At 37.4% G+C, this 143,020-nt stretch overlaps 9 protein-coding genes and 1 non-coding gene across 24 annotated transcripts; 4 read left to right on the top strand and 6 right to left on the bottom strand.

Annotated features, from left to right (window-relative positions):
- Positions 1–5,433: 5,433 nt before the first annotated feature.
- On the bottom strand, positions 5,434–5,505 carry trnaa-cgc (transfer RNA alanine (anticodon CGC)). Its single transcript has one exon. It is a non-coding gene; the product is annotated as a tRNA-Ala (tRNA).
- Positions 5,506–10,920: 5,415 nt separating this feature from the next.
- Positions 10,921–11,473, bottom strand: lnc.lemp (lncRNA encoded micropeptide). The gene is made up of 2 exons (XM_087813182.1): positions 11,268–11,473; positions 10,921–11,133 (listed from the first exon to the last, which is right to left on the bottom strand). Exon 1 carries the CDS (start codon positions 11,439–11,441, stop codon positions 11,271–11,273), a length of 171 nt encoding a protein of 56 aa, XP_087669308.1. The 5' UTR covers positions 11,442–11,473; the 3' UTR covers positions 10,921–11,133; positions 11,268–11,270.
- A 326-nt stretch (positions 11,474–11,799) lies between these two features.
- On the bottom strand, positions 11,800–19,927 carry scml4 (Scm polycomb group protein like 4). Of its 2 annotated transcripts, XM_087812933.1 has the most exons (7): positions 19,594–19,927; positions 19,043–19,102; positions 18,523–18,719; positions 18,304–18,433; positions 15,649–15,840; positions 13,494–13,639; positions 11,800–12,583 (listed from the first exon to the last, which is right to left on the bottom strand). In XM_087812933.1, exons 3-7 carry the CDS (start codon positions 18,712–18,714, stop codon positions 12,458–12,460), a joined length of 786 nt encoding a protein of 261 aa, XP_087669059.1. In that variant the 5' UTR covers positions 18,715–18,719; positions 19,043–19,102; positions 19,594–19,927; the 3' UTR covers positions 11,800–12,457. The 2 variants fall into 2 exon arrangements, with proteins under 2 accessions (XP_087669059.1, XP_087669060.1); XM_087812934.1 differs by lacking the exon at positions 19,594–19,927 and having other exon boundaries at positions 19,043–19,294.
- Positions 19,928–20,833: 906 nt separating this feature from the next.
- On the bottom strand, positions 20,834–34,380 carry sec63 (SEC63 homolog, protein translocation regulator). 2 transcript variants are annotated; one of them, XM_087812676.1, is made up of 20 exons: positions 34,122–34,380; positions 33,150–33,249; positions 30,456–30,570; positions 30,255–30,367; positions 30,116–30,177; positions 29,966–30,024; positions 29,744–29,794; positions 29,552–29,660; positions 29,383–29,477; positions 29,171–29,303; positions 28,499–28,591; positions 27,915–28,060; positions 27,618–27,765; positions 26,828–26,910; positions 26,650–26,724; positions 26,210–26,368; positions 25,946–26,140; positions 25,351–25,551; positions 23,178–23,282; positions 20,834–22,756 (listed from the first exon to the last, which is right to left on the bottom strand). In XM_087812676.1, exons 1-20 carry the CDS (start codon positions 34,243–34,245, stop codon positions 22,619–22,621), a joined length of 2,304 nt encoding a protein of 767 aa, XP_087668802.1. In that variant the 5' UTR covers positions 34,246–34,380; the 3' UTR covers positions 20,834–22,618. The 2 variants fall into 2 exon arrangements, with proteins under 2 accessions (XP_087668802.1, XP_087668803.1); XM_087812677.1 differs by having other exon boundaries at positions 25,946–26,137.
- Positions 34,381–35,181: 801 nt separating this feature from the next.
- iyd (iodotyrosine deiodinase) lies at positions 35,182–38,619 on the bottom strand. Its single transcript, XM_087812837.1, has 5 exons — positions 38,407–38,619; positions 36,274–36,471; positions 35,742–35,901; positions 35,512–35,668; positions 35,182–35,423 (listed from the first exon to the last, which is right to left on the bottom strand). Exons 1-5 carry the CDS (start codon positions 38,588–38,590, stop codon positions 35,241–35,243), a joined length of 882 nt encoding a protein of 293 aa, XP_087668963.1. The 5' UTR covers positions 38,591–38,619; the 3' UTR covers positions 35,182–35,240.
- A 1,711-nt stretch (positions 38,620–40,330) lies between these two features.
- On the top strand, positions 40,331–66,329 carry ppp1r14c (protein phosphatase 1, regulatory (inhibitor) subunit 14C). The gene is made up of 4 exons (XM_087812838.1): positions 40,331–40,671; positions 60,095–60,178; positions 63,566–63,598; positions 65,798–66,329. The coding sequence occupies exons 1-4, from the start codon at positions 40,438–40,440 to the stop codon at positions 65,870–65,872; spliced, it is 426 nt and encodes a 141-aa protein (XP_087668964.1). The 5' UTR covers positions 40,331–40,437; the 3' UTR covers positions 65,873–66,329.
- A 14,401-nt stretch (positions 66,330–80,730) lies between these two features.
- On the top strand, positions 80,731–103,655 carry map7b (microtubule-associated protein 7b). Of its 11 annotated transcripts, none has more exons than XM_087812534.1 (20): positions 80,731–80,907; positions 91,700–91,786; positions 91,894–91,974; positions 92,541–92,704; positions 93,544–93,661; positions 93,968–94,069; positions 94,392–94,502; positions 95,110–95,205; positions 96,425–96,544; positions 98,292–98,464; positions 100,276–100,415; positions 100,482–100,702; positions 101,252–101,402; positions 101,468–101,627; positions 101,690–101,794; positions 101,864–101,911; positions 102,268–102,301; positions 102,374–102,491; positions 102,562–102,743; positions 102,814–103,655. In XM_087812534.1, the coding sequence occupies exons 1-20, from the start codon at positions 80,862–80,864 to the stop codon at positions 102,822–102,824; spliced, it is 2,268 nt and encodes a 755-aa protein (XP_087668660.1). In that variant the 5' UTR covers positions 80,731–80,861; the 3' UTR covers positions 102,825–103,655. The 11 variants fall into 11 exon arrangements, with proteins under 11 accessions (XP_087668660.1, XP_087668659.1, XP_087668658.1 ...); XM_087812533.1 differs by having other exon boundaries at positions 91,891–91,974; XM_087812532.1 differs by having other exon boundaries at positions 91,700–91,816; positions 91,891–91,974.
- A 48-nt stretch (positions 103,656–103,703) lies between these two features.
- armc1l (armadillo repeat containing 1, like) lies at positions 103,704–106,255 on the bottom strand. Its single transcript, XM_087812538.1, has 7 exons — positions 106,229–106,255; positions 105,533–105,714; positions 105,369–105,460; positions 105,109–105,292; positions 104,923–105,039; positions 104,770–104,844; positions 103,704–104,038 (listed from the first exon to the last, which is right to left on the bottom strand). Exons 2-7 carry the CDS (start codon positions 105,683–105,685, stop codon positions 103,844–103,846), a joined length of 816 nt encoding a protein of 271 aa, XP_087668664.1. The 5' UTR covers positions 105,686–105,714; positions 106,229–106,255; the 3' UTR covers positions 103,704–103,843.
- Positions 106,256–106,430: 175 nt separating this feature from the next.
- On the top strand, positions 106,431–110,929 carry mtfr2 (mitochondrial fission regulator 2). 2 transcript variants are annotated; one of them, XM_087812850.1, is made up of 8 exons: positions 106,431–106,566; positions 107,243–107,416; positions 107,497–107,601; positions 107,734–107,858; positions 108,656–108,864; positions 108,933–109,224; positions 109,991–110,174; positions 110,250–110,929. In XM_087812850.1, the coding sequence occupies exons 2-8, from the start codon at positions 107,345–107,347 to the stop codon at positions 110,292–110,294; spliced, it is 1,032 nt and encodes a 343-aa protein (XP_087668976.1). In that variant the 5' UTR covers positions 106,431–106,566; positions 107,243–107,344; the 3' UTR covers positions 110,295–110,929. The 2 variants fall into 2 exon arrangements, with proteins under 2 accessions (XP_087668976.1, XP_087668977.1); XM_087812851.1 differs by having other exon boundaries at positions 106,450–106,566; positions 107,296–107,416.
- A 961-nt stretch (positions 110,930–111,890) lies between these two features.
- On the top strand, positions 111,891–139,275 carry LOC148062219 (3',5'-cyclic-AMP phosphodiesterase 7B-like). Of its 2 annotated transcripts, XM_087813267.1 has the most exons (13): positions 111,891–111,961; positions 113,934–113,994; positions 123,475–123,564; positions 125,516–125,679; positions 125,753–125,816; positions 125,884–125,979; positions 133,300–133,400; positions 133,902–134,033; positions 134,119–134,210; positions 135,678–135,822; positions 135,897–135,993; positions 136,787–136,867; positions 136,929–139,275. In XM_087813267.1, the coding sequence occupies exons 1-13, from the start codon at positions 111,941–111,943 to the stop codon at positions 137,150–137,152; spliced, it is 1,368 nt and encodes a 455-aa protein (XP_087669393.1). In that variant the 5' UTR covers positions 111,891–111,940; the 3' UTR covers positions 137,153–139,275. The 2 variants fall into 2 exon arrangements, with proteins under 2 accessions (XP_087669393.1, XP_087669392.1); XM_087813266.1 differs by lacking the exons at positions 111,891–111,961; positions 113,934–113,994 and adding an exon at positions 117,667–118,212.
- The last annotated feature ends 3,745 nt before the right edge of the window (positions 139,276–143,020 follow it).

Genomic DNA, 143,020 nt, shown 5'->3' with positions numbered 1-143,020 from the left:
ATATGATACTACTATAAATAATCTTTTCTTTATAACAAGCAGCCTGTGAGCTTCTGCATAATGTTGTATCAAGGTTTCAGTCATGGCACCCTCAGTCTCTTCTGATTATCTCTGGTGATTTCAATCATGCTTCCTTGTCCTCCACTCTCCCCACCTTCACACAGTACGTGAAATGTCACACCAGAGACAATAAAACTTGATGTACGTGAACACTATAGATCAGTGGTTCTTAACCTTGTTGGAGATACCAAACCCCACCGGTTTCATATGGTGACCCGAGACATGAAGAAACTTGAAAGAACCACTGCCCCGGAAGAGACGACCCCCTGGACAGGAAACTTTCCCTTAAATATAGAGATGTTCTTCAATACAGACCGTCTTTCCCGGAGCTATTGACCTGTAGAGCTGCCGGCAAAGAGCGAGTCCTTTCGATCGTAAAAGTTTGTATCTTTGTTTGACTTGAAGCGGCGAATAAACAACCTGTACACTCTGCATTTTGACCTTTTCTCTCCATAAAGCAAAGTATTAAGACCCTGATGTGACGTCGTGTTGGAGCGACAGAAACAAACAAATCGTTTTACATAGATATGTATATGATATGTTTCTGTATTCCCCGTCTAAAGTGTTCCTTTAGTTTTCCCATCACATTCTGTGATACATGTGAATCCATGTTGTACATATTCGTCCGACCACTTTCTTCTTTTTCCCAACATAGTTAATATGGATTAAAATATCACACGACGTACTACCACGACAGTTGCACGTTGACTACTGAGCGCTAAATTCACCCCAGCACGGATAGGCCAAACACTGTAGCATGATCATCTGCAGCCAGTGATGGCCAAGCGCAGTTTGTCATCACAAATTTAACACGATAATTCGTATGTGTCTGGACCTCCGTGACGGAGGCTCTGCCGAACCCCTGAGACCGACTTACCGAACCCCTAGGGTTCGATCGAACCCAGGTTAAGAACCTGGGCTATCTGTACCCTGCATATACTCCTATGGTGAATAAAACATCCAAACACCATTAAGTATGTGAAGTGCTGGTCTGAGGAGACCAGTACAACATTGAGAGACTGTTTTGACATCACCGACTGGGATGTGTCGTGTGAACCACACGGGCGGACATTGACAGCCTGACAACCTGCATCACGGACTACATCAATTTCTGCGTGGCGAACATGGTACCGACTAGGAAGGTATGGTGTTTCTCCACTAACAAACCCTGGGTGAACCCAGAACTGAAGTCCCTGCTCAAGGCTACTGGCCCTGACGGCATGAACTCCAGACTACTCAAGGACTGCTTCAACACATCTTCAACCTAAACCTCAGCCTGGAGAGAGTTCCTCTCCTGTGGAAAACATCTTGTGAGGTTTCCGGTTCCAAAGAATGCACATCTTAGGGAGCGTAACCACTTTAGGTCAGTGGCCCCAACCTCCTACCTGATGAAGATCATGGAGAGGATTGTACTCTCCCACCTGCGTCACCTCGTGGACAACGCGATGGACCCTCTGCAGTTCGCGTACCGGCCTTGAATCGGTTTAGAGGACGCTGTCATCTACTTGCTTCGCAGGTCCCTAACACACCTCATGTGTGTTGGTACACTGTGAGTATTATGTTTTTTGACTTCTCCAGTACATTCAATACAATCCAGCAAGCGCTACTAAGGGAGTAGCTGGAAGGAGCAGGGGTCGACCCTCAACTAGCTGCATTGTCCATTGACAACGTCACCAACAGACCGCAATACGTGAGGCTTCGTGACTGTAGAAAATAATATTCAATAACAAAATATTGCTTTAATTGCATGTTCTATACATAAATACATGTGAAACTATTACCTGACTTGTATTTAAAGTTGCACCTCAGTCACGTGTGCTGACGCCTTTAAACTCTTATAATAACAACAGCTACCGCTTGCTTTATTTTCTGTGATTTCTCTCAAGAGATACTGTGACATTTCACACTTCTTTGTTATGCAGACTATTTAGAAGCACTGATATTGAGAAAGAAATAAAGAAGGATTTGTGTTTGTGGAAGTATTTCTGTAATAGTCAGAAACTACTGCTAACAGAAAAGAAAGGAATTGATGAGGCCTGGAGTGTTGATTCGATTTCCAAAAAATCAATTACAAACTGTTTTTAACAAACCCTTTAACATGTGAGACGTAAGTATAATTTTTCATTGAGCATGAGACGAATTCATCGTCTACCACAGTCTTTATATTTGTTTGACTTTAAAAATGTTAGATTTGTTACTTGAACATTGACTTACAGGATTTAATATTTTCATCAAATATAACATCTTAAAATGTATTTTAATGTTTAAAATGTATTTCACCTTACATAACAGTTAAAAGAAGGACTTGGGAATTTTGAAACCATGTATAATTCTGTGGGGACTGCTTAAGACCTTGACTCCTGCAATGTTTGATTGATGTCCCCCCCCCAAAAAAGGAAATAGTTTCTCTGGCATAGCCAGTATTAAATCTAGTTAAATGTTTGTTTAAAGAAGATAATTTTGTTCTTATTCTCAAGAACTGTCAGTCAGAGATGCCTCAGGAATTCAAGTGAACCGAAAACTGCTAAAAACTGCTTTGGGTGTTTTCCATGGGCAAAGTCACTCGAGCTAACACCTCAATGACCAAGAGATCAAAGGTCATAAGGGATGTTAGGCAATCATCAACACGTTTTAAAGCGTGCTGATGTGTTAATTATGGATTTTGTTTAGCTGTGACACGATCTCCAAGCAGTGGCCGCATCTCACTTTACATAAGAGCTTTCCTCAGAAAGCACGATTATGATCCCGCGTGAGCCGAGGGATGTAAATCACATCAGCGATGGAAATGAAAATCATCTGAGCATCTTGGTGCGACGTGCTTTTCCGCTCTCTAGAACATGGTAGTACTCATGGTGTTGTGCCGGAATAAGCTCAAGAGTTTGGCCTCATGAAATATTAATGCAAACGAGTATGGAGGACATTAAGATGAAGGTGTTTTTCTGCTCTATTAAGCTCTGGCAAACGCTCGACCGATGTGCTGATAGGAGCTGTCACGCTCATTTCTGATGCAGTTTGAATTCGAGCGGATTAGTTGCTTCACAGTAAGAATGGAACTGAAGAGAAAAATAGAATATAGTTTGAGCTTCTCCAATCTCTTAAAAAATGGTAATTACTCCAGTACTTCTTCAGGTATTTGTTCAAATGTCTGATCCATCAAAACCAATTATAATCAGTTCTTACCAAATACTTGGTCTATAGTATAGTATCGTAGAGTGGTAAGTACTCTGTGTTGTGGTCGAAACAACCCCAGTTCACAGCATATTTAAATCCATGCCGACCGACACAAGAGGCGATCCAGATCATCAAGTACACAAGGGATATTATCGCTTATATTACCGTGAACCTGGATCAAGCAGAATATCCAGTTGGCTGCAGAGTAGCTGGTAAGAGTGGTAGATCAACGTAAGGTGGAGAGGATGGGGATTGAACCCAGGACCTCATACAAGTTAAGCTTGTGCTCTACTATGAGCTACATCCCCTTGAATATCAACTATGACCTGCTTCCAGCAGGAGCTTAACTTCACTAGAGTGGCTGGGACAAAATATATTCCAAATAAATGTGACTATTCTGTGCATTCATTCATAGTCATTGTCAATAGATTTTCTTATCGTGAGTAGAGACAAACTTTTTTTTTCAGTCAGGCATTAACGTTCTGTGAGTGGTATTGTGGTTCATCTAAACAACATAAGATGGAGATGCTGGGGATTAAACCCGGGACCTCATACATGCAGAGCATAGCCTCTACCATGGCGCTGTGCGTATTCCTAAACTCTCTAAAAATTAACCGCTGAGCTAAAACATTCTGCTTAGTTAGTTCAACAGCCGTCTCCAGCCATATCTTATTGCTTGTGACCCTGAGGTGCTCAAGATGGAGTAACTCAGTACCTTACAGTGAGCTGAGACCTAAACAAACCTATGGTTCAACACAGGAGGGCCTCCTCCTTAGGTCCAGACTCAGCCGTCTAGCTACATTTATAGGACACAGGAGAATCTTTCGAGGACAGCAAGGTACGAGTTAAAGAAGTTATGTTCGCTAGGTTTCAATTAGCTTACGACCCGCAGTAGTTGGATCACCCTGATGGGTTTCTACGACCCACACGTTGATCTCAATTTATACCGATTGTTCTCTACCTCTCCCATAGTAGGAAGTATACTGTACCTACTACAAGTTATTTAGAACTGAAGTCTAGTACTAGTATTAAACACTATACGTATACGCCATACTTAAATTAAAGCTAAAACATAATCAAAATATAAAGTATAAATTACTCGCTTCATCTAAGAGTTTAAACGTTTGAATACACATTCACGATCAACATTCTACTCAGACTGATTCACCGTCTCAAGATAAGCTTGAAGCAGAATTAGAGATACGACACCGGTTATTTAAAACGTCTGTTTGTCTGCCTTTTCACACCTTGAGTCGTGGATCAAAGAACGAAATGGGACACATCCGGGAAGAGGGGGACTAGGAGACGGAAACCCCCACCCAAGAACATTTGAATGATTAGAAAAGGAAACAAATTATGAAGGACTCTCCTCAGGGGATCGTGGCACAGGGAGTTTGAAGGAACCAATAGGGCGATAGGGGGAGTACCTCTCGGCCCGGAAATTTGATTTCAATTTAGCGATGTTTCTACAGTTCGAGACCTTTTCTCCCGGGGCTATTGACCTGTACAGTCGCCGGGAGAAAGTGCGCTCGATCGACCGTAAAAGCTTGTATTTTGTTTGACTTAAAGCGGCGAATAAACGACCCGTGACACTCTGCATTGACCATTTTTCTCCACAAAGCGAAGTATTAAGACCCGGGAACAGGAAGTGACGACGTGTTGGAGCGACCAGAACGGAATCCTGTTTTGACCGTTTTAGTTCAGACTGTAAGCAGACTCTCCCAGGCATCAGTGGCTACATTGTTGAAAGAGAGGAGAATATCAAGTTAATCAGAATTCCGTTCTCACAGGAACTATTGAAGGGTAATTATCCAGTCAACATCAAGCTTTATCACGGTAGATAAACCCCCCATTTCCTGTTTAAGTTGGAGTTTAAGGCCAGCTACCTCCACGTAGTTCAGTTTATCAGAAATTCTCAACAGCAAGACCGTATACCTTAATTAATTGGTTCAAAGATAACCGAACATTTACATACTGCCATGTGCTTGTGAGCCTGTCGCAACCCATTGATCACTTGGCGGTTGATAAAATGGTAGAACACAGAACCCTTCAGTGACTAGTGGTGTACAGTATACGTTTACTCAAGTCATCAAATTGTTATTCAGCTAACAATATCAGATCTTACTTTAGTCCTCTTTGTAGTTTTCTTCATCTTGGTTTGATGATTTGTGATTGATATTATTGTAAGTTTCAAAACCAAAGTGGAGATGCTGGGGATTGAACCCAGGACCTCATACATGCGAAGCACACGCTCTACCACTGAGCTACATCCCCTGACAAAATAGAAGTCCTCAGTAAAGTATATTTCATGCTTACGTTGAATAAAAAAAAGCGAGAATTGATTCACTTATTGCTTCATGGAAACTATTGGTGACTTGTCTGAACACCTTTTGCAAATATAATTACATTTTCAAGGAAGAGTTCTACTTCATGTGCGCTCTGCCCTCTACCGGCTATCGATATGGCTAATCTGAACCAAGAAAGATTAATGCACTCGTGATTAGTTTGCCTGCGTGGCGCTTCTATCAGCTGACAAAACTCAGCGGGAAGCGTTCTTGGATGAAGATAGCCGAGGGCGGCCGCAGATATTGAATATAGCGAGGAGGATGATTGACAATTCTATGACGCTAATGGCCCATTCCTATTACAAGTTCTGAAACCATAGGACGAGGAATCACTTGGTCCCACCCTGCTTAGTAAAAAATAGAAATTGAATAGATTTTTTTTTTTTAACCATGTATTACTTAAGGTAAGGTAAGGTAGAACTTTATTGATTTAAATAGTTTTTTTCAAATAGCCACAGCAAATATAGCAACATTTCATAAAAAATAAATCAAAATAAAATAAGAACAATAACAAAGAGAAATAAAGAGAAAGAACAAGATGATACAATCTAAGTTAATCTTTATTTGGAAAAACAAGTATTACACACAACTAATTACAATTGGTGTGGGACAATATACTCCTTCTACTTCTTTCCAGGTTTGACCAGGTCCCTGAGGTTCTGTTTTTCGTCCTGTGGATGTTTCTCCTCGGACAGTTGCTGCCACACCTGGAGGGCCTCTTCCTCTCTTGTTTCTAGTAACTAGTCAATAAAAGGTATCCAAAGCCATTGACAAAAAAAAGTGAACTCAAAAGAGTAATGTAGGTGTCCTTTTGTAGTGACACCCATTATAGCCCTTATAAAAAAGGTTTACTTTAAGAACACCTAAGTTCTGGTCGATTTAACTTTAAAATTGCCTCTAGGTAAGAATACCTGAAGTTGGAGAACCACCTTTGAGTCTTAGTCCAGAAGAAACTATTAAGTTTATGTGGATAATAATTAATTGGCCTTATTAATTAACTATGAAACACAAGTTTGAATCAATCTCATTAACAAAAGTCACTACTAGTTTGTCATGATTATTTGTTCTTTACTGAGGAAGAGGCTCTTAAATTGACAGTTACACACCAAAGATGGATACACGTACAACGACGTAACGTTTTATAGATTTATTCAAAAAACTGTGATGACGAATTACAAAAATGAGTTTGAGTTGGTGTCACCGACCATGAAACGTATCTTAACTCGGATCAAGGGATCACAGGTCTCTGATGCATGGATCTTCACGGCGTCTTGAGAGGGTGTGAGGCAGGGGAGACGTGCCTCACTCAAAATTGTCGTCGTTGTCACAAGCACCCCACATTACAGTGGTTTACACTGAGTATTTATCCACAAACTCAGTGGTCACAAAATAATTGTTCACACTTGATTGGTTGCTATTCAAGCTCCCTGCTGAGTCCTGGTCTTGAAAATCGCTCTATAAATACTAATTACTTGCTTACTTATTTGGGGTCTTGAATGTCCTTCTCTCTCTATTCTCCATCACTCCATTGCAGTTGTTCGAATACTTCAAGTGCAATTCCCACAACAGCCCAAATTATTCTGGGATCCTTCAATCTATTGGTTCTGTCTTGATTCTTAAAATAAACCTAAACACATCAATTATATGATTAGTATAAACACATGTAGGTAGCTAGCAATCATATCAATTGAGGTTTTATTGCAGGTTTATAAGACTTGATCTTATTCTTTTTGTTTCTTTCCTTAGTCAAATCAAACACTTTGTATTACGTAGATCCATCCACATACATGTACACATGCACATCTACGCATGTTCATACATAAGGACATCTCAAATGGGTCTTTATTCAAAAATATCGGGAAACTAATTCTGGAAGCACAGCAGATTGTACATCTGTTTATTCTTCTCAAGGTAGACCCTGTCTCTGAGGGTCACAAATTCTGACCCTCCAAACCCTGGCTCAGGTCGCAGATTTGGTGTTAACAAGTGAAGGAGCCAATGGTTACAATGATATTGCAGATGGTTTGTGCAAGGTTCTCTGAAATAGATCCGTTATCCAAAGAAGGAATTTCCACAGGAAGCATCATTCACTAGACTTTTCTAGTCTTGTCATGTAAATCAAGTTCATTATTTAGTCAAATAAGACATGTTACTTAAAATATGATGTCAACACAGTTTGATGCCAGTTTTCAATGCATTCAAGAACCAACTTGAGCAGGTTCTGAAACTGTGCCTGCCTAGCTCTAGAAGTTGTAATGGAAACACGCAAACAGTGTATGGCCCTTGTAGAACCCATTCAATGGAAATGCACCATAGCTCTCTTTGAGACGCCTGGCCAATGCAAAAGTGTAGTCTAGGATGAGGCAGTTCCCAGCAAAGTGCTCTATGAACCTGTTTAGGTGGTTTGCCTCAGTGCTTTCTCACATGGGTTTCAAGCTTCTACCTGCTATGCCTGCTGTGCCAGATTTCCCATGCTGCCTGGGAAGTTCACAGTAACAGAGATCAGCATGTCCCAAGATGGTGAGTCCAAAGCTGTCTGCTGAGCCACTCAGAGTTCCAGAACAACAACAGTTATGGGCCTTAATCGTATGCATTTGTATGTGGGTGTGTAATGGAAAAAGTGTGTGTGTGTGTGATGCCCGGGTCCTCCCTCACTGCTAGGCATTCCAAACACTATGTAGTACAATTTATTTCAAATTAAGGTTAGAAAGGAGGAGGCGATAAAAGTGTGAGAACACCTATGCATTTGCCTGCAGAAAAAAGTTTCTTGTGTTCTTCTGGAAATATAGGCCTTGCACCAGTTGAGGTCATAACAGCTCAGTCAGAGAGGAGTCCCTGGGTGACATCCAACACACACATCCATTCTGCAGCCCGGGCTGCTTTCTAGCAGATTGTTTCTGTGGAGATTTTGTGCAGCGCTGCAGACACTGTCCCTCCAGGTAGACATGTCTCTGGGGCATCTCCCACTGGAGTGTCTGTGTCAGTGTTCGTTCCAGATCGTAGTATGGCTCTGGGTTCACGAGGAAGAAGTCAAGGTTCTGGGAGAGCACCCAGTGAAGCTCCACATCCAACCTGCGGCTGTCAGACTGACCCGTCATAGAGTCAAGAGCTTTGTCTCAAATCACACACTTGCAAACTAAAACTTTGTATTTTAAGTATATAAGTGCGTCTCAATTCTTAGTATGCGAAATGTAGTGTACCATTCACACTAAAATGGCGTACTAAAATGCCCACAAAACTGAGTAAGGATCGATGGAGACTTTCTACTCTAAATGTCTGCCATCTTAGTGACATTGACGTTGTAAACAGAAGTTATGTCATTCATATATACTGTATATGTATATATTTATATATACATATAGAGCGGCTGTGTTTGATTTGAGACATACTATCTGTCGAGAATTTGCGTACTTGTTAGTACGCTCACTATCCTAATGCATACTAACCACCAGTATATTGAGACACAGCTAAGGTGTAGTTTTCCGGGATGTCACTACATAGCTTTTCTCTACATGACTGAAAAAATCAGGATGGGTTTGCCAGGAGGGCCAGTGACCCTCAATGGAGCTCATTCTTTGGTAAATGAAAGTCCACACTGGGGACAATTCTGACCAGGTCATGTTGGTTAAAGGGATAGTTACACCGAGATGGAGGTCTCTAATCCATGTTGAGTCCCATCGGCAGGTCATTATCCTCACAGACTTTCACAGCAATGGTTTTATAAGACTTCTTATCTAACTGTTGGTGCCTGAGCTGCTGGTTGTCGTCTCTGCGGTTAATCATATACTCGGCAGCTTAGTTGTTAGCATCTAGAATACTCCGGTGTGCCATGGACCCAGAATCCAGAGCAGCTCTCTTCTCTAAGAGGTCCTGCAGCTGGCTGAGAAGGGTGCAAATGAGATGGTACCCATCTTAGAAAGTCAGACCCAGTTCTACTCTAAGTATTTCCTAGTAGCTAAGAGAGCAGGGGCGAGGAGACCGATTCTGGACCTTGCTACAACCCAATTATTCACATTCATAATTTCCTTCCCGATCAACACCCACCAAAATGTTTTCAGGATGTATAGAAGTTAATTCATTTCACAAATTGTATCGTGAAACCTTTAGTCAGTAGAGGGCCGAACACACATAGTACAAGTACCAACCAAATGTAACCGCCATTCTACGAACGTAACTCCCTCTACCCATGTTTTGGCGGCAGACATCTATGACCGAGTCTTTCATTCATATACAGGTAAAGATGAAGTGTAAAAAGATTCCACTCTAACAAAGGTACAGGCCAGCAGTAACTCAATGCTGCCAGTAATGAATGATTGATAATATTCTAATTAAAGACGAAGCTCTGTCCCATCCTTACCTGGAGGTTAATTAAAGTTGAAACACCACATGAGATTTGTTTAAGATGCTTAAAGCTCATAGATGTGTCAGGTGAAGGTCACAGAAGTTTCCGAGAAGCACGAACAACCTTGTTCTTGTGATGCTTTAAAGCCGATGATGTCAAAGTCCACCGACCTGTGTCTCTGTTGACCTTCTGTCCTTGAACTCGTGAACTCCAGCTGTTTCTCCTTCCCTTCTTCCCTCGTGCAGATGAAGAAAGTGAATGTTCTTAAGCTCGAGTCAACAGCTTGTTGAGAGGTAGTAATGGGCCTGTTAGAGGCGCGATAATGAAAGAGAGAGATCTGCTCACAAGATTTCATCTCAGAGTAGAAATGAGTAAAACGCTGCCGGCTTTAACGTGGAGCTCCTCGTGTTGGAAGTGCATTAGTGACACCCACAGGTAGATATGTCGAATTACAACTACGTGTTATCTGTATATTTAAACAAATTAAAGTTAATTAATTCAAATTGTTTCTATTAAAAAAAGTAACGACAGTAGTATATTATGTGACCAACACATTGTCATCAAACTACTTTAGTTTTATCATGTCCCAGCTACATAGGGGAAAACATCATTTAATAGATGAATCCGTCCAAAAATATAATGTATAACTTTCTATCAACCTCAGCTTGAAGCACAATTTCTTCATATTTTGACACAGATACAATACGTGGTAAAATATAGTTAGAATTAAGCGTATTAATATTTATTAAAATGTGTTCATTTGACTGATTTTGCCTCATGATTTATTATTCTCACTGTGTAATATCAAGTCTGTTAAATCACTTATGGTATATATTTACATGAAGTTTAAAATATATTCCAGTTGCTAAAAACTATTTAAGGAAGTTTATTCATTGTGGTGGTCCATTTCGGCCAGTAGGTGGGGTCATACGCTTTATATTCCAACTATATTCATAAACCATGATGTTTAAGTGATTTGTTTTACAAAGAATGTGAAATATATATATTAAAAAATACATTTATTGGTCAAACACTTGTAAAAAGATTCGGGGACTTTGGCAGCTGAGGCTTTAGACAAGTGAACATCCACAGAGAACAGAAAAATAGTTTGACCATGATGTTTGTAGATATTTAGGAAAGGAGAAGTTCAGGAACAACAGCAGGACGTCAGTTCATCTTCAGCATGTTTTGAATCCGTGTCAGCAGGTGCCAAACCTGAAGAGACGAAACACACGTAGTAGAAATTGATGCTTAACACATTAATATGAATGTTATAACTTCAGAGGAGATGGACTTGTTTATTAGCATTAGCATTAGCATGAGTCCCTGTCAACAACATTTGTGTTTACCCTTCAAGCCAAGTCCAGTTTCTTCTGGGTCTCTGCGAGTTTGTTTTGCAGCCGCTTCTTCCTCCAGTCCAAGAACTTCCTCCGCATTATGTTGGCCTGCCAGCCCGCCACGAAGCCGGCGGCGAACGACAGCACCACGACCGCCTGCACCGACCGGTCCGATAAGTCTGCCATGTTCACCTCCGCTGTCAGAGCCAGGCACGAGACACCTGGAGACCCCGGAAGTGACGTGGTTGTATTCACGCGAGATTACGTAGAGCGTCATCTCGGAGTTTTACAAATAACCTCCGGTTTGACGTTACATAGCTAAAGCAATTTATTATAAATATTATTATAACATTTCTCTGGGTATAATTAAGTATGTTTTTTTTTAATAAAGTTTGCCTTATACTATTCTTTATTTCAAAATGACGACATTTTGGCTTCTACAGCTTTCGTTTAATAAATCACAGAATAGAAAGTTATAGCATGTAAATAATATTATTTATAAATGTAAGGGGGGGGGGGGGAGCCATTTAATGCAACACTTAAATTGAGTTTTAATTTGGTTTTAAACAACATTGTTTTCACATAGAATTCCAAGAGAAATAATCCCACGATCATTCATTCATAAATCTATCACAAATTACCAAGGTTAAACGCAAGAAAATAACAAACACATAAGAAACTATTTCCTGAGTGTTGTAACATTGTAAAACAACAAACAAAAGAGAAAATATTTGCCATGAAAGATCTGAACACATTAATGAATATTCATTTAGCTAAATACAAAAATCTTCCATGCATTATTCTCATTATCGAGCTTCTGATATTAGACAATCCATTTTCCTTGACTTTTGCTTTATTTAATTTGTGTCTTCTGATCAAAAAAACTGATATGAAATAAACATGTAACACTGATGACAAATGAAGTGCTTGTTATGAGAATCTCATGAACAAATGTTTTGAATATACAGTATATACATGAACCCTGAGGTGCAAAAATGTATTGATGTTCCTTGGAGTAGAATGAAAAATGTTAAAATATTCAAGTCATAAAAGTGTTACGATTACAACTTAAAAAAAAAAAAAAAAAACACAGATACCCTGTAGATTGATGTTGCTGATGCTCCTGATCACCTGGTACACTTCAGATACATCCTGTAAAGTCGTGTAAAACGTCGGCACAGTTTAAGCTACACTGAACCAAATCAAGGTTGATTTTGTTTCAGCCGGTCAATGTGGAAACAGAGTTTAAGCGCGGGGCCCAGTTTAAGTCCCAAATACTTCATCATCATCTCACTTTTTAGCAAGAGAAGAGCGTCTCCATCGATCTCCTGAAACACACAAGAGTTTTCGTTTGTTATAATGTGCAAAATTATAAAGGCTGCGACAAACATGCTCAACAGATCCTGCTGAGAAGACTGAGGGATGAAGTGGGACTGTGGTTCTCGTCATACCTTTCTGGGCACAGTTTCAGTGTATCTGCCAATAAAGTAAGGTCTGAATCAGCGGATCTGTTGTCTAGAGTCCCTCAAGGTTCTGTTTTAGGTCCTTTATTATTTTTGCTGTACTTGGTTCCCCTGGGTAAAACTATTCAGAGATTTCCTGATGTTTCTTATCACGTTTTTGCTGATGACATCCAGCTCTCCTGCTCTTTTGATCCAACTGAGCCCCAGAGTCTGAACTTAGTCAAGTTGCTAGAAATCAAACAATGGCTGAGTGAAAACACTTTGCAGCTAAATGTGGACAAAATTAAACTCTTTTCATTTAAAAGATTTTTCACGGTTTTGTATCTTGTGGGCAACACTGGGTTCCTCAGATAAATAAATTACATTTTCTTAAATTGGAAGATAATCAACCAATAACTGATTTTAAATATAACTTTTTTGTTATTCAGTTTGTGCATTTTTTATACTAAAAATATAACTTGGTCTAAAAGAAGGTTAATTAAATATGTTTATAAATCTCCTAATGCATAGTTAATGATGGAAAGTAATTAAAGCAACAATATGAAACGTTTTTTAAATCATTATTATTTCATATTTTCTTTTATGATTGGTTTAATTTTGAACAGTCATGACTTATGTTGTAGAAATCTCTGGCCATTATTTTCAAAGATTGTCCCTTTAATGGCTATTTGTAAGTAACATTTCAAACAAAACACTTTAATTTACAAGCGTATTATCAACCTCAACTAATATTTATTGTTCTATATAACATTACAGTTAGCAATACTGCACTCACATGCTTCCTGAAGGTCTCAGCGTGAGGTCCGAGGGATTGTGGGTCAGCGTCCTTGATGAACCAAACCACTTCCTCCACACTCCAGCTTGACGGGTCCTTCTCACTGGGCTGCATTGACTTGGCACTGTCCTGAGCTGTGAAACAAGCTGTGGAGTAAAGGTTGGTAGAGTTGAATGTCAAGTCCAATTCCAAGGTAATACCCAAATGACACATTAGCTATGCTGTATTTAATTTACCCTGCTGGCTTTTAAAACAGCTGTTTCAGCATGACAGAATTTAAAAAAAAAATGGTCAGTATATCTGCCTTAAATTGGATTTTCTGTATTAATAAATTGTTCTGTCCTCATAACCCTAAGCAGAGAGAAATGATTAAATGCATGTCCAGTATGTTTAATAAGAAGCATTAAGGAAGAAGAAAATCACATTTAAATTGATTAGTTTTACACATATTGAATTACACACGATGAGGAATGAATTTATCATTAAAGTCTCAATTTTATTTGACAGAGAAGAAAGGAAAATTATTGAGAGAATAAAGGAGCTTTAACTTTTCAGAGAACGTGCTGCTTAAACAAAGATAAACAACCGTGTGATCAACTAATTGAGTTTTATTACCTTAAGAGATTATAAGAGTTAGAAAACTAGATTTTAGAAGTGAACAAGATGAGTTAATGAATATTTTGATGTTTTTGTTATTCCAAATTTTTCTAATGAAGAGCAAATTTTATTTTTAATTGCTGCCGGATAAACTTACCCGAGTACATTTGTAAAAGAAAAGAAAATTATCAGTAATTTATCAGATTAATTTGGCAAATGTGTGTTAGTAAGACGCTATAAGCTAATGAAGTCATAAAAAAATTGGAAAGTAGTAAAAACTTTGCTATATTTGCTATGTGTTTTGGCAAAACCTCTGGATGCTACAATACACTTATAGTTCTTTTAACAAGCTGAACGTGTTAAAGACTCATATATATGGTTTAAAACAACTATTCCTCGCATAAAAATGAATATTCCAAATCTCAATATGAATAGAAGAAATACTAGTCACTTAAAACATATTAGACGCACCAGGGAAAGACATTTAAAGGGGACCTCACATGTTTCTTCTCAGTAAAAAGGTTTAAAACAGTTATTTTAACAGATATTTCCTGCAACAACTCCAGCGACGACCTTTCTCGCTGCCTACCGTGGTAGATCTCAGTGATCACGAGCAGATCATGTCTACTTTGGTCACCAGGAGGGGAAGACAGGCCCTAGAGGATTCAAATCCATTGAATATTCAATACTCAACCAACTTCAGCTCGTTGTCCACAGAGATGCTGATTTTCCACAGCAGTCCAACCTTATTTTCAAAAAACCCTTAAATCAGTAGCATGGGTCCCTTTACTTTTTGTCATTTTATTCAGTCGTAATAGGATTTTATAGTAAATATTGAAAAGGATATTTGTCATCAATATTCCCCCTCGGTTTATTTGATTTAGCCTTAAGACATCAACTCAACAACTGCATTATTTAGTATTTTCTACATATTATATGATATTTCTTGCATGTAAAATGTTTTCCAACTCTGAGTTTGAGTAAAAAATACACATTAAATGTAGAAATTAAGATACAATTAAAACAGGTTTTCAATTGTTAACAAGTTGATTCAGTTTATTAGAATATTATTATTTTCTAAATAAATATATCATTTTTTTAATTCAGTAGGTGTGAGTATAGAGGATGATAAACAAAAATACATGCCGTATTTAGCAATGGCGCATTAGAGATTTTACAGCATTAGGAGTTACACTATTCTGACATGAGTTTTGCCAGAAAAGACATTTGCGTATTTGATGGCTCAACCAAAGCACTCAAGTTCATATTAATGTCCCCTAATAGCACATTATCAACCTCTTATCTACTCTTCACGCGTTTGAACCTGAAACAATAGGACTTACAGCATATTCATTAAAATAGTAATTGAAAATATATTCACTTATAAACTACTTGATTAAGTTGATTAAAATGTCAATATTGTATTGATGCAATAAAGTAGGTCTTCAATAATTTGATGAAATACTACACATAATGAAATCACCATGTAAATGACTTTGTATTTAAGTTAAAATGCTCAACGCAGTTTGTTCTTCTCATCAAGGACTGAAATAATCACCATTTCTGTTTGCTTCCTGGAAGCTCTCCGGACTAGACGGTTGTTTCCTCAATGGTGTCGGGTAACTGCGGTTGCCACGGTGACCACAGAAGCGCTTTGGCGGATGGAAGGGAGGATCACTGGAATCCACGGCGTAGCGTTTGAAGTCCGTGGAAACACACAGGAAGTCTTCTTCGGGCACGGATGTCTGACCTGTGACCGAGATTCAAGCAGATTAGTGAATACGATTTTTTAAACATAATGTGTTTATTAGTAAGTATTTTGCACATGAATAAAGTCAAATTCATCATGTTTTACTGTATAAACAAGCTCATGGATTATGCAGACAATTTCTATACTTTTATTTATTTTTAAATCTTAATATTTCAGCAGCATCAGCAGTGCATGTATTTTCTTAATCCAGAGAGTATCGTTCCGTTTCCATGAATCCAATAACGATGTTACGTCTTATCACAAGGCTGCTTTAAGAGGAAATATATCAGGTGTATAAGCACCTCTGAGTGATTTATGTAAACGTCTGAGCCGAGCCTCCGTGTCTATCATGCGCTCCCATCATCCGCCAGGACACAAAAAGCCACTACTGGTCCTCGACACATGAAATTCACATCCCCCCGCTTTCAAACGCACACTTAATATTTGCCTAATCTGCGCGGGACAGATAGTAGCCGAGAGAAGAATTTGAAAAATTGGGGGCTTAGAGAGCTGCAATGGTTTGCTTTGATTCATAATTGAATAGACATGTCTGAGTCTCTCCGTGGAATAACACTTGGGGAGGAGGATGTTTCTCCTTGTACAGCCTGTTAATATTGTCCACACGCTCAAGGAGACACTCTTCACTTTGAAAAACATTTAAAATTTAGCACCAGTATCAATGAAATAGAATGTTGTTTCTTGGACTTTGTACAGGAGCTACATTATTTAGGGTTGTTTGTTCTTATTTCTATTAACAATAACCCTTTTCTTTGGTGTTTAGAATCATGTTTATGTCTAAAAAGTATTTGTTAAACAATAAAAACACAAAAAAGCTGGTTCTCAGAGCTGCGGGGCCTTCATGTAACTCCAGAATTCTTCAACTTTGTAGATTTTTAAGTATATTGGCCTCAGTTATTTCAATTTAAGGGTCAAGTTAAAATGAAGGCGTACTTTTAAAAGAATCAAGTACATGTTTATTATTTTTTGACATAGTCTCACACCAATATCAGTAGGTACATATCAGTAGTGAATGATTTCCCTACAGTTTATTAGCTCTTAAATGCGTCCCATTAAACCCTATTTTAATTGAAGCTTCCATCTTTTATACATTTCATATAACCTTAATTAACGCAACACAATGTGCATTAATCGGAGGAAGGAAGTGAGGCAACAACCTGCAAAAACCAGCAACAAATATATGAATTAATTTCTGTCATACGAAAAACTTTTGCTATTGCTAAAATGACAGGCTTTGCAATCACAGAAGTAGGTGGTTCAGAATGAGTCTAGTTCTGCTCGAGGTTTCTGCCTGGTGAAAGGGATTTTTTTTTTCTCACTACTGTTGCTCCTTGTGATTCACTATGACCTGTTTTTATTTAGTGTAAAACGGTGTTATTTGAGATAACACTATATAAGACTGCTTCGAGATACCTTTGCTAAGAGTTAATACTTTTAATACAATTTAATTCAAATCAATCAGAATGAAGCTGACATCACCTTTAGAGGCAAAGGACTGTGACTTTGATTTACAGGTATTAATATATTAATAGGGGAGATATATAGCCATATAGGTTTTGTGGCTTTACTGTATACAGGTATACTTTATATTGAACAGCATATGAAGATTTTTATTGTCTTTTATTTAATGTTTTTTTTGCTAGTAAATCATGTTTTGTTTTTACCACAGTGCTTTCATGGTTTATATTTGAATAATTTGGGGGGAATAAAAAAACGTTTAAATTTTGTATTTACAATTGACATGCAAATATTTACGTTTATGTTGCAATTAAACATCTAATAAATGGCAGCAGTAATTACGTCCTCCACAGCAGATGCCACAAGGTTTAAAAAACTAATGAAAGCAGTTGCGACTTCAACAAGAGAGATGTGGTCTGTAAATAGTGCAACACCAGAGTTAAGTACTTGGACAATACTATAAATATATCCTTGTTCCTACAGTATCACAATATATTGAAATGTTGCCGGTGTATTGTGAAACGTATCGTAATAACGGATTATTGGAAATACATAACCCCTATAATTAATCTATATAATTATGAAACAGATATGAGTTACAATATGTATCTCAAACTCACCAAAATGTAGTTTCACATCAAAAATCTTTATTCTTTCATTGTTCATATTATACACAGTAACTGCTTCACATCCTAATTTCACATTTATACTTAACCCTTATGTTATGTCAGGGTCAGGGTGACCCAGATTTTGAAAAACAAATGTGTTTTTGTGGTATTTTGTAGGTTGTCCCTGGGCCAAGGTGTGTCATCTTGACGCAGAGACATCACAGGCGGTAATGAGTTTTGTGTGATAAATCAGTAGAATATTCTGATGACAGCCCTTCAATACATTTATAACCAAACAAAGAATAATATTAGCCTTCAAAGCATTGTTAAGGTCATGGCGAGTCTATTAATTCAATGTTATCTGTATACGTGTGTGTACCTGTCAGGACTTGGGGAGCAGCGGAGTGTGGCACAATAGCAGCCTCTTGTGGGATGGAGCCCATCTCTGGTTCTGGTGTGCTGTTGGGAGGCGAGTCTGCCCGAGGAGGCGTCATCATCCTGGGCCTCAGCTATAATCACACAAACACAATCATTCTGACATTTGTACACTTAGAATCTAAAACGATTATTATTTAAACTGATCCAAGATGTAGCTGACCTTGAATCCTGGTTTTCTTCCTCTCTTTTTAGGGATATTGAGAGGCAGCAGACTTTCTAAGTATTGGTTCTGGAACTTTCGGACCGGGGGTCGACCTCTCTTACGACCGGGCACTTTACCGTGGGGTGCCAGGGCGAAGTGGGAGCCAAGAGTCGGAGTCTGCATCTCCGAGAAAAGAGGGAAAGCGCTCATCTGACCTGAGAGACAGAAAAGACGACACATTTTTATTTTAAGCACTTTTAAATAAAGGAGAGATTTTCAAAAGCGACACATGGATTTATAGTCGGTCACATCCTCCCTCCGGGGCAGCAGAGGACACACACGTATCACTCTCTCTCACCTAATGTGACCTTTTGCATCTCAAGTCAAGTCATAGCTTCTTCTAAATCATTCTCATCTCTGATTATCAACACACACGTCTTTAATAAAGTGAGATAAATAAAAAATGTGACAAACAAAGGCGGGACTGTTAAATCTCCCTCTATCTTCTCAGTGAATATTTGAAAACAGAACCACGTACCTTTCACTTGTAAGTGCTTCTTCTCCCCCTGAATACTCTTGGCTGCTCTTCACGCTGATCCTGCAACAGTCCACTTTCACTTGGTGTGTGTGTGTGTCTCTCACCCTTCACTGAAACAACCCCATTCTTTCCTCCTCCCTTTCTCTGCTCCCCTCACCCCTATCCTCTGTCGCCTCCCAGTCACCATGGCAACACGCCTCTAACATCCCGCTGCAGACATGCTCAAAGAGAGGGAGTGTAGTGTGTGTGTGTGTGTGTGTGTGTGTGTGTGTGTGTGTGTGTGTGTGTGTGTGTGTGTGTGTGTGTGTGTGTGTGTGTGTGTGTGTGTGTGTGTGTGTGTGTGTGTGTGTGTGTGTGTGTGTGTAATGTAATTACAGTTGCAGCAGCATCTTGAGGTTTCTCCTGTCTGTGATGTTTCAAACTGTTTTTATGCAACAATCAAATAGGCGAACAACTATAACTATAACATTAAAATGAGATATACATTCGTTAATTATTTGTCAAATAATTGTTAACAATTTCTCATTTAAAAAAAATAACATTTGTCTTACCTTATCTTATAGATAGCCTGGGTCTAGACAAGGAAATACGAATTTAAGTACCTCTAAAAATAATTTAAATCAGATTATATGTACTACTAATACTACTAATAGTATATTTATACAAAAAGTATTTATCAAAATATTGTTTTTACTATGTTAACTGACGACATAACAAAGGTTTACATTGCTAGCATGCTAGCTCTAGATTGAACATTACAGTAGACGCACATAGCTAACTACCTAATAAACAAAAACATGATAATAATGAATAAAAATAAATGTATTATAAGCTATGGTAATGTAAATATTTACGAAGCTTGTAATAACGCGCGGTTTAGGAACAAAAAATGTATTTTAGAATCTTTAAAATCGGAACGAAGGTGCAACGGAAAAGCCCTTACAAATTAAAAGCCTTCAGACTCCGGTTATTTCCTTTCAAAGTAATAGCGTATACCGACCACTTTAATAGGAGTGGTCGGTTTAATTAAACAAGAAATAAGTTGAATGTCAAAGGAAAAGGTGAATATGCCAATTTTACACAAGATAAAAAATAATGAATAAAATATTGAAAATATTATTAAGGTGAATTATTAGATAGTGATTTATAATTAGTAGTATTAACCTTTAAAACAACTATAATATAGTAAGTAGGTCTAAAGTATTTGTTTAATTTCAAGAATAAGCAACCACTGCTACAAATGTGTGAGCTTAAAGGTGTCAAATGTGCAAAGGGGATGGTGTTGAGAGGAACGAGTTGAGCTTCTCTGCATCACAGATCCATTAGTTCCACTCAGGTTCTCTTAAGAAACGAGTTAACCAGTAGCATTGAGGGTTACTGGCACTGGTCTCTGCTGTGTATGACAGAATTAAGGTTCTCTAGGGGTCGCTTAGATCTATAGATTTTAGAAAGAGCAGTTATACTGAAAAAACAATTATCCAAACTCCTCACAGGCTTCAGGGTTAATTAAAAGAAATACATTTATAATTGTGTAAGGAAATGGCACAAACCTTCTCCACCGTCATGGCGACAGAGTGGAAACTGCATCCGTGTGCTACTGCGGGAATACGTAAATACATTAACCTCCTCTGAACCACTTTACCACGAAGTAGAATTTCATTTGATCTTCTTGTCTTCCGTAATGAGAAATGACTTGGAAATGGAATTAACTTCAAAAAGACACCGTTAGAATATATAATGGGACTTGAAGTAAACGTGGGAGACGTCATGTCGTCAAACAAATTCATCTCATTGAAGAGTTTTATTTTTCTTTATTTGAAATGATTTTTTTTTAAATACAAATATTATATATTTATTCCATTTACAATGACAGTTCCTTTGTAAACAAAAGTGGCAGATAGTCACTGGGTCTAGAATGAGTTGGCCTGCGGTCTTGTCATGGCGGTCGGGCTGTTAATAACGTTTGTTGCTTCCTTTCTCTCACACACACACACACACACACACTGTGGATCACTGATGCTACACTCTATTGCGGGGCAGTAGATGCACAACACTCACACACACACAAACAAACGAAGAGGGAAGGGTGACATGTGTGGCCTGTTATAGTTTGTTACTAAAAGTTCAGAGAAACTCAAATTGGAGACGCACATTAAAGCAACGAAGAGGAAAAAAGTCGTGATATAACTTTAATTCCAAAACTGGCTACATTTTGGTAGAAAACTATGAAGTCAACTGGTCTTTTTTTTTTTCTTCCGACACCTAAAGGCACCTCAAGCAACATTTTTGACCCGCAAACGACTCACTCACACCTACCCTTTCTCTCCAACGCAAACAAACACACTTGTATATATCTTACCATGTCATTAGGAGTATATGTTTACAAAGAATTTAAATGAATTTAAAGCCACAGTACCCCTAGAATTCCAACACTTTAGGTGAGAAATATGTGCATGTGATCCAAGTATCCAAACTGTAATACAATAAAATAAACGCACAAAAAAAATCATGACTTAACGGCGTATTCATTTAGAAACGTCTGCACACATTTTATACTTTACATATTTATATTATATAGAAATTGTAGTTTGTATAAATCTAAATTTAAGTTATGAAGGTCAGACCGTCAGAGTCAGAATTCAAGAGATGAAAAGTCAATTTTATATTTTGTATTTTTAGCCTGAATAAAATATGAGTTTATTCAGAAGTGAGAATTTATTACCTCTGGATAATGATTTAAGTGAAGAATCGATAAGATAACAAATTCAAGTAACGGGGAAGAAATGTGTAAAATAAAAAGTGATATAAAAATTATTTAACCTTCCCATTGCTTCCAGTGAACTAGTTTGTAGCTTCAACAATTAAACCTCAGTGTAGATAGAAAAAAATTACCAACAAACTTGTGTTTTAATAAGGATTTTTTTTTTTTAGCTGGAATGTGCTACAAATTCCTTTTAAAAGTAGGGAAGAGAGAAATGAAAATCCTGGGCTATGGTGTCGTTTATGGATTTATATATCAGCGCCTGCTCATCCATACGAACAACAGACACTCGCCTCTTTATATTTGCGGGGTGAACGGCTTCAGAGCGATATGGAGATGACGCGAGTGGACAGAAGTGTCTTGGCTGGTGTGACTAAAAAGCGCCAACATGGTTGCGGCAAGAGCTCCCGTCCGCCGATAGAAAGCATCGTTGGTGTGGAAAACATCAGGAATTGGGACTTTTTTGTTTGTTTCGTTTGTCCTCGTTCAGAAAAGAGCTCAAAAAATAGGTCCTCCAGTCCACAGTGTGTCCATACCTGTACAAGCACTAGATTACAAACGCACGTCATACAATCACAATCGCTGTACACACACACCTCTCACTCGGTCACACACACACTCAGGTCTGGGTTAGGTATTCACAGAAATGCTCGTCACTCGCGAGACCAGATGAGCCAGTCTTGGTAGAAAAGGGGAATGAAAGGTCAGAGTGTGTATAAACTCATTGATACTTGAGTGCCGTCACGGGGGTACAGGAGTGGGTGTGGCCTGTCCTCGATAAGGGGGGGGCGGTGCGACTACGTTGGGTTTTGCATTCAGTCGTTGTCCTCGTCGTCATCTTCGCTCTCCTCGATGCCGTCGCTGTCCTCCTGCTCCTCGTCCTCCTCCTCCGTGTCGGGGATGTCCCACTGTGGGTGGTTGTCCAACATCGCCTTGGCCTCGTGGACCTCCAGCTGCAGACACAAAGGTCGCAGGTGTGAAAACAGTCATGAAAAACTAGAATGCCAACAATACTTGACAAGATTTATTGACAGATCATTTTGAGAACAAGACAAAACCCATGCAAAAAGAAAGAGAGCGATATCCAAAATATCTTATCTCTTTTCTCCTTTCCTTTAACATCGTTTTTAGTCTTATTGAAAGTCTCTGTATAATTGTTGACATTAGATAATAGCTGAAGCATCTGGCATCTTGAAAGCTCATAAATAACAACTGGCCCCTTAATTTACTTTCATTTGTAGCCATCCGATATTGACTATTGTGTCAGATGTGCTTACAATCCCACTTATTAGTGCCATCCTTAGAGGATAATAAGTGATACATCCACAGATAAGTATATTTCTTCTCCTCTTCACCACACAGTTGTACGGTTACCTTCAGTGGTTTGATCTGGTCCAGTCCCATGTAGGAGTCGGAACGTAGGATCACAGAATATTGGTAGTTTCCCGTTTTTGAAGGGGCGGGAAACTTGAGCTCCACCTGGAGACAAACACAAGAATCATCCTCAGGACAGAAATCAAGATTACAACCTCTATGACTTAAATAATAATGTGACTTTATTATTTAAGTAATAAACAATCATTATCAAACAGATGTTTCTGCAATAGACCAATAAAGAACGTAATCCATCTCTTTATCTCTCATGGAACTTCACGAGCCATTTCACCTACTTTATATACATACATACATACATACATACATACATACATACATACATACATATATATATATATATATTCTATTTTACTATGTAAATTGTGTGTATACAAATGATATGAAGTTGAAATGTTGTTCAATTACCGATACGTTTACATTTTTTGCTTTATAATAGTCATAAAACATATTGATTTTGATTCGAATAAAGAACATTTATGCACGCAAGTTCTGTAAAACAATTTACTTCAAGGTAAATTGTCTTATAAATTAGATCATTTTATTACATTTGTATAAGGTTAATTAAAGCTTCGGTATTTCTTGCAAAAAAAAAAGAAAAATAAATTGAATTAAGAGAAATAAAAGATCATTGAAGAAGATAATTTCGTCTTAAACGGGTGAAGCTCTCACTATGAAAGTAGGTGAATATGAAAAACGTTCATTATCAGGATTGAAACACCAGCTGAGCCATGACACAAAAAAAGATGAATACAATCCAGCTGCTTCACCCACGAGGCAGATGGTGAGAAGGTAAAAATGAAAAAATTAGATCAGTGTTGATTACTACCACTTACTAAAACCACATGTTGTCGCGACCACTGTGTCAAATTAAAATCCTGACTGATGACTCCACACATTAACAAGCGTCAGCGCGGCGCTCAAATAAAGAGAGACACAAACTGTCCACCAGGTGCTGCTGCAGATCACTCAAGGGTGTCGACACCCAGTTTGTTAAGCAATTACCGCACTGTCAATCTTTATTCGCGCTGCACAGCAACAGGGGCAGAGGTGAAGATGTGCGAAGTAAATACACTCCGCTGGAGGGGATAATGGTTTGACAGCAAGCAGTTGCCTAGCAACAAAGGAGGAGAAGGCAGCCAGAATGGGAAGTTCCCTTTAATAAAAATAATTAATTTAAGAGTGAAATTGCTCAAACCTGACCCGAGAAATACTACAACTATAATAAAACAATGGTAGCTAATAGGATTGATTTTTAAAGGGGCACTTTATTTCATTTCCATTTTCCTGTGAGATAGTGTTTTTTTCTGTGGAGACGAAACATCCACAAATTGGCATTTATGTTTCTAATGAAAACTGAAACTTGGAACGCGAATTAAAAGTAAGTCTCATCAAGATCTTTTTTAAGCAAAATATTTTCATTTTGATGTATTTTTCCAACTGACAATAACAAAAATAACAATAATAATAATAATAATAATAAACCAGTTAAGGGATTCATATCCTCGCTTTAAATGTGACGTCTGTGTCTACCTGTGAGGGCAAAATATCGTCTTATTGGATCAGATAAAGTTCAAGTCAGTTCATGTCTTACAGCTTTTTTAACTATGACCAATTGCAAAAGAGTAGGCGAAGTCAGGGACAAAATTTAAAAAATGCATCCAATATTAAAGGACTATCGGTCCAGAGGAGAAAAAGCATAAAGCAATATTAAAATTAAATAGTATTTTTATTAAAATAAATACATGCCCTGAAGTAAGTAGATCTTTACAGAACAGTATTTTCTGCCTGAAATTCAAACTAAACTGTATATTTCTTGAACATAGTAAAACATCAGGTCTAGATTGGGGGTGCAGGGGATTAATGAAAAATGACAATAAAATACATTTTCACAAGGTGAATATTGATATTAAAAAAACTATACTAGTTTTTACAGTAATAATGTAAATAAAAAACATGTTTAAAAATATTCAAATAGTCCCACCATTACAAGAACAAATTATTTCTACTACAAGTTAAGATAAACATTTAACAATAGCTGCTATTTCTTTTTGCATCAGGATTTTTTTTTTTTTGGAATTTCTCAGAATAACGCACTACTGAAATTTTGAATACAATTCATCTTTGAGCTGAGAAATGAAGGACAACAACTCACCTCCTCCGTGTCCTTTAGCGTGCACACGTGGAAGGGCATGGAGACGAGAGTCTGGTCTTTGCGGTCAGCTATGTAGAGCCACCACCACTCCTGCTTCTCCTCTGGGAAGTAAAGGCTGTAAACGGGATGAGTCACTTTCGACTTTGTCTCCAGCAGGGCGCGCTCTCGTCGCTGGATACTTTGTTGCAACGCTTCCCACTCCTGGATATGAAACGTGACACAAAGAAAGGAACGAAAATCTTAAGAGTTGATTATAAAATACATTTGAATATACAACAACAACAATTGTATGTTAACTGTCAAGAACACCAACATAACCTCATATATATATTTATTTTTTTCTTGCCTTCATATTAAGAATATCTTTCTATCTATATTAAATACATTTCTCTTATTTAAACATTGCAAGTCTGGGTTGCCAGTTGAGCAGGTTGGTAGTAAAGTAATCTCTTAATTTAAGTTTTTTTAGGAGTTGTCATGGTCAATTCTAAGCTAAATATTTGGTGAACATATTTTGTTACGATGATTACCATCAGTATGTTTTTAGAAAGGTAACAGCATAAGATTGTTGTGACACATCAGAAATATTTCCGACCTCTTCGTCATCACCAGCCATCTCGTCCACCTCGGTGTCACTCTGTTTGTCGCTGTCCTCGTCTCTCTCGCTGGGCGAGTCCTTGTTGCCTTCTCCTTCATCTGACTCGCAGCTCTTGTCTGACGCCTCGTCATCTTCTTCTTTTCCTGCTGGGACTGCAGCAGTAGTAGTAGTAGTAGTAGTAGTAGCAACCTCCTGTCACAAAAAAAACGTCGTTACATCTACAACTGGTGTATTAATGAAAGCGAAGAGTCGTTTGCTCACAGTTCCTGTCACGTTGCCGTTAGCCTGCTTGGCCTTGACGGGTGCTGGCGTAGCTTTCTTCTTGGTTAACTTTTTCTTCTTGGACTTTGCAGTCTTCTTGGTCGCTTTATTCTTGTTCTGCCACACTTTTACACTTTTGGCTTTGCTGGCATCCCCTTGCTACGACCATATCAAAAAGCAAAAACTATTAATAAAACAACCGACTTTGACAATGTAAGCTTTATATTATCCGAATCACAAAACTTTTATTGCCAGTGTTGCAAAAACAGCACAGGAATGTTTTAGGGTGGGATTATAGAATATAGAAATAAAATAACAAGATTGAAATAAAAAGAAATTCCTGAAATAAAAATACAATAAATTAGAATAAAATAATTGTCATTACCATTAAAAGGATTATAAAGAATTAATTAAAAAATAAAAATGTAATATGCATTTACCCCTTCTTCTGTGGGTGCAACTTCTTCTCCTACTGGGAGAGGTGGCAGCTGGTCTTGCTCTTTTTCGAACACCTCCTGAACAAACGGTATCAAACAGTGTCGAGTTGGCAACGTGTCCAAAAAGGGGAAAAAAGCAACAGCATGCCCTAGTGGCCATCATGGGGTAGTTCGCACTCACCACCATTCGTTTTCTGGTCAACGTGACTGTGACGGTGACGATGGATCCCGCAGTGATGTTATTGCTGTCTTCATCATCCAGAACTGCAATACAAGGTTTGAATAATAAATGAAATGTCTCTCATGTCTTTTATGACATTGTTAAATATACAATAAAATATAAATACCCACAAAAAGCTTAATTTGTTGTCAAGTTATTTATGCCTTGCATGTTATACATTTGTTGTGAGGGTCCATTATTCAAAAATACACCAGAAACTAATAAGAGAACGCCTTAAAGGCAGACATTATTATTTTTTATTGTAAGATTCCCAAACTAAATCAGGATATCTATTAAGAATAACTGTTGAATTAGTAAGTATCATGAAAATAATATAGATATACATCTATCCATTTTAGTATGACTATATAACAAGGTGTTATGTAAGGGATAAAGCGGTAGAAAATGAATGAATGAATAATTGAATTTACACATTATTAGAAAGAAAGAAATACGTCTAACATGTATTTATGTTATGTTGTATTTATAAAGGACAGTAATGACTAATAAAAGTAAATACAGAAAAGGATTTTGTTTTCATTATTATATTGTTTCAGAAAAAATATAAAAGCCTAATTCCTTAGAATATAGAAACTTGACTTTTTGACAAAGGGTCCAAAAAATACATATGAACACACGCGTTGTGTGAGGGTCTTAATTTCCACGTGATGTATTAAAATGTAAAACTTTACGTTGTGGCTTCATGAAGAGATTGTTTAAATGTTGTAAATAAAAGGAGATTAGGGCTGACCCTGCAGTTTGGTTTCCATGGTGATGTGAGGGAAGCTGCCGAGCACGGACATGACCTCATCATACTTCTCCTCTCCCAGGAAACGCAGCATGCTGCGTCTCTCGGAGTCTTTGAGGCTCACCAGATCCTGCAGGCTTCGGACTTTGTACTAGACAGGAGGGGAGAAGAGAAGAATGGCTGAGTTGATGCCACTGAAAGTGGAGCAGCTGGAGTGTAAAGAGTAAAACATGGCAGAGTACTAACTACTTTGTTTAATGCAGCAAGCTCTATTTGAAAATGAAAACTCTAATCTGGTACCTTCTTGGAGATGCAGTAACGGAGATTGTCCTCTTCAAAGTGTGGCAGCTGCAGTAGCGGCGATTTGGACTCCTGCAGGCCCTGAACTGTCATCTGGGTCAACTTCATGCAGTTCTCTATCGTCCCCAGGCGAGGAGCATGAAAGCCTACATGGATCAGGGAAGACATTGATCACCAAAGTTGTGACGTGCAGTACTTTTGTCAAGAAATATACTTTTCTTTTTAATTCAATATGTTTGATCTAAAATTGGATATGGGCGCCTGGTCGCATTAGAAATTGTTCTTTTAATAAAACATAAATGCAACTTCAAACAAGTCTGAACATAATGTTTTCTTGTGACATTAGTTACAAGCATCTGGAGTTCTGCTGAAGCAAATGTCCTAAAAACTAATGCTGTCGGTGCTTAGTCATTCGGCATAATATAGTGAGTGTGCATGCGAGAGATTTAAAACTGTGAAAAAAAGGGCATATGTTTATATTTATAAGTTAAAGAGTTGAGTAAAAGAAGTGATTAAATCACAACTTGGATCACAGAGAGTGAAAAAGGACTCGACCGAAGTGATGTAGGAGAAAAGTGAAGCACCTCCTCTGCTGTTGGCCATCATGGTGAGCTGGCAGCCCACGTTGATCATCTCCTGGAGAAGAGCCGGACACTTCCTTACCACGAACCTCTGATCTGGAAGTCAAAAATACACAAGCTGCTAAAGAAACGTGGTCACACTTTTTCTAGCACAAGCTCCCAGTGTGAGTCATCAGACGCATGCCTTTCTTCATGTTCATAGATTTTGTTTAGTCATTCAAAGGTTCGCGCATTGACTGAGACTGCAGACATGGCTGCTGAGTCACTGACTGAACATTCAGATAAAACTGATGAGGCGTAATAACCTTTCCAAATTACATCTTACATCTGTTCCCAAGTTTCTAGGGGTATACGCCAGACCAGTGCCCCCCCCATAACCCCTGGGGCCCTGTAAAGGTCTGGGCCTCACAGAAAGAAAAACTAATTTATATAATTTCTGTTACATCGATTATTACAGCCAAAAAGGTGTTTTGTTTTAAAAATGGTGAACAATTTAGTTCAAAAAAACTAAAAGCTCTAAAGTAGTGAAAAGACACACAAACTCAATACGTTTCATTTTTACTGAAAATAAAAAATGACATTAAACCGGTCCACGGTGCCAAAAAGGTTGGTAAACCCTGCACCAGAGGATAAAACCATCAAAATGTGCTCTTAGAAATAAACGTATAATCCTACCTTCTTCTAACTCCTCAGAGACCTCCATACGGGCCAGGTGAGACAGAACCAGAACCCTGGCTTTTAAACTGTAGGGGTAACAAAACGGCGGCTCCTTCTTCTTCACGTTGATGTTGCCCAACTCCCGGATCAACTGTTTGCAAAGCAAGAACCCTCTTTAGAACACAAGACAACTTGTTTTTTAAACACAAATTCTTTGTTTTGATCGTCACCTGTGGGACCTCGATGTTGTCTGTGGGTCGTATCGTGGCTTCTTTATTGCTGCGCGGGTCAAACTCAAAGGCTGCCGTCAACACCATCCCGAGACCTGGAGAACCAAAAGATATTAATTATTCATTTTAAAAAACTTGGCAACAACATCTTTTATAATCGTGAACCTACGCTTCATGTTCATGTTGGGCGTCTTGTACATGAAGTGCATGAAGAGCTGGGTGGTGTTGATGAGGATCTGGTCCCCACTGTATTTGATGGAGCGATACCACCATGTCCCCTAAAATATACACACAAAACCCCATCTGTAGCATTCGTATTTTAAATGCAGACTTTGGCTTTACATCGACAACATCTTCTTACCACGACAACAGGAAGAATGACCATGAAGGCAAAGCCGTACACGAGCAGCACCTACAGATAGAAAGTTTGTTTATGAAAGTGAAAGAATCTTTTAAAATGTGTAAAGATAAAGATGGTTTTGAGGGAAACATAATTAAATTAATTGCACCTGTATTAATGGCTAAATAAAAAATGTAAATAATGATATAAATGTGAAAAGAACATGTTGATTTCAGCACTAACCAGCATGGAGTTCTTCTGATCAACAATCCAGGCAGGAAGAGCAATACCAAAGCTGGTGGCTGCGTTGAAAGATGAAATTGTTTTATTTATTGTTCAGGCACAAAGTCACATCCTTACCGAGCAGTAAATCATCATTTATTCATGACTCACCTCCGGGACCGTCCGGGTTGCCGTACAGTTCCCAGTTCTGTCGCGACTGTTCATTGGTTAAACTGGAGAAAGATAAGAACAGAACAAACAGAAGGGATGATTTTGACTTTAAAAGAAATGAAGTTTCAGTGATTCTTACGCAGCGTAGGCTTTTGCAATCCTCATGAACATCGCCTCATCGCCCCCTTTATCAGGATGGTACTTGAGTGACAGCACATGGTATCGCTTTTTGATTTCAGACAGAGACGACCCCTATTGATAGAACAAAAGGATTTTTGGTTAAGTCTTAATATTCAGCAAATAAACATGTTGAAAAACAAATCACGAATGATGTGCTTACCGGGTCTAGGCTGAGGACTTCATATGGGTTATACTCCTGGTACTCCCTGTCCAACTTAGACACCTTGTAGGCCAGCAACAGAAACACAACCCAACCGAATAACAAAGCTGCTTTTCTGGAAGAGAAAAACATACAAAAACATTTGCTCAATAATTAACATTTAAAAAGTGTTTTTTAAAACAAACAAACAAATGATATTGTCACACCGCTACAATTTTGCTTACAGCAGCACTTACATATGTCACGATAAATTAATACACATTCGTGGTGTCAACTTCACTACATGTTGTTGTTTTGTGTTTCATCCTGGACTAGTTTCCATGACAATAGCATGCCCGGGCGTCCTGCTCTGCAGCATCTGTTGCCGTGGCAACCAATCACTCCCCAGGAGTAGCTCCAGCTGCAATAAGCTCGATAGACCACCCCATCAAACACTAGCGTTCGGATTCAAGTACGAGGAGGGAGTGATACTGCCATTACCGGTGATGATCACTCACAGTTCCATGTCATCACAAACTCAAATCACCAGGCAGAGACAAGACAATAAGGGAAGGAAAAAAAAGTGTGAGATGAGCTTGGTAAATGAAAAAAGGGGAACATTTTGTGATTCTAAACTATGGATTAAATACACTATTTGAAGATGAGATTATCAAACATGTCTTTTTTCACACAGAAAAGAAATTCTCCAAAAATCTGCAGTTACTGAAATTATGTTATATAACTATTTTACTCATTTTTACCTTTCTTTAAAAGACAATATTAACTCAAATAGGCTTTTTTAATAACATGTCTGACTCGAGCACCAGTCAAAGTCTTAATCATCTCATTATAATAAGAGTTAAATGAAGGAAGGGATGCAGAATAATAGTTCAGAGCCTCTTTATAGTTCCATTAAAGCTTTGAACATGTCAGTGATGGGAAGATGACAATTTAGAAGACGCTTATTTCAGTGTCTCTCATTTGATGTATTAACCGGTATCCATTTAAGTTAAATTGATCATACCAGTTAAAATAATTCCTTACAAGAAATAACTGCACTTAATTATGCTAAAAAGAAAACTGGAAAGAACTAAGTTAATGTCAAATAAAATCTGGTCGAATAAAGATTGTCAACTGTCGACTTCATTACAATGAGATAACTCGACCACAAGACAATAGAGACCGTGATCATGAAGACACTCTCTCCAGCAGAAACCTTTGAGTCCATACTTACAGCAGATGATGAAAGAAATGCAAGCAACTTCTAAAAGGGTAAAGTCCAAACCTTTCATTTAGCTTCTTTCATTATTTAACCACCAGTTCAAAAAGTAAGGAAGAACTCTATAATTAACTTCTGAGCATCGACAGATCTAAAGATTTACTGAATGATGTTCATGACAGCTGCGAGATACATGAAAACATATGCATTGAGACAGTAAAATCCATACAAATGTGGACTGGATTTAGATGGATACTATTATCTTTCTTCCTTGACAAAAGGATATAAAACATAAACCTTAAAGTTTAGGGACAGAAAATAATAAACATTTTGAACATAATTTAATGTCTGTTAAACGAACTGGCACATTTTTGGTCATCGTCATTTTCACTAATCGTTCATTCAGTTAAACAAACATTGATTATACAATTAATTATTTGACAATTATGCAGTAAAATTCTGTATATTATTTAATGTTGCTACACGTCTGTGAAAGTCTTTTCTGACAACTAGATTATCCTCTTTAGTAGTGCTGTGTATTGGCAGGAATCTGGCGATACGATACCATCACGATACAGGGTCAACAATATCATATATTGTGATATGTTGCTATACTTTATAGTATTGTCCAAGTACTTAGGCCAGTGTGTCACACTGAGCCAGAGAAACCTGGGTGTTGTATTTGACAAACACATGTCTCTAGTCAACACTGCAGAAAACTGACCAGAAACTGTTTCCTTCAACAGAGGAAAATCTCTAAACTTAAGAAAATTATGTCAAAACACGATCTGGAGTTTATAATCCATGAATTTGTGTCTTCTCGTTTAGACTATTATAACAGTTTATTTTCATGTCTAAACAAGAAGGAGCTGTCTCGCCTGCAGTTGATACAAAACTCTGCAGCAAGAATTCTGACCTGCTCTGGTAGAAGAACTCACATTTCTCCGATCCTTAAAACTCTTCACAGGCTGCCAGTTTCTTCCAGGATGAATCTGGGACTCCTGTGTTTCTCTTATGTGTATTGGCCTTTTATAGTATATAGTTTTAACTGTGTAATGACTGCTGCCATCTAGCGGATGGAATTTTAATTGCAACACAAAAATTAACAATGCAATGAATTTTTCACAATTTTCACACTTTATTCAACTATGGTTTTATATTTGTATTTAAAAGGCAAAATAAAATGTCAATTATTATTATTATTTATTTTTTTATTGATTCAGTGACGTCAAATATTGATACAGTATCGTGAAAACAAGATGCAATTTAAGGCTGTATCAATATTTTCAAGCACCCCACTACCATTTGTAATTTAAAAAAGGGCTTTACAAATAAATGGAAGTCGTTTTTCTTTAACTTGCGCGAAGATTTTATGATTGTTACCACATATGAAAGTACAAAATGTCTAAACGATAAATAATATACAGCTTAAATAAAAATACATTACACTCTCATAGTAGCCCAACAAAAACATTGCATAATAAGACACGACTTACTTAAGTGTTGGAATGATGCTCTGCTGGGACTTCATCAGTCGCAGCCGGTACCAAAGACACCTGCCATGGACCCGTCGCAAACTCTTTAGACGGATTTGTTCTGCAAAATAAAGAGAGTTGACCATAAGACAAGTGGAGAATTTCGAGTATTAACATCAACATTATGAACCAACTAGCTGCTTATGTGCCAAACACATCACAATGCGTGTAAGTGTTTACATATTTTTGAATATACTGTAATGCTCTAATAATTGGTCTATTATTTAGCTGCCAATGACCTCAATGAGCAGGAACAGGACAAGGGAGTTAGACGAGCCTCTGGTTATGACAGAGGACTAACATTCATGAAAGCTGTGTCAGGCAAATCAGCTACAGAAAAGCAAACAACACTTCAAGGAACATGTTTTGTTAGTTATTGAACGATTCTTGCTTAACCTTCCTTAATTTAAACACGTTTACTTCTTCTTATGGTTTAACAGGCTTCAAGTGAACAGGATGCGTTATAATCAGAACTTTAAATAAAACTACTTATAACAGAAACATATAGATATGAACTAGAAAGTGGACTTGTGATGTTCATTTTATTTATTTTTCTGAAGGATAGATTCAAATATTCATTTTAGTTGCAACACCTGAAGTTACATAAGATATCGGAAGCTTGAAAGTGTTGACAAACAGATAGCTTCATGTTGATAAAAGCAGTAAAAAGGGACGAATCTAGGGGACAACTTTTACTGCAATCCTGAATTATTTAGTGGATAAAAAAACAACTATATTTTGCTTTTAGAAAGCTTGCCTGTGAAGCCATGCAATGACTGAGACAGAAACATGAATCACTCTTTTCAGCAGGCTAGTCGGCTAGCAAGAGCAAGTCCTAGCTAAAAGAAAACCTGGATATTTATTTGTGAAATAATAAACTATACCGAGATAATAGTTTAGTTAGCACAGTAGGAGCCAAACACTGGGCCTTACCAGCATTCTGATCCCGGGGCCAGAGGTAGTATGTGGCCGGGATCACAATGAGTCCAACGAAGGACGTGAGGAAATAGAAAAACGTATTCCCGCTGTCGTCATATTGGAACTGTTGGCCCGCCATTTCGTAGCGGCGCACGGGTCGCCGTTATTCTCCACCGCCGCTTACCCCCTTCTGCTGAGCCGATGCGAGCGACTTGTCAGACCGTCAGCCAGCTAGCAGCAGCAGCAGCAGCCAACACAGCTCTGGTCATGGGTGTACGTGGTGTACGCATGCGCAATGGGACGAGTCTTCTTCGGTGGATGATTTGACACCATGAACACGTTATACTGACCTCTATGGATTGCGTGAGGTTAATACAGGATCGGTTTACTGACTAAACTTTATTTTAAACGTGAAAATATACTCACATATTTAATGTTTCAACAAAATGTGTTCAAACTACTCATCCATTGAATTTATGAATTTGTGTTATTAAAGGAGTATTGGAAGAATTAATTATAAAAAATTGAACCGTTGATGAAGCATCAAGCACATTTTATAATTGTTTTTAATTTAATATTTTTTATGTTGAAATATTGAATTTGTTTTATTTAATTATCATTTTTTTCTTCATTTTTATTTTAATTCATCGCCTGTTAGGTTAGATTGGACGCGGAAGTGCCATTATGTTGTCACGTGCTCATCTGTGCATCGCATGATTGGCTGAAAGTTAGATCAACTACATCCGTACTTTTTTGCTATTGTTTGTTAGCGCTTCCATAATAAAAAAAAAATGAATTTAAAAGGCTACAATTAAAAAAATAGTGAATAAGGGAGTTTATTTTTGATTTATTGGAATTAAAATATCAAACTATGTGTTGAAAAAAATAACTTTTAATTCTACAGTTCGAAAATTCAAAAAGAACAAATTCAACCTTTCAATATAGACATTATTGAATAAAGATATTCAAAGAAATAATTGAATGCTTAAAAAACACAATTTAACATTTTAAATTTAACCATTTAATATCCTTATAGCACTGATATACATCCATAGTGCTGTGATTTGTGCAAACAGTTCTCATAGTTTATCATTATTTATTAAAAATGTTAATGTCTGGGCAGTGTTATCTTTGTTATACGTGCACCATGATTTCTTTAAGAGGTTTGCGTTTCAAATCGGGCACGGTGGCGTCGACCGCAGGGTAACCCACAGGAAGCAGCATCAGTAGCTTTTCATTGGCTGGGCGCTTGAGGAGGAGCCGGAGACGAGGGCCACAATTCAGAGGAGTGGAGGTCACTGTGACAAGACCCACGTTCTGAGGAGAAATTAGTCAGCGGGAACATCAGAGTCACATTAAAAATGCAGATAGAGAATAATAACATTGTGTTTAAGTAATAGTTCACCTGTAATGCTGCCAACAGGATTCCACAGGACAGAGAAACACTTATTTCATTGTAGTAGTGAGTCCTTTTCTTTCCATTCGGTAGGACCCCGTATGTTTGTTTGAAGATGAGTATCAAGTATGGAGCCACATCCAAGTATTCTTTAATCCAGTTGGTCCTGAAAAATATCTTGTCACTTATTTTTTTTGAACAAATTAATGATTTAATAGGATTTATAATGAAGTGCTTACTTGAGTTTGGCTAAATCTTGGACCCACTTGTCCCCCATCCTCTGACGGTAGTTCATTTCCTCCTCTTCTTCCACAATCAGTCTAATCTGGTGCTTTGTGTCTGGGTCAGATACCGCGACGAAGGTCCAGGGCTCGGTGTGTCCTCCACTAGGTGCAGTGCCTGTCCAAAAATATATATAATAACTTCTAGCGTTGGGGAGATCAAAACAATAATACTATAATTATTTTATTATTTTTATTATATGTTTACTACGTAAAATGATTACTTTTATTTAAATTTTCATTACTGAATAAAAAATATTATTACGTTATTACTTCCCTCAGCAGTGATTTTGGTGACTTAATTAGTATGAAAATACATTTAAATGAAAGAAAAACACCTAAAAAAAATAAAATAAACATACTTCAGTATGAATAGATAGTTAGACAGAGGCAGTATTACATATAAAATTGTCAAACCTCAAATTTAATTACGTTTCAATTAATTTCAACATTCCACAAATATTGAAATTCAAATCTTTGTTTAACAAACCTGCAGTCTGTATGACTCTATCGATAACTTCTCGTGGAACCGGCTCAGGGCTGATGACACGGACTGATCTCCTTTGGTTCATAAGAGTGTAAAAGTCCACCGATCTACTCAACATCTCTGTCTCAGGGTACCGATGTGGTTTGTAAGGGATGTGTAGAAGGTCCTCTTCTTCTTTATCATCTGCCCAGTCGTCGTCTTCTAGAATATGATGAACAAAGAGGAACACAAAGTTTTAGTTTGTCACTACATTCTACACTTTAAGTATTTTCATGAGTAATATCATGAGGATGGATTCAAGAGCCATCGCTCGTTTGACAGAGACATTCAATCCAAGAGTATCAAATGACTGGTTCTGATAATCAATGAATGAGGTGCTAAAATGGGACAAACCACGGAATAATCAATTCTTCACCTCTATCTGTCAGTCAAAGCCTCCCAAAAACACTCTGTGGTAAGAGGAAAGATGACACTTTTGACTTTGCTTCACTAGAATGCTGCATCTGCTTCTTAGAGATCTTCTATCCATGAGCAAAGTGAAGCACAGAGCCTTCATTTTATACTTGAATTAATTAAAAATAAAGACAATAAAATAAGTTTGTGGTACAACAAAAAATTTGCACCATCCCTAATTGTTATGTCAAGACAGTTTTTTTCACTGTTGATGTTTTTACGTTGGTGGATGAGAAAAAAAACATTGTAGGTAATGGACACTTGATCAATGTAGTGTGTTCTTCAAGACCGGCTTGTGCTGCAAACCATTGGCTGCTCAGTGACCTTTTTTAAGCTTTCCATAAGAAGTACTTGAAAAAACATATGTTTCAATCAGAAGAAGTAAAGTATTCCAGCAGATACTTCTAACTAACAAGCATAGAGTGTATTATTACTTTTAGTAACCATAAAACAAAATAAAAATGATGAAACCGATAAACAACAAATGAAAAATAGTGTACAAATTAATACAAAATTGAGTGTGTAGCTGATATCATTGTATAAATCACCTTCATTCATGTGTTTTTTAAACAGTTATAGATCAAGGGAGGTGAAGAAGAGAGTGCAGACAGGGTGGAATGGTTAATAAAGATAAGTAGCAACTAAAATGAAAGGAAATGTATTTATTCATTTGTGAGAACTTTCATTAGACTGAAGTTATGACACAAAAAAGGAGCTGAGTTGGTTTTTTTAATGACCAGAACATAAGGTATCAGAAATTAGTACATTAGAGGAACAGATGTGTAAAGAAACATTTCCAGATTAATGTTAATGTGGTTCAGCATTTTGGAGAGGAGAAACATAAACAAAATAAAATTGGATCATTAACAAATTGTACAATAATTAAATAGATTTAAATGATCTCAAGTAGTTCATGTGTGCTCTTAATCATTGACAATAATAATATTTACAAAACAAAACTTAATTGGGCACTCAAGTATGAAAACTTTTCACTGGTGAATTTATTATGTATTAAATCAGTTGTAATGATTATGTTTGATATAGTAATGAACTTTCATATTGTAAATGCACACATATCTGGTTTAAATTGGTGCTTAAAAACCAGCAGTGTTGAATTCATAATCTCATTTATATAAATATACTGTGGTTTTTTTTTTCTTGCTTCAAAGTTTAATGCATAGATAAAAGACTGTTTTATTAAAAGATTGAAAAATATTAAAACGTTCAGTTAACTAAATATAAGGACGTCTGAGACTCTTGTGTTTTTCTCTGTGTTGTTTTGACCTTTTAAGTATATATTTTATTTTTTTATTTTTTTATTGTTTAAGCACTTTGTGACCCTGGTCTTGAAAAGCGCTCTATAAATACTAATTACTTAGTTATTCACTTACATATGATTCTACAGAAATGTCTTTATTTTTGCCTAATTAGTCAAACAAAAGGGTGAGAAAAATGTACTTTATTGTTTTGTCTGCTCCATGGACCCTCAACTCGTGCTGACCTTTCACAGCAAATAAAAAAACAACACCTAGTTATTATATAACCATGGACACACTTGGATCATTGTACTGAAACGGTTGGACTTTACTGTAAAACTGCTCTTCCTTATTATCATTAAAAAAAAAAATCTCTGTTTCTCTCAAGAAAGTATACATTCAAAATGTTAAGCTAGAGATGTCCTACCATCTTCTTTACAAGTGATTTCCGTATTGTCCTGCAAGTCCTGGTCCACCCATGGCGTCGGTTTCTCTTGAGGCTTCAGTCCCACTTTGTTAGTCTCTGATTGACGGGACCTGAGCAGCATAAATCCCAACACAATGCACAGAACCAGAGCCAGCACCGGCGTGAGAACAGAGAGCAGTGCCATGCCTGGTGGAGAGACAGAGAAGTCCTGGGTTTACTGCTGGAGCTGCAGAGCTTGGTGTTGTGAAATAGCACAGTTATCTGAAGTGTGTGCACGCGGCTCACACAGTGAGAGCTGTGTATGTGTGTTTATGAGTGTGTGTGTGCGTGCGTGTTGCAGAGAGAGTAGTCGAGACAGCTGTGTTAGATTACCATTGTATTAGACAAAGAAGAAGACTTTACTTACTTTACATACAAACATTCAGGATTCAATTCAAAAATCTTACACCATTTTGTACTTGCTGTGGAGCATTGTGGAAACTACACACTACAAACTAAAGAAAAATAAGCTACGACCAGCAATTGTGTATTTGTTTTATTAGGAAAAAAAACACGACAATTTAATGGTTGGTAATCTGAACAACCTATGGAGAAAAGGGAAAATAACATTAGTCATCAGGTAAGGTATCAGGAATTGATAACATCACTCAATACTATATAGTGTAAATCAATGTGCTTTAGTTGCATTATTATAAATGACTTTTTCTTATTTTTAATATCAAATGTACAGACATCTCGAACTCAAGTGAGCCATATCAGGTAGTTACTTTAGACAACTGAACTCTGAACTGAAAGGTTTTAGGCTATACAAATTTCAATGGGTTTAATTTTAATGAAATAAAACATTTGATACATAAAAACAAGGAGGATTTTCATAATGTCAGCTCTTTTCAGCAAATGGTAGTTCAATAATCTACCTTTCTAAAGTTTCTTTCAGTACATTTTTGGGGTTGTTCTAAACTCAATTTAATTAGCATTGTTTTACATTTCTATTTAAGTAATTCCTTGTTTTCCTTTTCTTTAGACCTTCACTATATTTCAAATATGTACCTGACTTATTTCAGCCAGTAAATAAATATATAGCTAACATTTTTTAAGGGATGACATCTACATGGTATTTATTTAAAATTGATTTCTAAAACATTTGTAGCATTTCCTGGACAAAAAAAACAACAACTTCTAGATTACAACCAGCGTGCCTGGTTCACCCTCGTGCAAACTCTTTCAGGGTTAGGAAAGGATTATTATTGTGTTTGGAATGTTGTATATTGTCCATCATTCAGGTCAAGGTTATCCAGAAGGTTATAAAGGGAGAAAAGGTAACTTTCACCTCTATTTCAAGAGGCTTCTTCAGTTTCTTAGAATGTTTTTGTATAGATCTTTGTTTTCCATCTTTCTTTATTTATGTGTCTAAATATCTGCATTATTTCACTTGACTGATAGCTTCAGTAACATACATATAATGTTTGTGATGAACAAGTAAAAGGAGTTTATATAATAGTCGCCACAAGATGTCAGCAGAGTGAGACGTTAACTCACTTTTCTCGCATCTGCTCGTTCATTGTGCCTCAGAAACGCGCCATTGAGGGAAATTGTCTGGCACACTGCAAAAGATGTACCCCTTTTTTTTTTTATTTATTCTAACGTTTATTTCCATTTAGTTATTGCAACACAAATTATTTTGAATCCATCAAGTGGTTTGAAACATTATAAGATGTTGTTTATATATGTTAAAATGGTTATAATAGAAGACATTTTGATGGGATAAATATGTATATATTTCTGTTAATAAAAAGGATGATGTTTGGTTTTGCCGTCCTTCAGATGCTCACTTCTTCCAGCCCTCGCTCCTCCCTCTCTCCGTCTACGGCGCTGCGCTTTAAATAGCAGCTGTTTAAAAGCTCCGGATCATTCTCCTGCCCGCCGTGCGCCCTCCACACCCTCCAGTCTCTCAGATCACCCCTCCAGTCTCTCAGATCACCCCTCCATCCTCACAACCTTCTGACACACCAGCCTCTCTCTCTCGCATCCATGTCTGCCGCCAGCACCGAGACCAGCGCCGCGCTGCCCACCGCCGGCAGCCGGGTCTTCTTCCAGTCCGCCACCGGGGTGGGCTGCGTGGGATCCGGACCCATCACCAGCGACGACCCGGTGCAGAAGAGGCAGGGCAAGGTGACGGTCAAGTACGACAGGAAGGAGCTGCGGAAACGGCTGGTGCTGGAGGAGTGGATCATCGAGCAGCTCAGCGACCTGTACGACTGCGAGGTGAGTGGAAAAATAAAAGTGTCCATCACACCTGGACCATCACCACCACACATCCTGTGGAGCATCTTGAACCTTGGATTCTCTTAAATATATAAATATACACAGCATAACTCCACTATCTCACTCATAGACTAAAAGAAAATAGACTAAAAAAAACCAGGGATATTACCTACCCCCCCTTTAGTCATATCTGCCTTTGGTTGCTCGTCTCTTTGTCCTCTACGATCTGCTGCAGGCTGAGATGATGATGATGATGAGAAGGACAGAACAGAATAAGCCCCCCTGGGTTGTCCATGTTGGATTCTTTACCCACCATCATCACAACCGTCTCTCAATTACAGAGCATTGGTAGAGGAAAAAGAGAAACCACTAAGCTGCTCCTTCATCTCTTCCAAAATTTGGGTTTTTTTCTTCCAACACATGTCACTTTCTTCTGATGCAATCGTTTCTCTAAGCACGAGAAGAGACTTAAACCAAGAGTGTGTGCCCAGTTACCCGCACAGTATGTTGCCACAGCTTATAGGAGGGGGGGAGGGGGAGGTAGGCAAGAAAAAAAAAAAGAAGGGCAGTGGGTTAAGGATGTGCTGATGCTGTGGCTCCCCCTCACCAGCCAATCACCTCCTCCGGCTCTGACCCCCTTCCTAGCAGCAGCAGAGGTTCTGCATGAACACCCATATGCACACACACACACACACAGCCAATCACAAATCAGAGATTCACACGTGCATGCCCACGTCAACCTGACAGTCGACACTGAGGGAATGTCTTTTCAGGAGTGTGCACTAACCACTCTACAGTCAGCCTTTTTTTTTTCATGTGCACAATGCTGCTCACTTGTCATCATGGCAAAAATGATCGCAGGCGTACGCTCGTTTACACCTGAAACAAAAGGACATGTTATATTTATAGCCGAGTGTCGCCTCCCGCCGACAGCATCACACTGCGAGTGCGTCTCCAGCTCTCCGGGAGATATTCAGATATATGACATTTGTATTTGTGCCGTCACCAATGTACTTATTCAGGCTTGGTTGTGTTTTCTGACAGATTCCCTCTGATGAAAATATCTGTATTAAGGTCATTAAGGAAGATGTAGCCTCACACAACTCATCTGAATTGGCCTTTTGGCCTTTTTTAATTTTAACATCACTGCTAACATCCTTGTGTCGTGCAAGACAATGTTTTTTGACGTTACCACAGCAAGTATTAAACACTGGAAAACCTTAGTTAATGGGAGTAGAAAGTGTTGACATCAAATACATGTACTGTATATCTAAGAATTAAGTCTCTGTTTGACTTTAGTGAAATAATTGAATTTTGACTTCTGACATATAAAAAACCCCAAACAGAATAAATAAATATCTGAATTGTTCCCTTCTTAAGCGCACATGTATTCCCTTTTGGTCAAAAAATACGACATGTGAGGCATATGAATTGCAAAAAGACAACCAAGCTCAAATAACTATCCAAAATTGTAATTTTCTCATCACTTTATCATCCCCAAATTAAGAGATTCCCATGGCTTCTTTCAAATTTAAATCGTATTGACATCTTAACATGCGAATGTATGTCAGGGTTTCATGTCAAGAAATTTACGTAAACATTCCAAAGGATATATAACTGCGAGCAGCTGTCAATAAAATGATCTTTATTGCCAGTAAAGCGCCACTTTATTGCTACGTGATCTAGACGTGATCAGTATTATATAATTCAGACTCTTGGGTGTGTATGATGAGCGGACTTTGTGTACATAGTTGTTTGCCCATGTATATATGAATTGCTGGGATCTGTTTTTCCAATTCTCCACTATAGTCTTACTTCAACTGTAAAGTGTCTTGAGATAACTTTGTTGTGATAACACACTTTAAATAAAATAGAATTGAAAATTGAATTTATATAAAGAAGTTTGTTTGTAGATACTAACCAGAACGGCGCAGAAATGCCAAAACTTGGATTGGAAGTTCTGAGCAACTTTGAAACTTCTTTTATTGCTCAACAATCAAGAGTCATGATATTGACATTAATAGTGACCTAGATTTCAGTGAACGTTCAAGGAATATTTAAAACTTGTGTGGGCCTCTTAAATGACTCAGAAGACCGGATTTGGCCCCCAGGCCTGTGTTTGACAATTAAACAGTATCTTAATTTGCTATGTGGTTAACCTTTTTTGTAAAGTTTTTCTACACTTTGGTCACCACTATACATTCAATAAAGTGATGATTCCAGTATGGTTAACTCCTCTGGTTCAGGCCTAGTTAACAAAACCCCTCAGATGGGACCTTTGCAAACAATTTCATCACATATCGACTAAGGAAAACAAACAAGTCTTTTCTATCCTTACAATAATCTCTGGGAAGATATTTTCCACTAGTATACTTTCACTTGACTGCTCTGGACCTGTAACCACTCGCTGTCAATCATAACCAAGTAATCTAACCTAAGTCTAACTTAAGTTAACCCATAAGAACTAGCTTTTTATTCCCAGTAACTAATATATATCTTCTAGAGATCGTCCACTTGTCTAAGAAAATCCATTTTGGATTTTGTCGAATATTTATGATTCCTTGATTTCTGATTTTTTTTAGATTTCCTCACCAGAAAATGGGTTAATAGTTAAACACTGATCACTGACTATTTATTTTGGACTCTATTAAATCATTGTTAGTTCAAATCTTTTTCCAAATAGCTTAAAATAAAGTGGTTTTCCATGTGTCGTTATTATATTTTTGCATTATTTAGATTTAAAAAACTTAATACAATACAATTCAATAACAATCACATAAAAGTATTTTATAGCATACTTACAGTTTTGTAAACAAAACATGTATTAATGTTGTTTTTTTCTTTGTAAGTATTTATTTCTTTAGTTTTCCCATTGTAACAAAATCTCTCTTTTATTCCCTTCGTTTTTTGGCTTAATTCACAGAACATTAACATAATATTTCCACATAGAAAACATAATTGTCCACCACTGCAATGAAAAATGCAATAATTGAATGAATATAGATGTAAATATTTTTTGGAAATATGGCTCGATTTAGTAACAAATAAATTGAAACTTCAACGGTTCTTATTGTTCACTAAAGCCTAATCATTTGGTTTTAAAGTGTGAAAAGTCCAATCCTCTTTTCAAAGATCTCTTTTGGCTCATTTCCACAGAGAATATTACATGTTTAACCTTCACGTCGCCTCAATTTGACGACTGAACTCCTCTGTCGATATATTCCCACCAGCGTGACACCTCCTCATGTTCAGTCTTTCCACGCAGCGAAAGGGATAACCTCACCCGAACCATCCACCGGCTCCCGGGCCGCCCTGACATCACACTGGTTGCTTGAATAACCTCGGCGTTGACTGGAATCTGGCACCGGCCCAGTTTTTGTTCTGGACAGCAGGTAGTTAGTTATACGTTCAGCTCAGACTTTACATCAATCCGTCACTGGGCTCAGGGCCGCGAATAGCGAGATGACGGCACCGTTTGAGCAGGTGGACTTTACTGCGTTCCCTGGCGGTGTTTGATCACACGAGTGTAAACAGGAAGTCACACTGTCATCATGTCTGTTTGCACCTCCGTGGACGCTCCGAAATTAGACAGAGGTGTGTGTGTGTGTGTGTGGCGGGGGAGATGTAGCGTATATGTGAGATAGAGCGAGCGCTGGTCTAGCTTAAAGGTCAGACTCTGTATCAGTTTTCATAGAAAAACCTGATACAAGATATCACTGCCAGCTTTTGATGTGAGCTCAGTGGAGTGGACCGATACACTGTGAACAGGCAGCAGACCGTCACACTCCTCAAGCACGTAGACTCAGAGAAAAGAGCTTTAAAGACGTTCAATACATACATAGATTCAAGGCTTTCATGTCGGAAAATATTCTCAATTCAATGTTATAAGTTCTAGGTTTATTTTCTTTAGATTGGCAGTTTATATTTATTCTTCAATAACAGACTTCCGCTGAAATGGTTAGGGACAAGATAAGCTAGCAAGTATACAATTACCTTCACTTTACAATCCCAAAAGTTTCAATGTATTAATGATGCATGTGGTAGGGTCTGTTAAGCTTAACATTGCCAACCAATAACTACTACAAAAATATGAATAAATCATATCACATTGTGTGGGTACTTCCTTGTGAAGAGATTGCAAGGGTTTGATGTTGCTATACGAAATAATGTCTATATAATTTTATATATGCAAAATATTCTTTTCTTAATTAATTCTTAATTAAAATAAAAGATAATAATCGAAATTATTTTAAAAAACGCTGCTTATTATACAAGGGTCTATCCAGACATAAAGAGATGAACCATTCCCTTGATAAAAATAACCAAAAAACGACATTGAATGACCTTGAAATATAAATTGTATAATTCCCAACTCTTTATTGGACAGTTTTGATCTTTATTTTACTAAGTCTGAAACTGTTGTTTACAGTTCCCATGAAATGAACCAGACTCAAAAGGTTTGATAGATTGACTCCACTAGGAAAAACCCATATTAAACCATCATGTCAGCAAACATATCCAGAGCAAGAAAACTTTAATAATATTAACTGCAATGATGAATTCAAATGTAAGACACAAATCTTTTGATACACATCACACTGTTTTATGAAGGAAAATTGAAAATGTAGTCACCAACAAACACACCATATTAGCCTTTTTTAAAACAGCCAATTTTTCAAGATAGTTCTCCTAATGACGAGTGTGTTAAACAACTTTTCTGAGTGATCATTCTGCTGCTACATTGGAAGTATCTGCACATTCTGGAATCTGGGACATTTCTTTCTATAAAAAGAAGCCAGAAGGACATTCTTTTCCATATTTAGAACACTTTATTTATAACACACCTCAATAGGTTTTAACTTTCAATTGTTTATTCACCAAATATTCATCATAGTCACGACTCCATTGTTAATATTGATCATGCTGTTTATTTACAAAACATATTCAACATCTGTTGATAAATAGATTAGCTAAAAACTATCTTAAATATAGTTTTAAAACATGCAGGAATGTAAAATAAATTATGTTTTTGTAATTAGCTTATCATGGATGGACATTCTCTGATATTTATTTTTCAAATCAACCACTTTGTACGATAACTAAAATAAGTCTTTTGATGCAGATTAGAAACCATTCTGCTTCTGGGGGGATTAAAAAGGGCACTCTGATTTCCTCCCATAGCCTAAAAATATACACAGGTATATCCCTTACAAACACTGTAAAGGAATAAGTAATAGATTGAAGAATTGACAAATGACTTTTATAACGTAATAATAATAAAGTAAGTAGTCCTTTCAGATACCCAACAACGACATTCTGCTTCTTGTTGGTAATCATCGTAATATTAATCAAATAAAATAATATGAAAAATAAAATGAAAAACATCATTATCATGACAATGAAGCTTCAGTATTCCAAGAGCCAAGCTATGTTTTGATGTATGTTAGCTTTAAAGGCCATAGCTTCATAGCTAACATGCAAGAACTGATTTTAAACAATGCTAACCATAAAAAAAACACAACAAATACAGAGAATACAATTAATTAAATGAGATAATTCGTATTGTCTTTATAAACGGCTTCATGGAAAAAATGCTAAATGTTTTTTCAATTGCCCTAAACTTTGCTAAAAACATGGATACGTAATCAAACCAAGCACTTTTATACGTAAACTGCTTGTGTCTACATTTCTTCCACTATGGGGGGTCGATTCAGCTCTCTATGTCTCCTGGTTATAGGATAGCAGGTTTTGTCAGAGATGGATTTCCGCTTGGGTCTCTCATGGGAGACTTTTACCTCTTTTTATTCCAGCGCTCAAAGGACAGAGAGGAGAGAGCAGAGGAGAAAGTGCAGTACAGTTATTTATGTAGTCAATGACAGTGTGTTCTGGCCCAGTCCTTCCATCCATGAAGGAAATTAGAAATGATATGTAGCACATGAGCAAGGTTAAAAAAAACCCAAGTAGCAGTAGTTTGTAATCCAGAATAAGTATCACTCTCAGTCTGACGCTCCATGACACTCCAGAAGTGCGTGGTAAAAGCGAGTACAAGATTGTGAGCCGACAGAATGTCTGTCTGTCATGGTTGACTGGTGATTCAGTTCCAGGTTTGTAGAGTCGGCACTTTCTGTTTTGTTCTGCACAAGGGATGAAAGACACTGTTATGTCCCACTTTTTAATGGCTCAGTGTCGATACAGCTGAGGCTCATTCATGTGAGGAAGCAGAGTCGGTAACACGGTGCTACGCCTTCAGGCTTGTGTGTTGAGATTACTTCCTTTCTAGAAGGATACCTCTGTCTGGGAGGAGACAGCGCCATATTCATCTTCCTGTGGAAATAATTGACCATGGAAACGGCTATATGGTAACTCTAGTGACAGTAATTGAAAGCATCCTGCTGTCCTTCACGCTGAAGGAAGACCATCACCAAATTTGTCACGTTTCCATCTGAAGCTCATCACGCTGATGCTTTCCTGGCCTGTCACTCTTATCAGTTTGTTCCATATGGATGACATATCCTTCAGAACCTGATCACATAATCACTCTTGACATCATTTACCCATCAATACTGATTGTATGAAGGATATAAAAGTTTCTTCATTTTGAAAAGAAACAAAATACTATTAAAATCAGATTAGGTTTTTTTAGGTCTTAATCATCCCCTATAATCTATGGTGGTTAGCAGCAAAACAAAATGTTCTAATCAAATAATCTGCTCTGTTGTCGTTGTAACCAATAAAATTCGTTTCATTTATAGATTTAAATCAAAAGATCCACTTCCAGCTAAGAAAACTGCCCGAGGGTTCTTCAATATTTACGATTGTGGGCGACAAATCAGCAAAAACATTTACAGAAGGTTCTCACAAGACCTGCCTAATAATACAATGTAGCGTTTGTACTGTGCAGTTGAACCAAGTATAACGCTAATATTCTACAACAAACCATGAAGACTTTTTCTTTTTTTTTGGTCTTGTTCTGTACAAATCTTTCTCCATGTCTTGGCACTTTCCTGTCCTGGTAGTGTCGCGGTCTAGCTACCACTTCAATGCCATGTAGAAAAGAGTTTCTACATCATTGCGATCATCTACTCCAATGTCCATCATAATCAATCGCCCTCGCTCTTTTCTTCCTCCTCAAACCTCCTGGAATCTCCTGTGACATTGTCAATACCCTGTCACTATCGGTCATGCTTCATGCTAGAGGAGGAAAACTGTCATGTGAAACACCAGAGGAGGAAAATGTTGAACTCAACCATTAACAGTCTCATGAACCTGGATTGTGTTACAGCAGCGGTCAATTCACAGAGATTCTTTAGTCTCCGGTCTTGGTGTTTTCACGTGGAATACTTCCGGCCGCTGAAGACATCTCCGACCCTGGGTTTTGTTACGGATTTTGTTGATTTTTAGTTTAGGAATAGAATGTATTTGGCTTGTGGAATGTGTCCAGGCTGCTGCCATTTGAAAATAAAAGCTTAAAATCAGGGAAATCCTTTCTATTTGTAAAACAATTTTACCATCTAAAGACAACACATCAGCAAAGTTGACTTTATCTTCCTGCAAAATCAGTTCCTAGCGACTTCCTGTCCACTGAGGTGTTAGATTGACAATTAAAAGCTATTTAATAATAATAATCCAGAAGGTTCAGCCAATCAGATCCTGTTCCCCATTAGCTGTGAGCAACATTGCATTCACAAGGTTATTCCTTTGGTGAATTTGATGTTTAATGTGGGGTGAAAAACCTTTTTTGAAAATATTACAGATTAAGTGTTTTAATGAGTAATGGTGTCATCATGGATTAGGCAGCAGCCCCAGATCCATAAGCATATATAATATATTTTATATATCTTGTTTATTAACAAATTCATCGTTCTCAACTGAAGCCATCAACCAAACTTCACTCCTTTCTGGTTGGTTGTTCCAACTTCCTTATCTATGTTTTGCACGTTCTATTACTATTGAGAGTTACGTCCAAAAACATTGAAATTGATAAAGAAATGGAACTAATATGTTAGCATGAGAGTTTCCTGAAAAACCCATCAGTCTGAGAATTAGAAACCCAACACTATTTTCTCCCAGCGCCTTCATCCCTGGATCACCTCGAGGTTCCTGCTATATATAGTTCCGTCGTAACATTCCACAATTTTCTCCGCTCGCCCCTCATACCAGGAGGCATCTTTATTACTCAGCTCGGCTTTTAAAAGTCCCGTCACTCACGACTTATCTGCCGATGTTACGAGATGGACGTGGTCATTAAGGCCCCGCTGACGGATCCAGTCGCGGGGAGATTTAGTCGGTCAATAGGACACTTGTTTACAGAGCGACCCCGATGTAGTTATGGATCTGTCGGGAAGGTCGTTATTGTTTGCGTCCGCTCTGTGAGGGCAGATGTTTATCTGTTTGTATTGAAGGGGGGTTTTGTTTGTAGGTGAGCATATGCCGGCTCATTTCACATCTCACCTGCAGACATCTGCGGCCTAACAAATCAGAGGTGTTGACACCCGGGCTTTTTAGCGCGCATGATAGGAGGCAGCTGCCATGGATGTATGCGAAAGTGTCATGTTTACACCGCAGATGCAAAAGGAAGGGCAAAGGTCGCTTGATGATTAGACATTTTGTACACACAGTGCCTCTCTTCCCGCTGTCATTGCCGCCAGTTGTCTTGTGAAGGGTCTCTTTTAGGTCTATGGAATGGAATGTATTTTACGTTCATGGCCAATAAATAAACAACGATTTACTTTGTTCAATTGTATCGATCTTTTAGAAAAATAGCTCAAATAACGTTCAGGAAATGTTGATGATACAATAAACAGAAATGTTTGCTTCATTTTGAATTACCATCTAGATCCATCAGACTTTTAAAGGACTTATTTGGTAGAGAGTGGCAACATTTTCTTCTTCACTTCTGTTGTGTGAGGTCCTCAACTTGTGTTTCTATTTCTAGTATTGACAAAATTAACATAAAGCCAAAATAGTGAGGGAAAATTAACTATAACTTGTTAAGATGGTTTTTGATTCTGATTCTATTAAGTTGCTCTCTGGGGGATTTTTAAACGTAATCGTTCATTCTAACTAGAATTCCCTCTTTTTTTGGCATTTAAGGATTAAAGAGTGTTGCCATTTCTAAAAAAAAATTACCCTACATTTGCAATTTAACAATGAATAATATGGTATCCTTCAGGAGGCTAAATGAACATTGAAAATATAAAAAGTTTAGAAAAGTAAGTCATTGCAAATTATTATTTTATGTAATAAAATAAATGATAGATACAAATGAAATTCATTTTTTCACTCAACTAAATTAATACAAGTATTTGCTTACCATTATAAGTCTAATTAAACCAAACTTTTTCCCAACTTTTTATTGTTTTACTGTGTGATAATCACACAATAATTCCGCCTTGTTTTTTGTTTACTGCACCTGCTCTTATGTGACATGTTTTCAGCCAGTGGTGCTTTGTTGGGCAACAGATATGGGTGAGGCTGAAGCATTTATCTCAAAAACAATGAGGTGATTGGCAGGTACCAATGATGCATCCGACTAATATATATTTTTATTAGAATGAAGCACATAAGAAGTTGAAAAACAGGCACAAACATGCATTTGTTCCATTTCAATCATGTGTTTAACACCATTCATAGACTGTGTACGAACACTTCACACAATGTGGTACATTCTAGTGTCAACAAATGAATGTTGTAAAGTGATCATCCATTGTTCTTGGAAGTCAAAGGAGTGTTTAGTTCACCTTGAATTGGACACATTTGGACTATTGTCTTGGCTAGACAGGGCCAACTGTTCATGGGTGACCCTGCTGTTATTGATGTTTCCAGCCCAGTTCAGCTGCAGGCGCCGCTTTATTCCAAGGGTGAAGGTCCGAGTGGGCCCCAGCTGTCAATACGTTCGCCTCGGGTTGGTTAATACAATGCAGGGCATCGAGAACCCTGAACCACAAAACTGTGAAAAATACAGTCATGAGACAAGGCCAACATTTTCAATGTGCAGTTTAAAAAAATAATGATATTAAGTAGAATTTATATCATTTATAAATGATGAAGTTAGATTCCCTTGCAATAACAGCCAGCTATACATGACATTGATACATTTCTTTGCTGTGTTCAGCATTGAAATACACAGCGTTCTGTCCTCTAGAGTTTAGCTGAAACAGCAGCTGATACCATTATCCAGCTTTTCTTTCTTCCTTTACTGCAATCCATTCTAGTAGAGGAATAACACGCTGTTCCTCGAAAAGATGGATTTTATATTTTAGAATCCCTGACTTCATATCACCAAGAAATAAGCTACTTATACTTTTAATTTAAGCATTAGTTGTGCCCCTTTTTTAATGCGTTCGTTGAATTCCAAGATCACATTAGCAGTCAACCTGGTATTGCCCTTGCAAAGGCAAACTCATACTGAAAAGCACTGGTTTTGTTAGTTGTGTTTTCACGGCAAAACATTTTTGCAAGGTTTTTAATACTAAGATTTCTTGGATGGATATTTAGCAAAGGACTCCTATCTTTGTTCTTTGTCACTAGTTCATCAATTGCAGGACAGACACAAACGATAATTCACTGATTCACACCTTTAGACATTAGAGTGTGTCACCCAAGAAAAGGTGAGCTGGGTTTACACCTTTAACCGTCTTGTTCAAAGGCTGCAGCAGTAACTATTCTCATAGTGTTGGAGAAATCGAAGTTACGCCTTTAATCTTTTGTTGCGATTGTTGTTGCTTTCACTAGAGACGTGTTCGTCCACTCCCTGATTTTCCGTGTTCATAACACGATCTTAAAAAATACTAGATTTGAAAACCTGCCCAAACCAGTTTTGACTCATAGGAAGGAAAACATGCTTTCGTTGAAGTGTCCTTTTAACGAGATATTTTTTTGTATTCATTTTATCAAACATTGCTATGATGTTCTTGGTTTCAGAAATGCAATTTTCATTAAGTGAACTATCTAAACTGACAGATTTACTTAACTAATGTTGAGCTACTTTGCTTTTACTCTTATTGTGTCATGTTACTAACGTGAATATTAATACTAGTACAGCATTTCCTAAGCATTTCCGTAATAATAGTTGTGAGCTGATTAATCTTTTGGATAGTTTCTTAACTTTCTGTATTTAAAAGGTTGTTTTTTGAGAAATCAGAGAGTTCCAGAGGCATTATAATATAGATTTCTCAACCTTTACACAAAAATAATTCAATAGTGAGCACAATAAAGTTATAAAATATTCAGAAAATCCTAAAGTTTTATAATTACGCCTTCCAGTCATTTAAGCGAACCATCCATAATGACCGGATAATGATGATTATGAACGTGATGAAGTGACACTGAGTCAGAAAACTTAGCAACTAAAGTTCACTTTAATTCACATTTATACGTTTTATTAGGACACATTAAGGTGGGAAAACAATTATTTCTACTTCACCTTAACCTAAAATAAAAGTAGGTGACCGTGTTGAGTTCCTGATCCCAGAAAAGAGATAAAGGGTTGATTTATGGAGACTGAGTTTATAGAAATCAAGGGAAAATTGGACAAAACTGTTGAAAAAAAAGGGCTTTAAACATGCATCAAGGAATTGTTCGTTTGGCCCTCTCTTCTAATTCCTTTAGTTTAGTCAACATCATTACCTTTAGCATCGATGAAGCCCTCATCTATCAAAAGCGTTCCTGCAAAACCTGCCGTGAGCTTGAGACTGCAGGTTTGACTTTGGTTTGCAAAAGAGACATTTTTTTTCCAGGAATCGAACAGACCAGGGTCTGGTTCCGCTATGACCTCATCCCAACACAGATTTCTATCTCTCGGTCACCACGGTCTCGCTGCTACAGTTCTAATTACTTCAGCTCCCCGGGGGTGACCTTGATGCGGTGCTACGTCGACATGGGGGGGGAAGCTCATTTGCGAGAATTAATCTGGAAATATGAACCTTTTCTACACGTATCTCTTTAACATACCAGTGTAGCATGACTGTGTCCATGTGTTTGAATGGTCATGGGGGTTGCCTCTATCCCCAAGTAGCTGGGATGTGATCGAGGAAACGAGAAGAAGAAAAAATAAAAAATAGAGACATGAGTTATCGCAAAAATTAAAATCCTGTGTTCTACACTGATATTCCTCTCCCACCTGTGTCTCTAAATCTCAGATGAAGAATTCATCCCACCTAGAGTTCCTTCACTCTTTGATGTGGCACTGAGTTGAGTTGGAGGCTGTTTCACAAGCATCTACCACCTCCGTCCCTTCAGCATCGTCTTCCCGGTGACCCACTTATCAGCGAGGATGCAAAGTAGCAGATATATCAAGCACAGTTTAACCAAGAAGCTGGGACAGTTGAGAGGGTAGATTAGAACTATTTCCACCAGGATTCAGGCTGGTCTTGCGTGGGTTGTTTGTTGGTTTTGATCAGATTTAATAAAAAAAAAAGACTTTTTAAGTCGACACCTTTAACCTGTGATTCTTTAAATAGTGCGCACGAAGTGTGTTCAGGACCGCTTCGCTAATTGAAGTGATACCAAGCGACAGCAGAGTTTCACTCTTTGTTCCTGCCTCGTGTTTCGCGTGTTATATCCTGAATAGAGTGAGTGAGTCACTCGGGTTCCAGTCGTCTTTCACGCGTCCACCTCGTCACTGCAGACCAGACTGAAAGTGCCATCGGCTGCTGCGCTGTCGGCGAAAAACAAGTCTGACATACTTTTCGTGCGCACAACAAGCGCATTGACCAGTTTTTTTTTTTCCTCCTCCTCTTTGACTGCCGTCTCTCATGGCTGTTCCTAACAAAGTTGCCTTGATTACACAAACACTTGGATCCTTGTTATCGCTGAGGCACAAACTATCTTTTACACATTTGACACAGTCACTGTGACTGTTCATCTCCGATTTACCGCCTGCTTCGTACACGGGCTTCTCTTTCTTTTTTTTGAATCTGCAGACTTGCAGTGTCTGACACATCGTAAAATTGGCAAATTAAGCAATCTAATTGTGTTCCAGTCTCGTTACAACGCGAGTTGATTTATTGCATTGCTTACAGACAGAAAGAGCTGAATGTTCTTGAAATATCACAGCCTCACGCATCCAAGAAAACCCCACATTTCCACTGTTATATCTTTCTTATTAATCAATTAACCTGCACTCTGGTGCATCTATTTAACAATTGGTCTTTGCCGTTTTATTGCCTTTATTCTTATTCTTAAAACTGTTTTCACTCAATTTAAAATAGACCGATACATTTGGTCGCTTAGACCAATACATGATTCAACCTTTTCTCTGGGTACTCCCAACACAAGAAACCAAGTTGACCTAGACCTAACCTTGACTTTTACCTGCAGACATAAGATCAATACTTAAAAACAAGATTTGTCTAAACCTCTATAGGGAGGATTAAGACTTTGGAAGTCAAGACCAATTCAAAGGTAGATTTTACGGAACAATGACCAAGAAAACATAAACTAAGTTAAGGATTAAATTAAATATAAATCAATGTAGGTGCAGGATATAGGGAAGGAGAAGAGAGAAGGATATCAAATATTTAGAAAATCTGTTGGATATATATCAGTGCCATCGGAATATTGAATTATTGAATTAAAAATGTTCTAAACTTGGATTTTTTTTTAAATTTTAAAAATGGAATTTGCTTTAATAGTTGAATGTAATCATTTCTATAGTGAGAAGGTTGATTTTTTATTTATTTTTAATTCAATATTTAGTCGACGGAACTTTCAGCCAATCATGCGGCGCACAGACGATCATGTGACGACGTAGAAGCAACACCTCGTCAATTCATGATGGCGGATTCAGTAGTTTGATATTGAATCTAATTGGCTACAAATTAAAAGAACTATGGAATTTACAATATATATTTAGAATTAGAGATTAGAAAGGCGAAAACTGTGTACAAATATTTCTTGAAAAATAACAAAAATGATGCTTAATGCAGAAAAAAACATTGTAAGAATAAAAATAGTAATAAAAATAATAATACAATTACATGAGGAGCTCAAGATGTGTAGTTTGTCCAAACAGTCTTTCATTTTTTAATCCCTGAACCATATTGGACTGTGTTATCTTATCTTACAACTATTCTTGGTTGTCTAAGGACACAAGTAGAGTTCATGGTTTATCTCCAGATCATCTCTCACATACGTTGAAGTTGAAATATACAGTGTAAGCCACAGTGGAGGCTGCAGTGTAAAGATTAAAGTCATCCATAATTTTATTTTTCATGTTTACAACCAGTGCTTTTATGCATGTTGTTGGAGATAAGCTCGAACACGCTTTCTCACGACCGATCCTTCTCAAAACCAAAGCAGGTCAGTAGACCCCGAAACACCGCACATAAAATATGCATTTAAGCTTTTTAAGAATGGTATCCGCAGCAGCGCTCACTGTCATAGAGCCCAGTTTCACTGTAAAGTATTTTCCCAGAGGTAGAGGGTGCGACCTCTGCTTCTTAAGGCTGTCAATCAACCGGTATGACAACACCAGTGTGAGTGTTTATGCAACTGTTAAATGTCCGCACTTGTGCTTCTATTTTGAGCACCGGCTGCCATATACTTAACATGCTTAAGTGTTTTCTCAGGTCTGTTCTGCCCTGTTGATGATTGATGGAAAACAGATTTGTGGGTTCATGTGTGTGTGTGTTTAGTACTGTATGTGTATCAATAACTATGATTTGTGTACATCCTATCAAAGGCATGTGTGTGGATGTGTTTACTTGCAATATTTTTACATTTTAATTAGTAAATATATCAAAGCTTTTTCGTACGTTTTGTTGTACATATTGGTGTCATAGACTATTTTACTCTGTGTGTATATGTGCTATATGTTATTTAGAAAGTGTGCGAGTCTGTGCCGGTACATGAAAGAGTTTGTATCTGATGAAAGTATTTAAAATGTCACAAAAAAAAAAGTTAATGTAAAAATTAAATCAATATAATGGTACCATCCAAGATTAAGTATTCGGTCAATAAAGGCAGGGGCCAAATTTTAACATGTTTTTCCTTTCTACCTTAATTAAATCAGGAATTAGTTTTTCCATCAAACTCCTTGCCTTTCACCCCAGTTTGACTCTCGTTGAAATTCTCTGTTTAATTTTTGATGCATATAATCTCTGTTCCTTATCTTATCTTGAACACCTCAAGCCTATTAAGTGCTCACTGTATCAACATGAAGCTGGACTCACTGGTGACAGTTGCAGAGAAGAGATCACTGGACAAACTACTGTCCATCGTCCAACACTAATAGACTCAGGGACTCACTCATTCCTCGTGCTATTAGGCTGTTTCATTCTGAGTTTAGGGGCAGGAGCGGAGTGAAAGTATGATGTATTGTATTCTATAAAATGGGCCACATAAAATGACTCCGCTGGCCAGTTTTGGCCGACATGCCTCACGTTTGAGGGAAAACCATATTTTGATTAATTAAGTTTAAAGATGAGTTTTCCCTCAAACCACTGGTTCAATATCAGCTGCTGCCTGCTGAAAGGTCAACCTATTTGGCAGCGACTACCTGGCAAATGAAGGGCTGACGCTGGAGCGCCAAAAAACGATACAGGATCAATATCAAATTAATAAACGAGCGGCTCTCAGGGCACACACACGAGGGAACGCTGTTCAGGATTATCTTTCCCACGCCGTTGTCGACCTGCTCGAGGGGAAGGATTCTTACTGCAGGCCTGAAGTCTTCAGAAACAAATGTGGGGTAGCGTGCAGTGCTGTGGACGTAAAGAAATGGTGTGAGTCAGAGCGAGAGACTTGTGTGTGTGAGGGTGACGGGACCTGTCAGAATCCTGTCACCCTCTTGTCACGCTGATCGGCGACGACTCGGAAAAGTGTGGCCTGCGTGTCGAGCTTGACTGCAGGCTGCGGCCGATCACTCAACATGCACTGACTCGCACACAAACACACACACTTATTCTGTTCGTGGAAATTTGATAAAATGTTTTTTAATGTGCAAAATTACTACAATTACAATTCCTGCTCACACATACATGGTTAAAGATCTTATAGTTTAAATGAATTTAATAGACATTCTGTCATGTGTCGAGTTGAGAGGCAGATTCAAAGATTTAACTTTCAATTTAAATAAAATTCAAGCAGAGGAAGCACCAACATGCGTCACCCATTTTGAAAGTGCAGCCAGGACCAATAGATATGACTAATAGAGGAGAAGCTTTAAAACATTTCCCAAACCACATTTTCCCTTCAGCCTCAATATCAAGTGGGAGTTGAGAAATGTTCTGTGGATGTGGTTCCAACAGGAACGCTGGTCTGTGGAGGATTACCTTGGTGTCACCTGTTCAAGCATGAGTCAGCAAATTAGATCAGCAATGATGTGGATTGGAATATTATTTTTGAATAACATGTTTTATTACAAATGTTTCAATCAAAATACCTTGAAAAACGTCTAACATCAGGATAAAATTATAGATTTCTTATGCATTTTAAGAGACTTAAAATCTAAACAATAAAAAAGAGGAATTTCATTTTTAATTCTATAGATTTTTTGTATTATTATTATATTTACTCAGAACAATCTTAAAATATTTAAAAATTATGACACATTGCGCCCTATTATTAGTAAAATATTGCAATAAGTGTGTTTTGATAAATATGTTTAACAAAGATTTATTTAAGTGAAACTGAAACAAATAATTTTTCCAAAATGTTGAAATAGTAATTGACCGTAGATTTAAATTAATTTTAAGTTCAACAAGCATTTAAACTTTTGCACGATATAAAGTTGAGTAATTATACTAAACACTGTTAGTTTAAAATATTGACATGAACAAGGGCATGATACTAATGGGGCAAAAGTAATGAAAAAGTGTATTGTTTATTTAAAACAAATTATTCACTTTATTATCAAGGATACTCTCTGTGTATTATTGGGTCAAACAAGTAAATACACATTATATAAGAATGATTGACTGTTCAGGCAGGAATATTATTGTTTATCTTCCTTTTTTACTACTGTGTTATATGACTCTTTAGAGGAAGCATGGACTGTTATCTTAACATCAGTTATACAACTACAACGACATCAATAAAAGACAAAAAGTCTGAAGAAGAAGAAACATATTAAAGATTCTAACCAGACTTAATAAAAGCCGAGAAGAATTGATCAAATTACATGAATAAATAGACAGAATAATAGTTGTATATTAATATTTAACAGATAAGAATATGGCAAATGTGTCTGTTGAGTTTTCTTAGTAAGTATAAATATCGTAAAATATTTGGAGATGTGTGGAAAAAAAAGTCCTGCTACAGTGAATATAAAGGAGTAAAACTAGCAGCCGAGGCAGAGATGTGTTATTGTAATTACACAGCCACACTCATAACAGTGAAGCAAACAGTCTTACTGCCGAGAGCTCAACTCTTAAACTCTCTTTTCTCACTCTCTGCTGCTGCCATGTTTGAATACCAGTCCGGGCTGCGGGCAAAAGAAAAAACACCAGCGTCCTCAGAGAGAGTCGGGCGAACACAAAAACACGAAGATGCACAGATCTGATGTGTGACTGGAGGCTTTTTCACATTCAATCCTGCATCACCCTCTTCTGCTATTTACCCGCTTCTCTGATAACAAGGACAATAAGTCTGGATTACTTCAAAATGTCTCACTCAAGGGCAGTAAAGACATTGTGAACTAGTAATATAGAGTTTATTTGCTTGAAACATTGGTATCGACGTGAAGAAAACTTCATGGATTATGTATCAGTCGTACAGGACCAGCAAAATATTCTCTATTATTTACTGATATATGTTTGAATAGAGATGGAAAGCTAAAGATTAAAAAAGTAAGTTGACGAATCTTACTAGAAAATTAACAAAGATGGAAGCTTTATTGTATTTTCTATCTATTTTAATTAAAACAAAGTTTCTTACCAAAGTTTAATATCAAAAATAAGGTTGTTTTTAACTGATTTAAAAAAGGCTTGTTAAAATCTACAAATTAAAACAAGTACAAATATTTTAAAATATACTCCACATAAGAGGTACATTTGATTATTTTGTTGGTTATTTTGTTGTTGTTTCCCCCCTCGAGTTTCTAGTGTTTCTTTTGTCGTTAAATCAATTCAATCAAATGGTTCTATTCTTACAACCGGGAAGAAAATCATATAAAAATCCAGATTAGATCGACAATTTTTTATAATAAATTAAAAAAAATGGCTTAAGGTATTATAAATATTTGGAATATTCTGATTAAAACTGTACTTTTTCTTGTTTTTTTTATTTGTATAAAGTAGATAAAGGTTTTTGTTCAAAGTAGTATCTCGATTGTTATTTCAAGTAAGTACATTTTTTTTCTTTAATATATTGTCACATCTAATAATACATAATAGTTATTTATTTTATTATTTTAAATTTGGTTTGTCAATCCATGTGCAAATTAAAAAGAAAACTTCATTAGAAGTTAAAGATATTTCACAAGCTTCTCATCATTAGGTAACAGTTGCCTTTAAGTTAAGTACAGGGCTGTTGAATCCATGAAAAATTGCTCCCAGGAAGGTTGATCCTCCCTGTGTGGAAGCCTCGCGGTGATAAAGTAAAAGCCAAGCGGAGTAAAATGGAACCTTTTGAAGTGGCTGAAGAGCCTCTAACCACCAAGTTGACTGAGCAGCCCGACTCGGTGTCGCCGCCATGACATTTCCTTCCCAGCCACTCGTGATCTAATAGACTCGGCTAACAAGTCGCTGACGTAGATGGGAGTTCTTTACAATCTCTGTGAGCATAAAACATCATTTATTACCGTTTCCCCACTTTTAAAAAAGACACTTTAATCGATCTTTAAAGGAGGGTCGTTCTTGTATATGTGGTTAAGCTGTCTCCGCTATAAAAGGCATCTGTTCGTGAGAACACTCTTTCGTTAAGCAAGATTTACATTTACGATAGGAACTTGTGAAATAAAGGTCTTTAAATGAGCTTGATTTCACAATTTAAGGTGTTAATTAAGTGCCAAATACAACCAACACTTGTTAAAATCATTGTGAAATTTAACCTTAACAGTAGTAGTTGTTGTTTCCCCAAATCTTCCTCTTTTAAAACATCAATTAAACCCATTGTAAATGAGAAGTGGTCGCCTAGTAACATAAAGGTAAAAAGTAAAGGTTAAAACAAAGAATTCTTATTTTCCTTAAAGACCTGTAATTGGAAAAAAAACCTTAATTAACCACATTTTGAACACATTTTTGTTGGGAAAAGCAAAAAAAAAATTGAATTACATTTTACAATTAATATGTTTTTTAATGAAGTCAAATGTATATTTAGTATTGTCACAATTATAATGTGTCTCATTGCCAGTTTATAAAATAAAATAACCTTTAAAACCAGATGATTGTGAAGTGGAAAAAATAAATGCAAACATTACATTTTTACTTTTAGTAAAAGTTTTTGTCCAATTTTTGAATGGATTTCTTCTGATGTGTTGCAGGAGGAGGAGATGCCAGAGGTTGAGATCGACATCGACGACCTGTTGGAAGTCAGCAGTGATGACGAGAGAGCCATCAAACTGCAGGTCAGTCTCATATCTGATAAAAAAGGCTGCTTTCAAAGGTGAAATGAAAGGGTAATGGTGCTCATCACTTCTTTATCTGCTGCCATCTCGTCCCATTACCACTGAAATATGTTTCCACAACAATCCCGCTCAAGCCCGGGTTATTATCATCACAGAGATTACTAGCATTGAGAGGTTCAGGTTTCTCTGCACCTTAACTTGTGCTGACTGGAAAATCTTTAACCTCTTTAAGTGTACGAAAGAATCATAAAGCAGGAATTAAAAATTCAAATTTCGTCACTATAATCACTTCCGAGTTTTAATGAATGTTTGGCAAAATATTAAAAAGGTCAAAATCATTCATGTAGACATGATCAGCAATCACTAAAGACAAACTTTTACATGATTAATAGGTGATGAATATTGATAACAGATCCTTGTCTAGTATGTGTTTCAGTGTTTTAAAACTGCCAAAAATGCTGAATGACAACCAAAACCAACATAATGTTCTAAAGTTAGCACTTAAGCTATCACTAATAGGTAAGAACAATATATTCAGTATACGGATGAAAAAATATATTTAGCACATTGAAAATACTGAATTTCTATCCTTTTATAATATATATTGTGATTATTGTGAGAGATCAAAGTTAAAAAAGCACAAATAAAAATAAACAATAATACAGACAGAAAATGTAAAAACATGATGTACTATATATCAGATTTTTCTGACTATAAGGCCTCTATCATGTTCTCAAAAACCATATGAAAATATACCATTGAAATTCATTATATTTTGCATTATAATCCGGTGCACCCTACGGGCATAGGGAAATTGGATTTTATATTAAAGTGGGATTTAAATGAACTGTGGCAAAACATATTTTTCTTTTTGTGTAAATGGCAAATGGCTCTTACTTACAGTATATAGCGCTTTCTATGCTTATTCAGCACTCAAAGCGCTTTACACTAAGTTACAAATTCACCCATTCACAGACACAATCACACACTGATAGGAGTAGGCTGCGACGCAACGCGTCAGCTCAACCATCAGGAGCAATCAGGGTAAAGTGTCTTGCTCAGGGACACAACGCCACAATCTTGTCCGGAACTGGGATTGAACCCGCAACCTCTCAGAACACGAGTCAACCACTCTAGCATCTGAGCTATGACGCCCATCGTGTACTCAGTAACTAAAAAGAAAATCCTAAAATCCTTAACCCTGTTATCTCAGGGTCAAGTTGACCTGAAGGCCCGAAAACAAATGTGTTTGTGTTGTCTCTGCGTCAAGGTGAACGACCTCCACCACTGCATATGTATTCTTGGAAGCCAGGGAGGTCATTCACCTTGACCCAGAGACAACACAAGGGATACCTTGACCTTGAGATACCACAAAGGTTTAAAAGACAGAATTTTTAGTTAATATTAAAAAGGAAAAACAATATGTTAACAACAGTATTAGTCAAGTAAGAAAACAATCTTGAAAATGAACGAAATATTCACCTTTAGCTGTATAGTTTCACTGTGACCCAATAAGGGCCATGCCACTACACCCCAAGGGCCGCAATTGGCCCTCACACCAAGCATTTCTTAGATCTGCAATTTGATTCCATTTGGGCAAATAAAAAGTCCTTTTCGTTTGAAAACATTTACTTAATATAAAAAACATATTTTATCTACAAATGAGCCTTCAAATCTTTTAAATTGATTAGTAAAAAAATGGTTCAAAAACATTTTCTTGTCTCCTTCTGAAATAATATATATTTTTTAAACTGAGGAAAGACATTTAACTAGTGACCTTTTCTGGTCACTTTTACCTCTTAACATATTCTTGTTAACAATCATCTGTTGTTTTCAGTCATCAGATGAAATCCAAACATTAACAGCATCTTATTTCATGCACAACTCATTTGAACTCACTCGTCTTTAATCCATTTTTAACTCGGTAAAGTGTTTATCTTTCAGCGAACACATGTAGAGCTCAGAGAGCCTTGTTACTTTCTTCACATCTAATTGAGTTTTATGATGACTTTAGGGACGTGTGCACCCTTTGAAACGGTCTAAAAACACTTTAGATAATAACACACAGAGGATTGCTTCAAAAATTCACTTTATTTTAATCTTGTTTTGATGGCTGAAAAATTGCTAAACATGAGGGACAGTCGTGTCTCTCCTGAATAAATCAAGCAAATTTGTATTAAAATTATACATTATTATAAGCAAGAGATATAAAAAACTATAATTAAAAAAATAAGTAATCTTTCTATTAAATTCTGGACCTCAATACTAAAGTGAAATACTTGTATTAAAATTAAAATAAAAACCTCAACCACGTCAAAATGTGGACAAAAAGAGATTTAAACTGTTTATAGATGATCATTACGCTGCTAAAAGGTTTTGACATTTATAAATACCATAAACTCCTCGAAGGTTTATCTTATCCAGAGAATCCAAACACCATCTGAAAGCAAATCATAGTTTTACTTGTGCTCATACAACTGTCATTAAAGAAAATACTTTGCAAACTTTGACGGGTTTACTGAGAGTAAAACGAGCAGTTAAATCTACACTTATTCCAAAATAAAAATAGTTTTAATGCAACTCAGAGAGAACAAAATCAATGAACATTAAACATAGTAAAGAAATATAAATACTTTTAGTTACCAACAGTAATTAGCAGGGTAATAATCACAAATAACATTCAATAACTGAGAGAGAAAGACTTAATTTTGCATTTTTTATTTTGAAAATCCTTGGGATTCACATTTTTTGAGTTGGAATGCTTACATTTTCCCTTTTAACTATTAATACTCTTCTTATATTCATTTATTTTAATTTAAATCTTGAGGTTTAATCATATTGACAATAAAAAAATGATTTTAAATCTGTTTGAAGTCGTTACATTATATTGTTTATTTTTTGCTGACAGTAATTCAACTGCATTTAAAATTAAAGAAATAATAAAAACATGCATTAACAGTATTTTACCCACCATTAAATGGGTGTTTATTTGTTATTTAGTGGGTTTTCTTTATTGATAATATCTAAAGAACAATTAGAACTAAGATATATTTTACATATACACACATTATTTATCACCTCCTCATAGCGGTGCTAGTGTAGAACCGAGGTTATTTCAGGATATATATCGTGTTATTGCCGTGTCATAGTTCAAACTGTAGGAATTCCAAGTCACTTCCTGTATATAGTTTTTGTCAGTTTAAGTACCATGAATGCTTTTACGTCCCCCATTCCTGCTTTTACTGTTATCCATGTTTTTTTTTCCTCGACTGCGGACCACGTAGAAAGTTTAAATATTGGATGAACAACCTTCAGTCGAGTGTATCGCTGGGTGGTTCTGAAGAACACGACACATTTGTTAACGCTCAACTTTTCTCTCTGCTGCAGGAATCATTAATAGACTGCTACAAACCCACAGAGGTGAGTGAAGAGTCTCTCGTGTGTTCAAATAAAAACATGATTTGTGTAAAGTGGGTAAACACCATCGATCCGAACCAGACTGACCCACTTGTGTCACAAACACCGATGAATCAGCAGATGGACTCGCAGTTTCCGTGAATACACACCATAATATGTGTCTCCTAACGTGTTAAGTGTTTGGGTGAGGCGGGGGTTAAGCCGGGCCCGGTGATTATAGGTGGTGCAGACAATCATATTACGGCTTCGTAGAAGCATCCCACCCAGTTGGACCTCCCATCTGGCGTGTGTTTGGCATTAGGTCACGCCGTCAGAACCACTCCAAGGTCAACGCTCGCCCCAGCGACGGTGTCCAGCCAGGTTGACAGCCGCTCATGTGTGTAAAACCTTTACACCCTTCGCTAATTCTCACACACACACACACTCACACACTAAAACAAACACACCCCTAATCCCCCCGAGAATGGAGGAGCGCAGATGCCATTTCCAACACAATCCCTGGCGAAGGCATCAGCTGTCAAAGACGGCGGAAGGTGGAACAAGGGAGAAAAAAATACAGCAAATGGAAGATAAAATGCAGGGGTGGTGACGGACAGAATCGGTTCACAGAGATAAAATGATGGGATTGGGGTGGACAGGACAGTGGGAGAGCAAGATGGAGGACAGGTACAGTGGGAGAGAGTCCATGTTGGTTAATCAGGTCATGAGCAGTGTCATCTTACTGGGATTATAGTCCAACATACTTGCAAGTCCGTCACGGCACCCTGGATGAAAAGTCAAGCCTTTAAGGCCGATAAAAGATGCTTGTTAGGGCAATAAAAAAGGGGGATTTGGAAGATCCCTTTCACCGAAAAGGCTTTGGAGAAGCTTGAGTCACCCCAGGTCAGATTCCCAATTATTTTAGGAAGGTTAAAAACTAAAGAGGTCGTTTTGATGGTCATACAAAACACATGACCTCAAGTTAATTGCAGTTTAAGTCATCATTTAAAGACGGTTTAAAAATAAACTGAACTGACCCTTTTTTGTTCGCAAATTTGGTGCTTTTTCAGGTTTATCTTATCAAGTCGAGTTGTGTCGATGTGTTGGTATTTTTAGATGTCTTGGAAAAATCTTTTTTTTTCCGTTTTGCTGACATTTTAGTCATACAGCGTTAATTTGAAATCTTAAATATGTGTTATTCAATATTTAACATTTTTGGATGATGATGTAGAAGTAGAGCCATCGGTTGAATTTAAATGCTTAAACTTTGTGGGTTTTTTTTAAATGTTGTTCTTTTTTAAGCATTTTATTTATTTATTTTAATAGTGGAATCCATTCATTCCATATTAAAAGGTTGGATTTGTTTTAATTGATTTAATTAAATTATTTTTATATTGAAAGGTTGATTTAATTTATTTTAGAAGAAAAATAACTTTATTAAAATAAATATTTTCAAAATGAATGTATTTCTTTTCCCCGCACAGACTTGAAAATTATATTTCTAAACATTAATAAATGGAAAATCTAAATGTAATATTTGATATTTTGTATTGTTTTATATTCAATATCAAAATGTAATAGAGCCAACATGAATGATTATCTGTTTACTTAATACACTAATTTAAATAATAAAAAACATTTTGTAATTAGATTTTTTTTATTTTTGATTATTTCAAGCCTTTTAAACTCAATACAAAAATGTTATAATAATATTGCCAACATGATTTGTTTTTTTTTAAATACACGGTGGTTTGATATTCTATGTCCAATAAAGTTGGTCAGTTTTTAATGTTTTGTAAAATTTTGAATTCAATATAAAATGTTGATACAAAAGTGCCAAAATAAATAGTTTTTTTTTTTTACACATGGATTTTCATATTCTAATTCCAATATTTAAAACATAAATGTTCTAATTTGAATAGTGTTTTATTTTTAGCATTTTAAATTCAATATAAAAATGTTGGTAAGAACATAAACAACCCGTTTTTTTTTTTTTTTTTTACAAATAGTGTTTGATATTGTATTTACAATGACTATAATACTAATATACATTATTTGAATTACATGTTTAATATTGTTTCTATTTTAAGGGTTAAAAATTTGTCTTGCCATGGTTGAGTTAAAAAAAAAGTTTGACTGGGAATAAAATAATTTTGTTAACTCTAAACAAACTGATGCATCCTCACCTATCCTTTCTTGATGTCCTTCCTCTCGTCTTCGCAGAACTTTGTTCGTGATCTGCTGGCCAGGATAAGGGGGATGAGGAAACTCAGTGCACCGAGCAAGAAGGGCCTATAATGGCTGGGAGGCCCGCCGATGAAACCCCCCCCACCCCGAAAACATGACTCAAAAAACACAACCCCGCAAACATTCACCACAAACTCCTGAGCATCTAGCACTAAGTCATCCATTTACCCGCACATAGAATTACAAGGTGTGTCACGAACACAACAAAAAAAACAACTGACTGTTTTAAGGTACGTAACGATGTACGCGTAAAAAAAAACCGCTGCTGTAAAGTCGTCCTCTGGAATCCTCCAGACCTGACTCACTGTTTCAGAGCCATGTAAGAGCTAGGTTGGCGATCCTGACAGCCATACACAAAGTGACAAAATAAAGGGAGGTGGTCAAAAGTGTTTCTACTGCAGTGAGTGTAATATTAGCTGTAGCACTACGTAAAAAACAGTGCTTATGGTTTTTCTACTGAGGTGTTTTACTGTATCTTCTTTAAATAAAAATGTACTCCATGTTGCCATTTTATTGTTCACGTGAATGAGGTTCGACATGTTTCGTTCTCGCTTTCATGATCCTTATATTCTGCCTGCATATTTGAAGGGGCTTTGTACTTTTAGTTTTATAGGCTCAGCCGTCCGCTCATTTTTCGAACGTGTTCCCACTTCACCACCGCAAAGCATGATGGGTATTGTAGTTCCCGGACTACAAACGCCTGTATGATTGACAAACTTTTCAATTATACCTTTTTTTTGCTTTTTTCCTGCTACTTCTGCTGAAGACATATCGGCTGATCGTTTAGGGTTGAAGCACAAACACACTCCTCACACACACACACACACACACACACCTCTCACCGAACACATCTCCTTTACGGGCGTAAGATGTTGCCTTCAGGGACATAGAGGATTAACTCATCTATTTCTCCACACCGGACCTTAACTACTGACAACCTGAGGCACAAAAAGGGGGGTGAGTCAGAACCCGAGGACAACTAGGAACATCGACACTAAAAGTCCTTGAAGGGAAAGTGTGTGTAGAGTATGATATCCAAGGCATTTGTGTAATACGACATTTTCACTGTTAAACATCTGAGAGGACGTTGTTATCGCGTTACACAAGAAGAATTTTTTTTCTTTTTCGGTTATTTCCTGTTACGTACCGACCTGTTAAAACCTGAAAGCTGTGGTACAATCATGACTGTGTAACAGGGTTGGGTTCCGTTTCAGTTCCAGACGGTTGATCACAAACTAACTGGAATGACACTGAACACGACCCGTGATAGACAAACCCTCAGCTGCCAAAGACAAAAAAAAAAAAAAGCCGGGCAACGTTCGGTTTTTCATGCGGAACCTTCGTAAAGCCCTCGTCTTGCATGCTTACAAAACATGGACAGAGTATAGATATTAATATAATTAAGCAAAAAATAATAAGCTTTTTAACTTATAGCGACCATATATGACTTTGTAGAATTTATGTTTTTTAAATTGACGTGACGGTCACGTCGAAAGGAAAATGCAGGAATCTTTTTAAAATGGTGCTGTTTCTTCCCTGGTTGTGTAAAAGCTCCTCTCACTGTCGGGGTGAAGGGTGTGTTTGTCTCTGGTTGACAGGATGCAGATTGTCTTATAAAGTGGCATCCTCTTTGTGATCCTTTTCTCGATTCAAACTGGGTTGTTGAAAAAGGATCGGATTCTAGTCGGGATCGATGACCTGGAAAGGGAAAGAGAAAAGAAGCCGCTATAGGCGACAGAGATGCGTCCAGGATTCACGTCGACCCGCTACATAGGGTTTCCCTCAGTATAGAAACACTTAAAGGGCGGAATTTTTTTTTTATAATTTATGGAGTTTCAAACCGTGTCCATACTAGAAAGCTTTACGTTTGCATGTGTTTTTACATAAGTAGCATGAGAAGGGAAACATTTTAGTTTGCCCAAACCTTTTTAATTTCCAAAATAAATTTAGACAAATAATCCTTTTTTATACCTTTATTAAGACTGAGAATTCTTTTTTTCTGCTGCAGTTTTTATTTTTCTGTACATCCACGATAAGCGTTCTTGTTTTAAAAATGTGATGTGATGTGTGATTTGTTTTTGCTGATAATAAAGAGGCAGAATGACTCTGTACTGTTTGAAAATTTGTGCATTGTTTTTTTTTTTGGGGTTGCATTTCTGGCATGCTAGCAATGTGTTCCCCCTTTAGCGCCACACTGTGAGGCAGTAGTTTAGTAGGCCAGTCCTGTCTGACTCAGTAAGGGACTCATCAGAGTATGACATTATTGCTCAAAGTACGCATGAGTAGGCTTGCTCTGCGGCACGTCTAGCCCCCATATGGACTAGTTTCCTACTGTACACTGTTGCTAGGTAGACTACCACGATCCTCAAGTGGCCACTGTAGGAATAGGGAGTGGATTCCAGCGAATCTATGCCTCTAGATATGTTTTAAATTAAATTAAATTAAAATGATATCCATCTCCAACAAGATCTGACTAATGTGGAAATAAATCAGACCCAAAACCAACATTAGATTTTTCCATGTTAAATTCAAACGTACTCATCTAGAGCAGTGTTCCCAGACTACAGGGACATGGTCCAGTTAAAGTCTGTGTTGATACAGAAATAAAAAATAAAATACACATAGTATTCAATCATTACATTATAGGGATTGGGAGGTGTTTTATTATGAAAAACTAGTCCATTTTCCTAAACATAACAATTCGCTTTGCCTTCTGATTCAAGGTGTTTGTCCAGTTTAAGTTATTATCTAAAAATGAGCCTACAAACTAGAAAGAATGATTAAAAAAACAATTTATTTGTAGTGCTTTTTGCTAAGATTTAAAGGCAGGGTAGGGAACTAGAAAAGGAGCAAATTTCCATGGCCTGCCTTGATGGCCAGTCGGCGAAAATCATGCCAACATTTAACCGGTTCAATCAGGCTGTTAAGCTTCTTCTGGTACCTTGAACGTGAAATGGCAAAAGGCCAGGAAACGATGATTGGATTTGATGAATAAATGTTGAATTAAAATTAAATAAACGATGTCTGACATGGTCAAATGCAAATGAATGTTCCCCTTCGTATAACTTGTAGGAATCAAAATAACAGATGCACTGCTGCAAGTTAACAATATTTATTTTCCTCTTAAAACCTATATTTCTTTACTTTGATATAAAGGCAATTACTCTGAAAAAAATATTCTTGTTCAAGGTATATAAAGTAATATATATATATATATATTTACCACTTCTTAGATGAATAAGTAAGTAAGTAATTTATAAGCAAATTATCAATTATTCTAACCCATTTAATATGCTTAAAACGTTTTTTTCTGTTCAAGATATTTTAATAAAGTTGTGTTTTTTCATAGTTTAACCATTAAAACTAAACTTAACTGTTCAGTAGACAATGAAAATAGTGACTGTGGTCTTCTTCCTGAAGACAAACACTGATTTACACAAGTCTAGCTAGTGATGTGTGGATGAGGCTTCATGAAACAGCTGATGATGATCATGAAACAGTGTCTTCATTTTTTAATGACCATTAGATCAAACTTTTAGATTGAAAGGGAAACAAGGTCTAATTGAATAAGTAAATTAGAGCCGAAGATTCAAAATGAAGACACTGTATCACTGATGATGTCAGGATGTAATAGAAACTCTTATTCATGACAAGCATCCTCAGCCTCTTCACTGACAGACTCAAGGGATGTGGGATATATGTGGCTTTGATAATGAAGCCAAATGCACAAATGAGAAATCACTTTACCAGCAAGTGACGTTATGTGTGGTTTCTATAAAATGAGTTGAGCTAATTTGCTCTTAATTTCTGCTTCTTCTATGTACTATCATCTTGTATGAGGTGTAGTAAATCTACAGATTGTTATTTAACTATTTCCTTCATAGTGAGCTAACTGGCACCAGAAACCAGACGGGTTCAAACACATTCTATTTAATACACACAATACCTAAATACATCACACGAGGGTTATTGTGTAAGCTTCTATTTCTGGCTGCTATTTAGACGTCCCATTTTGATTTTTTAAATACTCTCTGGTTAACTTTACCCATTATCTATAAAAGACAAATACAAATTTTCTTCTCTTTATTCTTGAAATATCAAAAGATACAAAGTGTTACAGGAAGTTAGATTTCACCCTTTTAAAAGATAGCATGTGTAACATTCAGGTTAAAATTTTCCATCAGAAGAAAAACCTTTATTTAACAAGATAAATGCAGCATACTTAACCAACCAAAAATATGGTTGTTTGTAAATCCATAAGAATCAATCACCTTTCTTACATAAATAATTAAATGTTTTTTTTAATCCAGTTTGTATTACAGAAGTATTATACGGAAGAGCTTCATGATATATATATATATTGTTCATAATATGTGAGTATTGTAAAATTATGTGATAATATTAATTTGGTAAAAGTGGTTCAAATTCATCTTCATCTTCAAAAGATGGGCTTTACAGACGAGCGCCACAGAGGTATTTTTTTCTGTTTTGAAGTGTGAGTTTTTGGATAAAGATGAATATAAAGACAAATGAAATTAAAATCTTGGGTTAACTATCATTTTAAATAATGGAAAATTAAGGTCCAAGTGGGACTTAAACATGAAAATGATACATGTTTCTGGTAAACTATGACAAAAAGGTGACATTTATCATGTATATATTTTAAAGATCACTAGTCAACCATGCATATCAGGAAATCACATGTATGAATGGGTCATTTTATGAAAGACTAAGTGTTTGTGATCAGTCGGATAGTCATAATAGCTCTGATGCAGGGACACTGATGCTTGATTCCCCTCGGTAAAATCATTCAGAGATTTCCAGATGTTTCTCATCACATTTTTGCTGATGACATCCAGCTCTACTGCTCTTTTGATCCAACTGAGCCCCAGAGGCTGAACAGCTTAGTCAATTGTTTGCTAGAAATCAAACAATGGCTGAGTGAAAACACTTTGCAGCTAAATGTGGACAAAACTGAAACACTGGTGATTGCTCCTGATGATAAGATTCCAGGGTTGAGTCAGTACTTGGGTGACTTAGGTCAGTCTGTCAAACTGAGCCTGAGAAACCTGGGTGTTGTATTTGATAAAGACATGTCTCTTGTTCGACACTGCAGAAAACTGACCAGAAACTGTTTCCTTCAACTGAGAAAAATCTCTAAACTTAGGAAAATGTTGTCGGAACATGATCTGGAGCTTGTAATCCATGCGTTTGTTTCTTCTCGTCTGGACTATTGTAACAGTTTGTTTTCATGTCTTAACAAGAAGGAGCTGTCTCGCCTGCAGTTGATTGAGAACTCTGCAGCGAGAATTCTGACCCGCTCAAGTAGAAGAACTCACATTTTTCCGGTCCTTAGAACTCTTCACTGGCTTCCAGTTTCTTTCAGGATCAACTTTAAAATTCTGGTTCTTACTTTCAGAGCTATTCATGGTCAGGCTCCTCCTTACATCACTGATCTTATCCAGCCTTACACCCCAGCTCGGGCTCTGAGGTCTGTGGATCAAAATCTACTTATGGTTCCTGAACACAGCTCAGGACCAGAGGAGAGAAATCTTTTCAGGCTGTTGCTCCTAAGCTTTGGAACGATCTTCCTCTCTCTTTGCGCTTGATGGAGTCTACTGACTCCTTTAAGAAACATCTTAAGACGTTTCTATTTGTTCAGGCTTTTCCTTGAATTTCTCAAACTCCTGTGTTGTTCTCAGTATTATCTTGATCTTTAAAGTATGTACTTTTTTGAGTATTGTTTTGATTGTTTAAGCGCTTTGTGACCCTGGTCTTGAAAAGCGCTATATAAATAAATATTACTTACTTACTTACACACAACCAGACGGCCGGGTTTCACTGCAGGAGAATCCAATGGATGATGGGAGCATGTGGAAGAGTGAACGTGGGGGCCAGGCAACAGCGCCGTCGTGAAAACAAGCCGCGTGCGCCTTTAAATACCGTGACCCACTTTTCACAGCTGGGGCCTGCTGGCCTGCTGGATGTGAGTGCTCGTGCACGCTGCCTTGAATAATTGGGACTGCAAGGTGAATGTGAGGAGAATGGTTAAGGACGGGAGCGTCCCCCCCGACCACCACCACCAACACCGCCACCAGCGTGTCAGTCAGCTGGCTGCACACCAGCGAGTCTGACACCTCGTCCAGGGCCTGTCGCTCATTTTCTGACTCATGTTGTGGAAAATCCAAAATGATGTCCTCAAGTCAACTGTTGAATGTGAAGGGTAAACGTTGGAAAAAAGAGACTGAGTACTTCTGGAATGATACGGGCGAAATAATAGCTCCTACCCGACGTGATGTCTTACCATCCCCCCATCTTTGATTTCCCTCCTATATATTCCTCCTCATCCCAGCCCTCTCCCTCGAGCCTGCAGTGATCCATCATGCTAATATTTCGGAGCGATAGCGAGCAGATCGAGAGGAGGACAGGGACGGATCACACGGCAGAGATGAGGAAAAAGCTGTGACACCAGCAGCACCCTTGAACTGGAAGATAGATCTTCGACTCGTCTCCATCAGAGTGGAACTGGAATGCAGCATCAGACGAACGCCGGGACGACATGTCGCGCCCGTGAAGGCTGCTCATCCGTTCACATGCATACAGTGGCTTCAACACAAGGAGGTCATTTTATCGTCGTCCACCGTCTTTAGAAGCTCCACGTCCTCCTTTTTGTTGTCTCCCATAACAAGATTCTGGACCACGGTTCATGTAAAAGCTGGATTTGTTTCTCTGGTTGACTAAATATTTCATTCTTGTAGTAAATCCCAGAGAGTAACCTCCTTACTTGACTTCATAAATACTATATCAGGTAGCATGCACGTGCTCCACTTTTTCTCCAAGTGTGTGCGTGAAGAGAAGTCCATCTCTTTGAAAATCTCTTTAATTACACTAGACTAGGTCCATTCACGGTTCCAGAAACAGACATTAATATATTACAACTCCTGCCTGCGCCTCATAGAGGGGGAGGCGGGCCCCCCGAGTTCAAACACAAGCCTTTGCCAACATTGATCTTTTTATTTTTACTCGTCTAGCCTTGCCTTGTAACGGTTGCCAGTAAAAAGAAAATCCTTTTTTTTTTTTTTTTAAGATTGCTTCATAGAGAGCAGCAAGGATTGTATGTGCAAGGCTGGAATATTAACTTTCCTTATGGGACATCATACTGTGTGAGGGGCCATCAAGCATCAAATGTCAAAACCCAACTCTCCTGACTCATATATTTCAAATGTTCAAGTCTTTCTCTCCAAGATTCATTAAGTCTCTCATTGTGATGATATTTTGTTTAAGTTATTACTTTATAAATCTCTCCCCACGTCTCAAATTCCATTATGATGTAATAATGGCTTCACTCCTCCAGCGAGCTGGAATCACGCCCCGCTTTGTTTATACAACGAGTCCCCTGTTGGTGGAGACGTCGCAGATTCATGATGCGCAGGGAAAAACCTTTGTGCTCGACACAGCAGAGTGGGCGTGGTTACGGTAAACAAGATTTAATCTCCAGAAAAGTGCTTTCATTCGGCGGGGCTTAAGCACAGTTTCTAATGTAAATATTTCAATGAAAAGATAGTTTTGTACAAACAAACAGATACTGATGAGGACAATAGAGGTCCAAAAATACTGAACTTTACCCAGGTCTAATTATAACTAGAATTTATAGCCAATAAAATGTGATTATATGTACTAATTTTCGTAATACAAGGCTGTTAAATATGCTAGTTAGAACCAGTCAACCGAAAGGTCAATCTTACTTTTACACTCGGACCTACTTGTTTTCTGCACCTGAAGAGGCCCAGGGAAAAGTTAAGTGTCATATTTGCAGGTCTAAAGATGTCTCTATAATAAGATCCAAAAAATATGATATCACAATTAAGCTTCAATGTTCTAAATGGTAATGTCGAACTGAATAAGCTAAGACGGAACAGAAACAGCATTGATATACATTAATGTTCGCCCTTTTAGATGGATGAGAGAGCCTTCAAGTTCAAGTTTCACAAATTTGCTTTCCGTTTGATGACGATCAATGAACCTGACAGGTTTTGACACGTTGTTATGTGAACATTTGTCCAAGTCACAGTGACTTTGTTTTTGCTATTGGAAAATGCTATAATTTAGTTTTTGAACGATGCCTTTTTGTGAAAGCAATTGTGGCGACCTCAGGCAGACAGGGGAGGATAAAGTAGTTCTCGAAAAATCATGAAAGATGATAAGATGTTATCAAACCTTTCAGCTGCAAAAACTTAACTTTTCTTAAGTTTGTAATACTATTCCCTTTGAATTTCAGGTCCAACATCTTTATTATTGATATACATTTGTCTTCAATGAATAAATTATACAGATATAAAAATTGTTTCTTAAAAAGATTTTGACACACATGAATGTAATGACACACAATCCAAGTTCACAAAGACTATCCACAAATCAGACAGTTTTTGATGGATGGGGAACTACTGTTATATTAAATGTAATATAAAAAGCAACGACGACACACTTAAACAATGCCGCAGGATGTATTTTGAAAATAAATGATCTGGTGAGAAACATAACTTACACTCTACTGCTTTAGCAAGACAATTTCATTAAGAGCAGAAGCCGTTTGAGGAAATCATCTGCATATATTTATGAAACCCACGTCTCACACCTCATCCCTTCTTAACCTTAATGTTAATTCTCCACATAAACATAGTCACCTACACATGAATGATTAATCCCTCTTAGGTTCCATTTTCTACTTAAAGCTTCCACTGTCAATATAAGTGACCTCTTAATCATTTGCTAGTTTCATGCAGACAGATCAACTGTGAAACTGTAATATTCGTATAGATCTATAGGTGGCAGCGTTGTTGTGGAACTCGCCTGCACAACACACTAGAGGAGAAGTAGAAAGTGCTGAAGAAAGACGCCTAGATTAACACCAACAATCAAAACCTCCTTGAAGACATTTTAAATCAAAAGACACCTCTGAATTATAATATAAGATAACCATGTTTAAAGTCTTACATGCAGCCCAAATAACTTGACTATTAAAACACATGCATTAAGTAAGTAAGTAATAGTTATTCGTAAAGCGTCTTTCTAGACCAGGGTCGAAAAGCACTTGACAATCAAAAGTAATACACAGTTAAAATATATACTTTTAAAAAGGCCAAGACATATAAGACAAATACAGGAGTCGTAGAAGACTAAGGAAAAGCCTGCACAAATAAGAATGTCTTAAGATGTTTCTTGAAGGAGTCAGTAGATCATCAAACACAGAGGGAGATGAAGATCGTTCCAAATCTTAGAAGCAACAGCCTGGAAGGATTTCTCTCCTCTGGTCCTAAAGCGTGTTCAGGAACCATTAATAGATTCTGATCCACAGACCTTAGAGCCCGAGCTGGGGTGTAAGGCTGGATCAGATCACTGATGTAAGAAGGAGTCTGACCATGAATAGATCTGAAAGTAAGAACCAGAATTTTAAAATTGATTCTGAAAGAAACTGGAAGACAGTGAAGAGTTTTAATGATTGGGGAAATGTGAGTTCTTCTACTAGAGCGGGTCAGAATTCTCCCTGAGTTTTGTATTAACTGCAGGCGAGAGAGATCCTTCTTGTTGAAACATGAAAATAAAGTGTTACAATAGTCCAGACGAGAAGACATAAACGCATGGATTATAAACTACAGATCGTGTTGTGACATAATTTTCCTAAATTTAGAGATTTTCCTCAGTTGAAGGAAACAGTTGTTGTGCAGTGTTGTACTAGAGATATGTCTTTGTGAAATACAATACTCAGGTTTCCCAGGCTCAGTTTGACAGGCCTAAGTCATTAAGACATGAAAACATCACATTTAAGCAATCATAGAATTAGCTTTGTTAACAAAAGTCAATCCCGATATTTGTACTGAATTATCTTTTACACAACACAAGAAGCACTTACAGTAAATTGGCTTCTGGAGTTTATTAACCACATTCTAGTCAGGGGTTTTAGATAGCAACAACTGCTTGTGGAAAACAGAGTTAATCTCATTTATTTTCACAGAGAAGTGTCATTTATAAAAAACAAATCACAGATTGCAGACTGAACAAAAGAACGACCTCTTTCAAAACAGGCTTGTTGCTAACCTCAATATAGTGCCTAACAATGTAAACAAAACCATGTGACTGTGTGAGGATTAATTGCAGGGATTTAGAATCTAAAGCAGATATGATTGGGTCACACAGCCATATGCCCTGTGTTGTGTGAATAAACATGTTGTTTCTGTATCTAGTCCTGATTGGCTCACAAGCTCACAGAGGGAGGCAGGGATTGGTCTGCTGTTAACACACACACACACACACATGAGGCAGCAGTTTAGATGGCATGTTTGTAAGGGTGTATCGAGGGTGGGTGGAGTTCTGCTGGGATCAGTCAAGCTACAGGGGTCCAAGTTCAGATCTTTTCTCCTCAATGCCATCTGTGTCTGGCCAGAAAAACACAGGGAAATGCGTATGTCGCCTCGAAAAGTATCAGAATAATCTGTCACACCTCAAAAACAAACAGTGTTTTATATATACATAAGGAAAATTGACATTCTTTTGACAATACATAATAATCATAAAGTTAAATGTCATTCAATTATTTTTGTTATTTGTCTGCCTAATGGTTAAGAGAAGGTGATAACTAGAAAAATAATCGGGAGCTCAGACCTCCCCCAAGCAGCTCATCAACCCCAATGTGATTTTCATCAAATGTTATTGTCCTATAATTCATGCTCATGATGATTTTTTTTAATGGCCACTGATTGTGTTTTTGTTTGACCCTTGCGATATCTCTGGGTCAAGGTGACCCGGTGGCACAATGGATACCACAAACGCATTTGTTTTCTTGGCCGTTAGTACCACGTCCTTCAGAAGATGTCTGGATCCAGATGGTAATAATCGGTTTCTTATTAAATTGTTCACACTTGAGCATCCATTCATACATTTTTAAGCAATTGTATTAATAAACAATAATCTAGAGATGAAGGGTGTGCTTCACTTCCATAAAATGGAAAAAGAAAATGGTTTGTCAGTTTGGTTTAGGTTTCTTTTAGGCACCCTAAGGTCCCCACAACACTCCGGTCTGGAGGCATGTCCTGAATGCAAACAATAAAATGTTTTTTTTTGTTACTTTATTCTATCCATTTAATCTTAACATAATACTGCAGTTTTATTTGATTGAAAACCCTACCTTTTCTTTTAACAATCCAAACCAGTCATCCATTTGAACATAAAAACTGATTGCTAATAAAGGAGGAATAAGTGTCTTTTTTTGTGAGTCAATGAGGAATGTTTCTCTTTATTTTACATCAGACTTCAGCAAATGCTGTGATCCACGTCCAGTTAGAAGGAGCTACTGTTGCTCTTTGCCCGTGATTTAACGAGGGTAATAAATGAACAATTATAATTCCATTACAACAAAACTTTATTAAGTAATAAACAACAAAGTCCTCAATAGCTTTAAAATGTACAGACAAGTTAGAGATTAGGTTGGCCGTGGTTAATCCGGGACAGGAAATGGTTGTTGCTATGGAGAAGTCACCCCGGTTGCCGTCTGAAAAGGTACAATGAGGATAAAGAGTCGGTGTTGGGTGAAGTGGGGACGCAGACATAGACATGGGGATGTCTCTTAAAGGAAAAGTCACAGAAATAAATGGGAAACAATTGATATAGTGTTCAGCATTTTAATATAATCGCCGACTCTGCATTTATCTGAATTTAAATTGAGTGTGATTCATTGTCAATAACAAATAAAATGGTCAATATTATCAAATATTATAAATTATTAAACCTTGATAAACCAGATTATAAAGCCACTATAATGAAGTTATTTGATTGAAAATACAAGTGTTTCTTTTTTTCTTTTTTTTTTATGATTTTTTTATCAGTTAGTCCAATTTAAGTATTATTATTTTACTCATGTTGTTCTTCAATGTGAGTTTCAACAGATATGTGCTTTATTGGAAGAAACTAGGACAATAGAGATAAATATTTCATGAAAATACTGAATGAAAGAACATCTTTCTACATCCACATTTCATCCATGACTCTAAAACATAGGCGAAGACTAAATTGAAGTTTTTTATCTTTTATCTAAATCATCCAATCATGATTTAATAGATTTAACAAAAGAGCAATATTAACACCATGTATATTGATATAGTTTTCTTATTACTAATGTGTATTTTTCGAACAGTTGGATCAATGAGGGTGGTATTTATATATTTGTGTATTCTTTCAATACAATACTCTAACCAGGTCATCATGAATATTATATTGAATGTCATCTTAATATAATAATATTTACAGTTTTATTGACGTATATTTCAAGCACCAGTCATAACCTTGAAGTAATTTTACATGTAGTAATTAGTCATTCATATTTATTTCCTTCTGGTACTTAGCTAGCTGGTTATAGCTTGGTTTGAAACACTAGCCTGCGGAACCAGGAACTGCGTGTGACCTCTATCCCGGTCTCTCGCAGGCTCAGTTTCTGGGCGAACACGCTCAAATTAATCCATATGAACCAAGGAGGTTGCTTGTCCTCAAAAATCAATCAGCGTCTGGATCTACTTAAACCCCCGAGTCCGTCCGGCCTCTTAGCTGATTGCACAGAAAGCAACAACAAAGCATTCTAGCATGGAAACTCTATCTTCCGTCAAATCTGGAGCGAATTCTGGAAGGTATAGACGTCCACTTCCAGCCTCGCCTCTAGACGGTGAGAGTTCATTTATTGATGAGGTATCAAGGCTACGTTCGTGCACTGTGGGATCAAAAATCCCCTGAGAAGCAATTAAAGACATTTTAAGAGGCTCTTTACATGGAGGGTAAATATATTTTTGTTTAAACTACACTCAACCCCAACAACCCTTCCCAACATTGGTCACCGTCAACTATAATAAAGACTTCAAAATATAATTAAAAATATCAATTTCTCATGAGAATTGTGGCTTGTTTTTGTCTGCGTTTACCTGCAGGCCAGTTTCCCTCTCCACCTCCTACTATGCCAGAATTGCCAAACAGCTGGTTGCCATGGTAACCGCCCACAAATCCGTGTCAATTTTACTAGAAGTTCAAAAGGGGTTAATGCTGTCTAAAAAATAGTGATGATACCAGTGGAGATTAGCATACATTAGCAAAGACTAGTTAATCCTTGTTTAAATATTAAAGGCTTCATTGAAGGAAGTTTTTTTCCTTCCCTCCGTTCCTTCACTCAATTAATGGATTTATTTAAAGTGGATTGATTTATTTAAAGTTGCTCTGCGTTAACAGGGAGACTTAGCATATCAAACACTTTTTTTTCGGGAAACTCAATGTTTTAAAGAAAATCTCAATATTCTGGTTTATGTTAAGTTATGTTAATATGTTGCAGTCAATTTGAAACGCTTCACAAAAATCCATGTGACCACTTTCTTTTAATCATGTTTATACCAACTGAGTCTACGTGATCGGAGGGCTCCATCTGCTGGCCGTAGTGCATAATTGCAAGATACGTCATACACTTAGAGCTGTAGTTTTGTAACGTCCATAGAGAAAAAGTTTTAAATACATATTTTTAAAGCATTTTGAGTTCCGGATGTAAAACCCAAATGAACTTAAATTACTTCATCACATCAACGCCATCATCAAAATGCAATACAAAGCTCCCTTTTTCATCAAGTTATTATATATTCGCTATATTTTAAAACAAATACTAATTCGCTCAACCAAACGTTTTCTTTTTGTAATATTAACGTTTTCTCTTCAGATCTGTATTGTTTTGTGTTTATTTTTGTTTTGTTGAACTAGAAGTCATCCTGTCTTCATTTCCTGTGTGTTTGGTGTCAAGATTGTTGGAAAATATCTAATTCACATTAAAGCCTTTGTGTTGACATTCACAATTTAAATTACATATATAACCCACTTAAAATATTTCCCCTAATTAGAGAACTTTTCCCTTCAAATTATTTATTTTTTAATGGACTTTGCCTGCTTGAGACCTTGGATCCTTCAAGGTTTTGATTGATCTCTCATTTGCTTTCTCTGAAGCCTCTTAAAGAGACAGTTTAGTTTGTATTAGCCTGAACCAATAAGAATAATGGGGAGCTAACTAAATAAACAAGATGGGTGTGAATCTGACCTATTGTACTTTTATTAAAATAAATACAGTAATAAAAATAGAAGCATAGTATCAATGGAGCAAAAAGTAATAATGTTGTAAATGTTAAACTTTTCAAAATCGGTAAAAGTGCCCAAGTGATTGATAAACATTACTTAAACATGTAGGATTTTATATTCACTATGATTACATTGAAAGATGAATTATGTAATACACAACACTTCAATCGACAGTTGTTATAAGTGTAAATACATTTTTAAAAGTACATCCCACAATAATATGAAAAACCCACTGTTTCATTTATTTATTTATTTTTAGAATTAGTTACTATGAGTTAGTTCTGTGTCACAACTAGACAGACATAGACATCAACAAGAAAGGGGGAACCCACGAACTATTTGCTAATCAATTTATGTTTTTAAATAGTAAGAAATAGGGAAAATAGGGGGGAAAAAATGCTATGAACTGCCACTAGATGTCAGAAAGCAAGTTACTCATTGTGAAACTGTGTTGAATAAATAGTTGAATCAGGTAAAAACAAAAGTAATAATAAAATAAACATAAATTAAATGATCATTAAAGAAAGTTTAGGGGTTGTTTAAATATTTGTTGCGACGATTTTAATAGAATTAAAGATCATAGATTCAAGATAATCGAATAATATGAGAATAAATACAATCACAAATGCACATTGTGACAAATACAGACTATTGTAAAAAAGTTGATGATCACTCAACATTATTCCTGAGAATATCGTCATATGTTTTCGTTCTGCAGAGAAACGCCTCCTGCAAACTTCAGTCAGAAACACAGTGAAGTTGTGAGGTTGTTCTCTCGCCTCCAGGCCGGCCTGAGCAGCTCTTCCCGCGGGGGTCACACCTGCCTGAGGGCGGCTTGACCAGCGACGGTTCTCCCGGTGGTTCCTGATCCTCTCAGCTGACGTCAGGAGAAATGGCGGACCTGGACGGCAGCGACGCATCTCCTCCGGACTCCCAAGGTGAGTTCCTACCAGCAGCTAGATATAAACCAGTCCTCCCTACTCTGGTGACTAGTTTAAACAAGTTTAAACAAGTTTAAAGTCGTGTTTAAGACTAGTTTAGGTGAACCAGGGGCAGAAGTCGCTCCGGGAACACCGGGTCACGAGAGTCAGATTAAGCGACTCGACCAACCGGTTGCTTTTTATTGTTTAATAAATAAAGTGCTTGTTAAATCTTAGAGGTTCAGACACTGAACCCCCTTTTTTTTGGTGGTGGTTTTGCGGATGGTTTCGCTCTCGGTTCCCTCAGACACCTGTCGCTGACATGAAGGCGACGTAAGGTGTTGACGTGACAGCAGGTGGATCCATGGAAGTGACTGTAGCTCACGGCTAGCTTCGTGTAACACTCGGTAGTTGCAAGTAAAACATATTTAAATTCACAACAGTAACCGTGTTAGTTTGTTTTTTTAAGTGGATTGAAAAGTTGTTCACGTAAAGTTGTATATTTTCGAAGGCTACCTATAAACGTGTATGGTGACGTCACTTTTATGTGCTAAGCTACATGGTGTTTCTGGTTAGCCTGTTCGAGCGGAAAATATTTTAAATAACCATTTTTGTTTCTTCAAACAATTTTCATTTGCATAAAACTATATTGATCTTTTGTGTACAGTTTTTTTTTAATTAATAGGTTAACTCATGGGTGCTATTTTCTATGGAGTACAGCAACTATGCTTGTTTTATTTGTTCTTGCATACACTTACAATGGGGTAATTCCATTTATTTCATTTTTATTTCATGTGTTAGTACTCTTAATTTATCCATATATTACAGACCTACACATGGAGCCCTAAGACTTTATTTATATCTCACTCATGAGGTGACTCATTAGACGGATCATGTATAAACAATTATACATATTCTGTATTACAATATAATTTAGAATCTTTTTTAAAGGGTTTTTGTTTAGAGCTTTGTCGTTCAAAGGGCAACTAAACTGAAAAACCAACCCTCCAGACTCACTCAAATGTTTAAAATGTTCAAGTCTTCCTCTCCAAGATGCAGTAAGTCTCTCATCATGACGATGTCTTGAATTTATAACTTTATAAAGTTTTCTCGTCGTCAATATCGGTCAACGACAGTTTACGAGAGCGGAGTCCATTATGACGTGATGATAGCTTCACTCCTCCTCCAGCTGCAATCTTGCCCGCTTTGTTTATACAACGAGTCAACCTCAATGCTTGACCAATCGCAGCAGAGTGGGTGTGGTTATTTTAAGTTTTAATCGCCAGAAAAAGAAAGTGTTTTTGAGTGGCCGGGGCTTAAGATCATTTTCTAATGTAAATATTTAGATTTATAACAGAGTTATGTACAAACAGACACATACTGATGAGTACAATAGAGTTCCAACATCTATTTAAGGCGCACTTAAATCAACACTGTTTAAGTGAGTATTTCCCCCCTCAAGAATATTTAAGTAAATTTAAAAATAGACTATGTAAAAAAAGAAAAGGGCTTTTATATAAGATTAAAAAAATTGTATCAAATACTATAAAATAATATTTTGGGGATATTTTGCTTTATCTTTTTTACCTTTCTTTTGTAACTGTTTTTTTTCACAATTATTTATTTTAACCATTATATTTATGCTTTCCCTTCATTATTTTTGTTTGATGGCCCCTCAAAACAGTCACTGTAGAAATTTGGCCCCTGAGGGAATGTAATTGCCCACCAGTGATTCAAAGACGTTCCTATTTATAGTCATACGTGTGCACTCACAATGATTAACTGTGGGTTTTTTTTTATATTTGTTTGCAATTTTGTTTGATGGTTCTACAAACACAAAATGATAAAGGTCATAACTCTGATAACATTTCTATTAAATATGTAATATGATTAAAAAAAAAATCTATATAAGCAGCACTTCTTTAAATAATCCGAATGGTTCAGAATTTACATATGTTTTATCATGTTGCATGTCTTTTTATATAGATGGATACAGTGCAGAAAACTAAATCATGAAGGTCTAAAATTGTAGAGAAGGGTGTCTTCTGACAGCAGACATTTCAATTGTTCGTCTTCTACCTTAAATATACCTTTTGGGCTGAGACCGCGTCAGTGTAAATTTAACAGGCCGACTGTTTGCAAGGACAACAGGTTTGTAATAACAAGTGAGGATGTTGTTAACAAACTGACGGGGCAAGTTTCTGTCTCACAGTGGAAGCGTATATTTTAGTTTTTACAGAATATTGGATACATTGCCAAATAAGGTTCTGTTTTTCTCTCTTTTCTTTAACATTACCGCTGGTGTTTGCTACTGAACCCTGCTTTGTGATATGGTAATGTTAAAGTATGTTTTATTTTGCATTCAGATTTTTGTTTATTTCTGGCAGTGGTTAAAACACCTTAAACAAGAGTAGTATTGAAAACTCACAGTATTATTTAATGGTTATAATCTGCTCTAAACTGATGACAAACATCCATTTTCTAAACTTCATGTGTTAGATTTCATCACTTTTGCAATTTTAAAAATATAGTTGGCCATGTCAGACCAAAAGGCAAAATGGTAAAACAATGAATATAATCCTTATTTTTTTTATTTATTGCCTCCTGCGACTTTGTGTGTTGACTTTTACATGTTGTTAATAAGGCAATGGACAAAGTTCAATGATTAGTGTAGTATCTCTATAATGTAGGTCAACTGACAAATAATCACATTTTATGATCTTTAAAGCAGTGTTTTTTATTTATTAATTTTCACTAGATTTGCTCCTTATTAAACATTAGCCAGTTTACTTGACTCTATATTAGTTACTAGTTTAGTCGTTTTTTTTTTTGTCAGAAAACTAGTAATACGTGTGTTGCATTTTGTCTGGATATTACTACGTATGTGTAGATTTACAGCTGTGCACACTCCTGCAGGGGCCAATATCAGATTGCCTGTTCATGGCTATGTGTTGTTTTGTTGTTTAGAAAGGTAAAGGATTTTGTCCTGGATATAGTTTGTGAAGTAAAAAAGGGGGTTAAGAGGTGACTATAAAACTAAAGTTGCTTTGATATAAGGTATTACTTGATGTGAACTGTTTTGTTCCAGTTACATACGTTACAGTGCTTGTGCCCACATTTTTTTAATCAATGTTTTTTATATATACAGTAATAACTTATTCGGTTTTTTTTGCTTCGTTAATCCATTATTCAGTCCATAACTTTCCTTTTCCCCTAACAGTTGGGCTTTGACGGATTCCAAATCTCAAACACGTTTTATTTGTGTTATTGAGCCTTGTTCAGTTTCTATCTAATGAAGTAGGAGTTAGTTAGAAGCTGATAAACCTGCACCTTGAAAATAGGCGACCATGAAGATTTTTTATGAACAAGAATTTGGTATACACAATATTTTAGAAAAAGGAATGCGTTTCATAGCAGAGAATAGTCAACCTCTGGGAATGTCGGAATGAGGACATCATTTAAACTTGGCACAGAACAGTGAAACAGCTAAATGATCTATTAGTGAAATTAATAAACAACTATTTAGCGCTCTAATCCATAATAAGATATAGGTCATCTTGCAATTTCATGTAAAGAATATGCGTCAACACTTCCAACACTTACTGCAGTGACTAAGGGATTTTGTGTACATCACACCAACTTTATTTATCTTTATTTTCCCTTTTCAAAGCATGTTATCCATGTGCTGTTTACTCAACCCCTCCTCTGATACAAGCTCTTTTTCCCCTCGATTGATGGTGAATATTAAAAGAACCTGTGCGCACCGTTTGTGTGAACATTTTTGATGACTTTGCATTAGAGAAGGAGGTCAAACACTGCAGCAGTGAAGCGACTGCGCGAGTGGCATCGTTCAAGGAGTCAAGGAAATCGTGGTTCATTCAGCTCTTACACTAGCCAGTCATGTGGATTAAATATCCTCTTCTAAGCCAGTCTGGTAGAGCTCATCCTTAGTGGGACTGCCTCCGTGTCTCACTCTCTCTTTGCCTGGATCTGCAGTCAAAGGAAGGACAAATTCAACAGGAGCTGCTCTGCATGTTTGTCATCTTCTCTCAACTCCAGGACCTGTTTACTCAACAACTTTGTCTTTTTAGCGCAGTCATCGGTCGCTCTCTCAGTGTGAGATGCAGAACAGTGATGGGAAACCAGAGGGAACAGCTGTTAGCATTAGCTTTTAGCTATCTCTGTCAAGGAGGCTGCCGGAGGTGAAGCCGTCTTCCGACATCCTGCCTCGCACTCTCAGCCTCTGCCCTGTGGGATGGGCCGGGATGTGGACGGTCAGTCGGGGGCTTGAGGGGTAAAGACCCGGGCAGGCAAATGCCGGATAGGAAGGGACAAGGAGGAGGAGGAGGTGGGAGCAAGAAGAGGCTGAGGAAAGGAGGCAGTCGTTCCGCTATCCCTGCACTGTTCACCATCAATGAAGAAGAGGAGGGACAAAAGCGTAAATATACTTCAAAGAAGAAGAAAAGAGGTAGGAAAAAGTTAAAGTGGTACAATTTGATTGTTATCGATTTGTTGTTCAGTGGTTTACTCTTCGGATTATTAGAGGATTGACTCTGGTTGCCATTGCTTGGCAAGGCACTAAATTATTTGCAGCTCATCGTTGTTGTCTTCTGCGTTCTCTTTTTATGGGTTGTGTTTGAAAAAAAGAAAAAAAAATGTGTATACTTGTAAATGACGAAGAAATGTCCTCTTGATCTTGATCTACCATGTCAGCATTTCTGAGACATGTTGCTGGCTGGACAGATGAGACAGCATAGTTGTGAAAACCAGCTGACTTGGCAAGATGAGGTCAAACACAAGGGCAATAGATGGTTGTTAAGGTGCAGTCAAAGCTATGGTCACTTGAAGTGTATGTTTAGTCCACGGTTGAGCCGCACATCATCGTGAACTTGTCTTCAACTATTATTTATTTTGTTGTTTATTGGTCGCAAAAGTTAAAATAAAGAAACATCATAAAGAAGTGGCACAGGACTATAATTGCAGAGGTAATTGTATACTTTCATCTGGAACTTGGTTAAAGTAGTACTGAAGATCTAGAGCCAAACATGGTATAAAACATTCAGCATTCTGTTTGTATAAAATTTCGTCTTCTTCTTCCACACATGGAACAAGACAATGATTTGCGCCGATGTCTTTAAATATCTATTCAACCAAGGGAAAAGTTCCTACTCTAATTGCTGGGCACGCTCCCCCTGGGAGGAAGCCGAAATGTGCAACTCACTTAAAGTATAAATAATGTAGAAGAAGGCAGAGCAAGCTTGATCCGTGTTGAGTGACTTGTTCTACTTTCAAGTGCAGCCATGTGAAACTTGGTGTAATTTTTTTATGTGAACATGAATTTAAATGATCATTGAAGGATAAAAAGTTACTTAAATGTCACAGTTAACTTTTTTATCCCTAAACTTTGTAGGCAACCATACTAGTAGGATTAAATATATTTTTGGTGCATTTCACAGATTTTAATAATGCATGTTATTATAATTTAAGTTGATTGAGGGATTTAAAAATCCAGTTCCTGGTATATCCTGTTATTTAACGATAGGAACAATAGGAATGATTTTAATTTAATTTTAATTAAGTTTTCTTTGTTTCTACCTTCTTCAAGCTAGAAAATATAAATATTTAATCTAAACAAACCTCATATAAAGACCTAGATTTATTCTTATGCCTTTCCTGAAATTCAGGAGTGTATCTTAGTGTATGTATATATATGTACCATAATGCTATCTCCTTTAAAACTGTCTCTTTAACGGCAATAAAGTTGAAGTTGATTCTGATCTGAGAATGGAAAGTCAAACAGTAATGGCTCTACTTTTTTGTTGACTTCATTGTTGACATATGCACCATTAACTATGACAGGTGTATGGATCATGTCTGGAATTAGTTAAGTAGTTTAAAAAGGACATGACATGTATGACATGTAGGACAATGTAACTACAGTGTCTTATTCGTTTGTTGACTCTTTAACACAATTTTATTCTTGTGCTTTCACGTAGACATGCCATTTACTATAATGGAACAGTTGTGCTGTTTGTTGAAGTACACCAAAACTGAAGGTCAAATATGGCATGTCCATTTTTTAGAACATTTTATAAACGATTGCAATTTGCAAAGAGATCAAAAATTTTACGTAAAAAGTAATGGCATTATTTATCTTGACCATGTTGTCACACTGATCTTGACAATTTAAATGTATCAACTGGTATGAACCTGCAGAATTCACCCTCTGTGAGGCAATTACTCAACCAGGACAGAGGAATCGGTCTCATCTTTCCTTTTCTCTACGTTGACGGCAGCTTGGCATCTACTTTAGCAATAGCAGTAGCTAATCCTCTCAGGCTGCCCGGGAGGCAAGAGCCACACGGCGCTCGCTCACTCGCTCCCCTCCGGCCCGGGCAGCGCAACATTAATCGCCAACTCTGACCATTTAATCTGACTGGCAATGAATGCAGATAGATTGGGGGTGGGGAGCACACAAACACATTAATGGAGGGAGGGAGGGATGGAGGGACAGATTAAACATTCACTCTCCCCCCTGTCTCACTCCCTGTCTTCTACACACAAATATATATCCACTAAAGGCTGTCAGATAATATGAGTCTGCTCTCACCATCTTTGATACCTACCATAGCTGTCGTCTGTCTTTCTGCTATACTTTGACTTCGCTGGCACTTGCATCCTACTTTTTTTCTGGAGTTGAATCCTTTTGTCTTTTCTATTGATGAAGCTGGTTCCACCATGGGTTTTGGATTGGATCCCATATCCTCTTTAATGGGATGTCTTCAGGAAGTGGGAAACATAATTCCAGCTCTTGAATCATTCTAGTGGGAATCTAGCCAAAGATTCCAAAGGTCACATCCTGGGAATAGACCTTTGGAAAATGAGTAAGAATACAGGTAAAGCCTATACTCCGGCAAATACTATTTCATACTTTTTGTGTATATAGCAAGTCATTTGTATAGTAATCTTTGTCAACGGTTCAACTTCTTTCCGGAATTCTAATGTCTACTTGCTTATTTAAACTTTTTGCATATGGAAGGATCGTGATGACAAATTTAACCAGTAAATTATTTAAATATAGTTGTCTTTTTACAGTCCTATTTAAGGTTTTTAGGTTGTTACATTTGTAAGCATATCCCACAGAGGTTGGAGAGGATTTATTTCAAGCTGTTAACACTACGCAGTAATAAAATCTTTTTTTGGATTCGCACTTAGCAAATACTCCAAATCATAAGTTTCTCTCTGACGTACATTAGAGCAAGTGAATGTTGAAATAATATTTTAAAACTTCAGTTGTGTTGTAAAAAACTAAATGTTTAGCCATGACTAGAAACCATCAGAGCCTCAGAGATGAACAAAGTAAAACATGTGTTTGCAAGAAGGCTTATCTGTGAAAAAAAAATGTCAAGGATAAAGTCTTTTTAAAATATTTGGACAGATTCTTTGCAAATGCTTTGTATCAGTAACTACACTCTAAATGTCCCTGGCTTTCAGCTTTTAACATTCCAATTTTTCTTTGAAATGACAAACATCTCTGACTAGAATACTTGTCATTAGTTGTTTGATTCTTGGATTTAATCACATTATCAGACAATTCCAGAGCCTTTCCCTGCACTGAAATCACTACTCTCTAGGGATAGAATCATCTAGTCTGCATCATCTGAGTCCATCGTGATAGAATCATATGTTATTTGAAAGTTTTTGTTTTTTATTTGATCCGACCTGTTTTTCAATGCCAATGCTATTGATTATCATCTTTGAGAAAGCATTCTGCTCCGGGGTGCTAACTTTGCTGTACCACCCAATACTGTGATTTCATTGTCTGTTTAATACATACTTGTATGCATTGAACCCTCGATTACTTCTGTATGATACAAGCAAATGTTCACATTGTATGTTAAAAGATATGTAGAAGTCTGTGTAAAACAGGGTCACATTTCTGGAAATGCATTCCTTACAAAAGAGGTTGAAATAGAAGTTCATATCAAAAGCTCTCCTCAGCCTTGAGGATATTAATCTTGTATTCATAGAAGATCAATAAGTTTCAGTGGGCACATCAATATAAAAATGTTTCTGGACAAGGAGATATGATGCACATGTAAGGCTTATACGTTTCATAGCTTGAGCTTCACTGCCAATATAGTGGGAAAAAGTCAAAAAATATTATTGTAGTTGTAACTTTTGCTATTTAATCGAAATTAAAATAAATGAATGTAAATTTGAATAAGCCCTCTGAAAGCTAAAATCTAAATTTTGATTTAAATCAGATAGTGATGAGCGTCATTTTTATGAAGTGTTTAAACATTATAAGTTTGTCTTCCTGCTGAGAGAACATTTATTTTACATGTGTGCTGCCTTCAAGGGTACTATTCACTCGACAATTTTCTTATAATGACATGTGAAATGATTTGGTCTTGGCTCTAATCCTTTTCTACCCTTTGAATAAGTTTACCAGTTCAAGTCATACAATGTGCACGAATAATAAAAGATGACGGACTGCATGTTTACTCTTCCCCTTCTTTTGCAAAAGCTTATTTCTAGTTGAATAATAGATTTGGTGATGAATTGGCCTGGTTGTAACAAGACCCTCCAAATAACCAGTTATTATGAGTCAAACTCATTTCACCAGAGGCACCTGTTGGTTTTATTAATGCTAGTATCACTTGGGCGGATGTCACCACAGACTGACACACAATACTCCAGCATATATTACCTCACTCCCTTGTCCACAATACAAGAGCAGATATCGCTCCTTAGTCAACCATGTCCTTTGGCAAATAGAGAACGATAATCTATTGAGATATTTGAGACGGTGGTTTCTGGTTTCTGACGAATGCTTATAGATAGAAATATTTATTTTAATAGATCAAAATCCACTTTGTTTGATTTCACTGTACTTGAGATTGTAGTTACACTACTATGGGAGATTATTAAGTAGTGTAATCATTAGTAGGATGAACTCACAGGAGTCTAAAAGTGTCTTCCTATAACAGCAAATATGAAACTGGACTTCGCCCTCATCTTAACGGTCATTTAGTTCCTAAGCATGCTTACTTGGTGTGGACATGTTGAGATAAAGAAACCATGAAACAAGTGTAAGCGGAGAGAGAGAAGTCTTTGATATTTCAGTAAAGAATATGTGTTTAAATCTATTTGTTCTTTACTTATTTGGGACAGTGTTGTCTCTGCGGATGTTGTTTCAACTATTTATCTTCTTTAAAGCATTTCCAGAAAGTCATACAATTTGATATTATAAATTTTATTAGCCAAATTCACGTCATAGTCGCATGCAAATCTTCTGTAAATGATGAGTCACCAGTTTGCCTATTATCACTGCAGGTTTGTCCAGCTGCAGAATGACCTGAAAGTGCAGAGTCATCGTGGCAGCAGTGACTAGAGAACACTTTTTTGAGCTCACAGGAGCTCTCACCAAAACACACTGAGGATTTTCATGTTTGTAAAACATGATCTAGAAAAGAGATTACATGCAATTCCATCAACCTTTTTTGCTCCTAGTGTTGTTGTACATTAAATCTAGAAAATATGTTCTAACAGGATTGTTTTTGGCATAACGTCCTTTGAAGGACTAAAATACACAGATATTATTTCTGTTCTTTTTTTTTCTGAATAAATTAAATACTCAATACTTTGATACTAGCAAATGTAAAATTGCCATCTGGGTTGAACTTGATCAAACCAAACATTGTGTCTTCATTCTAGTTTTACCTACAGTACCTAAAACTCAATATTTTGAGCCAGTTAGGAACCAATATTTGTATATATACTGTATATATTTGTAGATTTCATATTAATCTGACAACATTTAGGGTGGATGTTTTCATGGTAATTAGCACTTTTGAAGGAGGGATCAATTACTTGTGTCATTGCAGTTTTTAATGGATTGTTTACGAATACAGATCTCACAACACCAAAATAATTTCCTTTCCAATACATTCATTTTTATTCGTAATAGTTTGACTGGCCTGATGTTGTTCTTCCTAAGAATTTTGCGAATAAAAGATGTAATCTGTAGCAGGGGAATTTTTGAGTAAAAAATAAAAGCTGGCTTTTCTGTTGTTGTTGACAAATAGTCAGGTTTCAACACAGAAACGATCATAATAGATGTGTGACTTGCAGATGGGCACTCATACTGTTTTAATTATAACCTTCAATTGAGTCCTAATCCCTTGTTTACCAGCTGCTAACGCTGGACCCTGCAGTTGTGACACTTATATTTAGTTAATGGTGAGGGTCTGTCTAAAGATATTTTGGACAGGACATTTTCAGCGTATGCTGAAGGTTGCCATATCATTCAAAAATTGCCTTTTGTAGTATTTTTGTTATTATGTTGGGGTCTTTTGTGCCACAGCATCCATCTGAAAGATTTTTATTTTTTTTAAACAACTATCTGGGGCAGATATGGATCCTTCAGCTGTTCTTCCTACAACATTTGCCTGGACATTTGAATAGAAACCCGTCCATATCTACTTCAATCAGTCTACATAGAGTTTGCTAAAATATTTTTACATTTTGAAAGCAGTGAGATGAGTGTCACATTTTATTACATTGAACTATAGAACAAATGTCACTGTGGTTTAGTGGTTATGACCCCCGCTTTCTTGCAAGTGGCTTGACTTTAATTCCAAGTCAGGGTGTTTCGTTTATGCTCTGAGCCAGCACGAGTCTTTTGAATATGTAGGTATACTTATTGGATATTGTCCATTCAACTCTTTTATTATCATCTGGTTTGAAAACCGTTTCTTTTCCAATCTATTTCCCTTTACTAAGTACCATTTTTGTTCCATCTCAGCTTCTTCTCAGTACAAATTTGAAGATGGCCGTGTGTCTTCATCCCTCCATCCGATCTCCTCGACCGTCTCCTCACACGCAGCTAACGGTACAAACCATTACTCGACGCCAAAACCAGGTATCTTTACTGTCTTTGTCATAAGAAATGGTTCATTTAAAGATCTTCACATTTTTTTTAAATATGTGCTTCAGCAGCAGAACTGCTTCTCTTCAACAAGATCGATGAGAGACAGCGTCTGGCCCGTGAGCGTCGGGAGGAGCGTGAGAAACAGAACGGTGAGAATGACTTTAGTTTGTGCCAGAGTGCAGGGGTCGTCCAAAACACCTTAACTGCCTTTGTCTAGACCACAAGTGGTTGGTAACTGTGGAGCTCTGCTGGTCTCTCTGGAGGTTACATAAATGAGGCAAAAGCCAGACGCCCTGGTTGCCATGGAGCCCCCATTACATAATGAGCTAGGCTTGAGGTTCTAGGGGGGGTTTCTTCAAGCTTCTTCAAAGTTTTGTCAGACGTGTTTTTAATCCATTAGTTTTGCTAGTTTAAGGAGTACATTTATCATTGTGTACCTTATCATCATAATGTATCATTGCTCATCATAATATTGTGACATACTGTTTACATGGGATTTCGGCCCTGCTTAATATAATTTTCCTCACACGAAAATCCAAAGACAAGCATTCTACCAAGAGTTTAAGACTAATCACATAAACTTCAACTGACCTCTCGCACTGCTATATAAGCTGCACATCCATGTGATGTGTTTGCATGAACACTGGCACATTTGCATGGCTCACAAAAACCAGTAGGTCAACTTTCTAACTAAAGGTATTTTGAATGGTTGCAGCTATCAAGGAGGCCAATTGGCAGGCCCGGGAGGAGCGGGCCAGGCAGCACTACGAGAAGCTGCTGGAGGAGAGGAAGAAGAAGCTAGAAGAGCAGAGGGAGAAGGAGGATAAGCGACGAGCTGCTGTGGAGGAGAAAAGACGACAGAAACTCGAGGATGACAGAGTAATGACTTCAATGTGACTTTTAAACACATCACATTTTCTCAGAAGTCACCACATTATCACTGTATGATATTTACAAATGCATCAGTTTTCTTATACTGAAAATTGTGTACATTAGCTACCCAGGGTAAAAGGCAGGGCACTCCTTGGAATAGGACACACCTGAGGGAATTATTCCAGTAATGTCTGTATGTCTTTAAACCCTTGTGTTGTGTCTGGGTCAAGGTGACCCGGTGGCTGAAAATGATGTGTTTGTAGTATCCCTTGTGTTGTCTCTGGGTCAAGGTGAACGACCTCCACCACTGCATATGTATTTCTAGAAGGTCAGGGAGGTCGTTGACCTTGACCCAGAGACAACACAATGGATACCACAAACATTTGTATTCAGGCCTTCGGGTTGAAAACCTGTTTTGACCCAGAGGTCACACAACTTTTAGCTGTGGGAGTGAAACATTTTGACCTGGGGAAAGTGTTTTAGACACGAAGACAATAAACAAACTCATAAAAAAAGGTCATTGGTTCAACCTCAAGTTGGACTCGAGGTAGTGACCATCTCGATGTAAGGGTGAAACTCTTTTTTTATTTATTATTTTCATGTCGAATACTAATAAGACTAACATTTTCAATAATAATAAATAAATTGCTTAATTATCCATATTAGTTTCTGATAAATTAATTATAGAAAAAGCAAACGTGAATATATATTTTAAACATAGGCTTTAGATATATTTCTGAATCAGAATAAATGAATAAAAAAATATATATATTCAGTCAAATTGTTTGGTCTGTTGGAGTTTCTTTGTCTTACAACAATGTTATTTACATGTAATGCATTGTCAGGTTCGTAATGAAGCTGTGATGCTGCGGACCATAGAGAGGAGCCACGCTCCCCGACAGAAACAAAACCGCTGGTCATGGGGTGGAACGCTGCAGACGAACACACCCAATACGCCGGCCGGTATGTTCCGTCACCACACACACTTGCAAATTGTCTGATTTACAGGAGTGTTTCAAACCCAACAATGCTATCAGTTGTCATGAATTGCATCTTTTAAGGCCTCTACAGTTTATGTTGTTAGGTTAAAAACATTTAAAGTCGCCATGACCTTTGCATTTGAGACCCCACAGGTTTTTGTTTTTACCTATAACTTACACCCAGCTCTCCTTCTCTATCCATCTTTCTCCCACTCCGATCTGATCTTACTCTCCTTCTCTACTTGATCTCTTTTTACCTCCGCTTTTCCCCGCCATCGTCCTGGTCCAGGTTTTGTCGAGTCGGCTTTCCTCTGTCCACTCGACCTTGCCGGACTGGAGCACATGCACGGTGCTTTCAGTCTCTACCGCAGATATGGAATGACCTCCCAATGTGAATATATTGTAGCATCACATAGCTGCCTAGTTAGTATGCTGCCATTAGCTTGATTTAAACCAAAATAAAAAAGTTTTCAGACTTAGTTTAAATGTCGGACACATGTTTTCTCTCTCATGTAGTCTTCCAGTCTGTGTTTAACTTTCAGTACATCCTGTGACACAGTTTAAACTGTTCCAGAGTCAATAATAGAGGATTTAGTTCTAACAAGTGCTAGTGTAGCGTTACTAAAAAAACCAATAGAGTAGATCAACCCATTCACTGAACTGTTGGCTCACACGCTCTCTCATTCTAAACATCTGCTCTGTTTGATTTTCAGATGTGGAAAGACGGTCTGTGTCCACGGTGAACTTGTCCAAACATAATGACCCAGTCATCACCAAGCGCCTCTCATCTTCTTCGTACACACTCCTGCACTCGCCTGACAGAGGTAATCACGATTCGGCAGGGCGTGTCACTGATGTACAAACGGGAAACACTATTAATATTGTCTTTCAGTTGATTAATCAATTGAATTGTTTTGTTGTTCAATTAGCTGACATACTTGAGAATGATAATTATGCTGTTCAAACAGTTCCTGAACAACCAAACCTGATAATTATGGAAGTCAACCAATTATTGATATCTATACATTTATCGCTTTGTGAAATTAATGAATTGTCTTTAAAACGAACTAAATTTTATTGTCCTTTTTTCTTTTTATGATTCACTTTTACATACAATAATGCAAGATTTCTCTGGTCCAGTTCTTAGTACAACAAAATATTTTAATAATAAAGTTAAATAAATTATATAATTAAATCTCCAAAAATGTAATAACAAATTTGTCGTCTTTCCTATGAATTGTCATAAATGTGATTGTGTTTTGCTCTGTATCCTGGTTTAGATCAAGGATATATGTGGTTTAAAAAAAAAAGCGTGTGGGAATTGTGTATATAGTGTTTGTTTGTTCAACAACTTTTCCTTTTCAACTTGGCTCATAAATCTGTCATTTTGTCACCAAAAAACTCACCTGTTGTCAACTGTGTTGCTGCCAGGTTTACAGCTGAGAACCGCCTCCTCCCCTGTCATTAACAAAGCTCAGTCCAAACTCCGACTACCCCAAGGAAAGGCCACTCAGCCCAAAAATACAGGTGTTTTCTGGGAATATTTTGCAGCTTTTGCCCCTCAAATGCAACGCACTACGAAGGGAAATGCAAAGATCCTGGGCTGGAAACTCTCCTCACTCTTGAAATAGAGGATACTTTAATAAAATTAAAACTTTTCAATTAACAAAAATGTATTTATCTATAATTATAATGGAAAAGCTATGTTAGTGTGTCATCCCTTGTAAAAGTAAACTTAAATAAAGTGACAAACCTAACACTGATTTGGTGAAATTTGCCATTACACTGTATTTAATCCTATATATGTTTTTTCTTGGCTTGTAGGCTACACCAGATTTAGATTATAGCATAGTGAAAAGTACAATTAGAAAATATAAAGACAAAACAAATGTCTAAATATTACGTAGTGCTGCTTTAATGGGTCTTGTATTTAAATGCAAAAAAAAATGATGTGCTTTGTTTTGATTAAAAAAATGTATAAATTAGTATTTGTAAAATGTCTTTATTACCCTAGATAATGAACGATTTCTTATTTGGTAAATATGATATTTAAAACAATTTATAAATATTTATGTAGGAAGCAATATAGTCACAAAAACATAAATGACAACTGTCAGCTGTGGATTAAAAAAATATTATTGATTATTATTATTATTATTATAATATAATCACTTATCATTTTACATCCATGTTTTTCATTTCATACACGATCAGTCGCCCCATCCTTTATGCCATCATGCGTGACCCCCTTTTATCTAATCCTCTGTAGGATAATCTTTTTGTTTTTGAGGGAACACTGTACACTGATTATTATCCATGGAAGATAATCGACACACATTCAACTGTTATTATGCATATATTCATTGATGGAATAGTGATGGATCAATGGGGACTAGTTTCCAGCTCAGTCGTATCTATTTGTTGCTGTTAATTCCCAAAGCAACGATGCATGTTCACCTGAAGGCTATTGTTCACATTTGGGTTACCTCCCGGGAAGATTCTAAGTCTTCAGACCCGCTTGCACACGAGCTTCAAGCACTTTTCGTTGCATATTAATTCTTCCTGAAATATCTGGTGTCAATCCTTCTCTTTCCCTCTTGGTTGGTGCTTCACTCCCAGCTGTCTGCTTCCTCCAGAAACTCTGGCGCATGCAGGTGGAGGCGCATCAGCGAATGTGCATGCTGATCAAACACATGATGGATGAAATGATCTGTCAGGAGATAACAAATGTTGTGTGTGTGCTCAGGCCTGCGCCGCCTTCCGCTGACGCCCTGGGAGAGCAACGTGGTCAACCGTCTGCAGCAGCCGACGCACTCCTACCTGGCCCGCAGCCGCAGCGCCATGAGTCTGTCAGGCGAGCACGCCGGTAATACCTCACTTCCTCCTTCTAACTTTCTAACTCCACTTGGTTTCAATTTGAGTTTTCTCTGCCAGAATGCTTCTGAATGCTAAGCAGATTTGATCCGACTTAAAGTATTAGTTTGTCTGAAACTTCCCTCACCAGCCTGTATCGGGCACTTAGAGCTCACACACACAATGATACAGTGTACATACAAGTCCACATGCATGATATGATTTTTAACACGTAAGCTGCTCAGGATTCTAGTGTTGTACTACGCAACCATGGCAACGGCTCCTGGAGTAAAGTGGGCCGGTGATACATTCCAAACTTCCCGATTTCTTTGAATCAAAATCCTATTTTTACTGGTCACGGACGGGTGTTTTTTTCTTGTCAATGTTGCTGTGATCGCTATACAAACATGTTCAGGGACAGAAAGATGCCTACAGTGAGTGGAATTGTTCTATCTTAACATTTATGTCCATGAAAGATATGATGATGATGATGATCTAACGGTGATGCTTAAATGGTCCAAGTCATGAGGCAAATTTGTTTTCACACATTTTGAAGACCGGACAAAAGAGAATGCCATCTCAGACTTTTTTATTATTCTTGGAGGCTGATTTAATTGTAAGACGTGTGTGTGTTTTTGATGTCAAAACTGAGATTCTCCACAGCTCATTCAATCTAACAACATTCACACAAGCTCAAAGATAAACCTACTGTTATTGAATATTTATCGGATTTCTTTTACAGTTAATATTCTCAATCTATGCTTGTTAGATAATAATATTGAACAAGGAATTTCATGAGTCACGTTGTACACATCATTTTAGGTGAAGCCATTTAAGGTGTTTAAAAGGGCCCGATTTGTCCCAAGCGCCATGAGGTTGACACATTACTTTTAGAGAAAAGTCTTTTATTTGAGATTTTGTACTAAAACATTTTGTTTGATAATTTCTTATTTCACTCAAGTTAAGATGATTTTTTTAACCAGGTATTGGCCACACAAGACTATACTGTGTGAACACACTCGTGTGTTTGTTAAGACTTAATCACACTTTTATTGACAATGAGTTCCAGAAACCAATGGACTATATTTTCACTTTAAACCAGCCTTGTCCAAACTCTTTTGTGATTAAGCTTGACACAGCTGGTCTATATCTTCATCCAGTTTTAAACAACTTCTTCACAGACAGACCGCAAAATGGTTGTTTTTTTTTAGTTAGCATCGACACTTGGCACCTTTTTTTTTCTTCTTTTCATTCTTCTGCAGTCTCCCCAAGAAGTAAGGGGTAGAAATTGAATGAATTAATAGATGGCTGGATGGATGGATAGACAGACTTTATTAATCCCTCAGACATGAATCATGAAATAGTGTAGTCTTTTTACCATTTAAAAAGATGATGGGATGCATCAAATGTGCTCAAGTTACAATCGGGCCTTATGTTGGACTTTGGCAATGTTACTTTAAACACTATTATTTTTTGATTGTTTAAGCGCTTTGTGACCCTGGTCTAGAAAAGCTCTCTATAAATACTAATTACTTACTTATTTACTTACTTACTTACTTACTAACTCTCTTTAACACTTTCATCAAGTTCCTTCAGCATGTCTTAACTTTCCTGATTCTTTTCTTCTCCTCTTTCCATAACATCCTTTTCTGTCAATCCTCTACCCTGATCATCTTTTTTCCAACACCTCATGTATTATTTTTAACCCCACCTGTCAACACACACATTACATGCTACCCTGGCCTGGTGAATCACCCTAGTCGCCCCTGTTTGTCCTCGCTCAGTGTCCTGCCACCCCATGGGCTCCATGTCATTCAAGGCTCTGCAGGCTCTGCCGGTTCCTCACTGCCGGAACCAGGAGAGGAGCCTGAGCAGAGAGACCGCCTCCGCTACCTCCACCGTTCCTCGCCGGAGAACGACCGGAAACCCACAGGTAGGAAGAGCTGGCTGTGAAGAAGCTGTGAAGTGGGTAGAGATGGTTGAAGTCATGTTGTTAGGACTGTAAGGACAATTTGAATTGGTTTAAAAGTCTATTCATTTTTATAGTTTGTTATAAATATGTGGGCTGCAGATGAGGTGTTGGTCTTGTTCATGAGTGATGGGTCAGTGAGACCGCCGTCATAGTTGGAGATTGTTTCCTTTGAGTTGGATTTCTGGACCTTTTGTCTTGGCCTGCTGCCTCCTCAACACAAGCTCAGTGAATTGATGGATAGATTTATATACCATGAACTAAATGGATGAAAGCAATGAATATATAGTGGATTACAGTCTGATGTGTCTCACATTTAGTTGTATTTGTTAACCTAGAAAAACGGTGTGATACAGTGTGCACACTCCCACCATGGGCATAATTAAATTTGACTTGATTTTAAAAAAGCACACAGTCAAATTATTATTATTTTAAAGTCTGTAATTCAAGAAATGTACAGTATCTCTTAGTAGTGCCAAAAATGGGTTGTTTTAGGGCTGTTGTGACCTGAAGAAATAAATGCATACAGTATGTTGTTATCACATACAAGTTGATTTATTTTCTTGCTTCAATTGCATCATCTGCCTGTTTCATTCAGGTGTTAAAACTTCAATAGGTAAGAATGAAAATATAGTTTCTGGCTCCCCCGCATGTTGGTATAGGGTAACTGCAAGTTTCATGCCAACTCACTACTACATTTTTTTTTTAATAAAAAAGAGTCGCTCTTGTTGTGTTGGTTTCTGCTTGTATCTCAGTTTGTTGGTCTGGTTTGGTTTACATGGAAAAGTGACATAAGCTATAAAGAAAAATGTGTTATTATTATTATTATAAGGAAGAACTTTGTTAAAATAATGGTTAGTCACGAGTCAAGACTTTTCATAATAAGCCAATCGTTACAGAAAAGATTAATCGAATGTTTTATACAGCGTAGCATTAAGGGAGCAGGGAAGATGTATAGCAGCCATTGAAAATTGTAACATTTGAAGCATTCAGAACCACTTAAGATCACCTACAAAATCTCTCAATAAAGAAGCCCATTTCTTACCAGTCCTAGTAAATCTTCTTGAAATTGGTTTATCAGTTTTTGAGTGTTACTATTTACAAATGAAATAATGTGACCCTAAACATAACCCATGCCACTCCTTGGCAGCTGCAATAATTAATGAGTGGAATCTATGGCATTACTAGTTTTGCTGATAAAAACACTAATATTTTGAGGCAGTGTCTTATCAAGTTGTGGTGGAGTTGTGGGAGAGGACTTTTCTTTTTAACTACTTTTATGTGCATCTGTGCCTCTAGTGAAGACCAAGGTGGCATCTGACCATCAAGTTATAGGAACCATGATCGCTTGATCAGAGGGCAAGAAGCTCGTGCTTGAAGAAAGCAGATGGACAGGAATAGTTGTGTCTGTTCGGCTGATTTCCCAAAGGCTCACATAATTAAATCCACCTGCACCTGCTGTCGAACTGATCGTCGACTTTTTGTTTATTAGACGTTTATTCTCAGGAAGACCCTCACAGCAGAACACCATCAGTTTCATCCTTCATCATCCAACCAAGAACCATATGTTCCTGAGAAAGCTGCGTGACTTTAGCAAGACATAGTAAACGACAGGTCATCAGGAGGTCATGGAGGTGACCCCACTGAGCTGTGCAGCTTCTAATCTTGTTACTTGTCGTCTGACTTGTAGTCGTAGATTAACGGCCATATGCTATCAAAGCTATAATGCTTCACCGTTAGATGGGATAAAATCTGTTTTTTTTATTTCTTTGTAGCAGAAGAAGAACGAGCATGTCCGGAAGTCCTGGAGCAACCTTTCCCTCCCTCTGACGCCCATCCTCAGTTTACCTCCCCCCAAGCGCGCACCTTCCCCGAGCAAAAGACACAGCAAAGCAACATCGCCCTCTCCTGGCAGGTCGGTGACATGACAACTGAATGACTTGAACCAGAATGATTCACTTGATTTTTTGAAATCCATCAGACTGACACAGAAAACAACGGGACGCCCCCCGACTCCTAAGATGCTCAAGTCACCAGCTGCGGAGGACCCCGGGAATATTCGTCCTATCAAGGCGAGCCCCGAGAATCAACCCAAAGAGGAGGAGGAAGAGCGGGTCCTCAGTCCACCTCAGCCTCGGCCTCAGCCCCTCGGCCAGAACAAAAGCAGCAACGAGTCGACTCCTGTGTCGACCCCTGCAAGCGGTGAGTTACTAACTTCATCATTTTAATTGTTTTATTATTATAGAAACATTTTACCATTTCTGTTATCAACTTTCATCATCATGGGCAGTGGCTATTTAAAGAAAAAGGAATTATCCAACAGCATAAATAACTTCATATGTTGATAGCTTTTCATTAAATGGACCCAAAACTTTGCTTGTTGAACATTCATGCATCTTGTACATTAATATCAACAACCTGGTCAGACTACCTTTTTGGCTCTATGGCCCATACTTAGGAGCTTTTTCATATGTTACGTAAACATTACATTCCAGTCAGTGTTCTGTCTTTTAGCTTGATTTCCTTGAAACTGACCAACACAACAAAGTCCTATTTATTTATACTTTCAATTTTATGCTTTTAAAAACCAGTCAAAAAAACAAGCTCCATTTATTAATTAATCACACAAACTGTCTTTAAAATGATGAATGAGTTTGGTTGCGATGTTGCCTCTTTTTTAGGCAACATCGTAAACATTAAATCGTTTCTGTTACTTATCTCGAATCAAAGACTGGCATTCTTCTTTTCCAGAAGTCGCCAACAGTCCATCGACGCAGAGACAATCTGCCGGCACAACGGACCCCGAAGAAGCGAGTCGCATCCTGGCCGAGAAGCGGCGCCTCGCTCGAGAGCAGCGGGAGAAGGAGGAGGAGGAGCGCCGACAGCAGGAGGAGCAGGCCAGGTAACCAACAGGTGTGTTTGTGATCCTACCAGACTCTGAGTCAAACTTCCGCTGTGTGGCTGCAGACTGGCCAGAGAAGAGATCGCTCGCAGACAGGCGGAGGAGAGGGTGAAGCGAGAGGAGGAGGCACAGCGGCTGGCGGAGGAGAAAAGACTGAAGGAAGAGGAGGAGAAAAAGGCGGAAGAGGTGAAAGAGAGAGAGGAGGCAGAGAGGATCCAGAAACAGGTGAGAGGATATTTTTGTCGTCTTTTTATACCACGGCCAATGAATATCCTCCGGCATTTTAGAAAGAAGAGGACGAGTTACGACAGAAAGAGGAGGCAGAAAGACTGAGGCAGGAGAGAGAGAAACACTTCCAGAAAGAAGAGGCAGAACGTCTGGAGAGAAAGAAGGTATCACACACACACACGATCTGAGAGATTCTTGTAGTCGGACATGCTGAAGTGTTTGTCTTCCTTAAGCGTCTGGACGAGATCATGAAGAGAACGAGACGCTCCGACGCGGACAAGGTGAAAATCCTTCTCATTACCTATAAAACACTTAATTTCTTTTTAAATATTCTCAACTTCATTTACTTTATGTGGCACATCGGATGGTTTGCTCGAATCAAAGTAGGTTCATGTTTATTCTGATAGCCTGACTTATAAAGATGTCAGTGATTAAGATAAGATAAGGAACAGAGACTATCATTGTCAACAAATATACAATAAAGGAAAATCGATGTTGAAGGAAAGTAATTCACTTGGCGAGTGTTTAGTAAAGCAGGTGTATTGAGACTTTGAGAATGAAAAGACAATATTACAATGATGGATTGAGTTGTCATTCCATTTAATAATTCTTGATTCTTCTTCCTTCCCCTTTGCAGAAAGTGACTCCAAACAAGAACGGTGACGACACAAGTCAGTATAAAACAAGTCAATATTAAGATACAAAGCTCTTTAACTGTTGATGCTGATCTTCCTCATACTCAGATGCAGCCTCCTCAAGTCCTCCTGCAGTCACAGAGTCACCAGCACTTCACAGCAATGGCAGTGAACATGAACCCCAATCTGACCCCAGTACAGCTGAAGAAGACTCCTCTGAGCAGAGGTGATGACACGGGAGTGGATGCTGAGCGCTTCAGAAGCAATGGAACTATCATATATTTGTCTTTCCTCAGAGAGAACGGGGAGTTTGAGGAGGTGATCGTTCTGCCGGCACATTCCAGATTGTCTCCTCCTGAAGGAGAAGAGCAGCCACAGCAGCTTCAGGAGGAGAGAGTTCCCATCATAGCATTCAGAGAGAACGGCCTCCTGAAGCCTCTGAGCGGAGTGGAAGATATATCGGCCCAGCAGGGACCAGGTTAGGTGTCCATGAAGCCTTGATGTCACGTTTAAAGATGGTTTCTGAACAGTTTTCTTCTCTCTGGTAGATGTTGCCTGATGAGGTGAAGAGACTGCACAGCTGTTGGACTGAACCGAAACTTCCTCTCTCTCTCAAACGCACACTTTTCTAACCGAGGTGCGTTCTCTCCACCTGTGTACATGATGGACTTTACGATCCCCGGTGGTGTCGATGAATGACGACACAAATCAGCTGTTGAGTCTTAAATTGTGATACTTGAAGAGATTTGTAAAGACAGAACCAGCACTTTGATGAAACTGGATTAGAATGAAATGAAGGATGTACATGTGGGGGGATGGAGGGGGGTATCCTGGAACACAAGGACCTAAACTACTGATCTTGTTTAGTTTATTTAATTCTCAAAAAATATATATATCTCAACTGTATATTTTTCATTTTCACCTAGTTTCTGATCAGATATTATTCCAGATTGTATCTTATTTGCCCACGAGTCTGCATCCTCCACTCGGAACCATTCAAAAAGGACCTTGCTTCGTGTATTTTCCAAGTATGAAAAGTAATATTTAGAATTTTCTCTGAAGGATATCTGGATGGTGCAGCTCATTTTGATGCTCCTTTGCCTTAAAAGCGAGTATTTAAGTTTTGGATTTTCTTCTCTGGAGGCTCTACCTTTGTGAATGTTTTTGTTCAAAGCACTGACGTTAAAAAACACCTTCAAACTAAGTTCAATTTTCTGTTTGATATGAGGTTTTCTGGCCGTGACCTGCAGCTCGTCTTCTCCAGCTGCTAGTGTCAAATATGTACAGAAGAAAATATATTTTGCAGGAGCGTTCAGATCACAAGAATCGTCTGATGTTAAAGAGTTTCTATCAATGCTTCAGCTTTGAGAAATAAATATGTTTGACTTGAGTGTGTTTCGATGTGAAGAAGCAACATTTTTATTTGACGTTTTCAAGGAAACACTGTTGCAGTCAAAAGGTTCACATGTAGAGTTGAAATAGTAAATATTTACATAGTGGAAAATCTCTATAGGTAGAATTGTCTCTGTTGTAATGACCCACAGGAACTTGTTCAGCACTCACAGCAGATGTGAGGAGTCACCAGTAGAAGGTCTTGGTCAGGAAACTGGCTGCAGAGTTCAACCAGCTTCCGTTCACATCTTCCTTGGCGTTGGTGCGAGAAATGGCCCGGTCATCGTTTTTCTCTGGACTCTCCTCTTCCTCTGGAAGGTAATCCGGGATCGCAGAGTTCTGCTGGACCTCCACGTCCGATGCACTGAGAGGAATAAATACCTGAAAGAGATATTTGCAGAGAAATTGTTTATTTCATGCTAATACAAGCAACACTTTTATATCAAAATTAAGATCATTATAAAAACTTTAGTTTTTTGGTTTCAGAACTAGCCATTGGAGATAAGGAACTGTCATTTGGAAGTTACTCAAAGTAGTTAAGTTGACTAAGTCACCAATATCTAATTAAATTTAACAAATTAAGTGTTTTGTCTCAAGACAGTTCGAGTAAGACTGTATGGGAGAAAAAAAAAACGGGTCCCAGCGAATTAACCATGACTGAATCACAGCGTGACAGTGGTGAGAAAGAAATCCTTTTAAAATGAAAAAAAACCTTGAGCAGAACCAGACTCGGTGTTAGGTTTTTGTTGGTAATAAAATGTCACTCAACCATAGAGTAGATTCATAACATTTTATAAAAATTTTAAGGGTAACAAATATGGCTCGTTTTTAGAAGGAAAAAAAAACTGAACAACAAATACTACAAATATGTTAAATCACTTGTAACCTCAACAATCAGAGTTTTAAGCAGTTCATTTTTCAAGTTAATTCAGTGAGGAAATTGAAACTTCTACGGAACTTTTACGATCCATTAGATATAAATATACAAAGAGCTCGATCCACGTAGAGGATAATCAGTGACAGCTTTGCCAGGAAATAAACGTTATTTATGTGACATGAGAGGAAGACAAGATGGCAACAGTGGCTCTAAATTCATGTGGTATGGAACTCACTTCTTCTCCCTCCTCGTTTTTCACCACCTGCTGAGCTGACAGCACTTTGGTGGCAGCAATAGCCGAACCCAGACTCTGTAATAAAGAGTTAAACTGATGAACAAATCAAACACATTTTTATCCAGATAAATATAATTTCCTTCTTTTACTAACCTCTGTGGTGAGGTCTGATCGTATCCTGACGGTGCATCTCTTAGAAGCCATCTGGAAGGTGAAGCTGATCACTCCTCGAACCTTCAAAAGAGCTTGCTCACACAAACCTCGCTGATCCTTAAAGAAGAGACAAATATTGAATAAATTCCAGGGAAAAAATGATGTAGTTGTAGTTGGTGAACTTACTGCAGTGTCCAGACCCTGGATCTGAAGAGTGACACACTTGGCCTTCTTGTTGGTGGAGTTGATGAAGAACTGAGGCTTCTTCTTCCTCTGCCTCTCCTGTGTGCAAGGAGTAGGACGAGCTGGTGCTCTCAGAATGTCGTAAACTTCTTTGGCCAACGACGTGATGTCAACAGACAGACCGTGCCTGATACAAAAGATATCATAAGAATGTGAAGTGATATTTAAATATATTAAAGTGAAATGATATTGTGAGAACTCACCTCTCGATCAGGTTCTCCAAACTCACCATCATACCCAACTCATTCTGCATTATGGTGATATTTGGGGTGAGTTCAGCCAGGTAACGGATGGTCTAAAATATTAAATAGTTCATGTTAATAGATTAAAAAACAGAATAAATGCTGATCAGTTTAAGTTCCCGGACCTGCAATGTAGCGAAAAGCACATCTGGAGACTGGTGGTCCAGGAAGAGAACTAGTCCAGGTAGGCATCCCTGATCCTGGACAATGGCTTCCCGGTTCTGTGGCTCGGAGGCGAGATCCCGGAGCTGGCTCACCACAGACAGCGCGTCCATCATCTTCAACGACCCACAAAACCTATAGATTTCTGGACATAAATAAATAAAAATACATCAATCCTATGATTGTACGTTCCACTAACACTGGATGGTGTTAAAGCTTATTTAGTTATCAATTAAACATGTAATATGTGACATAATATAACATTTATTTAATTACAAATCAAACAATACTTCATATTATTTATAGTTCGGTTGTAATACAGTTTATTACCAATATACATCGTAATGACACTTGTTTCCCTGAAGCACACTTTATACTAGTAATCAGGCACATTTTAACATATTTTAAGTGTACAATAAATCTCGAATGTATTCACTGAAGACGTTTAAACAAATGTTGCAACTCTTAGCAGCTATTTCAAAAATGCTAAGCTAAGTGACGACATGCTGCCGCCCTGACGCTGTCCTGGTCCTGTTTTTCAAAACGTTTCATAGCTGGAATTTTAAATTAATCCACTGATTATAACGTGTTTCTTTATTTAACATCGTGTTTTCGCAACATATTGCAGCAAATACATCGTAAACAAACTGTTTTCTTACCTTCTTCAAAAAGTGGAACTACAGCTCGTGACGCCAAATACAAATATAGAGCCAACGGTTCCTCGCACGCTATTGGTCGCCAGACCAACACGTCACTAAGCAGCGCTCCAATCAGCTTAGAAAGTCTTCTGGTAGCCAATCAGAGACGACACAAGACTGATATGATAGCCAATCAAAGACTGCTTTATTAGTGCAGCTTTATTTGACTTACTCGTGTTGCTTTCACACAAGAGCACATTCAAGGTGTCTTTTAAACAGTTTTTATTATATATATAATCGAAAAAACCTAACTCGTCCCTTTGAGGATACACGCTTCTTACTTATGAAGCAGCTCCGCGGTAAGTTTGCTGATTCTATTTTTGTAGTAGCTGTTGTTTTAGTAGTAGTATCCTTGAACGCACCACAGCAATGCAGAGGTACTGCGGAAATGTAACGAGAAGTGTATTTACTCATCGTTACTCATATTAAACTAGTTAAAGCTGTAGATGATACAACCTTGGTGTTGTTGTTACATTTGCGCCATAAACGCGAATATATTATACTTAACCATCATAAAAGCATCTTGTTTGAATGACTTCGGCGTGTGATGCGTTCATGCATTACATACATGTGTCGGAAACTTACACTAAATACTCCTTTATATAAAATACAACTTCTGCAAAGAAGACATCTCTACGGATGTATTGATTATTTTTATTTTATTGTCTATAAATAAATATGTATGCCCGTGTCGCTTTAGTTTACTCCGGGCACTCCGGTTTCCTCCCACAGTCCAAAAACATACAGAGGTTGATTGAGAACTTTGTGAAATTGTCCATAGGTATGGGTGTGTGTGTGTGTGAATGGTTGTCTGTCTTTGTGTCCCCTGTGAGAGACTGGCGTCCTGTCCAGGGTGTCCCCTGCCTCTCGCCCTATGAAACTGGGATAGGCTCCAGTCTCCCCGTGACCCCGACCCCGGGATAAAGCGGTAGAAACTGAATGAATCCATGATGCATTTTTTCTTCCTGGGTTTAGGTGTGATGACGTAGGTGTGTGTGTCACTGACATCTAACTGGATCGATCATCAGAAAGTGGATCCCAAGTGTCATCATCTGGTGCAGTGTTCAGACGTCTCTGATGGATTTAATAGAAGATGCACTTCATGTGATGCGTGCAGTGCTGGAGTATTTTGGAGTTCCTCCAGAAATGGTGGGTGATTTGATTCTAACGCCACGTGCTTCTAGACTTAAACGCATATTTTAATTTTTGTTTTGTTTTTTCCTCCTCAGCTGGTTCCGGTGTGGGACAGTGACCTGTGCGGACAATATCGCAGCATCGTGAGGATGATCGGGACAAACCTGCCTCTGACTCCTTTGCAACGAGTGCACTTTCAAGTAATAAACCATTTTTATCATCTAGTTTTGGATTAAAAAAAATCAATTTGTGCATTTTTTTTGTTGTCATTTGAAGTTGAATTGACTGGCGAATGTGAGCTAAAGCCACTGCTTTCACTCTTGTGTGTGCAGCTCCCTCTGCTCACTGGAATGTCTCAAGCCAATGTTGAAGTCAACGTGGATAAACCAACAATTCCCACCTTTGCTGATGTTCTGTGGGTGTTTGATGATGAAGGTGAAAGCTTTGCAAAGACGAGGTAAAGAAGTCTTGGTTAACTATGTTCACATTTATTTTGCATGTGTTGAGTGAATAACAGAGACATTTCAAGCCATATAAAAGTTCCTTATAATGTATTTGGTTGCTCTTCTGTGTTTATTACGACCAACTGTTGTCCCTAATATGACGTTTAAAACTTTTATTATTATTATTATTATTTATTATTATAATAAAATGAGTGGAGTTTTAACATTTCTTAAACTATTAGTATAATTTTGAACAGTCATTTCTCAATGTTGTGGACCCGCTGGAGAGTCAGTGAGTGTCACATGACCACCAAACTCCTTTGCAGTAGTGAGACAGAGACTGTGTTTACATATGAAGTACTGACTTTACTGAACTTACCAGAAAGATGAATTCATAAACTTTGTTTTTTGAACAAACGTGTATGTGGTAATAGTAATCATAATTATTTTATTTCAAATTATTATTATTATTTATTCACTATTTATATGAAATTTTATGGCAATCTCTCTTATTTTATGTTAATTTTACTGTATTTTATTTTTACCTTTTTATTTAATTTATGTTATTGAATTTATCTATTGTTTAACACCAACACAACACATTCCTGTTGTTTACACTGGTCTAAGTCTAAGTGAAATAAAGATGCATTTTCTTCTTCTACATTTGTGAATTAACACCCTAATAATAATAATAAAAACAAAGGATTGTTATCTAAGAAATGCAGATTTTTTTTTTTTTCTGATGCAACTAAATCAATATCTTTTTTCCCCTTGATTTAATTTTCCTTTTTTTTAATTTTTTCTTGACTAGAAACTATTTACCTCCAAAGAAGGGACTGACGGTGACAAAGGATGCAATAAAGTTTCCAAAAGTGCTCGTTGATCGAACCCAAAAAGAAAGCAAGTCTGTAAAGACACGACTTGATGGTGAAGACCTGAAGAAGATCTCAGCGCTGGAGAGCGAGCTCCTCAAACTGCAGGCTCAGATCGCAATGATCGTCAGTGGCGCCGCTTCATCAGGTGCAGAATGAGTGAAGATGTAAAATAATGTCGATCCAGTTTTAACTTCTTGTTCCTGTCTTGTGTAGGTCTGAACCAATCCAAGAACCTCCCTGCCTCACCAATGATGTCTCCTGCTCCAGCGTTCACGTCCACACCCAACCGTGCTGCGCCGCCGCCCCCACCTCCTCCCCCTCCTCCTCCACCTCCCTCGTTGAACTCCCCTTCAGTGATGTCATCGGTGACTGAGCTGATCCAGATGCGAAGAAATAATCTGGACAAGGCTCGGTTGAAGGTGGAAGACGTTAACGGGAAAGGCTCGACCTCCATGTTGGATATTCTCAAGGACCTAAACCAAGTGAAACTTCGAGCAGTGGAGAGGTACAACTAATGACTTTTTAAACTTTTATCTGTTTTTATTTTTCAGTATAAACTCAGATTTTGAATAGAAGAAATACCATTTGTCAATTAATACATTATTTAATTTAAAAATGAAAAGATGAAATGCTTGAATTAATATATAATGTTAAGATACAATTGACTAGAGCACATCTGTACAAAGTGTGAGGGTCAAAGATCAAGTAGAAATTAACTCTTTTATTTTGTTTTATTAGTCTCTAAATATGAGATTATGGTTCTTGTTTTGGGTCTTTTTTCATTTTAAGGAGTAGTTACTGCTCCTTAATAAGATGATAAAAAGGTGAATAATTAATTTAAAACTAATTTAAGATGTCTTCTTAAAAGAAAAGTTATATAAATTACAATAAGAAATAATTTTGATATATAAAGCTTGATTGTGTTACATGATTTTATACTTTTCGCTTCTGTTTCTATATTGTCTATGACGGCCCCTAACAACACCTACTATATATTTGGATATAAATATTTGAAAAAAGTGCTTTTATATTGGATTAAAAAAAAAAGTTGTATACAATAAAATAATAATTTTAGCATATTCGGATTTATTTTATTATTTTTCTGTTTTTTTAGTATTATTAATCTTCCCATAATTGGGCATTTCACTCCTTTATTTAGGCTATGACATCATAACAGTCGCTGTACAAAAGTATCTCTTAAGGAAAGTGAACTGTCCACTCCTGGACAGACTCATTATTTCTTAACTTTATTTGAACACTTCTCCCTCTAGGTCACCAGGGGGCAGACCAGTCAACAGAAGACGCAGTAAAGGAAACGCGTCGCTCCATAACGACCCTGCTGCTCTCATTGCTGAAGCACTGAAGAGAAAATTTGCTCATCATCGCCACAACTGTTCTTCTGACAAAGAGAACTCCATGGAACTCTCGCCTTTTGGGAGCCCAGACGTGCCAAAGGTTTGTTGGCAACTTAAGTTAGTTTTTTTTTTTTTTTAGTTATGGCTTCTTACATCTTGTTTGTTATTGTTGTAGAGTACCCCACATAGCCGGAGGAGTCAGGGTCTCATCCATCTGTGATTCAAGACCGACCTTCCATCCAGAGACCATCACCCCTTCCACAGTCCTGCTTCTGAGATTCCTGCTGCAGCTTTTATGTTCGGATCTTTGTTATTTCTGTGCGTTTACAGCAGGGATGGAGAAGCTGCTTTGCTTATGGTTCACACAACTCATCCTTTTAAAAAGCATCATTTCATTGAAGGTTTCCATGACTTTGTATGCCTGGTACGATTAAAAAGTATGGGATGAATGACAACTGAATGTTTACACAAATATATTTTTTACATGTCGTCTGTTTATCTTTTTTACATGTCGTAAAATGGTGTTTGTGTTTAACGGAAGAGTATGCACTGTAGTCTGGATTGAACAAAGGTAAACATTTTATTTATTGAGTTCCCCAAAAATGTTATCTTCATTTCTGAAAGTATTTCCCTTTTCGTCTCACTCTTTTAAGTCTGTTCATGAACTCCTCAGTAAAGAAGTACTGTTTTGGGATTTTCTTTTTTTTCAAATGCATACACTGTGGCTGTTATCACACCGTAACCATGATTTCCTGTCACGATGCCGTATGGTAATCAAACTTAACGTGAGACGAATTGTCCATGTCTATGCAACTGCTGTTTCAGATTCAATGCAATTAAAGTGAATTAAATGTTTTTAATGTTTGCCCTCCTGCTGTGATCACGTTCACTTTATTTTTTCTACTTTTCTCTTACTTTAATATCAACTAATAAGGCACGGCATGTAAATGTTCAACCTTTTTGTGTTTACATGTATTCATTTGGTGGATATTATAAACACTTTAAATTTCCTGTTAGGTTAATTCTCGTAAACTTCAACTCTTTAAACCTTTTCCATGTCTTCAACCAAAACGTCCTTTATGTAAGTAAGTAATTTATAATTGTGTATCGCTTTTCCTGACCAGGGTCACAAAGCGCTTAAACAATCAAAAAAAATTCAATAATCTGAATTAGGAATCAATTTAAATTCCCTGTAATTATAGCAAAACCAATAATTCTTGAATTTTCCCTGATGTCAAACTTGAAAACGGTAAACTTCCAAACTTAATAGTCTTTTTTTTATGTTGAAATGCAGCAACACTAGTCTGTTTCTAACCAAAGCTCATGTCACTGTTAAAAAAAACTGACATATCTATCAAAGAACTCAATGAAAATCTACTGATAATTCTTGTTCATTAATTATTTTATTATTTCAATATTTGACATTTGAATTCGGTTTCAAAAGACAAGTAACTGCTTATTTACTTCCTTTATTTATTATATAAATTCCAGCAAGACCTTAGTGGATTATGTGCTCCAAGCCCAGCGATATAAAAACGTTAAAAGTGTTTCTGGTCAGGTATTTATTAATATATTACGGAGAACGCCACCAAGAATACTAATGTTCTTGACTCTCAGCGCTGATTGGTCCACTTCATCATGTGACGCGCTACGTAACCCCGCTAGTCTGCAGCCTACGTCATCATGCATGTCTGCAGTTGCTGCAGCGGAATAACTTAAGAATTCAGTTGGTTTTTTCTGTTAATATTGTTTGCACTGTATGGATATTTTCTGAATTCATTTGAAGTGAAAGTCTTGTTCCGGCGCCGCGTGTGCAGTGCGAGTGAGGAGAGTCTCAGAGAAGCATCAGCATCAGGATGGTGACAGATGTCCTGTGTGAGTGTGGAGGTATGTTGTCTCTCTGCACCTGTCTTACACCTCTGTGTGTCCTTCAGCTTCTTACCTTCATTCACCAACACAGGCCTTCAATCCTCCAGATATATGTCTGCTTCACACAACGTTAATAAGTCTGTTAAGCATGTTTATTTCAATGCATTTTCTTTTAGTTTCAATGCATAAATATCATTATTAGTTTATATAACTTTCAGCATAATATGTCAGCATCTCGTGGTAGTGTGTGTATTATGTTATAAATGTGATTTTAAATACATAATCAACACTACAAACGTTAAAAATAACTAAAAACTTTCAATTTGTTTTTATTTATAAATGGTTGTCCATGTGTGTTCACTGTCCAGGATCCAGCAGGTGGAAAACAAAAAGAAAACTCAACTGTACTTAAAGAGTATTTAAAACACTCACTTATATATCAGATATATAATCGGTAAAATGATAAAAAAAAAAAAAGTTAAGTGCCAACATGTGTGTTTGTAAGAGGTTTGATAAGAGAACGTTTTGTGGATGATTTGAAACCGTAGACTTTATAATAAGGAGACAATAAAACGACCTTTGAGAGCGAGTGTAGAAAACATTTGATATGTATCATTAATTGTGTGAAAATATGCTTCAAATGTGCATAAAAGTTCAGATTGATGTGTTTGACATTTTAATCCAAATGTAATTATATGAAAACACACTTTCTAATTATTTATTTCAAACATATAGTTGTTGCAAAATCAGAGTGTTCAAATTTATTTTTAAAAAATCACCAAAGGATCTATAAATAAAACATATTTCTCTGATTCTTCTATGGCTCTTTGGCGTTGGCACAGCATCACATGGAAGTTGGTTTATGGGTGTTTTCTTCGTATGCAACGACAAAAACCTGACACATTTACGACCAAAACTCTCTCTCTTACTTCTGCTATTTCTAACAGTTTTGAGGTGGAGGTCATAAAGGTTGTATCTCTCTTCATATAAACGTATAAATGTAACTTTGTAAAAGGGTTACATGAATAGCAGTGAGAAAAAATGTTCCTACATTATCCAACATTTCTATCTTGGGCAGTAACTTTTCTCTCAAACTGTTGATTTTATAACCGGCAATAGAGTTTTTAACTGTTGCACAAAATGAGTAAAGAATATTCTTGTCTATATTACTTAATCAAATATTATCTGGAATGTTTAAAATCCCTTCTCTTACACAGAGCAGTGAAAAATAAAAACTTCAAGAATTTGTTATTATTATCTTCATATCTGCACTCAGTACACTCTGTAGCTCGTTCGCTCTCCGTGCGTCGGGGTGTACATTCCATAAATATTTGATCAAACACAAACTTTATACGACAATACTTGACCTGATTCGTGCAAACGAAAGAGCTGAGTCAGCGCGATCCAAAGTACTTGAGGGGGTCAAGGCTGTTGACGATTTATCAGGGGAAAAAAAAAACCGGACAGGTTACGTGCGAGATAGAGCTCTGTTTGTTGTCTCATGTTTAATCCGAAGAGGTCCTTGAAGTCACTGCAAAGAGTATTTCAGAGTAAATCCATTGATTAGAAGAAAAAGAAGAACACCTAACGAAGGACAAACGCAGCCTTGTCTCCGGCCTTCAGCGGCTGTCATGTGATTATCGTTTGATAGTGTCTGACCCACTTTCCACTCACGGGTGTCACTTCTAGGGCGGCAGATGCCACTCTCGCCTCACGGAAACAAAACCGTCTCACTCGCTGGGCGACGTTGCTGAGAGGCATCGGTGTCTGTTTACAAAACAAAATTATAGAACAATGGTCATAATTCAAAATTAAAGAAACAAACAAATTATTGTTTGTTTACACACAAAAAAAAATCCATTTTACTATTTATCATTAAGTTTGGTGTGTGAATTGAGTTATAATATATGTGAATTATTTTTAGGTGAACTTACGTAAATGTAAAAAAGGATTTGTGTGGTTTAATTCAAAGTGTCTCTTTTCTCAACAGAGGTGTGGACTGGTTGCATTTAAGGATCTGGAGCAGAATGTTACACCAGTTCGCATGCTGGGTAAGAATATATCTTTAATACATGTCAGATTATATTGAAATAGATGATGCACTTCTAATGAAGGCAGTAGACATGAGTCAAGTTGGATATTTATAGCAGCAAACGTTGGAAAACATGCTATTTTTCACCATTAAAAAAGTTTATTTGTTTTCTTTCATGAATTTAAGTCACACCAAACATTTTGGAAATCATCCCTGAATTTTCTGTCATTTTGACTTCCAAACAACTGTATGAGAAACTCAAGGTTTTCATTGATCATCTTACATCAGTTTGTTTAATCATTTTTATATTCTTTACATATATGTTTTTGTGATCTCGCTACCTTTGAGATCTGCTGGTCGACCACTCGCTACTGACTGACAACCCCTGATGGAAGTGTAGGATTTGGGGAATCATTGACGATTAAAAATGTGCTTTTATTGCTTATAGTAATAAGTAATTTGAGGTTAATTAAGTTATACTTATGTTAATAAACATGTAAGAATACAATCATTGTCACTTACGAAGATACAAAGAATTATATGTGTATTTAATCACGCTCTAGGCTGTGAGCAACATTGTGTCTCTTCTTCCCTGTTTCTGTACTTTTGTCACCATGTGACTGTTTCTCAGAAGAACATTTTATTGAGATCTCTGAGAAGCCGTCTCTATGCCATTCAATTATATAATCCGGGTTGACATGTGGAATTATGGGTGATTTTACACAGTGACATAACAGACATAAACAATGAAATCAGTTTATCCTGATAAGTCTAAATCCATGGCAATGTAAGAAATTTTGCTAAGCAACATTTAAAAAGGATTAAACCAGAACTTTCCAATGATTATTTCATTTATTGATTTTTTAGTAAACTAAATAAACAAAACTTAACTCCAAGGAACTTAAGCCTCCTCTAAAAGTATCATACAAAATAAGTATACATAGTAGAAACTAAAGTTACGCAACATCAGAAGGTAAACCAGATTGATGTTGAATTTTTATTTAGGTCAGGATCTCAAGTATCAGGATTATATTTTGTACCTGTGAGTGTGTGGACAATTCAGAGCTGACCTTTGTAGCACTTTAACCAGTTTCAGCTGGATGAGCCACATTTTTATTAATGAAATTCAATTATAAAAATCCAATAATGTCATGAAAACACTGTGAATGTACCCCACCCAAAATAACATACAAACATTAGACCAGTGGAACCATGTTGTCCTGCAGTGCCTGGATGTTTTGTTCTTTAAACACAAACAAAGCGGTTCATTATTTAACCTAAAACCATGTAATTGTTCTATTTATGAAAACGTCGACAGACAATCGTTTTTAGGCAAAGTATTTACACGAAAGAGTTTTCATAAAAGTAGGTCAAATATAAACTAATTTTATACAAACTCTTTCGTGATCACGTGAAACTTGAATCTATATAAAATGGCAGGACCTTATTGGATTAAATGTGCTCCTCAATATTAGGTTAGTGTCACTATATAATTAAACATTACACGGACTCGTTCCATTTCCTTGATTATCTTACTTCCTTTCGCCATCGAGACTCACTAGTCAGAATGAACACACTTAATGATTCCTAAAAAAGAATATTCCTAGAATATTACATTAGAATTTCTGAAAATGGCTGCACAAACAAGAGCCTTGGTGCTGGAAGGCCATGGGTTCAATACCTTCCCCCAATTCTCAGTTGTAATGCATAAGATGTGATTCTCCCTCCATTATCAATGAGCTACTGTTGAACTTCTGTGAATATGTGTTACTGGGTTTCCGTACCAAATATAGCTGTTGGACTGATGTTTTAAGAAGTTCCACGTGTGGACATGAATTCTGGCCTTAATTAGACTAAAACATCACGGAAAGTTTCCAATACACTTTTAAATAAGCATTGGCCAATATAGTTATGAAATAAGTACAAACAACTCAGAAAAACTTAAATAAATACTAGAAATAGAACCTGTTAAGAAAACTAGAATAAAGCTAAGCTAACAAGACCAACTCTGTTTCTTTTTTTCTTTTTTTTAAAAAATATTAAACATCGGTTTTGCCACAAATGTTCCCCTTTCATGGTGTAACCAAAGATACTGACGCTTAAAGTTTGGGGATTTCCAACAAATAAATATGTCAACGATATCAATGACTCCCATGACCTGAGATGAATAAGCGTTTGAAAAGAAAAATAGCCTGACTGCTGTTTTTTTGATCTCATCATTGAAGAATGATCAACTTCATAATTTGATATTTTGTCCTGAAATGAACCCACTAGTGTTTTTGAGAAGTTGTCCTTGACCGTGCACAAATAATGCAATATTGAAAGGCAGGAGTTTCGAGTTAAAGTTTCTTAAATATGTGTTTGCGTTTGTGAAAGTCCTAAGAAGTGATGGCTTCGTCCTCCACTTGGGCAAACTCAATCACAAAAGGGGCCCAAATGTTTATACAGTATAAATCTGTGATATTGTACTTTTTCTGATCCAATTCCTTCAAGGTCCGTTGATCTCTATGATAATCTCTTATTTTAGCACTAATTTCGTAACAGTTCAGGATATCAACATGAACGTTCATCTATTTGATTTGGAGCCAAGCTTCCTAGGGGCCACATAAATTGACTTTTTGGTCCCCGAAACCTTGAATGACAAGTGTTAACTTAGGCAATGGTTCTCAAGTCTGGTTGAGTCAAGTCTAGAGTCGTAGTACTCTTGAAAAGGTCTTGAACTCTTGAATGACTTTGTGCAATATCATCATTAAAGTACTAATAGGACTGGGTTTCCAACTTTGGTTATTTTGTAGCATCAACTGAAATGCAGTTAGTAGTACTGAGTATCGAAACACGCTTCTTCTGACGGTGCAAAGTTTCAGTACAAACACGTAATCATCGGGTTTTTCCGAAGAAAATGAGTGACAATGAAAGTGAACATCAGATTAATTTGTGACTCTTTAGCAAGTGTTTATTTGACCTGGACCTTGTTTTTTTTTTTAAAAGAAGCAGCTCAGAGTGGAAATGTACCAACGCTCAAGATTCATACTGTTTCAACTGGTATTTTTTCTTTTGTGAGAAATGTTAGAGCTGGAATTACAAAAAGTGTTGAACAGTAACATGTATCAAAGTGAAGGTAATGGTATCAGTACTGGTATTGAAAACCTTTGATTGATTATACTAAGTATGCATAAATCAGCACATATTCCTGGTCAGGTAATTAGATTTATCGTACTTAACTTAAGTATTTAAGAAGCTCCAGATCTTTTTAAATTGTTATCAACAAGAACTTGTATTTAATGTTGATATGACTGGAGTCCTATGTGCTCTAGTAAGTTATATAAATAAGTGGAAAGAACGGAGATCAGTAAAAGTGATGTGGTGTATTATATGGATCTGTTCACTCGTTGGACACAGACACACTTGAGATCACATGCTGAATGTATGACCTCAAGCCTCACGTATACGTCGAACCCGAGGCTCGGCCGTGAATCCAAAGCCTCTCTCGTCTCCGTCGGCGTCGCTCATTGGCCGAGCCGAGCATAGGTAGAGGGAGAGAGAGAGAGAGTGAGCCTCCGAGCTCCACCGAGCCGAGAGGAGGGGCTTTTCCACTCCACAACAACGTTGGCGGGAGAGCCTGTGTAGTGGGAGAGAGAATGCGGCAGAAGGCGAGAGCAGGGTATCAGCCGTTCACTCCGACAGGCGGGATCATCGCACGGATTCTTCACTTGCCTTGAATGCGGTCTTTCGCTCGGCGGCTGTATCTCTGAGCATCCTCATCACTGTGTCCTACATCCAGACTTTCTTTTTCATCCTCTCTTCTAGGGCTACCTTGCCTTAGAACTCCCCTTTGTCTCCTGGACTCTTTTTTCTTAAAGTCGTCTTTGAAAGTTTTGATCCCTCGCTTTAGTGACCCCTCGCCCCCCTCAGTAGTCCGTGATAATGCCAGTGCTGGAGGGTCTTTGGGGCACCGATCTGAGCCTGAGGGACCCCACTCTCGGAGTGGAGGTAGAGGATGCGGTCTGTCAGGAAGAGGCCCCCAGCTCACCAGGTTGGGGGCCACTCAGGACACCTCCGGTCACCTGCGGGGGCCTATCCCTGGCCCTGGAACTGCCCTCGCTGATCCGGCAGCTCAGGGCAGCCTGGAGGGCCCGGAAGGCAGCGAACCAAGTCCCGGACCCGAGTGAGAGTAGTACTTGGAGGAAGGCAGAGCCGGAGGAGGTGAAGGAGGAGGACATGAGTGTACATCTGGAAGGTAAACAAGCTCCAAGGTTATTCACACTCAAGTTGATAACTGTATGAATTCTTGAACACGTCTGGTCGGATGTTTTTTTTCATGTACTTTCCAATCAGCCGTTATGGTGTTCTTAACCTTGTTTTGGGGTTTTGGGCACATCCTGTTCTCTCTGATGCGACGATTGTTTTCGTAGTGTATCCCAGGACTAGCCTTAACTAAAATTCTCACGGGAGAATCTTCGCTTTATCTCATTTGGACGACGGGGGTTGTTTATTTTAATCGGGCTGTTTATGACATCGGGTTGGAGGCGAAGGACAGTTCAGACAACCTGGATGAGTGAAACAGTGGATTTTCTCTTCTTTTTTTTTATTTTAAGCCAGTGTAGACTCAATAAAGCTTTGTCACCATCTGCTGATCTGCAGCGATGAGTGTGAATCATCCATCTGTCCGTCAGGGACACCAAGTTCTCTTGTTTGTTGATGCTTCATCGTAAGTGATGTAACATTTGAATATGCAGAGGATTACAACCTCAGAGCGATACAAGCAAAGTTGTGAATAATATATTGTTTTAAGGGATTGAAGTGTTAGTGTTTTCTTTTAGTCATCATGTGTTCTGTTTCCAAGATAGCCGAATGAAAAACATCAATTTTCGCCACAAAACATGTCATTATCAACAAATAGTACTGGGCTTAAAATGGTGTTTTTGGGAGTTTAAATGAATTAACTTTAGTTTTATTTACACAAACAAAATCCTTAAGGGCTTTTTGGAGATAAAAATAAACCATCTAGTTAAGAAAATCCATCAAAAACAAAAAAGAGAGTAAAGTAAACAAGTCTTTCTAAAGGATTTGAGGATTCAATTATTTACAAGCAAAAGTCCAGCTAGAAAAATACATTTAGAGTTTTGATCTTATACTTATATATATATGTATAAAATGCACTTTCTGACTCGATGTCTTCAGTCTCCTCTCTCACCAACAACAACTATCATAAATTAATAATAGTATAGATGTTTTGTCAACATTGTTGATGCTGGTTTTCTCAGAGATGGAGGAGATGAAGTGAGGGGAAAAAAAGAGAGGAATATTTTTAGATTCCTTCTGTTACAGCCCAGTCTTAGTGGTTAAAAACTATAGTTAGATAGTAAATAAGTAGTAATTATTATTATAAAGGAATTCCTATGTGATCATAATTTGTGGATTAAAAGACAATGGTGAACCCTGCAAACCCTACTTTCTATTGTTGTACCTGTTTAAGAAAGTCATGGTGACTCACTCCAAGGAGGAACACCTGTGAGCAACCCAGCGGTGATTCACGAGGCGTAAACGCTGGATTAACACACTTTCCCTTTCTGCCACTGATGACCTCATGCTGACGATGACACGCCGCTGCCTCTTTGTTTGAGCAGCATTGGAAACACTGTGTTCTGACACATCCACGGTTGAACATGAGAGCGTTCAACAAAAGCCTTTGTTCATCTTAATCTGAATTTTAGATAATAATACTGACGGGAAACACAATGCAGTGGTTCTTCACGACAACTCACTACACCTTCTGGTGTTGATTTAAGTGTGTCTTAAATAGATGTTTGACTCTATTGTACTCATCAGTATGTGTCTGTTTTTACAAAACTCTATTTTCATTGAAATATTTACATTAGAGAATGTGCTTAAGCCCCGCCCACTGAACACACTTGATGTTTCTGGAAATGGAACCTTGTTTACCACAAGCACTCTGCTGTGATTGGTCAAGCATCAAGGTTTGTCACTGCACGTCACCAATCCCCAGAGGTCTCCACCTCCAAAGGACTCGTTTTATAAACAAAGCGGGGCGTGATTACAGGTGGCTGGAGAAGGAGTGAAGACCATTATTACATCATAATGGACTCCGCTCTCGTAACCTCTCGTTCGTCGAGATTTCAGACGGGGGAGAACTTTATAAAGTAATAGCTTTAATGTATGGTCATGGTGATAGACTTACTGCATCTTGGAGAGGAAGACTTCAACATTTGAAACATGTAAGTGAGTCAGGAGAGTTAGAGTTTGACATTAGTTGACCTTTTTTAAAATAAATAAGTGGGAGGCACTTATTGCCACACCCGCCTTACGTATGGTGCGAACAAAACAATGAACACCCATGGTCTTACCATGTTTAAAGTCATCCACAGGTTTGATTGGTTTGCTGGGCGGCAAAGCATTGTAGGAGCTGTTCAGGTCACTGTTACTGAGAGGCTTGTTAAAAGGGAATAAGTTCAAATAAATGTTCATTCGTATTTGAATCTTTGTTTAAAAGATTTAATGGACACTGCACTGTGATGTTCCACTGCTACTGAACAGGAATATTTCTCAAATGATCACAAAAAAATGGTGCATTAACTGCTTTCGTAACACAATAATAGGGCTTCTGATGAATCAGCAACCTGTTTTTATATATATATATAATAATATAATAATATATTTTCATATATTATTATATATTGAACAGGTTTTGAAATAAACACAGCCTTCAATTTTGACCCAAAGTTGTTTGTGTACAGACAGTAGCAGCAGCTGTGAAGATGGATGTGTCGGGATAAAGCAGCAGCTGCAGGCAGCAGGAAACATCAGCTGTTGTACGTGGTCCAGTGGTGGCTAGCTTCTGCTGCTGCTGGATCTACTGAACTCTCAGCCGCTCCATTCATCTCACAAAACCTCCAGCACAATTAGTAACGTAAACACCCACACCATCATGTCCGAAATGACAAATAAAATCCAGGTCCTCATGATCAATCGTCTGAGCTCCGTGTTGCTACTGAAGTGGGATGACGCCACATGTTTTAATCTCCTCCTTCAAACGCCTCGTTCACGTTTCCGTCTTAAATGACCCAATTCTTTGCGGCACAGAGACAATGACCTATTTACCGCAACTGAGCGAGAGAGAGAGAGAGAGAGAGACGTGTGGAGGTTTGTTAAACAGGCTTGAGTGGAGATGTTGACAACCGAGGGTTTTTGGAGGAGGATTTGGAGATGGTCGCCAGGTGCTGGAGGAGGGAAGGATGAAGTGAGCATAGATGAGATGCAGCGGTGGGGAGGAGAGCCAGAGGATGATATGATGATGTTTGTTTGTTCAGGGTAGAGATGGGGATCGTAGCGATACCCCCCCTCCTTACAGATGATGGATTTCCTTCTCTTTGTCTGCCAGAAAAGTGGATAAAAAAAAAAAGAATTCCTCTCTCATCTTCTCTCTGAGGGAAAACTAGGGCAGCGGGACGTTTCACCCCCACGTTCCCTGGCTGAGTCAGTACCTTCAAGCTGTTTGTGTTGATCAGACATGCATGAATAGGGAACGATTCCCTTTTCCCCCTCGTATGTTTAATGTATGCCGTACCGACTCGTCCTCAGTAGCACGCGAAGGTGTGTTTAAGGCCACCGCAGTGTCCCGACAAGACCGCCATCAGTCGAGTTGTTTTTATCTTCTTATGTGCAGTCGAGGAGCTATCACGCTCTACTTCTTCACGTCCGACGTCTGAATTATTCATCCTCCTTTTCTTTGTTTAAGATAACGTTGACGTGAACAACACCATTTTTAATGTGAATGGATAAAAAGTATGCATTATTTATTTACTTATTTACTCCTTCTTCTTCCATATACTCACCTTTCTGTTGATCAAATGCTTTAACTAAGGGGAGATACAAAGTGTTATTTTGAGGAGTCTGTCCCAGCTGTTTAGGGCGACAGATAGAGAAACCATTTATACACACACTCTAATCTAACGACAATGTAGAGCAGGGGTGTCCAACTTAAACAGGAGGTGCACATCAGTGTGATTGTGATGTTATCTTTTCTTTGTCGGAGGTTCGATCCATCTTATTCATATCTGCCTCGCACACTCCCAGTGAATTCCTTATCTTATCTTCAACACCGGCGTCTTGATAGATAACGAAGTCAAGGCAAATGTTATTCTACTTTAGTATTGATCCAACCATTCGGCCTCATAAAATATTACTAAAGGTTCAGATTTGGACCCCGAGCCTTGAGTTTGATGTAGTGACTCATGTGATGTAGAGTTTTTAAATTAATCTCAATAAAAAAATAAAAAATCACGTTTAAATAGGTGTTAATCAAGCTTTGTTTTTCCAATTTTGGGGGTTTTACTGGATGTATTTTTACGATTAATTACTCAAACAATAACAAGCTCAGTTTTTAAATATGAATAATCAAGTATTGTTTTCTCACCACATTTTAATTGGATTTGTCAAATTACGTGATTAATTAACTACAATTATCAATGTTTTGATCCTTCACAACCATGAATTAAAATGCATTTAAACATTTACATAAAAATAGGTGTTGATCAACAAGATTTTTGATTTAATTAGTGGTGTCAAAGTACATGATCATTTGTAATTAATTAAGTAGTTATGAACAATTACTCTGTTTCTTATATATTGATGTTTTTATCTGCCACAACTTTACATTCAAATAAAAGAATAGTTGTTTAATCAAGCATTGTTTTCCAAATATTCTTTGGTTTTAATTATTTAGTTATGTGTCAAATGACCTAATTCAATGCAGGTAATTACTAAAGTATTAAACAGTAACTGTCAGTTCCAATGAAAAAAATACTTTTTTTAATCATTGATCTAATTTTTGATCTGCCACAGTAATTAAAGTTTATTTATAATAATTATACTAATCCCAATAATACATTTTCTGGACACCCAAGGTCACTGTACATAATATTTAAAAAAAATATATTGTCAGTTTAGATTTTTTTAAGTGAGATTAATGGAGATGTATTATATCTAATATATACAAATCATAATAAAATATCGGGACAGCACTCTATAGTGGAAAAACTGTGACCATGATTTTAAATGAATTTTTCAAGGACTCAGCAGGGAAGCAAAAGTTGGAACAAGTAGTTCTGGAACCTGAGCACAAGCATGATGGTCTGATGATTCTACGTCAAAGATATTCTTGTTAATGGAACATATTTAGACACAAATCAACATCTGTTTCCCTTTTGTGGTGCCGCGGCAGCAGAGAACAACCAGACTGGTTGTCCTCCGGTCACCCTGCTGTCTGCTCCACTCAGAATCCACTCATCAACACCTCGCTTGTTAATCGCTCTCCCGGCGTCGTGAGCCAAATCTCGCCGGGCCGCTCTCGCAAGAGACACTGATTCATACATTCGTTTGCTTACAAACTTTAGTATAACAAGTTGCAATACATGTTGTTTTTGCCAAGAACATCAATCTTCACAACAAATGATTCTCTGTCCCTCTGTTCTTTACGCAGCTGATGGCAGACTGAGCACTCATCATGCTGGTGTGTTGCTGGCCGAGCGACGAGGATCCTACCCACTGATCGACCTGCACGTCCACAGAAGTAACTCCTCGCTCTCTTCTCTATGATATATATTCAATGTATAGCCTTCGTGCCTCAGGGGTTTAATGCGGAGGGTCTTTAAGCTGCAATGGGAATGATTTTAGAACAAATAGCAAGAACCATAATTATATATTTCTTTATTTTAATCTCATCTTGTCACTTAACCATATGTGTGTTGTTTTAACACAGTCACACACATATTCCTATTGTTATCATATATTTTCTTTTTCACCTAACAAAATATTTTATTCTTAGTTAATTTATGTGTATTATTGTAGCCAATGTTAGTGTCTTAGTAGAGCATGGCGCACGAGCAGCAGCAGTAAGAAGCCATACACGTGAATAAAAATGTCTTATAAATACAGATCAAACTTCAAAACACCATAAAAATGTTATAATCTTTCTTTCGTCTAACACTTTACATATCCTAAAAAAATATATACGTTTTTAAATACGTTAAGAACCCTTTGTGTGGCTTTACTTGACAGCCTGATGAACAAAAATACCCTCAGCAGCATTGATATTAAACATGTAGTAATAACTGTCAAATAAAAAAAAAAAAGTTTATCATTCAGTAATTACATGAAAATGATAAATGAGTCCTTTGAAATAAACACATTTACGAACTCTATAGATAATAATACAATACGTAACATTTTGAGTAATATCATTAATTATTTCATTTATATTTAATTTATTGATTTATTTTAATTGTATACAGTCATGACTGATCCAGGACACTGGAAAGCAACGCAACAAGAACCTTTCTCTTGTTCTGTAGATTCATTCACGGAGTAAGCTGCAATATGCAATAACTCGGTTCTGACACTTGGGGGAGCCAGAAACAATATTCTCAATCTTACGTATTGGTGCTTAAGTTTGCTCTAAACCCATTCAAAATCAGAAATATTTTTTCCATCAAGGCAAATTTCTTTTTAGTTGCAGTTACTCCGTACACAGCATTAAAAGACAGTGTCAATGTCTAAGATCATTACAATAAACACAAGTTGAAAAAAAAAATATATATATATATTTGTATATGTAGATATAAATATTAAATATGAATATCAACATGTACATTCCAGTATTATTGCACAGAAGAATTAATGCACCAACTGTTGCTGCAAAATACCAGAATAATAAACACATTTTTCATAGATTTAAATCAAGTAAAAATAACCTTAAATTAATTAAGAATGAAAGTGTTTATCTGACTTTTGATACATGTTTTTTTGTTATTAGTTTCTCCTTTATTTATTAAACTTTGACCTGAGCTTAGCATCAAACCAGTAAATTAGATTTGAAGCACTTGAGTTACATGAACACTTAAATGAAAGTAGCAACAAATCAATTCAAGACTTGTTCAGAAAAACACAATCTTTCACATAATTAGTTTTGAAGATAAAAATAGTAACAAGCAGTGAAACGATCCTCACAACATATTTTGTTTTTATGTGACCACAGTAATCCATGACCTCAGCGACCGTTTTATTAGTATTGTGCGCGTGAACTTGATAAGTCTCGGTTCATGTCTAACATTGAATGTTGCGGCTCTGTTTAGATCTGTTTTTGTGATGTGAGGAAACTTTGTTAAACTAGTTAAAACCAGGTCAAAGTTCAAAGTTCAAACAAAATCGTGACGCACGAAAATTCCACATTATTATTTGGAACACTGATCCAATAATCAATGAATCACCGCAAGGGTTTGAATAAAAACATACTGTGAGGGAGTTCTTATCCGCGTCAAAAAATGTTTTTCTCTTTGACAAATACTTCTTTAAATGCTGAAATGATTTTAATAATGTTTTTAATCAACGATATAATTAATAAATGGTATGAGAGTAATGTGTGCACCTATATAATCACGTTATCATTATTATTTATTATTAAATATGCAGGCCCAAGTATGTTTATTAAAATATAAAACTAATTGAATCGTGTGCTATACCAGCCAGTGTCCAGCAGGGGGAGGTTGAGACTGGCACAAAGAAAAAGCTGAAGCGTCTTCTGAGCTTCCAGAGATACTGCCATGCCTCCAGACTTCTGAGGGGTTTAGTACCCACAACCCCGGAGTCTCTATACTTACTGGATGACGACTACGTGGGACAAGCTGGGGTAAAGACGCACAAATGAACAGAAATAAATAGATATTCGTGACTTTAACTGTGTGACTTGTTTGTTTTCACAGCACATGTTATCCAAAGTCGGCACGTGGAACTTTGACATCTTCCTCTTTGATCGTCTTACAAATGGTAACAAACTTATTAAAGTTGTTTTTACAGAAGAATGTGATCATTCTTGTAACTCTTCTTTACTCAGGTAACGGCCTTGTTACCCTCATGTGTCATCTCTTCAACGTCTACGGTCTCATCCACCACTTTCAGCTGGACATGGTCAAGCTGCACAGATTTCTCAGTAAGAAGCAACACTTCATCTAATTCTCTCACATGTCTTCAGTGTATAATAATCAGTTTCCAAACAAGGTTTTTTTTTCGTTTGTATGCCTGTAACGTTGTGAGTGTAGTTATTTATATTTGTAAAGCAGACCAGGGTCACAAAGAACTTAAACAACAGAACGACAAACTGTGTTTTCTTTGTTTCTTTGCAGCAATCGTCACTAGTTTCTTTGCAGCAATCTTCACTAGTTTCTTTGCAGCAATCGTCACTAGTTTCTTTGCACCAATCGTCACTAGTTTCTTTGCAGCAATCGTCACTAGTTTCTTTGCAGCAATCGTCACTAGTTTCTTTGCACCAATCGTCACTAGTTTCTTTGCAGCAATCGTCACTAGTTTCTTTGCACCAATCGTCACTAGTTTCTTTGCAGCAATCGTAACTAGTTTCTTTGCAGCAATCGTCACTAGTTTCTTTGCACCAATCGTCACTAGTTTCTTTGCAGCAATCGTAACTAGTTTCTTTGCAGCAATCATCACTAGTTTCTTTGCACCAATCGTCACTAGTTTCTTTGCAGCAATCATCACTAGTTTCTTTGCCGCAATCGTCACTAGTTTCTTTGCCGCAATCGTCACTAGTTTCTTTGCAGCAATCGTCACTAGTTTCTTTGCAGCAATCGTCACTAGTTTCTTTGCACCAATCGTCACTAGTTTCTTTGCCGCAATCGTCACTAGTTTCTTTGCCGCAATCGTCACTAGTTTCTTTGCAGCAATCATCACTAGTTTCTTTGCAGCAATCATCACTAGTTTCTTTGCCGCAATCGTCACTAGTTTCTTTGCAGCAATCGTCACTAGTTTCTTTGCAGCAATCGTAACTAGTTTCTTTGCAGCAATCATCACTAGTTTCTTTGCAGCAATCATCACTAGTTTCTTTGCCGCAATCGTCACTAGTTTCTTTGCAGCAATCGTCACTAGTTTCTTTGCAGCAATCGTAACTAGTTTCTTTGCAGCAATCATCACTAGTTTCTTTGCAGCAATCATCACTAGTTTCTTTGCCGCAATCGTCACTAGTTTCTTTGCAGCAATCGTCACTAGTTTCTTTGCAGCAATCGTCACTAGTTTTTTTGCAGCAATCATCACTAGTTTCTTTGCCGCAATCGTCACTAGTTTCTTTGCAGAAATCGTCACTAGTTTCTTTGCCGCAATCATCACTAGTTTCTTTGCAGCAATCGTAACTAGTTTCTTTGCAGCAATCATCACTAGTTTCTTTGCCGCAATCATCACTAGTTTCTTTGCAGCAATCGTAACTAGTTTCTTTGCAGCAATCGTAACTAGTTTCTTTGCAGCAATCATCACTAGTTTCTTTGCCGCAATCGTCACTAGTTTCTTTGCAGCAATCGTCACTAGTTTCTTTGCACCAATCGTCACTAGTTTCTTTGCAGCAATCGTCACTAGTTTCTTTGCAGCAATCGTCACTAGTTTCTTTGCAGCAATCGTCACTAGTTTCTTTGCAGCAATCGTCACTAGTTTCTTTGCCGCAATCGTCACTAGTTTCTTTGCAGCAATCGTCACTAGTTTCTTTGCACCAATCATCACTAGTTTCTTTGCCGCAATCGTCACTAGTTTCTTTGCACCAATCGTCACTAGTTTCTTTGCACCAATCGTAACTAGTTTCTTTGCAGCAATCGTAACTAGTTTCTTTGCAGCAATCATCACTAGTTTCTTTGCCGCAATCGTCACTAGTTTCTTTGCCGCAATCGTCACTTGTTTCTTTGCAGCAATCTTCACTAGTTTCTTTGCAGCAATCGTCACTAGTTTCTTTGCACCAATCGTCACTAGTTTCTTTGCAGCAATCGTCACTAGTTTCTTTGCAGCAATCGTCACTAGTTTCTTTGCACCAATCGTCACTAGTTTCTTTGCAGCAATCGTCACTAGTTTCTTTGCACCAATCGTCACTAGTTTCTTTGCAGCAATCGTAACTAGTTTCTTTGCAGCAATCGTAACTAGTTTTCTTTGCAGCAATCATCACTAGTTTCTTTGCCGCAATCGTCACTAGTTTCTTTGCCCCAATCGTCACTAGTTTCTTTGCAGCAATCGTCACTAGTTTCTTTGCAGCAATCGTCACTAGTTTCTTTGCACCAATCGTCACTAGTTTCTTTGCCGCAATCGTCACTAGTTTCTTTGCCGCAATCGTCACTAGTTTCTTTGCAGCAATCATCACTAGTTTCTTTGCAGCAATCATCACTAGTTTCTTTGCCGCAATCGTCACTAGTTTCTTTGCAGCAATCGTCACTAGTTTCTTTGCAGCAATCGTAACTAGTTTCTTTGCAGCAATCATCACTAGTTTCTTTGCAGCAATCATCACTAGTTTCTTTGCCGCAATCGTCACTAGTTTCTTTGCAGCAATCGTCACTAGTTTCTTTGCAGCAATCGTAACTAGTTTCTTTGCAGCAATCATCACTAGTTTCTTTGCCGCAATCGTCACTAGTTTCTTTGCCGCAATCGTCACTAGTTTCTTTGCAGCAATCGTCACTAGTTTCTTTGCAGCAATCGTCACTAGTTTTTTTGCAGCAATCATCACTAGTTTCTTTGCCGCAATCGTCACTAGTTTCTTTGCAGCAATCGTCACTAGTTTCTTTGCCGCAATCATCACTAGTTTCTTTGCAGCAATCGTAACTAGTTTCTTTGCAGCAATCATCACTAGTTTCTTTGCCGCAATCATCACTAGTTTCTTTGCAGCAATCGTAACTAGTTTCTTTGCAGCAATCGTAACTAGTTTCTTTGCAGCAATCATCACTAGTTTCTTTGCCGCAATCGTCACTAGTTTCTTTGCAGCAATCGTCACTAGTTTCTTTGCACCAATCGTCACTAGTTTCTTTGCAGCAATCGTCACTAGTTTCTTTGCACCAATCGTCACTAGTTTCTTTGCAGCAATCGTCACTAGTTTCTTTGCAGCAATCGTCACTAGTTTCTTTGCAGCAATCGTCACTAGTTTCTTTGCCGAAATCGTCACTAGTTTCTTTGCAGCAATCGTCACTAGTTTCTTTGCACCAATCATCACTAGTTTCTTTGCCGCAATCGTCACTAGTTTCTTTGCACCAATCGTCACTAGTTTCTTTGCACCAATCGTAACTAGTTTCTTTGCAGCAATCGTCACTAGTTTCTTTGCAGCAATCGTCACTAGTTTCTTTGCACCAATCGTCACTAGTTTCTTTGCAGCAATCGTCACTAGTTTCTTTGCACCAATCGTCACTAGTTTCTTTGCAGCAATCGTAACTAGTTTCTTTGCAGCAATCGTAACTAGTTTTCTTTGCAGCAATCATCACTAGTTTCTTTGCCGCAATCGTCACTAGTTTCTTTGCCCCAATCGTCACTAGTTTCTTTGCAGCAATCGTCACTAGTTTCTTTGCAGCAATCGTCACTAGTTTCTTTGCACCAATCGTCACTAGTTTCTTTGCCGCAATCGTCACTAGTTTCTTTGCCACAATCGTCACTAGTTTCTTTGCAGCAATCATCACTAGTTTCTTTGCAGCAATCATCACTAGTTTCTTTGCCGCAATCGTCACTAGTTTCTTTGCAGCAATCGTCACTAGTTTCTTTGCAGCAATCGTAACTAGTTTCTTTGCAGCAATCATCACTAGTTTCTTTGCAGCAATCATCACTAGTTTCTTTGCCGCAATCGTCACTAGTTTCTTTGCAGCAATCGTCACTAGTTTCTTTGCAGCAATCGTAACTAGTTTCTTTGCAGCAATCATCACTAGTTTCTTTGCCGCAATCGTCACTAGTTTCTTTGCCGCAATCGTCACTAGTTTCTTTGCAGCAATCGTCACTAGTTTCTTTGCAGCAATCGTCACTAGTTTTTTTGCAGCAATCATCACTAGTTTCTTTGCCGCAATCGTCACTAGTTTCTTTGCAGCAATCGTCACTAGTTTCTTTGCCGCAATCATCACTAGTTTCTTTGCAGCAATCGTAACTAGTTTCTTTGCAGCAATCATCACTAGTTTCTTTGCCGCAATCATCACTAGTTTCTTTGCAGCAATCGTAACTAGTTTCTTTGCAGCAATCGTAACTAGTTTCTTTGCAGCAATCATCACTAGTTTCTTTGCCGCAATCGTCACTAGTTTCTTTGCAGCAATCGTCACTAGTTTCTTTGCACCAATCGTCACTAGTTTCTTTGCAGCAATCGTCACTAGTTTCTTTGCACCAATCGTCACTAGTTTCTTTGCAGCAATCGTCACTAGTTTCTTTGCAGCAATCGTCACTAGTTTCTTTGCAGCAATCGTCACTAGTTTCTTTGCCGAAATCGTCACTAGTTTCTTTGCAGCAATCGTCACTAGTTTCTTTGCACCAATCATCACTAGTTTCTTTGCCGCAATCGTCACTAGTTTCTTTGCACCAATCGTCACTAGTTTCTTTGCACCAATCGTAACTAGTTTCTTTGCAGCAATCGTAACTAGTTTCTTTGCAGCAATCATCACTAGTTTCTTTGCCGCAATCGTCACTAGTTTCTTTGCCGCAATCGTCACTAGTTTCTTTGCACCAATCGTAACTAGTTTCTTTGCAGCAATCGTCACTAGTTTCTTTGCAGCAATCGTCACTAGTTTCTTTGCACCAATCGTCACTAGTTTCTTTGCCGCAATCGTCACTAGTTTCTTTGCCGCAATCGTCACTAGTTTCTTTGCAGCAATCATCACTAGTTTCTTTGCAGCAATCATCACTAGTTTCTTTGCCGCAATCGTCACTAGTTTCTTTGCAGCAATCGTCACTAGTTTCTTTGCAGCAATCATCACTAGTTTCTTTGCAGCAATCATCACTAGTTTCTTTGCAGCAATTATCACTAGTTTCTTTGCCGCAATCGTCACTAGTTTCTTTGCCGCAATCGTCACTAGTTTCTTTGCAGCAATCGTCACTAGTTTCTTTGCCGCAATCGTCACTAGTTTCTTTGCAGCAATCGTCACTAGTTTCTTTGCAGCAATCATCACTAGTTTCTTTGCAGCAATCGTCACTAGTTTCTTTGCACCAATCGTCACTAGTTTCTTTGCAGCAATCGTCACTAGTTTCTTTGCCGCAATCGTCACTAGTTTCTTTGCACCAATCGTCACTAGTTTCTTTGCACCAATCGTCACTAGTTTCTTTGCAGCAATCGTCACTAGTTTCTTTGCAGCAATCATCACTAGTTTCTTTGCAGCAATCGTCACTAGTTTCTTTGCAGCAATCATCACTAGTTTCTTTGCCGCAATCGTCACTAGTTTCTTTGCAGCAATCGTCACTAGTTTCCTTGCAGCAATCGTAACTAGTTTCTTTGCCGCAATCGTCACTAGTTTCTTTGCAGCAATCATCACTAGTTTCTTTGCCGCAATCGTCACTAGTTTCTTTGCAGCAATCTTCACTAGTTTCTTTGCAGCAATCGTCACTAGTTTCTTTGCACCAATCATCACTAGTTTCTTTGCCGCAATCGTCACTAGTTTCTTTGCACCAATCATCACTAGTTTCTTTGCCGCAATCGTCACTAGTTTCTTTGCACCAATCATCACTAGTTTCTTTGCAGCAATCGTCACTAGTTTCTTTGCACCAATCATCACTAGTTTCTTTGCCGCAATCGTCACTAGTTTCTTTGCAGCAATCATCACTAGTTTCTTTGCACCAATCGTCACTAGTTTCTTTGCACCAATCATCACTAGTTTCTTTTCACCAATCGTCACTAGTTTCTTTGCACCAATCATCACTAGTTTCTTTTCACCAATCGTCACTAGTTTCTTTGCACCAATCATCACTAGTTTCTTTGCACCAATCATCACTAGTTTCTTTGCACCAATCGTCACTAGTTTCTTTGCACCAATCATCACTAGTTTCTTTTCACCAATCGTCACTAGTTTCTTTGCACCAATCATCACTAGTTTCTTTTCACCAATCGTCACTAGTTTCAATTGTCACTAGTGGTGACCCAGAAGCGGATTGTAATAAAGTCACACAAGCCAAGGTAGAATTAAATACAAATATAATTTTTAAAGATACAAGTACAAAACCAAAAACATCCGCTAGAGGGGGATAAATAACAGTCCATCATGAAAATTGTCCATAGAAAAAACAAAAAGTAGCCGACGAGGGGCAACAGAAAGCGAGAGCCGCTAGAACACAAAAAGGCAAATATTAGAACTAAAGAAAAACTCGCCAAAAAATGAGGAACAAAAAGCGCTGACAGAAAAGCAGTCAGGATTCAGGATTCAGTCTCTTAACAACCAATGAACGAAGCACACAGGAGTCAGCAGATTACAGAAGGGTGAAGAGTAGCAACATACTGACACCGACAACAGGTCCACATTCCCTCTTTAAAGAGGGATTGTCTGCAGCTGTGGTCTCGCCGGGGTAGTCCCCCTCACCGACTGTCAACAAAGAAAATACAGGGCAGGAGAAGGGAACAGAAAGTGCCCAAAAAAAAGTCTCAGGAACAGGGACCATGACACGATAGTCAATCAATATATCCTTGGAGAAAAGTTCCAAACGCCTCAAATAACAACGTCTAAAAAATAGAAAATTCAAAACGTATCCACACTGGAAAAAACAAAACAAAAAGGCAGGCACTCAGAACAAAGGCAGGGCACGGCTAAAGATCGGGATCTCAGCGGCAAATGGTCTGGAGACGCAATACTCTGGCAGATTGTTCTGGGAAAAGATGCTGCTTTTCAATGCGAAGAACCTGCCACTCGTGGGAGCCTGCCTGCTCTGTCATAAAGCAAATGACATAAGAACGGATAGACAATAACAAAATATAACGGGATGCCAAACAAATATTTTAAATAATATATAAATAATATCTATTTTTTAATATTCTGTATTCCATGAATTCATGTTTTTTAATTTTAGTGTATGTAGGGATGGTTTTCAGTGGGAATAATTACTTAGAAACATTATTATTAGTCAGCACGGGAACAGAGGAAGAAGGATTGATACATGCCTAGTTTCCACTCAGACAAGTAGGATTTTAAATCAGTAATGCCCTTACTTATTGTCACCAAAATTGGCATTCAATAACACAACGAACCTCAGAGCAGGGAGGCAATGACATGTTAAAATGTTCAAACACGAATTAACACATGTGACTTCACCACTAAAAATGCCTAAAGGTAAACTGAATTCTCACACAGTCATGTCTTGTATCATTCAATTGTAAATCTGTTTGTTTTAAGCTTTTTTTTTAATCATTCGTCCAACAGCCAGTCGTTGGACACGATTTTGTTTTCTGGGATTAATGTCAAAGTAGGTCAAGTGTATTTGCTGAAGGAGTGAGAACAGGATGTTCCCATCTTTGTCTCTGGTCTGACATGACATTGTCTCCCTGCGTCAGGTATGGTGCAAGAAGACTACCACTCGCAAAACCCCTACCACAACGCCGTCCATGCTGCCGATGTCACGCAGGCCATGTACTGCTACCTGAAGGAGTCCAAGGTGGGTTGAGACACACGGAGGCTTTGACTTTGACAAGCTGCCCGGCCTCCCGAGCGCTGAAATCCCTAAAGCCTTTCGGACGAGATTGAGCGTCTCCACGTCTTTGCTTTATCACAGTGATTGTGTTCCTGTCCTTTGTTGCTCCCCAAAGCACTTTGTGATGAACCTATTTTGTTGAAAGCACTTAGACTAATAAATTGAATTGATTGACAGCATCTCATGCACGGATTTTCCTGGTGGCGAGATGTGCGGATCAATGTTGCATTTTGTCCTTCTGTCCACTTGAATAATCATTAAAATAATGTCTGATAGAAATTATCATCTGTTTTTGATAGTTTTATTGTGTTTTTTAATAATTATATAATATTAATTATATCAAAAATGAGATTTTCTTATTCTTTATCACCTTTGGATGACTAAAGTTCCCGGTTTCATGTAAAAAGCATCGGATTTCTGGATGAAAAGCCCTTTTTTTACTTAAATTTACTTGGTTTCGTGCAGCTGGTGGAGCAGCTGAGCCCTCTCGATGTGCTCCTCGGTCTCCTGGCTGCTGCCGCTCACGATGTGGACCACCCTGGAGTCAACCAGCCGTTCCTCATCAAAACCAGACACCACTTGGCTTCTCTCTACCAGGTAGATCGGCTTGTCGGTGGAACAATCTGTCCACGTACAAAAATGTCTCTCCTAAAGATGTTTTTTTTTTTTTTCTTTCTCGAAGAACACGTCGGTGCTGGAGAGTCATCACTGGAGATCCACGGTGGGCATGTTGCGCGAGTCTGGACTCCTGTCACACCTTCCTGCGGATATATCGTAAGAACAAGAAGCTTTTAATAAATATTTAAATTCCGAATATTTTCTTTGTCTTGAGAAATGTGGGTAATAATTTAAAAGCTATTCTCTAATGTTGCAAAAACATCAGTTTAACTACTTTTATTGACTGTATTTTAAACACAACATGGGATTTTTTTTGTGTGTTGGCAGTACAGAATAAAATTATGAAATAAGATAAAAATGTTTTGTATTCAGATAAATGTACATAAAGTAGGTATATTTAAAAATATTAAAAAATATATTTCAAAAGTCAAATTATTCTGACACTAATATTTGATTTGTGTACTTGTCATCAAAAATAAAAAACATTGAAAAGGCCTTAAAAATAAACTAGAAAAGCACTGAAGAGGTGCATACCTCCTCCGAGGTCCTAATATCATTTTAATTTATAAGACTAAGAATAATTACACACATTTCATCACTCAAGCCTTGTTGGCTCATGATAACAAATGAGGAACAGTGACTCAAACCCGAGTTAAACCTCTTGACCATCTGTGATTCCAGAGACAGAAAACTAAATTAACAATAACACTCACACGGAAGCCGATTTAATTTACTAACTTCATTCTTAACTCATTTAAAAAAAATGTTTTTTAATAATCTGTTCCTTTGTCCTTTTATCAATGTTTATTAAGAATTTAATTTACCGTCATTTGCGTCTTACCAACTACATGTCAAAAGAACAGATACAGTATTTACATGTATGAGCTGCACCTCTCTATAGATGTGTTAACGTAGAATGATAAGTGGTTGTTATTTTTTATTAAATGATAGCTTTTATAGTATAGTTGTTGTAACTCGGCAGTAAGACGACTAGATAATAATGATAATAAATGCATAAAATGTATTTAATAATAATTTTAATGAAAGCTTTTGTCTTCTTTTTGCATTAAGTAAGTTCTTTACGCTGCCGTCTCCAACGTCTCCCCATCAATTCATAGAAGCCAAGTTTAAGAGCAGCATCTCCATTTCCTTCTTCAACAGCCAGATCAAACTCCTTTAAGTGTTTTCCTTTATGAGGGTGTTTTTACAAAAAAGACTCCTCAAAACCAGTTAAAAGTTAAATCGTCTTCCTGTGCTTGCTGTTAGAGCGCCACCTGGAGGCTGTTGACCTGTTCAAATCTATACAGTTGTCGCATCATTATATATATCTCAGGCTTCAAAGTGTGAAAAAAAGAAGTGACTGATAGTCCAGAGATTACAGTAAATCCCCTCAGGCAGATACGTTCATAGAACATGATGTAAAAGTGCAGGAACCTACAAAAAAAAGTTCACCAAAGTGATCTTGACCCCAAAAGCGACAGAGCAATAACTCTCAGAGACGCTCGCTGTCTGAGGGAAAAGTCAAGCATGACCACGTTCATGTGTCTTCAGCTATAAATAAAAGCCTGCAGGTGACAGCAGGCAAAAAAACTGACCTCGACCTTGACATGCGTTCCCCTCCAGGCAAGATATAGAGCAGCAGCTCGGCTCGCTCATCCTGGCCACTGACATCAGCAGGCAGAACGAGTTCCTGCTGACATTCAGGGAACATCTGGACAACCAGGACCTGGACCTGCAGCTGGCCTCACATCGACACTTCATCCTGCAGGTGAGCAGCTGTAGCTGCTTTGATAGTGAAGAGTGTTTTCAGCAGCGTGGTTCAAGTCTCCGCTGATGTTCCAGATCGCTCTGAAGTGTGCCGACGTCTGCAACCCATGTCGGGTCTGGCAGCTCAGCAAGCAGTGGAGCGAGAGGGTTTGTGAGGAGTTCTATCGACAGGGTGAGTGGACTGAGACCAGACTGGTTCAAGTTGAATCCCTCCGCATTTCTTATCAGCCATCAGAGTCAATCATGCAAAAACAGAATGAAATGTATCAAAAATAGATCTATAAAACTAAATGAACTCTATGAAAAATGTTGTTGTTATTATTAGTATCTTATTTGTTCTGAAATTATAAGTTTAATTATAAACACTCATGAGTCATGTAGTAGAACTCTCTAGCTATAGATAAAAAAGAAACCTTTATCTAGTTGAGTAAACAAATGTACAGGCAGAATTAAAACAAATAAAATGATTTATGTATGACGGTGCAGTTACACTATTCTGACACCAGAGGGAGACAAAAACTATTTCTAATACCTGCAAATAGGTCCTTTAATATATATATATATATATTTTTTTAATGTTACAGACATCACTGACTTTTAATTACTATTTTGGTCTCTCATAATATTGACACACTCTCTTATTTGCAATCAAATCATATCTTTATTATTTAGCAAACTTGACGAAGAAGAGTTAAATGTCAAGAACCGTAAATAAATATTTAGTTTCACAGGCACTCATAAAGTTGAAAATTCCATCTGATTTGTATGTGTTTTTCCTAAGTTATGTACAGTATCTGTCTATTATTTAAATTGCAACTTATCTCAATTCATAATTTTTAACAATTCTACAGTCATGAGGTAAAGATTTAAAAGTCATTTGGTACAAGACCTTGTTTGCCGGCGTGCCATAATAATCTAATACTATAGAATTTTGTTGTTTTGTAAATTGCGTCTTCTTAATCCAGGTGACCTGGAGAGGAAGTTCGACCTGGAGATCAGTCCTCTGTGTAACCAGCAGTCAGACTCTGTCCCGACCATCCAGATCGGTCAGTAGCTCTGAGACCCGCCATCGATGGATGAAACCCTCACGATCCGCTTGTGTTCCAGGCTTCATCTCTTACATCGTGGCGCCTCTGTTTGAGGAGTGGCACCGCTTCACCGAGCCCAGCCTCCTGAGCCGGACCATGATGACCCACCTGAACAAAAACAAGGCCCGCTGGAACTACCTGCTGTACTCGCACAGCTCATCCGAGTCCCAAATACAGCCGGACGCTGAGGAGCCGGAGGGAGAGGGAGGAGGAGGAGGAGGAGGAGGAGAGGACATCCCTTAATGCCTCCTCTTCTGCCAGGCTTTGTCTCTTCATTTGAAAAAAAGGGATGAGTGATAATCCACCTCCTTGTTTGACCTCCGGCGATTCTTGCTGAAGCATCGTGGAGGAGCGCTGGTTTGGCTCCCTCTGCTGGACGAGGGTGGTGTTGCACCCGCCATAAGAAGGGCTGGAGAATCTTAGTAAATAATTCTGATAAGTCCTCAACCCTGAGGAGATCTGAGGCAACCGATGGGATTTTGCACAAAGCTGCTTTCATAGCAACAGAAAGTCACCACTTTAGCTGTTTCAGGCTGGAACAAACAATTCGTTGTGGACTCACAGCAGCTTCTATTAATATATATTCTCTATTAATCGATGAGCGACAGAAGTAACATATTAAGCTCTTTTCTTCTCTTTTTTGTACAGCATGCACTTTTTAACTGGAGCTGACACAAGCGTGTGTCTCACTGCACTGACGTTTAGAAATATAAATCAACTGTAGCTGACACAGAGCCATATATTCTGACCGTTTATGTCACTCACTGTACATATAATAATGAAACTCAGCACTTAACGTACCAAAATGTTTGTACTTGGCGCGACTCACTCGTTTTCTTCCACTCAAAGTCAAAAAACCAGCTCAGAATCTACAAAAGGCCTTAACAGTGTTTCAGACCGACTTTGTTATCGCTGACTTTTTGTGTAGTTCTGTAGACGCAACAACACACAGCGTGCCATGGTTTCCTTCGTTCCTCATGTGACCTCTGGACGTGATGCTGCAGCCTTCAAGTGCACTCAGTAACTCTCACCCCCAGAGACGCTTCAATGCAATACAGGTAGTTATCGACAGTCGTTTTCCATTTTTATTTTTCTGTTTTTTATAGTAACTAAACAGCTTTGGAACATACTTTCAGAAACTCACTTTTTCTATGACTATGACTCCATAGCGTCTTCTCTCCTTCTAAATATTAATGTGTTTAATAAGTGTACTATAAGAGAAGCTCACGTGAAACTGTGAACTATATAAATGTGATTCAACAAGCGCTCTTTATTCTTAATTATTCTCTGAGACAATTACTGATATATATATATATGTTTAACTATGAATTGAATTGAATATGAAATTGTGAAAATATATGTACATCAGTATTGGAGTTGTTAAGACAGGAGGAAAGTCATACACACATTCTTGTATAGATGTATGATACATATGACAATCTATGCTAAATTCAAACTGTTCATGAATGTTCCGCTTTTGATCAAAAATTCAATCTACAATGCTGTCAATCACGCACAAGCTGGCAATCGGAGGTGTGACGAAATGGTCACATGACTTGAGATTAAATCTCGTGGTCAAGATTAACGACACCTTACATCACTTTACTCACATTAACTTATTGGAAGGGCTGAGTATTGGGAAGGAAATTACTATATGATATGTATTCTGATAACTAAATATCATGATATTGATATATTGAGATAAAGTGTTTATAAAATAACCATGAAAATGTTCAAATGTTATGTATTTCTTCTTTAACTAAAATACCAAAATTAAAAATGTCCAAACTTTTACCATTTACTGTAGTGAAGTTTGGGACTATTTTTTACTTCCAACTTGGCTAAAATATTCTAATGTATTCTTTTCTAAAGAGTCTATTGAGAGATGAAATATCGATATATCCGAGATCAAAGTATCACGAGGATATATTACCGTATTATCGTACCGCTATTCTTTTTAAATCTCTTGTTATCAGTTAAAGAATGGAAAAAAATCAATGTGTCGGTTTAAATTTTATGTGTCAATCGTCCATAACTATCTGTGTATTTGAAAACTAAAGCTGCGGAAGTTGTAACAAAAGGGACACAATACAGGGCAGGTACCCAAAATTCGTATTATTGTTATAATTATTATTTTGAAGTCTCCAGACATAACTGCAGCAGCCCTGAACCACACTGATGAAAGGGTTAACTCAGCATCTCCATGGTCATGAATGTAATCGAATAAATCACCAGCTTCAACTATGTTTGAGTCTTCCATGAAATAAGATTCAGTGTTTTAAAGACACGTGATTGTCCAACAGCAGCACTTCTTTCCAGGGGGTTGTTTTTCTCTTTCTTTCAAATAAATGATCTGCAATATTCAACTTTGTCTCCTACATGTGGGTCTTTGATATTTAGGTGGAAATGTAAATGAACTCTTTTAAAATAGTTGATGTTAATCGCCACAGTCGTGACGTCATAAATAGAATATTTCTGCTCAAGATACATTTTGAGCGCAGTGACGAATAAACATGGTTTTTAACTGAATCTGACGTTTTTTGTTTTTGCAACCATTCAGATGAAGTCATGAAATCATATAAAACATATGAAAGATAACCGATGAGTTATAATGACTCTGAAAAAACAGTTAATTATTTGTATTGACTGTTAGCCATACATGACACACAGAACCAGTACAATTTAATAAAATCTGTCTTTATATTAGGTTAGGTTAGGTAGAACTTTATTGAAATTGTTTGTTTCCAATTAGACACAGCAATACAGCAATTATTCATAAAAACAAAAATAAAATAAGAACAAGAACAAGAGAATAAAGAGAAAGAACAAGATGACACAATCTAAGTCTAAAAATAAAGAACATAGATCAAAGACAAATAACAAAGGATACAAATATTAACATAGATATGTACAATATATCACTTTAAACACAGGCTTTCTCTTCAGTAAAATAAATAAGTTATTTTAAATCAAATCATAACTAAACAAAATGTTTTTTTCGTTCAAATGATTTTAAAAAGGAATTTACATGAATTTTGCGTCCATCCAGCGTCAGAGAACGTATATATTTTGACCACAAGAGGGCAGTAGTATGTTATTTTCAATTTGTGGCGGCAAAAATAATATTTGATTTTTGATTAGGCTTCATTAAATTATGATAAACATGTATTTGTCATGTATATATTGTAAGCGATGCTCATTGTTTCGGTTAAAAAACCGTGAAGAAAAGCGGTTACTTGATGCGAACACTAGATGGCGACAAGATCGCTTCCATCGCTGCGCAGAGGTGAAGAAGAAAACCCTCCCGCGTGCGCTCCCGCGCTCTGCGGGGGCCAATGACGATGAAGGGGCCCCTGCTTTGTTGACACTATAAATACTGTCGTCCAACTGTCTTAAGTAGCTGCAGGCTGTGAGCTCTTCTGTCAATAGGACTCGATGAAGGGGCTTTAATTCAAACAACAGCTTCTCGTCCGTTTGTGTTGAAAATGAAGTAGTGTTGACGCCACCCGTGACGTCACTCAGCCAGGATTGTGACGTGAATTATTGTCTCATCAGCTCTATTTATTGACGTCCTGTTGCCAATTTTTTAAATCCGGTCCGATTTATAATAAATATATCTACGAAAAGCCACAATAAAATAAATTGGATTAAACAAGGTTCAATGGGTAATTTTTAATAATAATTTGTATTTAAACTCGTTAAGTTTATACACATTTTAAAATTGAATGTACAAAATATAAGGGAAAATGGACGTCAAATAAGTCATAACATAACACAAACAAGGTTATTTTAAAAATAATGCGGGAATTCATAGAAATAGAAAATAAAAACGTTTTTCAGAAGTCAGAATGCGAATTTGTACATAAAGATGTGTCAGGCTTGAAATGCAGATTATATGTATAGAACAGAAAATTACTATTGTAAAAAAAAAACATTGTTTGGACAGTACTGGGCAGTGAAATTTAGTTACACTATTGATAGCATTAAGATACCATACAAAACACAAATACAAATTTAATAAGATTAAAAGCAAAGTAAATTATTACAAATAATAATTAAATTAACATACAAAAATAAATAACTGAGTGAATAAATAAAAAAGATAAATAAATAATAAAATGAATAAATTAACAGACCAAATTGCCTTTTTTTAGTTTGTTCGTTTATTTTGTAATCGTGCAAACTGTTTAAAAATTGTGCATTGGATGGGGGTCATAACATGAATATAAATTATATATATAAGAATACTTTTTTTTTTTTAATACATTTTATGAATTATGTGATGAAAGATTTATTTAAAGGCTTTGAGAACAAAATCAATAGTAAAATTTAAAGACATAAACCTCATTTTTTAATATTCAAAGACATGGTAACGCTGTAGAACACAGACAACATGATGGACACACGAAAGATCCGACCGGTAGATTCGGGGACATGACAGCCCATAATTTAGCCCCAGAATGGCTGCCTCTGACCTCAGGGTTACCCATGGTCGAGACCTTTGAGCAGCTAAAATAATAGGCGGGCAGGTGTGAGCGCCGAGGAGGATCAGGTCTCGACATCTCACACACCGAGGGACCTGAACAATGTGTGATCCTTCAGCTTCAGGGGCCGCAGCATGACGGATGTGTCATAAAAGTTGGACAAACACAAGTCCTCAAGTCCTGGAGACAGGAGTCCCGACGGGGGAAATCCAGAGAGACTGCAGAGTCAGCATGTCCCTCATTTGCATGGGTCTGATTTGCTTTGCAAATGGAGGCTCAAAGATTGTGATATGAGTTCAATAAGTGGATGAAATGATCCTGCCGGAGGCGAGAGACTCTTTTATTTTTTGACGACAGTCCACATGACTTTCAGAGAAACATCCTTTCATCTCAGCGAACGTACAGACCGGGATCACTCATCTCACTTCCCACTCATGCTGATCATTATTTCGGCGTGTCAACACACACGCATTCACACATTAGTCAGTGTTCTAGCGGCGCGTCACTGTAAATATTGACACTCCAAACACGGCCCCCTCCTCTGCCCCTTAAATGACAGCCATCATCCGACCACTCCCAATGTAAAAACACACACTCCATCAGGCTGATAGGGATCTGGCTCTGAAAACAAGTCCTCATCTTCACAGGTGGATTCTGGATTAGCTGGACGTATGTTTGTCTCTCCCGGGTTTATCCATTTGTGTGTTTCTTGGATACACTTCTTCAATTGTCAGGACCAACAACATGTCTTATGACTGACATCCATTTATCTGAATATTACAAAATAAACATGCTATTACCAAACTTTTATGTTATTAAATAATTGAATTTTGATGTGAAATATTATCACATTAAATCCATCAACATTTTAATTGATTTTAAGATGCACTTTTAAAGTAGTTATTTATTATACCATGTAGTTATTACACTATTAGTACATCAGGAGATAAGACTGGCTGAGTCTGTGACTTCTTTTAAATCTTTTTTAAAAACACACTTTTACAGACTGACTTTTATGTGATGTCGCCTTTTGACTTTTAACTAGTAAATGGACTTTTACTCTCCTTTATTTGCAGTGTTTGTTCATTTTATTTAATACTATTTTCCTTGAATAGAAACATATCTTTCAATCTATTGTGTCATTTTTTTAACTGTAGTTGTTTGTTTTTATGTAAAGCACTTTGTAACCACTGGTAAAAAAGCGCTATATAAATAAAAATTATTATTATTATTATAAATTTACGAACCAGTGTTCATGTTATGGCCTCTAAATTAAATATAAGATTATATATATATATTTATATATTTATACTGTGCTGCAGGAAGGATAGATTTTCGCCAACTGTTGTCATGATATTTGATCAAATTATATAATGTTTTAATTAGTGTTGTAACTTCATCCATCTGGTTTATGTGTAGTAATGTTTATTATTGCTTATTAATTTATAATTATCATTATTATATTTATTTATTATTGTATTTACTATTATTAATGTTAGCTGTATGTCTCATTATTACGTGTTTTTATGGTTGATTTATAGTTTTGGGGGATTTCCCCTTTAACTTCTCTTATAATATAATTCAAAACAAGGGACCGTTACTTGGTGTCTCTTGCTTACTGACTCCA

Source organism: Callionymus lyra, chromosome 17 (assembly GCF_982586985.1).
Source record: "Callionymus lyra chromosome 17, fCalLyr1.hap1.1, whole genome shotgun sequence".
Classification (NCBI taxonomy): Eukaryota; Metazoa; Chordata; class Actinopteri; order Syngnathiformes; family Callionymidae; genus Callionymus; species Callionymus lyra.
Note: the sequence above shows the minus strand (reverse complement) of the source record. Positions and strands in the feature narration are given on the sequence as shown.

What these genes read in the sequence shown, in the direction of transcription:
- lnc.lemp (XM_087813182.1), bottom strand. Translation starts at nt 11,441, where the DNA reads ATGGCAGACTTATCGGACCGGTCGGTGCAGGCGGTCGTGGTGCTGTCG.
- scml4 (XM_087812933.1), bottom strand. Translation starts at nt 18,714, where the DNA reads ATGAGCGCTTTCCCTCTTTTCTCGGAGATGCAGACTCCGACTCTTGGC. An exon ending in GAAGAAAACCAGGATTCAAG is followed by an intron (nt 18,434 to 18,522) that starts GTCAGCTACATC and finishes GTGTGATTATAG; the next exon opens with CTGAGGCCCAGGATGATGAC. An exon ending in CTGAGACCTTCAGGAAGCAT is followed by an intron (nt 12,584 to 13,493) that starts GTGAGTGCAGTA and finishes TGTGTGTTTCAG; the next exon opens with GAGATCGATGGAGACGCTCT.
- sec63 (XM_087812676.1), bottom strand. Translation starts at nt 34,245, where the DNA reads ATGGCGGGCCAACAGTTCCAATATGACGACAGCGGGAATACGTTTTTC. An exon ending in ATTGCAAAAGCCTACGCTGC is followed by an intron (nt 30,178 to 30,254) that starts GTAAGAATCACT and finishes ATCTTTCTCCAG; the next exon opens with TTTAACCAATGAACAGTCGC. An exon ending in CTCTGAGGAGTTAGAAGAAG is followed by an intron (nt 28,592 to 29,170) that starts GTAGGATTATAC and finishes TTTGACTTCCAG; the next exon opens with ATCAGAGGTTCGTGGTAAGG.
- iyd (XM_087812837.1), bottom strand. Translation starts at nt 38,590, where the DNA reads ATGGCACTGCTCTCTGTTCTCACGCCGGTGCTGGCTCTGGTTCTGTGC. An exon ending in TAGAGTCATACAGACTGCAG is followed by an intron (nt 35,902 to 36,273) that starts GTTTGTTAAACA and finishes ATTTTTGGACAG; the next exon opens with GCACTGCACCTAGTGGAGGA. An exon ending in CAAGATTTAGCCAAACTCAA is followed by an intron (nt 35,669 to 35,741) that starts GTAAGCACTTCA and finishes GATATTTTTCAG; the next exon opens with GACCAACTGGATTAAAGAAT.
- ppp1r14c (XM_087812838.1), top strand. Translation starts at nt 40,438, where the DNA reads ATGTCTGCCGCCAGCACCGAGACCAGCGCCGCGCTGCCCACCGCCGGC. An exon ending in AGAGAGCCATCAAACTGCAG is followed by an intron (nt 60,179 to 63,565) that starts GTCAGTCTCATA and finishes TCTCTGCTGCAG; the next exon opens with GAATCATTAATAGACTGCTA. An exon ending in ACTGCTACAAACCCACAGAG is followed by an intron (nt 63,599 to 65,797) that starts GTGAGTGAAGAG and finishes TCGTCTTCGCAG; the next exon opens with AACTTTGTTCGTGATCTGCT.
- map7b (XM_087812526.1), top strand. Translation starts at nt 85,204, where the DNA reads ATGCCGGATAGGAAGGGACAAGGAGGAGGAGGAGGTGGGAGCAAGAAG. An exon ending in TTCAAAGAAGAAGAAAAGAG is followed by an intron (nt 85,358 to 91,699) that starts GTAGGAAAAAGT and finishes GTTCCATCTCAG; the next exon opens with CTTCTTCTCAGTACAAATTT. An exon ending in CAGAGAGGATCCAGAAACAG is followed by an intron (nt 101,628 to 101,689) that starts GTGAGAGGATAT and finishes CCGGCATTTTAG; the next exon opens with AAAGAAGAGGACGAGTTACG.
- armc1l (XM_087812538.1), bottom strand. Translation starts at nt 105,685, where the DNA reads ATGATGGACGCGCTGTCTGTGGTGAGCCAGCTCCGGGATCTCGCCTCC. An exon ending in TGCTTTTCGCTACATTGCAG is followed by an intron (nt 105,461 to 105,532) that starts GTCCGGGAACTT and finishes TTAATATTTTAG; the next exon opens with ACCATCCGTTACCTGGCTGA. An exon ending in GATCAGACCTCACCACAGAG is followed by an intron (nt 104,845 to 104,922) that starts GTTAGTAAAAGA and finishes TCTTTATTACAG; the next exon opens with AGTCTGGGTTCGGCTATTGC.
- mtfr2 (XM_087812850.1), top strand. Translation starts at nt 107,345, where the DNA reads ATGGATTTAATAGAAGATGCACTTCATGTGATGCGTGCAGTGCTGGAG. An exon ending in TTGGAGTTCCTCCAGAAATG is followed by an intron (nt 107,417 to 107,496) that starts GTGGGTGATTTG and finishes TTTCCTCCTCAG; the next exon opens with CTGGTTCCGGTGTGGGACAG. An exon ending in TGCAACGAGTGCACTTTCAA is followed by an intron (nt 107,602 to 107,733) that starts GTAATAAACCAT and finishes TTGTGTGTGCAG; the next exon opens with CTCCCTCTGCTCACTGGAAT.
- LOC148062219 (XM_087813266.1), top strand. Translation starts at nt 117,900, where the DNA reads ATGCCAGTGCTGGAGGGTCTTTGGGGCACCGATCTGAGCCTGAGGGAC. An exon ending in CGACCTGCACGTCCACAGAA is followed by an intron (nt 123,565 to 125,515) that starts GTAACTCCTCGC and finishes GTGCTATACCAG; the next exon opens with CCAGTGTCCAGCAGGGGGAG. An exon ending in ACTACGTGGGACAAGCTGGG is followed by an intron (nt 125,680 to 125,752) that starts GTAAAGACGCAC and finishes TTGTTTTCACAG; the next exon opens with CACATGTTATCCAAAGTCGG.